General features: G+C 37.0%; 1 protein-coding gene, 1 long non-coding RNA gene and 1 pseudogene across 7 annotated transcripts in view; all 3 read right to left on the bottom strand.

The window, feature by feature from the left end:
* The window catches only part of LOC311619359, a 76,378-nt gene extending 74,493 nt beyond the window's left edge, over nucleotides 1-1,885 (bottom strand). For both annotated transcript variants that reach the window (XR_014794482.1, XR_014794483.1), the window contains exon 1: nucleotides 1,750-1,885. This is a non-coding gene — a long non-coding RNA (uncharacterized lncRNA). The remainder of the gene's footprint in view (nucleotides 1-1,749) is intronic.
* An 8,798-nt stretch (nucleotides 1,886-10,683) lies between these two features.
* Nucleotides 10,684-109,673, bottom strand: MON2 (MON2 homolog, regulator of endosome-to-Golgi trafficking). Of its 4 annotated transcripts, none has more exons than XM_084877547.1 (35): nucleotides 109,158-109,673; nucleotides 98,727-98,790; nucleotides 86,211-86,338; nucleotides 84,191-84,322; nucleotides 80,343-80,472; nucleotides 78,309-78,406; nucleotides 77,196-77,321; nucleotides 73,863-74,057; nucleotides 68,463-68,587; nucleotides 67,928-68,064; nucleotides 67,042-67,195; nucleotides 63,833-64,065; nucleotides 61,711-61,792; nucleotides 60,720-60,904; nucleotides 59,844-59,956; nucleotides 59,184-59,288; nucleotides 58,713-58,793; nucleotides 58,562-58,635; nucleotides 58,389-58,479; nucleotides 53,336-53,437; nucleotides 52,180-52,290; nucleotides 50,261-50,436; nucleotides 47,847-48,009; nucleotides 46,154-46,447; nucleotides 43,010-43,208; nucleotides 38,644-39,272; nucleotides 33,180-33,323; nucleotides 32,544-32,561; nucleotides 32,142-32,270; nucleotides 29,680-29,870; nucleotides 25,811-25,871; nucleotides 22,391-22,514; nucleotides 19,524-19,731; nucleotides 17,714-17,796; nucleotides 10,684-12,239 (listed from the first exon to the last, which is right to left on the bottom strand). In XM_084877547.1, the coding sequence occupies exons 1-35, from the start codon at nucleotides 109,266-109,268 to the stop codon at nucleotides 12,076-12,078; spliced, it is 5,160 nt and encodes a 1,719-aa protein (XP_084733673.1). In that variant the 5' UTR covers nucleotides 109,269-109,673; the 3' UTR covers nucleotides 10,684-12,075. The 4 variants fall into 4 exon arrangements, with proteins under 4 accessions (XP_084733673.1, XP_084733675.1, XP_084733676.1 ...); XM_084877549.1 differs by lacking the exon at nucleotides 109,158-109,673 and adding an exon at nucleotides 89,896-89,976; XM_084877550.1 differs by lacking the exon at nucleotides 98,727-98,790.
* Nucleotides 109,674-121,179: 11,506 nt separating this feature from the next.
* On the bottom strand, nucleotides 121,180-121,643 carry LOC311619714 (small ribosomal subunit protein uS15-like; annotated as a pseudogene). The gene has a single exon. The product of its transcript is annotated as a small ribosomal subunit protein uS15-like (transcript).
* Between the last annotated feature and the right edge of the window lie 11,519 nt (nucleotides 121,644-133,162).

A 133,162-nucleotide genomic window follows, 5' to 3' on the forward strand; every position in this document is an offset into this window, starting at 1 on the left:
AACAGTTTAAGTAGTTACGTTTACAACTGACGTACCAAAGGAAATTAAAATTTTAAAAATACAATTATCTTCTTTTCCACCCAGACTTCGGGGTATTTGAAATATGAAATAGCTATCCCATTTAAATTTTCTTGAAAAGCCCCACCACACTATCAGAATTTGAGCCCCCAAACTAAACAAAACAAACAAAAAACACACACAAAAAAAAACACAGAGAACAATGTAGAAAGAATTTATTTGCCTCGTTAAAAAAAAAATCTCAATAGTGCATTTAACTACAAATTCAATGTTCTCATTGGAGGAGTTGCAAACAAAGTTTAAACAGAAACGTTCGATTGCTTCAGGACTACATTTTAAAAAAACTCTTTAAATTCACCGAAGGAACACATCAAAAAGCCAGACTTAAAACATTTTACGGCATAAACTTGGTAATTAATGGGTCTGCTATTCTGCTCCCAGGGCCGGCTCTGCAGGGGAGGACAGTTCCAACTTGAAGCACGAAGTAAAGTTACAAACTAAATCCGGCACCAACTACGGCCAGAGCCGAAGTGCCGAGGGCGGGTGGGTGCGTGGTGCGTCCTTGTCTTACAATTTCGCTCCCGGAAGAAAAGGGCGAACCCGCAGGCCTTCCCCGCTTTCAAAGAACCGGCCCGCCCGCCCGCCCGGACCCCCTCCCCCGGAGCTAACGGTCCGCGCGGCCCCCGCGCCCGGACAACAAAGGGGCCCGGCCATTGTCCTCGGCGCGCTGAGCGTCACCAGCACTAGCAAGGCAGTAGCTTGCGCAGTTATCTCCACAGCGGGCAATGTCACAGCCCGACCAACAGCACAAACTACTACCTCAGCCAGGGCCATGGTGTCCAACGAGGCGGCGGCGCTCCTCGTCCTTCTCCGCCGTCCGACGGGCGCCCAGCCCCGGGATGGCGGGCGGGGCGGGGCGGGCTCCGCCTCGGAGCCGGCCGCCCGGGACCCAGGAAGGGTGCGGGGTGCTGGCGGGGGCAGCTCCCTCCCCGGCCCCGAGGGGAGCGCCCCGGAGCCACGGGAAGGCCGGGACGAGGCTGCCGGGGCGCAGCGGGCGCCGACGGGATCGGACGGCTCCCCGGGCCGGCGGCAGCGTTCCCGCGCTCGGCCCGCCGGGCGCTCCGGGCCGCCCCGCCGCGCTCCCGCCACGTCCCCGGGCGGCGCCGCCCGCGCCCCTCCCGCCCGGAGCCTGCCGTGGGGGCTGGGCGGCGGCCGGTCCCTCCCTCCTCCCCCGGCGCCGCGCTGCCCTCGCCCGCCGCCCGGCCGGCTCCCCGCGCGGGTGAACGCCCGGGCGCCCCCGGCCACACGCCCCCAGGCCCCTCGGAGTGATACCGCGCACTTCTGCCGGAGGCGAGAACGAAAGGAACAAAACCCCGCAAAACTGGTCCGCGCGGACCGGCCCGCTCGCGCTCCGCGGCTCCTGTGCGCCCGGGCGGACCGCAGAGATGCCTTAAGGAGGCTCGCGCCCCGCTCCCGGCACGTGACCGCCCGGGCCCCGCCCCCGCGCCGCCATCTTACATCCGGGGCCGAGGCGGCGCCCCTCCCGCCACCTGGGCGAGCCTCGACGTGTCGCTAGCAGTCAGTCCCAAAAGCGGGGGCCCTGATTCCACGCGTCAAAGCGCTGAGGCCGCGGGCCATGCCCCCCCCCAACCCCCTCCGCTTAACGGCACAAAATGAGGCCCCTAACATCTGCTCCCGGTCCTTGCCCGCAAAGAAAATGGCGGCACTCACCGCCGTCTAAGTGGACACGTTGTACTCTGGGGAGTTTCCAGTTTCCGGTGCGGCGTTCCCCATCCGGCGAGGGCACGGCCGCTTGGGCCCCACCCCGCGGCGGAGCCCCGGCGCTGCATTCCGCGGGAAAGCGGCGGGAAAGCGCGCGGCAGGCTTCAGTGCGCAGGCGCCCGGACTTTTTTTTCTTAAAGGCCGAGTTTGGGAGAAGGTCCACTGCCCCAAGAGCCACGTCTGCTGCTGGCCCAGAGAAGTTACTTTTTGCCTCCCACTTAGGAAGTTTTGTCTTAAATTGTTTTAAAGAAAAAGCAAGCAGCGGTTGTCTAAAATTCAGGACGTCCAGATATGTACGAATTTGAGTTTTTTTAGTATTTGTGTTCCCCCATATACTATTTATTTAACTGGGGTGTCCTGTATTTTTATCTGCGAAATCTGGCAATCCTGTCATCAGGCTCCGGAAAACCCGGGCTGCACTTCACAAAAGGAAGGGATGGAGGAATGAGGGGGATTGGAGGCGGTAGGAGGTTCCCACTTGGCAGACTTGGATCCTTTCCTGGAAGCCTGAGGGCTTAAGTGCAGACTCCACAATCTGGCAACAACACATAAAGAAGCATCCATGTGTAACTCATTTTTGGAAAAGTAAGATCTTCCCCTTAAACCAGCGCAATATAAATCCTATATAATAAAAGGCTAATGTGTAAATCAACCGAATGGCAGAACGACCAGTCGCTATGATGCGCACTGACCATTAAGGGGCAGATGCTCAATGCAGGAGTTGCCCCCTGGTGGTCATTGCACCAGAAACTGGGCTCATGACTGGTGAGCATGGTGGCAGGAGCCTCTCCTGCCTCCAAGATAGTGCTAAGGATGTCATCTGCTGGCTTAGGCAAACTCCCCACAGCCTGCCTAAGCCTTCAGACATCCCCGAGAGCTTCCGGACTGCGAGAGGGCACAGGACAGGCTGAGGGAGCCCCCCACTCCCTCATCCCCCATGCACAACTTTCATGCACCAGGCCTCTGGTGTTTAATAATAGAGCCTCTTGGCCAAGAGACTTGTTGCAAATTAAAGATTACCTAACACTGTCTTTTCCTTTCTATTCTATTTGGTATTGGTGACGAAATAGTTTCTGAAGCAAGTTAAAAAGCACCCTGCCTAACATGTTTCAAAATAAATATATAGTATGCAAATTAAGAAAGAAAAAAACGCCCAGTGACACATCTCACATTATGCTTATTCGTATGAAGGTAGTTTGCCTGGGATGTTGAACTATTTCCAATTAACAATATTTATATATTTATTTTTATGTGTATATAGAACACAGTTGAAATTAAATGTTTTACTTGATGAAGCAAACTCAACTGTGCATCACGATGCTTACCACAAAATCTGTAGAAACTTCACCAGTAGTTTCATTATAATTCACACCACCCTGTCCTGATAAGCAATGACTGGGCGGCCAGGACATCACCCCTCACTGCTCCTTCACTGCACAGTGGACCACACACTAACCTGCTCCATAGCAAATGTCAACTGTCATAGTGGTTCAGATATTCAAATGGTCCTTAAACAGTTGTTTGGTCTACACAGTATAGAGATACATTATAGCAATAAGTTTTCAACTAAACTTAGTCATGACACTACTTTAACTGTATCAGATTCATTTCCACAATTAACCTGTTTTTGACAGTGTTGACTCTAATGCTCTCATTATCCAGACACAATGTGCTGTTATCTTTATTTTTCTGTGCCCTTAATTTCCAGAATCTAAGCATCCTCTCCAAATGTGACCACCTGCAGCTAATAAATCCTTCATAGCAGAAAAATTGCAACAGCTTCCTATCTTATAGCCCCTCCATTCCATCTTATAACTGCAAGTATATCTCCCTTAGTTTTATAATTTACTCCTAAAAATCATCAAACTCCTGCCATCTCAAACCTAAACTATTTCTGCTTGGCTTTCAAGGAATTTCATGAATGGGCCTTAATTCCTCACTGGTACACATAACAAAATGTACTATCTGCCGAAACTGGTTTGGCTCAGTGGATAGAGAGTCGGCCTGCAGACTGAAAGGTCCCAGGTTCAATTCTGGTCAAGGGCATGTACCTTGGTTGTGGGCACATCCCCCGCAAAGGGGTGTGCAAGAGGCAGCTGATCGATGTTTCTCTCTCATGGATGTTTCTAACTCTCTATCCCTCTCTCTTCCTCTCTGTAAAAAATCAATTTTTAAAAGAAATGTACTATCAGTTTCCTCATATTTCAGATATGCCTTGTTCACATTGTCTTTACCTGCAATATCCTTTGGAACCATCCAAAATCTACCTTGTCATCAAGGCCCACTGTAAGTTCAGTCTCCACCACTGAGTCTTTTCATTTCTTTATTGATTTTCCTTCTTCATATTAACATTAAGTATTAAACTGAACCACAGAGGACTAGGCTCAAGTTCTTTATTTTATAATCTCATTTAACCTGTGCTTGTCTTCCACAGTACTTTGCACATTTACGGTCTTATATTCCTTGCAAAACTATAAACTCCCTAAGGGCACAGAGTAACTCAATGCCTAACACCTGATAGGAGCTAAAATGATGACCGGAATACTTAATTATATACAATCTTGTGTTTACTAGATATATTCACCTGAGCACTCCTACAAAGGACACAATTATGAGCATACAGATTCTTAACCTGCATTGCTTGTCCCCAGTAAAATGCAAAAACAAATCTTACCTAATAATAGACAAATATGTAAACTGACCATACCTCCACTATGCCCACCAGCCAATCAGGAGGGAATATGCAAATTAGAACAAAGATGGTGGCCACCCAGCTGCTAAAGGCATGAAGTGGCCTGGCAGGGCAGGATGCCTGCTATGAGAGGGAGGGCAGGGGGCGAGGGGATCTACAGGAGCGGCACTCCAGCCCCGCAGCGAAGACAAAGAAGGCAGACTCCGGCCAGAGCAAAGGCCTGGGTCCCAGGTGCTGGAGGAAAACCAGTGCTGGAAGCCAAGGGAAGGAAGGCCTATTGCACGAATCTCTTCAGGTTTTTGCTCATCTTTGAATAATATGTACCAGAAATGTATTTTATTTATGTTACATGCACCAAACAGTTATCATGAGTTAGGGACAGTACTTTATCACATTGCTTTTTAAATCTTAAAAAAAAAAAAATACACTTTGAGTTAAACACTACTATTAACTCCCTTTTTCATGAGGAAAGAAAAACAGGTTAACTAACTTGCTATTTTAAACTGTCCTGGACCAATAATAAAAACCCAATACAGCTCCAGAGGTCACAGTCATTAAACAAGTATCTTCTTCACAGTATTTGAAGTTCTTTGTTATGTTCAAGCGTATTTGTCTCAACATCTATTCATAGAAATAGTTGTGTAAAAAATATTACAACAATTTTTCTTTGAGAGATAGAAGTATGGTCTAGCATTGCTATAAACAGGCAGTCTTAAAATAAGCCTCATTAAATTAAAAATATATAGAAGTGCTTGTAAAACAAAAGAAATGATTTTAAGAATCTAGTCCACTTGAGAACTGCTTTTACCTGACCTAGAATTTTTTAAGTTCAACGTTTTTTGACCTAGAATTTTTACACAAAGTTCTAAATCTGCTTTCCAAACTGCTGAGATAGATATTTCATAATGTTCCCGTTTTTTACTATTTTCACTTTATATATTAATAGTTTCAATAAATCTCTCAAAACCACACCTTCCTTATTCTATTTTAGAAAAGTTTTCCCCAATTGACAGAATATGTAAACCATCCTAAACATATCTTAATTATTAATTATGAAGTCTGTTAAACAGATTCAATGATCTGGGGTATCACTGATGTGTAGAACCTAATGGGGATGAGAAAGCAAACACAAAGTACATTAAAGAAAAAGTGAGTCATTTATCATATCAGGAAGTAAATTCTCAAAGTGGTTATGATTTTAAGTTATACTGAGAAAACTAGCAATGCTAGGACATAATTTTAAAAAATATCTAAAGTCATGAAGAGTGGAACTGTAAAGCAATTTAAGGATCTATACGATCACAGCTATAACTATATATGTTTAAAAAAATGTTTTTATTGATTTCAGAGAGAGGAAGGGAGAGGGAAAGAGAAACATCAATAATGAGAATCACTAATAGGCTGCCTCCTGCACACCCTCTATTGGGGATTGAACCTAAAACCCGGGCATGTGCCCTGACCAGGAATCAAACTGTGACCTCCTGGTTCATAGGTTGACACTCAGGACTTGAGCCACTCCGACCAGGAACTTGCAGTTTTTGTGAAAAATCTATCCTAGGCCACAAAGAAAATCTGGGTTTGAGGCCAAGAGACTTTCATGATCACAATACGTAACTAGTACATCTCAGAAACATGAAAAGTGCAAAGAGGAAGTGTAACAACAGCAGTATTACTTTCAAGAACTGCACTGGGAGCTAAAAAAGGAAACTCACCAAATTAGATAAATATATCCAATCTGGCATAAACATCATATGGGTAACTGCTTTAAGAGACAGAAGCTGTATGTTATACATTAAAATTATGACACAGAAGTAGTAAAAGATGGAAAGCATATGCAATTTGCACAGTTGGGTCTGAAGCCTAATATTTTATTTTATTTTGCTATATAAAAAAGACTAAGATTATAATATTATAGCTTTGAAATTTTTCTCATATCTAGTAAATCTCACAGAAAGCAGCAGTTGTTATATTGCAGTCATTACCCAAATAATGGTATGGTTTTGATCTTTCCTGCACTATTTATCAAGTGTTGTTTAAAATAAAACAATGTAACTAAATTTGCTGTAACTGAAAATGGCATCAAAACTCAAGGGTAGCTGAAACCAGTTTGGCTCAGTGGATAGAGCGTCAGCCTGCAAACTGAAAGGTCCAGGGTTCAATTCCGGTCAAGGGCATGTACCTGGGTTGCAGCCACATCCCTGATGAGGGGTGTGGAGGCGGCGGCTGATAGATGATTCTCTCTCATCGATGTTTCTAACTCTCTATCCCTCTCTCTTCCTCTCTGTAAAAAAATCAATAAAATATATTAAAAAAAAAAAAAAAAAAGAAAAACTCAAGGGTACAATAATTTCCTTTTTCTTGTCTCACAGTGTAATCAGGAATGTTTGAGCTGACCTCTGTATCACTGTAAGCACCAAGCACATGAATACCAAATACATCCTGAAAAGACCTGAAGAGACTATAACATTTTAGGTCTTCTATCAAAAGAATACTGTTTTGTAACAGAAAACAAGAAACAGCTAAAATACATGGGCAATATGCTGCCATGTCCTCTTTAGATCATGTAAGTCTAAAGTGACTCAAAGCATCTGCCTGCAAAAAAAACCACAAAAAAACAAACAAACAAAAAAAACTTAATGTAAACTCATTTCCCTTTTAAGAAAAGTGCTATGATCTCTCTATCCACATAACAGAAAAGACATGATTATTCCAATTTTAGCTGCTGAATTCATATTTATAGCATCCATTGTGTGGGCATCCTCACCACTGAATCCTGTGGATTCAGAAAGATAGTAGGCGCTCTAGTCACAAATTATTTTAACTTGACTCTGACCAGTGTGGTCAAGTTGGTTGAGTGTTATCCCATTCACCAAAGGACTGCCAGTTCGATTCCCAGTCAGGGCACATGCCTGGGCTACGGGCTTGATCCCCAGTATGAGGGTGTGCAGGAGGCAGCGGATCAATGTTACGCTCTCATATCAATGTTTCTCTTCTCCCTTCCTCTCTCTAAAAATCAATAAACTTTTATAAATACATAAAAAAATGAATAGGAAAGAGAAGGGAAGAAACTGATGCAGGAGAAAGGGGGAGAAAAATAATCAAAGGTCTCAATTAGGATATAGTAATAAATTTATCAAATAACTTGAAGATAACTATCTCAATAATGTAAAATCAACTCTAAATTCAAACTATGTGTTTTTCCTCTAAAGAATTCATGAGAACTCACTGTCATCTCTGTTTTAAAGATTGGAAAACAAAGGCTTTGAAAAGTTAACATGCCTAGAACGTTAAAAAGAGGCAGAGTCTCTGTTCCTTGCTGCCTCACAGTCAAGATTAATAAGAATATTTATGTTCACCAAAGGAATGATTGCACGCTCCTTTAAAAACAGCCCACACTGCCAGTGCATTCAAACTTACCAGATATGTAAACATGGATATTTAACTCATTTGAAATAGTTTTTACGTAAATTAAGAAAGATAAAGTTTCTTTCCCAATCTAGAAATACTTTTCATTCAAATTGAAAGCACTAGTCTACTTGCCAGAGATACAAATTTTTTAATTCAAGATTTCTTAAGTATTAAAAACTGCTTTCCCTTAATATATAAATTGGTAACACACCATGTGTTATAAACTCCCATTCATTCATTCTATGAATGGTAGTTTAAATAAAAAAGCAAAATTCACTCTAAAAATGTGGATAAATGCAACCCAACAACTCTAAACATAATTAAAGGGTGGCACTATACACAAGAACAGCTTATCTGCCAAAATGTCAAATGCATTGAGCATAAATCTAAAGAACATTCTAGGCTGCTGGCAATGCTTTCAGACCATCTTTGTCCACATCTGTGGTCATTTTATATTAAAAATCAGAAGTTCACAATATTCATGGCCTGGACATCCATTCATTCCAGGGCTTCTAAATCTCCACTATTAATATCTATAGCAATCACAGGAAGGTGAGTTCCTGAAAGTATTCTGCCTTCGCTAGACAGACTTCACCTACAGCAGTCTTTTTCGAGGATCTGGTTGCCTATCTTAATTATTCTATACTAGAGGAGAATGTATTAGTCATCATCATATATATACACACACACACACACACACTGTCTTTCATTAACATGAGTGTAATAATGACAACCTCATTAATACTTCTGAGTTGTTTGTTAACACTTCAATAATTTAAGCTATTTTATTCTGTTTCTCAATGGGCTCTTTGGCCAATGGCTGCCTGGGACCAGTGACCCCAAATTGTGACAATGAACAAAATACTTTCAAGTTATATTGAGAAAGGACAAGTAACCTATTATAATATTAAGTATATGCTATTCTTCAGAATAAAATATATATGTTTAATTGTTCACCTCTTCCATCTAGTGTAACATATTGATAATTTAAGGAATATAGCAAGAGTTGGATCAATAATCCTATATAGGGGAAAACAGGTAAACAATATAGTTGTTAATAAAATTTTTAAAAATGAAATCAAGTAAAAAGTGATTCTAAGGCAGACTTGCATGCATTTTCTTTTTCTTTTGGCATCTATAAGCTCCTAAGTAAATGTTACAAATGTATACGGTAAAATTAATAGAACTTTTAGTCATCACTAGTTATAAAGGAGTACAAAATAAGACACTACAAAATGACTTGTTCTTCTCCTCTTTGGTAGTGGCAGTATAGGAAACTAAAAGGTAAACTACTCCAAGTTAAAAAAAAAAATTTTATAATGAAAAAAAGTCAGAAAAGGATTTTAATCCAATTGTTGGTGTCTGTTTTCCAGCACTCTCTATATAAGAAAGGCACTATCCTAGTTGGTTTAGCCCAGTGGAGAGATCATCCCGAAGAAATGATTCTGGTCAAGGGCATGTACCTCCATTGCAGGCTTGATCCCTGGCCCTGGTTGGAGTGTGTTCAGGAGGCAACCAATTGATGCATCTCTTTCACATCAATGTTTCTATCTCTCCTCCCTTCCACTTTCTCTAAAAATCAATGGCAAAATATCCTTGGGTTAGGATGAAGAAAAAGACAAAAAAACACACAAAACAATACAAAAAAAAGGTACCATCAGTGACAAAAAATGATTATGTGAGGCTTAAAACTCATTGTAATTATAATATGTATCCCAAAGGACATTTTTATTACTGTTTCATGGACTAATCATCGTCTTAAATGTCCTATAAAATGATCTTAGCTTTGGCAACTTCCTTTTCAAATCTCCTAGAATGTAGTAATCTCATATAGCCCAGTTCTTCTAGTCACTGAAGAACCGAATTCATACCAACAAGAGAAGGGTTAACCCCCAGGAATCAGGATATTTTAGCCTAGAAGTAAGGTTGACTCAAAGGAATTAATTACTAGTAGTGACTCCTGGGAGTGGTGAGAGATATTCTGTGAGGAAAAACCTGTCAAATTATAGTACCAAGGGGGGTGGCCCAGCTTGCCTGACATTAAGATGGCCACTGATCATTATTTTATATGGTATTTACACATTCACCATATTTGTGTTTTGAACTGTAGGGTATGGTCCTGGTATTGAAAGCTAATACAATATTAGTAAAACCAATCCATTTATATAAATATATGTATATACCTTTGACTCTCATTTAACTTTCACTAGAGGATAATTCTAATTGCAATTGATCTGTGATTCCTCAAGAATAGATGCATTTTTACTTCATGTAAATTTTTGGCAATACTTTAAACATGTTACTGAACCCGTACACTACTCTTATTCTATTTCAATGCTTTATCAGTGATATGCAGATTTTTCTAATCTCCAATTTAACATATTCAAATACAGAAAGTAAACTAAATATATAGCTTGAGCAATTAATTTTTACAACTTTCTTCAAGAAAAATGCTGAAGATAATATCTAGAAAATGCCATATTTTACCTTAATTTTACATGAAATTATAAAGTCAAAATTCATTAATTCATGTAAAAAAATACTATCCCTTAAAAATAATATCTAACCACTTGTTTACAGATAATAGTGCAAATTAAATAATTACACAATTACAATAGCCTCACAATTTTATCTTGTTCATTACTTAATCCTAATATCTTCTCAACATTTTATAAATATGCTGGAGTGGCATAAATTCTATTAAAATCAAAGTCCTTCCAGCACACTAAAATAATACTGAGACAATTATGATTTCTTATGAAAAATAATTGTTTTAAACATCCTTGAGTCTTCACATAAATTATGAAAATTTAATTCAGAACAAAAATATAATAGTATAATCCATAAAATAAAAAATACAGTAATTTATGTCAGTCGTTTTTTAAGGAACAGTTAAGTTAATGTACTCAGGAGCATTTCTTCAATAGCAGAGGAAATTGAAACAAAATTAGCATTTTTCTCCATGACATAAAGTTTACTGCACTTCCAAATGCTTTTCCAACTCCAAAAATACATTTCTCATTGTTTCAGAATACATACACATTTTATATCTGTGGGTCAGCATCGTTATTTTGCTTCTTAAGAAGACATTACAAAACAAAGCACTGAAATGAACAAAACCTTACAGGCAAAATTTTAGGAAATCTGAAATCGTTTTGCCTGGGTCATAATTCAAAGTCAGTGATAAATGCTGTTAGTCAGGGATGGAGCGAGGGTGTGGGTAGGAGACTTAATAGAAATATAAAATATCAAAGTCTTTAAAATCCAGACAGCAAATATAAAAACAGACATACTTATGTGAAAGCTGGAAAAGACATTTAAAGAAATGAGGTATAATGGAGTCATAGTGCTACAAAATATCTCAATGTATTAAGTTAATAACCTATACTTTGGAGTTGCAAAATCAGCAAATCAAAAACTATTTGCTGCTGTGTTCACATGACCTTTCTGGCCAGACTTTTAATAGTGACTAGCAACTACATTTAAAATAATCATTAAGCTAACTGCATGATTATATGGTGAGTGTATCTGCCGCTTAAGAAGGCAAATTATAAGTAAAAAGATAAGCAAACAATTTTATATTAATAATAAATACAGCATCAAGCATTTAACATTAGCAGTATTTAAAATTTTTAAATAATAAATGCAACTATTTTATATAGAACTGTAACCATTTATTTTACACACAAGTATATCAGTTCCTTTTGTTTACAAAGGCTGGTTATAGATAATATGGAATGTTACAGTACCATCTTGCATAAAATTTTAGTACACCTTTGTACTTGAAAAAGAGCGCAAAAACACCAGCCTAATAAATCTGACTGAATGAAATATCTTTTCTTTCTTTTTAAAAAGTACATCATTAACACAAACATCACAAACTGTACATAAGCTCACTTTTAAATCACCAATTGAATATATGGTAGCAGGTATGCTGTAGTATTAACCATCTTCTAATCAATTTAATTATTAAAGGCTCGCACTGATACTCATTCAGGAGCCTTGCTGACATGTAAGCTTGCAATAAGAACTACTGAACTCAGGTAAGTACGATTTAAAGAAGGCCAACAACAGCTGCCAAGAATTATTTGTAGTAAGAAAGTCTTCTAATAGAAGACTCACTGAGGAGCAGACATTCTTTAGATATCTTTCTTCTTTAAATTTATTGTAGCTGGTCAAGATTCTCCATTTTGAACTTTGGATGCTGGTGGCTGCATGAAATCCTTAAAGGGAACTAGTGCCTCTTTAAGTGCAGAGCAGACTTCTGAAGATGAGCAGGTGATGCATTCTACTAACGTTGGGTATAATGCAATTACTTGTGCCCAGGTATTTTCATCAACTGCAATGCAAAAAGTATAAAACCTCAGAAAAGGGTGGATTTCAATAGCAGAGATCACATAAACATAATCATTTAAATACAATGCAAAGAAAAAATTCCAAAATATATGGAGATTTTACAATCTTCTTTTACCTTTGGGAGATTTTCTGCAATATTTAGTAAGATGTAAGGGAAAATATATAGTCAATGTGTAACATATCAATACCAACAAAATTAATAAAAGTACATTTTAAAATGATACTGCAGTTTGCGAAAGCTTTGAAAACTAAGTCAAGTAGCTTAGAAAACTTCAAAACCTTAGTCATTTTCAATATAATTGCTAGAGAATATAGTGTACATTTCAAGAATAATTAGAAAAGAGTTCAATTTTTTATACAATTGTGTGCTAAAAATATACATATATTAAATTATTTTATCTGTAATGTCCTTGGTATTGCTTTTAATTTTAAATAACCACACATAGATTCATTCTTGTACTGCTTGATAACCTTTTTAAAAAAATTGATTTCAGAGAGAGGAAAGGAGGAGAGCAAGATAGAATTATCAATGATGAGAGAAAATCATTGATTGGCTAACTCCTGCACAACCCCTCCTGGGGACTGAGCCTGCAATCCAGGCATGTGCCCTACTGGGAACTGAACTGTGAACTCAACCACTGAGCAACACTGGCTTGGACTGTTTGACAATCTTTGATGTATATCATTAGATTTGAACTGTAGTTGGGAGGGACTACTATGAACAATTAGTAGTGTTGAATGACATTTAGTGAATGGACAAAAGTGTTATATCCCAATTAGTTTGTACTGAAGGGTGCTGGGTTCAATTCCGGTCAAGGGCACATATCCAGGTTGCAGACTTGATCCCCAGTAGGGGGTGTGCAGGAGGCAGCTGTCAATAATTCTCTCTCATCACTGATGTTTCTTTCTCTCTCCCCCACTCCCTTCCTTTCTGAAATCAATGAAAATATTAAAATAAATAAATAAAAATTCTGCAGAAAGGCATGCCACTCAACCAAAGAACAATTACCAAATGAGATGCTTTGTGATCACATGCTAATCATTCAAAGAACATTGTTTACGAACAGTCACTTTGGATTTAAAGTAGATATGTGATATTTATTTATGTAAATGTGTAATATAAATATGTAGATATGTAATATTTATACATGGTGGTGAAATTACTAGTGTTTATTCCAACATATGCCCTATTGTTTAAAATTTGTTAAAAATAACAGTGAATTGACAATAAAAAAAATAACCCCATAATTTATTTATAAACAAATCTTAGTCAAAAGCATTTTAAAATTAACAGGGTGTTAATTTTCACATATGACTTACGAACCAGAAATTTTGTCCATTAAGTCTGATGTCTGTTAAATTGAGGTCCATAAAATTGAGGATTTACTATATACAACTAGAGGCCCAATGCATGAATTCATGCACGGGTGGGGTCCGGCCAGCTCAGCCCCAATCAGGGAGGATTGTGGCTGGGCCTGTTGGGAGGAGGAGACAACAGGAGGTTGGCCAGCTGACCCACCCCATTGGGGCCCGATCAGGGCCAGGCCAGTTGGGGGAAGGGACCATGGATGATTGGCCACTGGGCCCCAACCGCAATTTAGGGGGCCAATTGGGGACCGGCGGTCAGGGAAGGGGCCATGGGAGGTTGGTCAGCCAGCCCCAACCCTGGATAGTGTAGGGGGGCAATCAGGGGAAGAGCTGGCTGAGAGAGGGGCCACAAGCCAATTGGAATGGTGGGGGCTATTTAGGGGCAAGCCTGGGGGAGGCGCCCCAGGAGGTTGGCTGCCAGGCCCTGCCCCTGATCAGGGTAGGGAGGTCAATCTGGGGGGGACTGGGTGGAGAGAGGGGCTGCAAGAGGTTGGCGGGACGGGCCCTTCCCCTGGCTGGCCCCGCCACCGACCAGACCCCCATGCCGATTGGGGCAGGCTGGCTGGACCCCACCCATGCGCGAATTTGTGCACCAGGCCTCTAGTATTTAATAATACTGAACTATACATATACTTAATAATGGTTAAGATGATAAATTTTATTTGTATTTTACTCAGGTAAAAATTTGAGGAGAACAAGATTGCATATATTGAAACTTACCTACATTGCCCAGTTTATTACAGGAAAATATAAAAATACATTATTTAAGATAACTTCTTAAACTAAGGAAAAGCTACTCAAATTTCTTAAAATATTTTTTAAAAACTCACCATAGATATTGGTGGGCATTTTGGACTTAATTATAAAAAAAATTAAAAAGTGAGAAGCACCTACGTAAGCACCTAAGCTACCGCCTCACACAACAATTTAAAAACAACTAAAAGACAGAACGGATATAATCCAAAACCACAGGAAAGCTGGCTGAGTGGAAAAATCTACAACCAGAAAGAAAGAGAGCCAAAACTGGTTTGGCTCAGTGGAGAGAGCATAAGCCTGTGGACTGAAGGGTCCCGGGTTCGATTCTGGTCAAGGGCATGTACCTTGGTTGCGGGCACATCCCCATTAGGGGTGTGCAAAAGGCAGCTGATCAATTATTCTCTCTCATCAATGTTTCTAACTCTATCCCTCTCTCTTTCCTCTCTGTAAAAAAAATCAATGAAATATATCTTAAAGAAAAAAAGGACAGAGGCTCACGGATCAGGGGAGCAGCAAAGCGCTGAGGTAGGAGATGCTCGTGTGCAGAAAGGAAGGGCGGCCGAGTGCCTGGCTGGCGGGAGGGGAAAGGAAGCCCCGGCTGCACTGAACCCCAGTTCTGACTGGACTAAATCCCAACCCTGTCCGAAACCCCGTGGACCCAGGCTCATATGGGAGTCTGGACTATAAAGAAAGGCATCCGGAGACTCAGAGACTGGGAGACTTGGGGGAGTTGGAAGCTGCAGCAGGCAGGGTCTACAATCGCGTGCGAATGCGCGCAGAGAGTTCTGACCACGAAGGTTGCCACCGTCTCTCCATAGCGAAAGGAGTTGGAAGCTCCAGACTACAGAAACCCAACCCAATTCTGGGCGAGCCCCTGGGGCACCCATGCTCTTGCAGGGGGAATCTGGACTGTCAGGCAGAAACTCAGGGGAGCCGCAGAAGGCAGAGGTCTGAGGCACACACAAGGGCAGGACTGACTGGAAGCCAAAACTGTCGGCTCAGCCCTGAGACTCCGACCCATCCAAGCTGAGCACAGGTTTTTTTCAATTTTGCAAGTCAGATCCTATAAGACTGTCTCCAATACAGAAGGTATCCAGCTGATACTCACATCCAATTGGCCTGAAGGTCAATTCCTCCCAGTGATACCAACAACAATCAAGACTTAACTATAACAAGGCTGTACACACAGTCCACAAAGGGGAGCACCAAGAGTGTCTACCTCAGGTAACTAAAAAGGCTGACCCACCGGGCCATAAAGGACACCAAATACACAAAGCCATTCTACCAACTTAGGGAAGCAGCAAAAATGCCGAGACAAGGAAATAGATCTCAAACGAAAGAAATGGAGGAGAACAAAAGGCTGGATATAGAATTCAAAACCATGGTCATAAGGTTTTTCAAGAATTTCTTAGAAAAGGCCAATAAATTTAACGAGACCCTCGAGGATATAAAAAAGGACCAAGTAGAAATTAAACATACACTGACCGAAATAAAAAATATTATACAGAGACCCAACAGCAGACTAGAGGAACACAAGAATCAAGTCAAAGATTTGTAATACAAACAGGCAAAGGACTCTCCTCCGGAGAAGCAAGAAGAGAAGAGAATCCAGAAAGTTGAAGGTAGTGTAGCCTCTGGAACAACTTCAAGTATACCAACATCAGAATTTTGGGGGTAACAGAAGAAGAGAGAGTGCAAGATACTGAAAACCTATTTGAAGAAATAATGACTATACTGGTTATATGTAATATATCTAGGGCAGTAACATGGGAAACAGAGATTTTCCTGTTTATGTCTTTAGTATATTTTTAAGGATCTAATTCTATCCTGTGATCTAATAAAGAGTTTACTGACTGATTTCTAGAAAGTCAATGCATGGTTTTCCTCTCTGAAAAATTAGCCAGAGTATTTTTTTTTTTTTAATAAGAACTTAAATTTGAACTTGAGATGAATTTAGGACATTCCTCCAGAATTTTCCCCAGAAATTCCACACCTCTATTTGGATTGAATAAACATAAGTCTATTATTGCCTCTTAAGAGTTCACATAGTACTCACCCTTTTTAGGCCAAAGTACCAATGGGTAGATTTAAAAACAGAAAAACATGTATTTATTTTAATTATATAATAACTAATATAATATGACTCATTTATTAGGAACTTCCTTTTTTCTTGGTTAATAAAAGAAATGCTGCTTAAAGTGCCAGTCATCTAAGATGCCAGAATGTAAACCAATATACTTCCTTATTTAACAAAATCAAGTTGTATAAAAAATGTCAGCTGAGTGAGCGTGTTTAGTGATACAACTGACTTACATTCTGGTGCCAGCTCTTTACCTTCCTGGTTCAGTAATAAACTTAAGATCAGGGGCTAGTCCAACAAACCAGACTTTGAGTAACAATGTTGTAGAGGATACAAAATAGAACAAAACAAGGCCCAAAAAACTTTTAAGAACTTAACAATTTAAGGGGAGTGAGTCATGTACATGTATAACTACAATATAACACAAATAGGTGCTTTAATGCAAAGGTATATATAACAAAGCTAGGAATTCAACAACAAAAATAAAGAAATCATTTACCTTCAAGGATTAAAAACAGGCTTGAAGAAGAGTGGTATTTAAATTAGGTGGATGTAGGCAGAAGAATGAAATAAGCAAAGGGTTGGTAATACATGAGTAGATAGAATTTTAATTTGGTGGGAGAGTAGGGTGTATTAGGTCTAGTGGGAAATCAAGCATGTATAGTCAGAAAGTACTCTTCATGCATTTGGTAGGTAATAAGTAAAAAAGATTTTTTTTGTCTTGTTTTACAAGGATGGAAAAATAAATGGTTGAATATACTTTTGGAAAAGTCATTTCTGGCCATAATGTGAAGAACAGATTGGACAGGAATAAGTAACAAAAAAGGAAAATAAATAAGGAAGTACTATAAAAATGATCCATAGTTATTTATACAGTTGATATATCTACAGTAAATCAGTACAAATGTAGAATTGAAGCTTCCCTATACCTGAAAAAGTCAATGATGTTCTATATTAAAAACACACAAAATATGAATTGTCCATGTAACACCCTGAATTCAGTCCAATTTACTTAAAAAAAAAAAAAAAAAAGTCAGCCAAATAGATGTTTTACATGAAGACAAAACATTACAAATAAATTTTACTTAATTTACATCCTAATGGGCTGATGCTTAAGTGATATCAAGACTGGAGAAAAGTAAGTCTAATAGTTGTATGTTCCTAAAATTCAGTTAACTTAATAATAATATAAAAAAGTACATTATAAATAGAACATATATGAGTTTAGAATAGCTGAGTTTCTAAGCACTTACCATTCTCAGGCTGAGTTTTCTTAAGTGAATCAATGAGAGTACTAACTGCTTTTAAAACAAATATGATTTCTGTTACTTGTTGCCTTAAAAAGAAACAAAAAAATTATTTTCATTAAGATTTTAACATATGCATGTGTGTTTTTTACTGTTTATACAACTAAATGGATTCTGAGAAAAATGGAGAATAATGTAAAGTTAATGTTAGTTTTAAATTCTTAAAAAAGAGAAATTATTTTATTAACATGTACTTCAGTGTGCAAATTCTATATAATAAAAGGGTAACATGCAAATTGACCCTAACGGTGGAACAACTGGGAATGACTGGTCACTATGACACGCACTATCCACCGGGGGCAGATGCTCAATGCAGGAGATGCCCCCTGGTGGACAGTGTGCTTCTACAGGGGGAGCGCCGCTCAGCCAGAAGCTGGCTCTTGGCTGGCTAGCATAGCGGCAGCACCAAGGATGTCTGACTAAGGGCTTAGGCCGGGAGAACAGGCATAAGCCATTCGTCAGACATCACCCGAGGGCTCCCATGCTGTCAGAGGGATGTCTGACTGACAGATTAGGCCCAATCCCCTGGGGAGCAAACCTAAATTGTCAGTCGGATATTCCCTGAGGGGTCCCAGATTGCGAGGGAACAGGCCAGGCTGAGGGATGCCCCCCCTGAAGTGCACGAATTTTTGTGCACCAGGCCTCTAGTAAGATATATAGTTCTTACCATTAGTTATCAATTTAAAAAGGAGGGAGAGGCAATCTATTAATACAAATCTAAATTTATTTGTAAACTGTTTCATGTAACTACTTAAAATTAAAACATTTTATAATATATGCTTTTAAAGCTTCTCTGCAAAAGGTGTATTTATTTTAACTAATTAGTACTAAAAAAGATTTGCCAAAGGTTAAATGGAAATATAGACTACTATTACCTCCTAATACATATTTTATCACGCTGTTAAAAGTAAGTTTAAAATGACAATAATGCTTATTTAACGTTCCAATACAACAAATAACATGTTCAAAATCAGTCCTAAGGAGGCACTATTTGGAAACATCAGCAATGAAGAATAAACTTGTAGCAAAGGATCAACAAAAGTAGCTTGAGTGCCTTCTTTCTCCCTACAAAATAAAAAAGCTGTTCTGCTATAGTTTAAACAGCATCCCAACCTGATTCCTGAGATTAGTCTGTGTTTTCATTCCACTGATAAGATTTTCCTAATATATAACAAGATACTATTTCAAGCCATGCTTTGTAAGCACTGAAGTATTTTATCCTGTTGCATTGCAGCTTTTCAGAAAATAATGAATGGTAACTGCATCAAACATAATATGATAGAATATAACACTTCATGGCACAACTATAACCAAGATTCAATTGAAAAGCAATAGAATAAACACAAAATATTTAAAAATGAAGGGGAAGTTAATCTTGAAACCAAATAATGTTATAATCTAATAAATAAAAACAGTCCAAGCAAAGCAACTTTATTACTGCTATCCAAGTATATTTCAGAGATCAGTTTTGATGAATCAGTTTCAATGATGACTATAACTATGTTACTAATAAATTTTCAGAATTCAATTTGTTTTTCAAATTCAAAACAGTAAGTTGGTACTGAAAAGCATCCCTTAATAAAACATTCATATATCAGCAGCAAAACTTATGAACATTTAGATTGTATGGAATACATCAAATTATAAATAGCCTCAGGCGAAGTTCAGATCACTTGTGAAAATACTTTTCAGAGTTTTTTTTTTATTATTATGAATAACTATAATAGTATATTTCTTTCTTTAATAAAATATATACCTTGGAAGAGGGCATTTACCACTTAATCTTTCATCCTCTATATAGCGATGTAGTACATCTTGAGACCTCTTTAAAAGTACTGAGAGTGCCATTCGTGAGATGTAGCCTTCCTGAGGCGTTGTGACTTTATTACTGAAGGAAAACTGGAGCAATGTTTCAAAACACATTTTAGAAAATTCTTCTCTCAAACGAATATCAATCTCTGCTTCTGTAAAATAATTTTTGGTGGTCAATAAAAGGTTAAATTAATACAACTCTGAGAAAATTTATATATATGATTTCCCCCCTGAATGTGAGAGGCACATAGATTGGTTGCCTCCTGCATATGTCCCAACTGGGCCAGGCGAGCAAACCCACGTACCCTTGACTGGGAATCAAACCTGAGATCCTTCGGTGCTTGGGCCAATGCTCTAAGCACTGAATACACCAGCCCAGGCTCCAATGTGTCATTTTCATACAACTCTTTTATGTGGAACTTTGTTCTTTTCTTTCTGAAATCTTTAGGAACTTCTCTTTATCCCCGAATGTTCTGATATTTCATGATAACATGCTTTATTGTGAGTTCTTTTTCTTTTACTGCTCTGAATCCTGAATGGCCATTTTTAATCTGGAGATTTATTTCAAGTTGTTTCTTTGAGAATTTCCTCTCCTAGCTTTTCTCTGCTCTCTTTATGGAAGACCTAGTGTCAGATGTTAGACCTCTTTATTAATTTTATTTATTTCTTCTTATATTTTCTTCTTTTTTGTTTTTGCTATACTTTCTAGGTTACTTCATTAATGCTTTCTTCCAACACTTCATTGAACTTATTTCAATGATCACATTTTAGTTTCTATGACCTCTTTTAATGTTCTAATTATTCTCTTTTAATAACATTTTTCTTGTTTCATGAATGTAAAAGTATTTCTCTTTGAGCACTCTAATTACAATAATTGTGCTTTTCTTCTTAAAAATGTTTTCTATGACACCGAATTACCTCTTTCCTCCAAGTTTCTTTTGCCCCTCTTCATTTGTTTTGGTCTTTGTTTCATGTGGAAGGATTTCCTCAAATGTCTGTGAGCTTTGGCTGTCAGATCGTACTTAAGAGCAGGAGACCAAAAATGACCACTGGATCCTCTGTGTTTACAAACTGCTCTTGTTCAGCAAGAAAGATCCGTATGTGTGTGTTTAAGAAATACTCAAGGGGCCGAAACCGGTTTGGCTCAGTGGTAGAGCGTTGGTCTGCGGACTGAAAGGTCCTGGGTTCGATTCCGGTCAAGGGCATGTACATCGGCGGCTGGCCGATGTTTCTCTCTCATCGACATTTCTGGCTCTCTATCTCTCTTCTCTCCCTTCCTCTCTGTAAAAAAATCAATAAAAAATATATTTTAAAAAAATACTCAAGGGCAAAGCTGAGAAGTGTTTCCTAGAATGTTCATGTACCTTATCAGATACATTTAATAGTATAAATGAACCCAGTTGGTATGGCTCAGTGGTTGAGCTTCAACCCATAAACTAGAAAGCACAGTTCAATTCCCGGTCAGGGCACATACTTGGGTTACAGGCTCAATTCCCAGTAGCGGGTATGCAGGAGGCAGCCAATCAATGATTTTCTCTCATCACTGATGTTTTATCTCCCTCTCCCTTTCCCTTTCTCTCTCTCTCTGAAATCAATAAAAATAAAATTTTAAAAATAGTATAAATGGCAAGAGTTAGCATGAGAAAACTACTAAAAAAAAAAGCATACATTGTAACTCAGTAGTCCACATTTAGCCTAGAAGAATATTTGCATCTAATAATTATAAATATTGTTCTTAATGTGTATTGTATAAAAATGTATCTATAATTTTTACACATTCAATAATAAAAGTGATCACATTAAGATAAATGGACTTTAAGATTTTTTCTTTGAGGTTCTCATGTGTATTAAATCTGCACTTTACCAGATCAGTTTTAAAAACTGTCTGGGCTAGGAAAAAAAGAACTAGTTTGTAAAGTAAGCAACATGAGAGACATCTAGTGGTCAAGCTACACACATATATGCTCTTTAAAGTGTTCAGCTTAGAAGTTAGTCATGGCTCTCGTAAATTCTGGGGATTAAGGATAGATATTCATGGCACATTTTTACTATTTTTTAATCATCATACTGAAAAACCACATTATGATGCCACTGTTACATTTAACATTTAAGCACAGATTTAGAAAAGAGAAATAACAACAAAAGGCAACTTATATATCATCTCCCAGTAAGGCAGCATGATATCATCAAAAGGAGCATGTAGTTCTTTTTAAGGATAAATTTTGGCCACCAGCCTTAAGATTGTGGGAAATTTTTTTCAAGCTTTTTAAACCCATTTCCCTTTCTATAATATGATGGAACTTGTCCTCACAAAAATATTGTGAGAAATGGGATTAATATTCTGGCATAAAACCCCACACGTAGTAAGTAGTATTCACTAAATGTTAGTTTCTTTAATGTCAAGGTATCTATTTTTTTAATGGACTAACTCGGAAATTTATAGTCCAGAGAGGTTGGTATTAATATCTTCATTTTACAGATGATAAAATGAAAACTTAGAAAAGTTAACCAACTACTAAGAGGCAGAATATACACTTCCCAATAATCCATGACTTCACAAAACTGGAAACATGTCGGCCTGCAAGACTTAAGTGGATTCCTTAAGTGTTTTGCAATTAATTCATTGAATATAATTCACAGAATATTTACCACATTTTCCCCTCATAAAGCTTAAAGCTCTAAAATCACATTCATAAAAATTACCTTACCCATTTACATTTACTACAATCATAGGAGTAAACATTTTACATTAAGCTTCTTCAAACATACTTCAATACTTAACATTTTTAAAAGACAACTGAAATAACATACCTGTAAATGAAGATGACTGAGAATGTATTGAGCCCTTGTTAAGCATGGTCATTATCTGACCAACAAATTCCTTAGGAATAAAATTGGCATAAGGTAGTATCTCAGTACTGATAAGTTGAACTACCTGAAACAACAGAGGCAAATTCAAATGCATTTTTTTTTCTTGAAGAAGATGGACTCAAATAACAATTTGTAATGTAAGATTTAAATTTTATGTAAAAAAATCACTTAAAGAATCTCCTTTAATAGAAGTACACAAACATTTTAAGGTTAATATAGAGGATGACGAGTCAGCTTCTCTCCATAAATAACTTTATCACAGAGTAGTCAATACTATAAACTGTTTACAATATATAAATTGTTATCAACAATTTTAGTGTTGATCTTATTTCTAATATATCGTGTACTATTTTTGCCTTTTGAAGAAAAGATTTTAAAAAATTTATAAGGCTTTTAAAAAATTTATAAGGCTTTTAATAACTGGACAAAAGGTAGTATTTTGTATCTATATGATGATGCTTATGCTTTCTATGTACACTTTAAAGTATTTGATTTTATTTACTTAAAAGTTCCCTATTCTACTTAAAAGAATAAAACACATACACACAAACACACCAAAAATCCATAACCAAAAACTCCTACTTTAAATTCCATTTATATTCAACAAACTATATTCTTTAAAACTCATTTCTTTTTAAAAATGATAAAGGTCGAGGGGAAATCAAGATGGCGGCAAAGGTAAACAACTAAACTGCCGCCTTGCACAACAATTTCAAAACTACAACTAAAAGACAAAACATCTATTACCCAGAACCACAGGAAAGCTGGCTGAGTAGAATTTTACAACTAGAAGGAAAGAGAAAGGCACATAAATGCTGAAAATCTGAGGTACAGAGGCATGCAAATCGGGCTGGAGGTGGGCGACTGGGCGCTCGGCTTTTTTTCAACCTGAAGGGAGACAAGCTCCCGATCACTCTGAAATGCAGTTTCTGGGGACATGAGGGGGACCCAGATGTCTATGGGGAGAAGCTGGACTCAGTTATCTGGTCGGAAAGTGAGTGTGACATTTTTGCAGAGGTGCGCCTAGCAATCATTGTTTACTCCACTGGAGTGCAGGATGCGGGGACTTGGAAACTCAGAAAGGCAGAGAAGGCTGGCTGGCAACCATCGCTGTTTGCCAAGCCCTAGCTTAAAGATGCCCTGAGACCCTGCCCTGACCATTCTACAAACCTGCCCAGGCTCCACACAGCAGCTTTTGCATATAAATGGCCTACCCTCTGGCAGCTTAACCAAATAAATTGCAGCTCCAGTCAGATTGCTCCAAAACCGCCAAATGCCAGCAAAGTGGAGAAAACTATAGTTCTTGCTATAGCTCCTGCTGGGTGGCCTCAGACAGTAGCTGACCTGCACCCCACTGGAAATCCAGAAACTAGTATATCTAGTGGTCTTTGACACAACACCAGATTTCAACTACTCTCTTAAGGGACACTTTCAAAAGGTAGATTCAGTGAGCACCAAAGCCTTACTGGAACAAGTCCTGCCCCATAAACGTGTCTCCAGCACAGCAATTCTTCCGTTATAGACACAGCGGGTCCTCACAGCCAATTGGCCTGGAGGTCAATTCATCCCAGTGTACCAACAACAATCTTAACTACAATACTTAACTACAAAAAAGCTGTACACACAGTCCACAAGGGGTGCACCAAGAATGTCCACCTCAGGTAACTGGGAGGCTGACCGATTGAACCATATAGGACACCTAGCACACAAAGCTATCCCACCAACTCAGGGAAGCAGTAAAAATGAGGAGACAAGGAAACAGATCACAAACAAAAGAAATGGAGAACAAAAGACTGGACATATAGTTCAAAATCATGGTTATAAGGTTTTTCAAGAATTTCTTAGAAAAGGCCGATAAATTTAACGAGACCCTCGAGGGTATGAAAAAGGACCAAGTAGAAATTAAACATACACTGACTGAAATAAAAAATATTATACAGAGACCCAACAGCAGACTAGAGGAACACAAGAATCATATCAAAGATTTGAAATACAAAGAAGCAAAGGACACTCCTCCGAAGAAGCAAGAAGAGAAGAGAATCCAGAAAGTTGAAGATAGTGTAAGAAGCCTCTGGGACAAATTCAAGTGTACCAACATCAGAATTATGGGGTGACAGAAGAAGAGAGAGTGCAAGACACTGAAAACCTATTTGAAGAAATAATGACTGAAAACTTCTCCCACCTGGTAAAAGAAATAGACTTACAAGTCCAGAAAGCGCATAGAACCCCAAACAAAAGGAATCCAAAGAGGACCACACCAAGACACAGCATAATTAAAATTCCAAGGGCAAAAGACAAAGAGAGAATCTTACAAGCAGCAAGAGAAAAACAGTTAGTTACCCATAAGGGAGCACCCATACGACTATAAGCTAATTTCTCAACAGAAACTATGCAGGCCAGATGGGAGTGGCAAGAAATATTCAAAGTGATGAACAGCAAGAACCTACAATCAAGATTACTCTACCCAGAAAAATTATCATTCAGAATTGAAGGGCAGATAAAGAGCTTCAGAGATAAGAAAAAGCTAAAGGACTTCATCACCACCAAACCAGTATTATATGAAATGCTGAAAGGTATTCTTTAAAAAGAGAAAAAAGAAAAAGTAAAGATAAAAATTATGAACAACAAATACATATCTATCAACAAGTGAATCTAAAAATCAAGTGAATTAAAAATCTAAGGAACAGAATAAACTGGTGAATATAATAGAATCAGGGGCATAGAATGGGAGTGGATTGATAATTCTCTGGGGGAAAGGGGTGTCTGTGTGGGCGGTACGGGAAGAGACTGGACAAAAATCATACAGCTATGAATGAGGACAGTGGGGGCGGGGGGGGGGGGGGTAAGGACAGAGGGTGGGGTGGAAACCAGGTGGAGGGGAGCTATGGGAGGAAAAAAGGAGAAACAACTGTAATTATCTGAACAATATTTATTAAATTAAGAAGAAAAAAAACAATGATAAAGGTCATCTATAGCTGGTTAAAAATGAGAGAAATCTAAGCAACTGATCAATTTTAATTACAAACATCTGATTTGTTCATTAAACTGTAGAGTAAGCCTTAAAAAATGCTTGCTGACTAATTAATTTACTGAATGAACTGCTATTTACAATTATTAAATGGGCACACCTTAAGTATCTAGAAAACATGCACTCAGTGCAAAGCTAATAAATATTAGAAAGTCATTTAAAAATTTCAGTGCTTTAAAATTAACCTTTATCCTCTTTGAGAGTTTTCATGCTTTTAGTTTAAGTTTAATCTATTACTTCACTATTTTTTTAAGCAATTTTATACTTTTAACATTTCTAAAATGTGGTTTTCACAAATGGTCACAGAAAAATGTTTTTAATAGCTTCCTCACCTCCACATCAATACATTCATTTCTTTGAAATTCTTGAATAGAAAGGTTATCCGGAGGTATGCTAAAAAATAAGTAAAATAAAACACTCAGTTTTTAAATGTAAAATATTTCCTGAAAATACAAATGGAAAAATTTTATTCTCCCCCAGGTTGGAACATTAAATGGTATTTAAAAGAACAGTATTTTTAATTAAAGTTATTAGTATAAATGACTAATTACAAACATGTAATTCTAGCTACAAAAATACTTGGCCCAATCCTGAACTAAATAAAATCTGTAGAATTACACTACTTTCAGTATTTGGATTGTAAAAACAAGGAAAAGTAAAGATATTGTCATCTGTAGCTACAGCAAAAATTACCATTGTGACAATACTGGAATTTCCTTATATGGCCAATGATTTAAGAAAGCCTTGGTCAAGTTGTTGAATTATTCACTCAGAGACTCTCCATTAACCATTAATTTATAACAAATCCAATATATAAAAGATTTTTACAATAAAGGATAGAGAACATCTGAAAAGAAGAGGATTAATTCAGACTTTCTAAAGCAGAACATTATTTCAGCAATATCAGAAGAAATGGGTAGTTCTGAGAGAATCAAGGTGAATTCTAGATCCTGTGGCTCTTATTAAGAATAAGCAATAAAATGATATTAATGATATAAAATATCTTATAGAATAATAAAATATTAATTACTCAAAAACAGATGATAATAGGATGGTAATGATTATTACAATGACAGCTAAAACTAGGGAGCTCCCCACTGTACTAATAGCTTTATTTGTATTATCTCCTATGTTCCCACAGTAACATGTAGTAATATTATCATGTAACTGACAGAAAAGGAAACTGAAGCTTAGAATGGCTAGTAATATGACCAAAAACACACATAATTAAAGGCCACAATTCAAACCTAGATTTATTTGATGTTTGAGCCTAAATTCTTCTATTTTATAATATTTTAAATGTAAAAACAGTATTATCATGTTTAGGTTTAAGAGTATAGTATATTATTTTGTATTTAGGGCTATTTTTGCTATATATGGTATTATTTGGTTTACCTTTTACAGGTATTGAAATACACACAGAGCCAAACATCAATAGCACAGCGATTGAAATTTCTTTTGAGAGCCAAATTTTTTAAACTTAAACTTCTTCTAATGCCACTTCTTCAAAATATTTTGTGGAAGAGCCATATTCAAAGGGCCAAAAAGTCGCATGTGGTTATGTTCAGTGGATAGAACATCGGCCTATGGGCTGAAGGGTCCCAGGTTTGATTCCAGTCAAGGGCATATGCCCGGGTTGCAGGCTCAATCAGTGTGGGGCATGCAGGAGGCAGCCAATCAATGCTTCTCTCTTATCAATGATGTCTCTTTTTCTCTCCCCTTCCCTTCCTCTCTGAAATCAATAAAAATATATTTAAAATAAAATTTAATTGATTACCTAGAGGCCCAGTACATGAATTTGTGCACAAGTGGGGCCCAGCTGGCCCACCCCCCAATCGGGGGTGTGGCTGGCTAGGGGGAGGGGCTGTGGGCGGTTGGCAGCCATCCTCGCCCCCTGGATGACCTCCCGGTCTAGGGGAAAATTTGCATATTAGCCTTTTATTATATAGGACTGCTCTGGCTAGGCCTTTCAATACTGTTTTGAACAAAAGTGGCAAGAGTGGGCATCTTTGTTCTGTCTTTGATCTTAAAGAAAAAGCTTTCAGTTTTTCACCACTGCTATGATGTTAGCCCTAGGTTTGCTATAGAGTTGCAATTTTCTGATTCTATCACCTTACTCAAAGTTTTGTTTACTTCAGTTTTTTTATTTACAGTAGGACAGCTCCCTTCAACATTTCTTAAAAGCCAAGAATGTGGTGAACTCTTTCAGTAATTTTCTTTTTTTGCCTGAGAAAGTCCTCATTTCTCCTTCATATCTGAAAGATAACTTGGCTGGCTATATGATTGTCTGGCAGTTTTTATCTTTTACTATTTTGAGTTTGTCATCCCATTCTCTGACCTGTAAAGTTTCTGCTAAGAAATATGATGATAGCCTGAAGTGGACTACTTTATAGGTTACTGTCTTTTCTTCCCTGAATGCTTTAAGAATTCTTTTTTTATCATTGACTTTAGACATTTTTAATATGACGTGTCTTGAAGAAGGTCTTTTATATTGAAATAATTAGATGTTCTATTAGCTTCTTGTGCTTGTATGTCCAGTTCCTTCCCCAGGATTAAGTTCTCATCTATTAAGTGGCTGTCCGTTCCCTATTCCTTCACTTCTCCTTCTGGGATACCCATTATCCTATGCTGCCCATTCTAATGGACTCAGTATTTGTAGAGTTCTTTCATTTTTTACAAATCTTGGTTTTCTTCCCCTTCCACCTGAATCATTTATAAATTTCTTCAAGCTCACTAATTTTCTCTTCCATATGGTCTGCTCTATTTCCAGTGCTTTCTAATGCATTCTTCACCCTCCCAATCCCGCTTTCCTGTCTGTCTTTCTTTTCTTAATTCCCACCTTCCTACCTCAGCCCGGTTCAACCATCAGGCTGGCCCTGACATTCATGTAATGTCAAATGGGCATGGTTTTAAAAAATGGACCTTCTTGGCTTCATCCAGTCAAAGCCCTGGTTCTTTAATTATGATGCATTCATATAATTTTATATATAGACTAGAGGCCTAGTGCACAAATTCATGCACTGGTAGGGCCCTTTGGTCTGGCCTGCACCCTCTTGAAATCCGGAACCCCTCGGGGGATGTTGGGACTGCCGATTTCAGCCTGATCCCCGCAGGCCAGGCCAAGGGACCCCACCAGTACACGAACGTGTGCCCTAGGCCCATTTCGGCCCGATCCCTGCAGTCCAGGCTTAAGAACCCCACAAGTGCACAAATCTGTGCACCTGGCCTCTAGTCCTATCTAATAAAGAGAGAATATGCAAACTGACCGCCACACCGCCACAAAGATAGTAGCGCCCATAGCCACACGATGGCAGCACCCAGTCCCCTTAGCCACACCAGAGTTCCCCAGTCTTTTCAGCTCTGCCAGGGGTGAGGGGTGACAGGTGCGTGGTGTGGCCGGACCCACCCTTTTACCCCAGCTGGGAGGGTGGTAGGCGCACGGTGCAGCCAGACCACCCTCAGCCCCCCAGCTGCCCAAGGGCCAGCCCAAGGCACAGGCAAGCCTCGGATGACGGCTGCCCAAATGACACCCGAAGTACAGGCAAGCCTTGGATGGCAGCTGCCCAGCTATGCCCAAGGCACAGGCAAGTCTCGAATGGCGGCTGCCCAGCCGCCCAGGGCCACCCGAGGCTAAGGTAACCAGGGCTGGCTGTGGCAGCAGCAGAGGTGTGATGGGGGCGTCGACTTCCCCTGATCTACGGGTCGCCTCCCGCCCCTGAGGGCTCCTGGACTGTGAGAGGGGGCAGGTCAGGCTGAGGGACCCCCCTCCAGTGCACAAATTTTCATCTACCGGGCCTTTAGTATGCATATAAGATCTTTGGTTAATCGCTTTCCACCCTCCCTCCTACCTCCTTCCCTCTCAGATTCATCAGTCTATTCCATGTTTCCATACCTCTGCATTGAGCATCCACCCCTGGTGGTCTTGAGCATCAAAGCTGCTGGTCTAACAGTCGGACAGTTGCTTAAGCTGTTATATATATAGATTACTACCAAAATCATTGTAAAGTACAAAATCTCCATTGCTCACAGATGATGTGCCAAATGGATAAATGCCTAATCCAGCTGTGCTTTGTATAGCTAGGATTCTCAATAACCAATTACTTTGTTAATGAATAATTAGAAACATTGTTTTTAGAGCAATAACAGGCATGGTATACACTTCTTGAAAGATTGTTCTAATTGCAAAAACAAATGAGCTGACCTTTTAGTAAAAAGAAAGTCTTCAAAAGTATTGGCTAGTTCTGGCCACATACTGTCAAATTTTCCAGAAGAAGCATGCTGCCGGGCAACAGGTAGCCCAATAGAAAGAACTTTGAGGAGAGAAGATACTGCCAGTTTCCATGTGCTTTCAGAAGGGCAGGAATACTTCAAACTGAGAGGAAACCTAAGGGTCTGTGAAAATACAGACAATTTAAGATGCATATTCATTAAAATATATACGTACAACTTCAATTATTTTTATAAAATCATAAGAGAAAAAAATAATAGCATAGACCAGTGGTCGGCAAACTCATTAGTCAACAGAGCCAAATATCAACAGTACAACAACGGAAATTTCTTTTGAGAGCCAAAAACCAACTTCTGTTCATGGGCCACAAAGTTCCAATCGCACCCGCACATGGTATTTTGTGAAAGAGCCACACTCAAGGGGCCAAAGAGCAGCATGTGGGTCCCGAGCCGCAGTGTGCTGACCACTGGCATAGACATTTCATTTAAAGAAGGATGTTATTTTCCAGAAAGACCAATTCTCCGTTTCAGTTTTCAAATTCTGCTGCCTAGAAAGATACTAGGTGTACCAGTTAATAATAGCGGATTTTGTAACCAAAGAAAACAGATAATTTCAAGAGAAATATCAAAAGTGCTTTATTCCATCGCTAGCTACACATTTCCCCCATCTTTCAGGTAATTTGTGGATACTATCCCAATGGAACTTTTCTTGTTTTGAGGCAATCATTTAGAGACCTGATTTTCCACTTCTTTGTACGTTTTGAAGTGCTGCTCAGAAAGTGTGTGAGCCATCGATCAGAACGAGTGGTAATCTGAAGGAGCAAGGTCTGGTGAATACAGCAGGTGGGTTAATACTTCCCAAGCAAGATCTTTTAACATGTCTTTAATTAACTGGTTTTGAAGTGTGTGATGGTGCATCATCATGAAGCAAAAGTACTTTGCTGTGTCTTCTGGAATTCTGGTGGTTTCTTGATCAAAGCGTGGTTCAAACTGACTATTTATTATTGGTAGCAATAAGTATTAACAGTTTCACCTGGTTTTAGAAGCTCATAATACACCACACCTTCCTGATCCCACCAAACACAGAGCATTGTTTTCTTTCCGAAGCAATTTGGCCTTGCAGTCCATGTTGATGGTTGACCTGGATCAGCCCATGATTTTGTGCATTTGGGATTTTCAAAATAAATCCACTTTTCATCACCAGTCACAATTGAATGCAAAAAAGACTTTCTTTCATGCTGTTGAAGCAACATTTTACTGATGACTTTCAGTTTTCCATTTGTCTTTCTTTCAGTTTACGTGGCACCCATTTTCCTTCCTTTAAAGTCTTTCCATTATTTGTAAATGATCGGAAATTGTTTGCTGAGCAATATTTAATCTTTCTGCATGTTGTTTTTGAGTTTGACACACATCTTCATCTAATAATGTTTGTAATTGTTGGTCTTCAAACTTTTTGGGTTGACCTGGAAATTCTTTGTCTTTAACATAGAAATCATCACTTTTAAAGCATTTAAACCAGCGCTCACAAGTATCTTGAGATGGAGCATGTTCACCATAAGCTTCCTGAAGTATATAATAACTTTCAGCAGCATTTTTCTTCAAAATAATGAATTAAAACTTCCCGCAAATGCTTTTTTTTTTGCACGAAACTCGACATTTTTAAGTGTAAAAATATCTATGATGTTAACACCTTCAGCAAATTTGATATATGAAGTTTTGAAGCTTGTTGTCAATACAACAAAATAGCACATATAGCAAATCGCATATATAAAATATGTGTAACTCCATCTATTGAAAAGAAATCCGCATTATTAAACGATACACCTAGTATACTTTTAAATCCTATCTCCAGTGATCCTGAAAAAGTAACAACACTTAAAAAAAAGTTTTTATTGATTTTTAGAGATAGGGAAAGGGTGAAGGAGACAGGGAGAGACAGAGGAAAAAACAAGAAATAGGCTTTTGAAGGAATGGGACAGTCAAGAAGAGATGAATTTTTAAAATAATTGTCAATACCATAAACTAACATAACATTGTATATCTATTCTAATTGAAAAGTAAAAATGACTGGTAAAATTATGCATGATCAATTCAATCAATAGGCTGAATTGTGAATTTCTCCCTGAATGCTTATCAACATCAAAGAATGAGTATCATCCTAAGAAACAGGACCCTCAACTCATTGTCTTATGTGGCAAAATTTAGGAATTACAAAAAATCTAATGCATATTCACTTAATAGTTTTCATTTAAAAATCCTCATACTTTAAACAGGTTTCTAAGTATTATCCATGAACATTGGAGAAAAGTCACTATAAACAATAATATGAATTATATTTTCAATATATGATAAAACATTATCTAAAGGGTTACTTCAACAATACTGTCATCATCAAATAGTATAAACATTAAAAAAAAAAAAAAAAAAAAGAAATACCTTAATGATATTCTGGAGTACTTTCTCATTCACCACTGCTTTGTGACAAGCCGTTTTTTGGTATAAATCCACAACTACTTCTAAAGACCTTTCAGCAAACGGTACATAATTCAAGGCCACCCATTCCGCCTAGAAAGTAATATTTTCACATGGAATTAAAAATAAATGAGATTAAGTGAAATTGTATTGAAGCTTCTTTGTCTTAAAGTTCAGGCCTTGGTTTTATGTCAGATTATATTACATGCAAAGTTTTCAAAGAGATATGTACTTCATGAAATAATAATTTTCAGCCAGGCAAAAATCAAAATTATCGTGAAAAGCACATAAAGCATTCTATCAAGAACTTGAAAAGATGTACTTCGTTGTCAATAGGTTAGGACAATTTTAGGAAATTTAACTCACCGGTGCAAATAGTTGGATCTATTGTGATTCCATTGTGTTGCAAGACAAATAGAATGAAAAGAGTTAATACACATTAAAACTACTTTTCGTACCATGAAAAATTATAATTTTTATGTTGTGTGAACAAAATCAGCATGTGCATGCATTCAGAAATTTACTTTTCTCCTAAGCCAAAACAGATTTAAAATTTGCCAATTATGGCTATAAAAATCTTTAATGTAAAATCCAACTAAATTTCACACCAGTAGTAGACTTCTTATTTAATCACACAGATATTTTCATTCTGCATTGTAGTTATCTATTTTAGGGAAGATTAGGCTTAAAGATTTAGAAGTCATTTTATAGTGGGCTGGGGCAGCCAAGAAAAAAACTTTGAAGAATTACTACACAGTAACGTGAAAGGCCAAACTTCCTAGAGAACCATTTTGGAAATAAAAGTCATAAGCAAGAAGAAAAGAAACACAGAAAAGATTCTACAAATAGTATTTCTTTTAAGCTAAAATTGTTACCAGACATATGAGAGTTTATATGTGAATGAAAAATTTCTGAGGTAATTAGAGTCCCTCTTAAGTAGAACTGACTTGTACTTATAAGCCATAAAACCTTACATAGTAAATATAATTTAGAGTAAATTACCTGATTATATTTTGCATTTGCAATGTGCTTTGTTTCCAGCTGTCCATACTGTGGAGGTTTACAGGAAAATTCTACAAATGCCAGTAACTGGTCAAATATAGCTGGATACATTATCTGCATGTTTTCTGATCCTATACAGATGGCCTATAAAAGCAAAATATGAACAGTAGAATGCATAATCTGAATTCTATTAAGTTCTTTACTGTTACATGCATTTGCTTACCCAAATAATTGTAAAAACTGCCCTATTTTATGTATCATTCAATCTTTTATAAGCCCTGAAGGACATTTAAGCTATTTTAAACTATTATTGAGTAAAGTATAGGCTAAATGTATAAATCAACAAAAACAAATTTTTTTAATAAAAAGTGTAATATTGCCTGGCCAGGTTTCTCAGTTTGTGAGGGCATCTGCCCTCGGACCGAAGGGGTGTGGGTTTGATTACCAGTCAAGGGCACATATCTCAGTTGCTGTTTGATATTAGGCCCTGATCAGGGCATATGTAGTAGCCAACCAATCGATGTGCCTGTCATGTTGATGCTTCTTTCTTTCTCTCCACCCTACCTCCTCCTTTCATTCTCTCTAAAAAATCAATAGGAAAATATCTTTGGGTGAGGATTTTTTTTTTAAGTGTGATATTTTTATTTAATAGATTGGATACAGGGCAAGCACTTAAAGAGAAATCCCAGGAAGTCCTGAGGTCCTACAATCTGATCATTTGTTCAGTAGCACAAGCATCAGACCATTAAGGATGCTTCACTGACCAAGATGATAGTGACTACTCTTTAAGTGATGAGATCAGTTCTTTGAAATGACAGCTGATTTTTGCACCTCACCTGATCTACTGACTTTAACAAATAATCATGTGCATTATAATTAGAAAAATATTATAAATCATAAAAAATTGTTTCTAGTAGAAATCTATATATTAATTTTTAATAGTATATATTTAATAATGTCTAATATATGTAAATATGGACTTGATTTTAAAAATTAAAATATTTTAATATAATTAAACTTATTGCTACAAATAATTTTATAAAATAAAATGCCCATCATTGTAAATTTTAATTACCAATTAAATATGTCAATATTACCAATTTAAATGTCAATATTACCAATTTAAATATGTCAAAAGTACTTAAATAACTCTTATCTTTTTATTTTTTTCTAGCCACAAATATGTATTTTCCTCTCATCATTTTATATTTTCCTGTTTTAGTGATTATCTTTGTGAGAACAAATATTTAATGATATTATTAATAGAATGCCTAAAATACATCTGTGCTCTACAAAACAAAAAAATATGATCACTTTACATTTCGGCTACCTTCAAAATACTAAGTCAAAATTCATAGCATTCAAAATTTTAAGGAACCTCTTTAAAAAGATATTTACATTTATATATTTTTCGTAATCTGTGGCTTTTTAACTGTCAGACAATAGATAGTTTCATTTTCTCTCAGACAAGTTATAGCCAGTTAGCTGTAACTGAAAGTTTAGATATAACTGTCCTAAGATAGAAAGTGGATAAGCAAAGTGCTGCCCATACCTAAGTTAGATCGTTTTATAATTACAATGTGAAAAAATAACACCATGTCTCAATATTTAGCTATTTTTGCCAGAAATAGTGAATGAAGAACCTGAATGATAAAAAACATTCTCTCTTGTCCTGGGCGGTGTGGCTCAATTGGTTGGAAAGTCCTTTCCTTTACCAAAAGGTGGCAGGTTCAATTTCAGGTCAGTGCACATAACTGGGTTGTGGGTTCAATCCCTTGTCTAGGCAGGAGGCAACTAATCTATGTTTCTCACATGGATATCTCTGTCTGTCTGTCTGTCTGTCTCTGTCTCTCCTCCTTCCTCTCTCTAAATTCAAAAAGCATATCTTCAGGTGAGGAAAAATAAATTTTCTTCCTACTAATTACTTCTAATAGTTTCACCATCACTTCGTTTTGCTGTCTTAACTCTTAGAAGTAAACAAGTAGTAATTACTATGAAAAAGAGACAATTATCCTAAGTAAATTATTTTCAATAGCTAAAAAGAAAAAAAGAAAAAAAGCCTGTGTTGATAACTTAGTAAACTTAGTATCAGAATTTCTCTGGAAGCATCTTGGCACCAAATAATGATTTTGACTATGCGCTAGGATTTTCTGTGTTCCTTTATAAAAATAAAACATAAGTAGTGTTATAGTAGATTATAAAACTATTCTGTAATCTTAAAAGTGTAAAATATAGTCAACTCTTTTTTTAACAACAAACTCCAAATAAGAAGAATTATTATTGGTTTTTCTTCCTTAGTATTCTGAAGTTGATATATCATTTATAAAAACCTATAATAAAACTTGAAAACAGATTTTAGTCCCAAAACTGAGAATCAATAAGCAATCTGAAGAAGATTTCCTACTAGTTCTTAAAAACTGTATATGTGAAAGCAAGAACAAAATCTGGACATCCAACCTCCGGTATGGTTCAAGGTTTCTCTCATTAAGTAATGTACAATAATTCATTCAGTACCTACCATGTTCTAAGGCTTTTGCTAGAGAAACCGATGAAGATAGTAACAGCTAAACTAACAATTGCTGAATGTTTAACTGTGCCAGGCACTAAATATTTTACAAATATTATCCCATTTAATAGGGGAAAATATAGATTATTTTCATTTTATAGATGAGGTATCTGAAGTATAGAGAGATTCAGAAACTTGCCCCTATAAGAGGACATGGTTTCACTGAACAACTCCAAAGGCACCATTTCACATACAATGTAATGATGTTTCCTGGAGTACCACTCCAGCAATTGTGATGATGGAGACAGATAGGAATCTAGCCACCTGACTTTAGCCATATATAAGACAGATGCAGTCTCCTGATCTCAGAACTTAATAAAAGCAGATAATCAAATTCTCAGGTTCCTCATGTATGCCAAAATGTCTTGAAAAAAATCAATTAGCATACGAAATTAAGACAATTTAATTGGGAACTAGTGATTTGGGAACCAAGAGAAGACTATGACCCTGAATATAAGGCTAAAGAAATAAAATTTTAAAAAAGAGTTTTTCTGCCCTGGCCTGTGTGGCTCAGTTTGTTGGCATCATCCTGATCACAGAAAGGTTTGCTGGTTCCATTCCGGGTCAGGGCACATGCATGGGTTGCAGGCTTGATTCCCGGTTGGGGGCATGCAGGAGGCAGCCAATCAATGTTCCCCTCTCACATTGATGTTTCTCTGTCTCCTTTCCTCTCTCTCTCTAAAAATCAATTTTTAAAATATTTTTTAAAATATAAGTTTTTCCCTTTAGGAAGGAAAACAGTTTTTAATCAATAAAATGTTTTGCTGAATAGTTTATTAGGATAAAATCCCAAAGCAAAAACTTGCCAAAACCCATGGAGGAAAATATAAAAACATTCTCACAGATCATGAAATATGTAAATTTTTCTCAGGAAATATTAAAGACTTTATATTATTTTCAAGTAACGAATACAATGAAAATTAACAATGCAAAATATCAATTAATATAAATGAACAATATAAAGCTTAAGTTTCAGGTTGAAGGTATATGTTGTTTTCAAAGCTTAGAACAAATTCCTAGTAACTGGAATGAATGATTCACTTATTGTCTTACTGTTAAAGCAGAGGGTGTTTTTATTTTGTTTTGTTGTAATGATATACTTTTTCTCTTGAAGAGAGTTTTTGGCATTTGTTATTTCTTCTTTATTTTTATCCTCTACACATATATAAAAGTTTGAATCAAACATCTGAATGAGAGTTGTAGACTATAGGCATCCCACGGGGCCTGTGGCTTTTCTTTTTTGATAAAATAACTTTTCCATTTCCTCTAGGGCAGTCTATAAGTGATTTATGAGCATGATCAATCAAGGGGGGGGAAAGTAATTATTGAGAACCTACATCCCCCCCCCCCCACATAATTAAAAACAGCTATTTTTATTTCAATTGTGGAAAACTGATATTACTACAATAAATTTTTTTAATGCCAAATTCTCTTAAATTTTAAGTTTCAACACAATTTGTTTCTCTGTATAATAGGATTAAATAGATGAAGAATTACTGCTCAGCTAGACTTCCTCCAGAAGCAAATAAGAGGTATTGCCATATAGCAGAAACCACCATTCTTCGTGTGAAAATGTTCATCATTCCAGTTGGATGTGTGCAGTTAAATGGAAAACATGACTTACAGTACATAAATGGTTACTGATCACACATGTATAATCAAGTTCTAGTTCCATTCTAATAATCAAGTTCTAGTTCCATTCTAATACACACACACACACACACACACACACACACACACACATATATGGCTATCTGACTGTCCGAATGGTAACTATGACACACAATGACCAACAGGGGGACAGACACTCTGACTGATAGCTATGAGGTGCATTGGCACCAAGGGGCAGACACTCAATGTGGTGACTTGGCAGCAGTGGTTCTCGGGTGATGCACCCCAGAACCAGAGAGGAGGGAGCCCAATTCCGGGATGCATCCATTACCTAAAAACTGCCCTCTCCCACTTTGGGACCCTTTGGGGGATGTCAGAGAGCTGGTTTTGGCCCGATCCCCACAGGCTAGGCCAAGGGTCCCCACCTGCCACAGGGACCGCGCTCACAGGCAGATGCCCTTCGAGCCACAGCGCTCTCCCATGTGCAGCTGGCCATGGAGGGACCACGAGAACTTGGCTCCAGGGCGTGTCTGGACTATCTCGCCCAGTCCCGCCCTTCTGGCCACCTTCTAATTAATTTCCTTTTAATGTGCATGAATCCTTGCACGTGGGCACTAATATTGTTAGAATGTCATAGCTACTATCCTGGAATTGCTATCTCTTCAGTTTGCATTTTGTTCTTCAGCATTTTGGTTGTGAATTACACTAACAATTACCTTAAAGTTTAAAGGCTTTTTTAAAATTTTATTTTGATCTGGTATTGCTTGCTAATTGGAAGCTATTCAATGATTTTTAGGTCTGTCTGTTTTAATAATTTTTTTGCAGTAACAAAACACACATAGGTAAAAATATAACTTTCTAAAATTTTTGTGAAATACTTTATAAATTTATCCTTACTTCTTTTTTTAAAAATAAGCTTCCAACAATTCCAGAGCTAGATTTAATTGCAGATATATGTGATCCCACTGCTTATTAATTTTCTAATTACATAAGTACCAGACAAAAGCTGTTATTCCAAAAAGTATTATCCTCTTATAAAGAGGTGTATGAACAAACCAAAAATGCTGGTGAATAGAAACAATATGCAGGCAGTTTCTTAACGACTCTCAAAACAAACCTGAATTACCAGAAAGCGACCCGTTTTTAAAATAACTAGATCTTTACAATCCTGAACTTATCCCAAAGTATTTATACATAACAATCTTAACGATCTAGAATTACCAAAAAATACACAGCAAAGTAAAAATATATGCAATTTTGCTTAGACAGCCATTAAAATTCTATTACCTTTTGGAGAACATCTAAAGCTGTAAGTACAGCTTCCTGTAAACTTGTCAAAACTGCTTCAGTATAAGATGGAAGAATGAAAGGAGATGCATCTGAACTTATTGGGACTGAAACAGCACTGTGCAATATGACCCCTAATTTTTGCAAGTCATCCATGCTGAAACCAGTTTTTATGTGTTGGTAGAGAGCTGGAAATATCTGGATTAAAGCTGTAAGAAAAGGCTGGCTGGGAATAAAAGTCAGTTTATCAAAAGTAATAGGAGGCTTAGTGCTTTCAGATCCAATTCTATACCAGGTATTCCATGCAGCCCACCAGAGATTCAAATCTTCAAGCTCATCAGTAACTATGGGTGGCTCAGAGCTACTGTATCTTCCAAGTCTTTCTCCAATGGAATCTGTTCTTACAAATGGCCTGCTCAGGCCAGGGCCTGATATTGACCCTAGAAGGACAGACACAGGTACATTAACTGCAGGCGGTGTCTCAGGCTTATCTGAGTCTCTGACAGGGGACACAATCTGTAAAATTTCCTGGAAGCTTTTCAGTGCAGCCAGAGATACTTCATTGTTTTTGCTGAGTGCTGCTGATTGTATATGGTCAAGAAGAACATCCCATGCTCTTGAAAAGTCTCCTATATTAAGAAGAAAAAAAAATATATATCACCATAAAAGTGAACAAATGTTCTCTACTAAACACTTTAAAATCTATTTGCTTTCTTTTTCGGCTTAAATTCCTATGGAACTAGGAAAAAACTGCTTAGGTTATTAACAATGTGAATTAAAACCATTACAACCTGAAAATCCAGAAAACTGTTTTTCAGATACAGGAACAAAGAGCACCAAGAAGAGGTTAGATAATGGGTATATCAAACAATGTTTTGGTCTTAAAAATAAAACTCTATTAACGTAAGTATTGATGTTTATACTATATCCTAGTACTTTTGCCAAAGGAGAAAAGAAAAAATCTTAATAAGGTAAAAACAAAAGCTTTTTAGTAACATCTTCAGTCTATCTATCTGCCTTTATTAATGATTAAGATGTTATCATTCTTAAATATATTGGAAAAGTTATAAGCTATAACAATATGAAACATTATTTTATAGTTCTAAATGTTTAAACTGTCATATTCCATTAAAGTGTAGTTTTCATATTTAAATAATTTATAGTTATACAACTTTTTTTTAAAAAAGTTTTTCTTGATTTTGAGATAGAAAGGGAGAGTGAAAGAGAAACACCAATGTAATAGTGAAACATCAATCGACTGCCTCCTGTATGACCTCACCCCCCCACAGGGGTCAAGCCCACAACTGGGGTATGTGCCCTGACTGGAAATCAAACCAGCACCCTTTCAGTGCATAAGGTGACGCCCAACCAACAGAGCCACATTGGCCAGGGCAGTTGTATAACTTTCTTAAACATTTTCCACCCATAATAGTTAGTTACCAGGACAAAATGAATAGACTGTCTTTTCATAATAAGTATAAATTTGTTTCCCTCACATGAAAATGAGTCAGCAAGGCATGAGCTGAATGGTAGTTGCTGGTTTCCACTGGTCAATCTCTTGCTCTACTACTATGACCAACTAAACATATAATCAACACAGGTGTAATTTGTTTCTATGAAGTCCAGCAAAATGACCTTATTCTTTTTCTTTTTCTTTTTAATATATTTTATTGATGTTTTACAGAGAGGAAGGGAGAGAGATAGAGAGTTAGAAACAACGATGAGAGAAAATCATCGATCAGCTGCCTCCTGTACACCTCCTACTGGGGATGTGCCCGCAACCAAGATACATGCCCTTGACCGGAATCGAATCTGGGACCTTTCAGTCTGCAGGCTGATGCTCTATCCACTGAGTCAAACCAGTTTTGGCAAAAAATGTCCTTATTCTTAGCAATCTGGCCCAATGGTTTGTTAACAAATATTTTTACTTTAAGAGCTGCTTTGTTACCTACATACTTGCACTTAAATAATGCAAAAATCAGAGGAATTGACATTTTTCAAAGAAGGATAACATAAATAGTTTATAAAACATATATAAATAATCGAAGTTTTTAGCCTTGGAAAGGCTATAAACGACTTGATTTTAAGTTATTTTTAAAAATGTTTTTCAATTACAGTTGACATTAAATATTATTTCATATTAGTTTCAGATGTATAGCATAGTAGTTAGACACATAGAATTTACAAAGAGATCCCCCCATAATTCTAGCACCCACCTGGCACCATACTTGATTTTTTTTTTTTTTTTTTTAGCAAGCATTCAATTAATAGGGAAAGCTAGAAGCAGATCTGGTATGAAACAATAAGTACCACTCTGCCTATATAGGACAAACTAACATCTTCCCAGTTTTGTGCCTCTTTTCTATTCTCTTTTTTTTAACTTAAAAATTAAGGTATAATTTTTACATACAATAAAAAACAGATTTTCTTCAGTAAACTATTCAAAGAGCTTTGACAAATTATGTTTAAAAACTATCAAAATAGCCCTAACTGGTTTGGCTCAGTGGATAGAGCATCGGCCTGCAGACTGAAAGGTCCCAGGTTCGATTCTGTTCAAGGGCATATACCTTGGTGTGGGCACATCCTCAGTAGGAGGTGTGCAGGAGGCAGCTGATCGATGTTTCTATCTCATCGATGTTTCTAACTCTCTGTCTCTCTCCCTTCCTCTCTGTAAAAAAATCAATAAAATATATTTTTAAATAAATAAATAAATAAATAAAAACTATCAAAATAGCTAAACAAAAGCAATTTCTCTATTATATACTCTATATCTAAAAAAGTTCTTTTTCTGAAAGAGTAGGACAATTATTTACACGTTTATGTTAAAAATATGAACTTAATTCTAAATAAAAAACATTTGTAGTCTTCAAATGGTAAAAAATTATCAAAGCAAGACAAAACTAGTCTTCGTTTCTAAAAATCTAAATCTATATTAGTTCTTAGCTTTGAAATTAAAGTAACTATTATAGAGGTATTAAAAATGATGCTTATTTTGTCAAAACTCAGCAAATATACAGTTAAAATTGATACATTTCATTGTACATGTTTTACATAAGTTTTCAATATATATATATATATATATATATATATATATATATATATATATGTTAATCCTAAAATGCAAAATGAAGCACCATGTTATTTTTGAAAAATAAATGTGCACAAAGACCACCACACAAAAAAAGCCTACAGAAAAGATAAGCTTATACTTCAACAAAAACAGGGGGGGAAAAAGTAAAATAATAAACTAAAAAATAAAACATGTATAGCATGCTCAATTACATACAAAAGTATTTCTGTTCACTTTTTCTATCAACCCTATCACTCCCACCAAAATTGAAGGTACTATAATCTACACTGGGGGGTTTTAATCTCAGTACTATGGGCATTTTTGGTTAGATATTCTTTGTGTGCATCGTTGCCTCTACTCCCCTGATTCCAGCAGCACTTGTCCCTCACCAGTGGTGACAACCAAAAATATCTCCAGACATTGCCAAATGTCTTGGAGGGTAAAGGGGGAGGGTAAAATTGGCCCTGGTTGAGAACTACTGATCTGTACCAATAGCTTCCTAACCTAACCAGTCTAATAGTGTCCTGCCTTCCTTCCTTGCTGCCATTTCATACCACCCACAGTGACCTTTTAGAACTGCATATCTGATCATGTCACAATATGAATTAAAACCTTTTAGTAGTTTTTCACTGCTGTTGGATGAAGTTCTAACTTATGAACATGACCTCCAGAGTTTTGCATGGTTTGGCCTTTCTCTACCCTACAAGTTCATCTGGAATCACACTTTCATTCCAAATCTTCAAACATGCTAAGGTCCTCAACATCTCCCACCCAATTTTCTTCAATCTCGTCTACATGTTCTCTCTGCCTATAAAGCCCTTCAACTGTCATTTTACCCCCACCTAATGAAATATCATATCCTTGGAATCTCAGATAAAATAATGCTTTCTTAGGGAAGACTATGTGGACCTCACTGGCCTGGTTAAATACCCATTACAAGCTCATAATGCACCATTCCTTTGTGGCATTTACAATTGTAGAAATTTTGCATTTTTAATGTAGTTATACTTCTTCCTCATGCCCATGACAGCAAGGATGGTGTATATTTTGCTCATTATATTCCCTTGATGCTAGCCCCTAGTAGGTAATACTTATTTTTTCAATGAAAACTGCATATGCACAAACTGCACATTAACACAAAGATTGGCAGTTAAGATTATTCTTTGGAAGTAGCATTGTATATGAATTTCAAAAAAATCTTTTATATTTTCCAAATTTTCTTTATCATAAAGTATCTGTATCACCAGGAAAAGAAAAAAGAAAAAAAAGCGCGTGCGCACACACACACACACACACCTAAAGGTTGCAGTAAATATCTTCTAGTGTTGAAGATTCTTGCTACTCCGGCTAATGTTAAAACCCATGTCTCAGCCCACTGCTTCTCTGCTGTGTCCCTTGAATGATGAATGAGAATATTGCCACCTCCGGATTCAATCTTTTCTTTGTCTGCAGTGGTAGAAGACTCTCGAACTCGGTCCAATAGATGAAAGAGAACCTGAATATTTATAAAAATACACACAAAAAGTATTGATAATATAGATTAGGAATTATTACAAAAATTATATCTGACAATCCAATCAATCCCTCTATAGTAGAAGAAATTGAACACTAGAAGTATTCTTAAAAGTCATGGAATATGAAAAATTAAATTAGAAAGAACAACATCTAAGACTGTTGGGTTGAAGTGTTAGTGGAGCATCTATGGGGTAATGTATAAGAAAAGAACAAAACTAATAAGAAGGGTCCAGGCAAAAAATGTAATTATAGGAGACATTTAGATAGGAGCTTATAACTGATACTTCAGGATTAGATGAAGATATGTGGAAAAATGAAACAGGAAATGGTTTCAGGACTTGGAAAATGTTTATATTTAAAGGGTAGATTCAGAGGAAGGAATAAGAAAATAAAATTAAAATTGAATAGAGAACCAGAAGCATGCTATGATACAAACCAAGAAATTTCATGGAGAAACTAATCAATAAGGTTAAATGCTACAAAAAAAATGAGGATAAGGAATGAGCTTAGGGCAAAAAAAAAAAAACTTGGCAATTAGAAGGCTACCTGTAGCCTGTGAAAAATTTCGTAGTTCTCAAAATATGGTCTCAAAATAAGTAGCATCAGCATCACCCAGGAGTGTCATACATATGCAATTTCTCAGGTCCCAGGACAAGGGTAAAAAGTAAAACTCTAGAGCAGGGGTGGGGAAAGCCTGGACCATAGGCAGTATAAGGCCTGAAAAATCATTTGATCTGGCCCTGCCAAGGCAACAACAGAAGATTGGAGTAGAAATTCAATAAACCTAGGCGTTTTTATCATAACAACATACATTTATACTAAGTGCATTCTATCAAGCAAATGACATTGTAAGTATCCAAATGCGCCTTGGCAGAACAAAGGTTCCGCTCTAGAGGATAGAGTGGTGGCTCTGCAAGCCATGCTTTAGTAAATCCTCCAGGTGATTCTGTTACTGGCTGAACTTTAAGAGACTCTGAAGTAGAATGATCTGGAAATCAAATTACAAGGGATAAGGGAGTGCAGGGAAGGTGAGGAAGAAATAAATCCCGGAGAATTAAGCAGCAAGATTAATAATGAAGCTGTGAAAGGAAAATAGCTATCAGAGAAAATATCAAGTTTGCTTTTAAAAACAGTAACAAAAACTTAAGCATGTTTCTGATCTAAGGAGTCAGGGGATAAAGTTGAGAACGAAGACACAAGGGCTTTTAGCTGTTTTTATTAGGAAACGTACATTATTAATTTTTAAAGAAGACACTGAGTTCTCTTTATTAAGTTGAAAACATTGTTAAATACAATTAAGGTTTACTATGCTGCCTATTGTCAAATTTACTGATCTCAAAAATTCACAAACCAGTAAAAGGATTATAAATAGAAATTTATTAAAATGAAACAGATGGAACAAAAAAAAAGAGCCTAGCTGTCGGCTGTAAGAAAGTTTTTAAAAGGGGATAAAAAAGAAAACTATATTTAATGAACAAACATAGAATTTACCAATTGAAGGTTACTTTTGTTAGATGATTCTGTAAGTAAATTTCAGTTTTTGATATTCTTTTATTCATAAAATTTTCATTTGATTATACTATATTTGAATTATGTATAATGGTTTAGCAATTCCTATTTTTACCACTTGGGAAAATGCGGAAAAAAGGAAGGGCAAAGGCAGAAATCAGAGACAGAGATAAGAGGTGAAGACAAAAATAAATAAATAAAAGGTTTTAAATATTTAATCTGTTTTATGTAAAGTGCAATTTAAAATATGACAAAGTTAACATTTTTGGTTTTGTCAAATGCTCAGATGCAAGGAGTCAAGACAGTCTCTTCAGTAAGTTGTGTTGGGAAAATTAGACAGATATGTGCAAAAAAATGAAACTAGACCACCACTTACACCATTCACAAAAATAAACTCAAAATGGATAAAGGACGTATATGTAAGACGGGAAATCATAAAAATCTTAGAAGAATCCATAGGCAGCAACCCAGCCTGACTGGCATGGCTCAGTGCTTGAGGGTCGACCTATAAACCAGCAGGTCCCAGGTTCGATTCCTGGTCAGGGCACATGCCATTTGACCCAGTGATCCCACTTCTAGGAAAATATCCCAAGAAACTGGAAACACCAACCAGAAAGGATATATGCATCCCTATGTTCATAACAGCACAATTTACAATAACTAAGATTTGGAAACAGCCTAAGTGCCCATCAGCATTAGAAAACTGTGGTACATCTACACAATGGAATACCATACTGCTGTAAAAAGGAAAGAACTCTTACCATTCACAACAGCATGAATGGACCTGGAAAGCATTACACTAAGCAAAATAAGCCAGTCATAGAAAGAAAAATATCACATGATCTCACTCATTTGCAGAATATAGTAACAAAAATAGATTCAGAGACAGAAAAGCATTGAACAGACCATCAGTCCTCAGAGGGAAGGCAGGGGTGGGGTATTAAGAGATCACCCAAAGGACTTGTATACATGCATACAAGCATAACCAATGGAAACAGACTCTAGGGGAATGAGGGCATGTGCTGGGGGGTGGGAATGTCCCAGGAGAGGTCAATGGGGAAAAAAGAGAAAGATGTAATACTAGAAACAATAAATAAATAAATAAATAAATAAATAAATAAATACATGCTACCCAAATTAGATGACATAAGGAATAGAAGATTAAAGAGAAAGATGTAATACTTTAAACAATAAACAAACAAACAAACAAACAAATAATGCTACCCAAATTAGATGAAACAAGGAATAGAAGATTAAAGTGAAGGGATCTAATATAAGAACCAATTTTCCCTCCAGCCCTTGCATCTTCACTGACCTTCAAAAAAAAAAAAAAAAAGTAAACAGGAAAAAAGTTTAATCGAAAAAGTATATGCATGTTTCAATTAAAAGGTGATAACTCAAGCTAGTTTACAATACCTTCCAAATAACAGTGTGCCATGTTGAATGCTGTAATAAGGTCCCATGTGCACCAATTGTTGAAAACAGAGTCTGCCCTGCACTCTTCCTGACAGCAGGTCGGGGGTCCACACATAGTTCACCCAATTTCGCATAAAGACACAACCAAAGGCAATCAAATGGTGGTGCAGGGTGGAATGGCCGATTTAAAACCACTCCTTTCTCTTCCGCCTGCTTTTGCTGTGCTGCCTCTTCTTTATTTAATTCTTTTTCAATAATTTCCCCTCTTTGGAAAAAATAATCTGAAATATTCCACTGAAAAGCAAAGTAAAAATATATCACTTTATGCATAGATTTATTTTAAAGACATGTATAAATATGCATAGTTGTTTTACTTTTTAGAATAAAACGTCTAAAAATTACTTCAGAAATCTAGAAGAAGGGATTTAATGAAAACATCTCTTCCTCTGTCAAGTGTTTTTATCTGATTTCAGGAGAATATGGGGGAGATATATTTTGCTAACATTAATATTTTTTATAAATTTATTATGAACAATTTTAAGAACACAGAAAAATAGGGAGAATATATCAATATGTTGATATACCCATCACCTAGATATAACAATTAATATTTTATTTTTATTTTATATCTATTTTATAATCTCTACTAGAAAAAAAGGCTTTAAAAACATAAACCAAAAACCATTATTATTCTAACAAAATTATTAACAATTCCTTACTATCACTGAATAATATTTTATAATTTTATACAAGAGCAATTACTATTTCCAAACATAACTTATGACTTCATTCGCAACCACAGCAAGGAATGTAAATTAATGAGAATGATATCAATGGTAAAAATGTAGAGTCCAATATCTGTGAACATAAATATAAAATAAAGTAATATCTAGCAGAAATAAACACTGAATTAATAAACTACTATTTGAGAGCAATTATATACATAGAGAACATGCCTATGTTTTCCCCCATGGTTATATGTTTAATAGCAAAATACTAAGTTAGCTAGCTTGTGAGGGGTATTTTTAAATATGACTTTTAAAATTCTGAGTTATAATATACATTTAAGAGTCCAAATAACTGCCTTTAAATAAATTTATATTGGTAACAGCTCTCTACATGTTTACTTTGTGTAATATTTAACAATAGCCTAACTTAGATTTTATTACTTTTATATTCAAAATAAGTAAAACGAGGCTCAGAAGATCAATAATTTAACAATTAACAAGGAGAAGACAGAATTAAAATATATGTCCAGCAGCCTGGGCTTTTGCACTATCATGTGCAATCTCCTTACAGCTGACAAAGCAGCACTGACAAGCTATAGGACTCTGTAAATGGTGAAGCCTTTTATGGAAGTTTTACTTACTAAATAAGTAGTATATCAAAATGTTGCTTCCAAAATAATAATCAATAAACCCTTACATGAGAGTCAACTGACTCTTTCTCTTGTATGTACTATTACCAGTTCATTAAATCCTCTCAAGAAAACCATGTAAAAAAACAAATTTCAGTTCCATATATCAAAATTATTCCAAATAGTCTGCTATTAGTGAATTATTTAAATTGTGTCACTTAATCCTTTATGCAACATACGTTGGGTATCAGAGTCATTTATATGACTCCTATAAAGCCAAGTATTTGCTTACCATTCACTCTCTAGGTTATATTATTAAAAGGCAATGATACATACCAATAAACCTATTGAAGTTAAACTAATATTAAGTTCTTGATTATGAAGTCCAAAGCTACCTGCAACATCTACAACTATCTGCAGGCAACTACAAGGCATTGTTGGTAGAAAATCTGTCACAACCAACTGAAGACACTGAAATGCAGTTCGTATCAAGGATTCTCTGAAATCACAAATAGTAAGAAGTTTATATTCATGCATTTAAACAAAATGTAAGGGAAAATACATTTCTTATGGTAATTTACACCATAAAAATTTTATTTTAAAGTTTGAACAAGAAAATCTTTTCTAATATAGATAAGCTAGAACTTCAACATTTTACAGAGATTTTTAAATATGCTTATTTAAAATAATTAATAAAAAAACTTTACAGATATAGAAATAAAACTGTACACTAGCAAAAGGAAAGAAAAATATGTATAAATGCCGTATTATTTTTATTTTGCACTAACTAGCCCAACAAAACTTAAGACATTAAATGAGAAAGGAAATTGCTTAGAGCTAACCTCCAAACATTATATTCCTAATATCTAACATGATGCCTAGCACATATAAATACACATAATGAAATACTCACTGAATGAAAATTAGTTCTTTATTCTTTTATATCTATATCTTATTTTTAAATTCTATATCTATAAAAGAAAAGACTAATTTTGAATTTCATATAAAGAGAATATGAAGTATTTGATTTTTTAAGATAAATTCTGGTGGCAAAAAATAATAATGAAAATGAATTACAATAGCTAATACAGAGTGTTTACTAAGTCAAGCACTTTGTAGGAGTTTTACATGAATTAACTCATTTCACTCATATAACAACATCCTATTTTGTAACTACATTATAGGGTGGAAGAAGAAACTTCAGCTTCATTTAAGCAATAGCTGATATCTTTTCACTTTAATCATCTCAATATTTTGTAGGACTTAAGGAAATTTATAACTATAAATAAAATTTTAAAATAAGATTTCCATAATATTCTCAAGCATCTCAATCATGTAAAACTCCTAAATTAGTTATCAAAACAAGGTATTACAAATCCTGCTGCAGAATTACACACAAATACATACAAATTTCTGCTCTCTCCACTGCAATGTCCTACCTTAGGTTAAACAAATCCATACATTTACTCTAAATGTGCTCTTTCTTCTATATTCCTTCTCTCTATGTATAAAAGCCTAAGCAACGGGTTAACCATTTGCTATGATGCGCACCCACCACCAGGGGGCAGACACTCAATGCAGGAGCTGTCCCGGGGTGGTCAGTGTGCTCCCATAGCAGGAGTGCTGCTCAGCTGACCGACAGGCGCCAGATGCTGGGCTCATGGCTGGCACTGCTGCTTCAGTGGTGCCAGCCTCTCCCACAGCCACTCCCTCCGAGTGCCCCTCCCCCATCCAGACTGGGACTGGGATCAGGACTGACTGGGCATGAGCTGTAGCCGCTCCTTGGTCCTGGGTGCGCCGGTGTTGGCGTTGCCCTAGGACGGGCGCTCAAAGACCTCAGCAGAGTGGCAGCGAGCCTTCCAAACTGTGGCGGCAGGCACAGCGAAGCCAAGATATGTGGGAGCCACGCAGCGCCTGGCCGGGCTCAGTCTCCTCCCTGGCTGCCTGCCACTTTGCACACTACTACATCCCTTGGGGGATGTTGGACTGCTGATTTCAGTCTGATCCCTGCAGGTCATGCTGAGAGACCCTGCCGGTGCACAAATCCATGCACCAGGCCTCTAGTTTAGTTATATACCTTATGGTAATTTGGACTACTATCCACTAAGCAAAGCCAGAAATCTGCGAATTATTCCTGTTTCCTAAAACCCTTTCCCCCTAAAAGTTAATCCTACCTAATAAAAGTGTAATATGCAAATTAACCATCACTCCGCTATACCACAAGCCAAGCCCACCAGCTGATCAGAGTGAGTATGCAAATTAACCCCAACCAAGATGGCTGTGGCCACAGAGAGCAGTTGAGAGGCTTGGTTTCCCCGGCAATAGAGGAAGCCAAGCTTTCCACATACCCTGGCCAGCCTAGGCCTCCACTCAAGGATACAAAGTTTTAATTATAGAAGATAAGTCCCAAGAAAAATGGCATAAATGTAAATTTACTTCTTACCAAGTATTTAACAAAAGAAAGCCCAATCTTTGGGTGTGCTATAAAGTTTGTTAGATATTATAAGTAAGAACACATATCCTTGTATAAATGTCAAATAAACAGCAATTTTCCCATTCTTACAAAACAAAAATGAACCCTAATAATTCGCTGTAGCCTCTTGAGGGTAGAGTTAAAAAAAACTGTAGAACTTGAACTTAAGCAGGAAGGGTATACTAATATATAAAAAATTACCACTACTATAAGATTTTAGGATGGATTCCCTTATTTTCTCTATTACTTTTTTTTAATGTTAATTTGAAACACTTACCCTTGATCATTTCTGATTGCTCCCATGACTCCAAGCACTAATGGCCATCCAGGTCCAAGACTATCTCCCTGGCTCTGCAAAATTTGCAACACACATTCTAGTTGCTTGAGTCGGATATCTGGATGGTTAATACTGGACATCTCCTTTAATGGGTTCAACAAAAGCAACTGCAGCCGCTGAAAAGAGGGCAATAAAGTAATTAGGACAAGAAGCCCAAAAAAACAGAAAGGCTCTGCTGAGGCTTTAAGTTCAAAATCACCTCCAGTCAGACTACAATGGTAAACAGAAATTTTATAGTAAAATAAACATTGAATATAATTTTCTAACAGTAATCATTAGGGGTTTTGTCATCTATATCGTTTTTAATTTAAGAGAAAATAAAAATCAATCTTTATGATGTTAGAATTCAGGATAAATGGGGAGTGACCTTATGTTAAAAGATAATAATAGATATATAGAAATAAATCTCACTAAAGGAAATAGATCTATATAATATCTAACTATATTCATAAAAAGAAAAATAATTTCCAAATTCTAAAATTACCTTTCATTTACTCTATTAATGTATAACATATATATTTAAATTAAAAATTATCAATACTTCTAAAAAATGAATAAGTATAAGAAACAAAGATGACATATAAGCACAAAATCTGCTGGAGAGTTTTAAAAAAACAACAACTTCTTTCTATTACTTTCAGCAGCTGAAAATACTTGCTTCATTTTTAACTAACTTCTCTCCAAAGATTCATTTGGTTCACTGATTGAACACACATTTGTAAGGTCTCACTATGTGCCAGGTATTAAGCTAGACATTGAAGATATACATAAACGAGGGTTTTCTTTTTTAAAGAAAACAAATTGCAGTTAGGAAAAGAATAAGAAATCACTAAAATAAAAGCTCTGTAAAAATGTAGATCTTTTCTGTTTTGCCCATCATTTTACTCCAAAAGCTAAAACACTGCCTCCCTTATGTACTTAATAAGTACCCTATATAATAAAAGGCTAATATGCAAATTGACTGAACAGTGGAACGACTGGTTGCTATAATGCACACTGACCACAAGGGGCAGATGCTCAATGCAGGGGTTGTCCCCTGGTGATCAGTGTGCTCCCACAGGGTGAGCACTGTGCAGCCAGAAGCCCTGAGCCGGCTCATGATTGGCGAGTGCAGTGGCAGTGGCAGGAGCCTCTCTTGCCTCTGCACCAACCGGACATTCCCCCAGGGCTCCCATACTGCGGGAGGGCACAGATTGGGCTGAGGAAAACCCCCCACTCCAGTACTCAAATTTCATGCACCGGGCCTCTAGTTTGATGAATAAATTTGTTGAATACAATTACAATACAGTAAGACAATGAGAGCAATGAGAATAGTTGCTTCATTAAATGCTTCCTTCCTACTCAATCTTCAAGCAATTAACCTTTGGTGTACTTTTAAAAAAAACTGTATAAAATATATATGAATGATTAAGTGAGTCAGGACAAAGGACTCAAGACTAATGTAAAAAAATCTATTTTATTGTGTTCATCCCTTCTGCCACTTGTTTTCTCCCTTTGTAAGGGTATTTAGAATAAAAATGTCAAAGATAGGTGAGGACCAAAGAAAGAAAAAGAGACTAATAAAATAGGGCTCCAAAATGAAGTCCCAACACTGAAAGTTCTGGACTGGGAGACAAATTTCAGGTAGTTTATTAGCTTAGTTCAATGTCATACACAAGAAAGTTTCTACAACATTAGATAAAGATAATTCTAAACATCCAGGTATATCAACCTGGAGACCCATGGCCTATGTATCATACATTAAGCAACAAACCCACTTTTAAAAAATATCAGCCATTTGATAAAATAAGAAAAAATTACATATGTTAGAAGATGATTTTACATTAAATACTCTTTTTTTAAAAAGATTTTTTTTCTACCTGGTTTTGTGAAAGTGGAGGATCATGGTTAAATGTTAACCCTGCTTTAATAAGTGAAGTTAAAGCTTCTGCTCCCCATTCTCTCATTCGAGAATTTGGATGCTGACAGACCTAAAGGTAAATAAATTGAACAAAATTAAATATATAACTTGTATACTTAAGCTTACATATCAATTTGAGAAAATAAAAATAAAAACATTACATTTTTATCCTTTCACATTTAAAAAATTACATCAAATATTCATCAATAAGGGTTGAAGGAAATACTGTATCCAAAATATAAGTAAGCTTACCTTCTGAATAATGGTCAAGAGGAAGCAATAGAGAGACAGAAGATAAAAGATGAAATCAAACAAGTCACAGAAAAGAAAGAATTTCATAAAAGTAAATGATGTCATTAGAGTAAACAAAAGCAGCAGATACTCACGTCCCTAATTAGAACTACCCTCATAAATAATGTGCTATAATTTTAAAAACCACATTTTTTGCCATTTAAGGAGAATATCCATAATAAAGAAATCTGTACATGTCATAAAAGTAATCCAAATAAAATAGGGGTGGGGGAAGCACTAGCACATTTGTTTTTCTTATTAAAAATATAACCTTTGTCGGGTTACTAAATTAATATCAAATGATCATGGCATCATAAATCAAAACGGCACATACACATGTACAATGATAGAAGCGGCTATTATTAAGCTAATGCTTAAGAATCACCCCAACTTGAATACTACAGAATATAAATCCAGATAAAATTCCCTGGCACCATCTACAAGTAGTGATACCAAACAGGTTTTTCCCCTTGTAGGAGATCTATCTCATAATCATGGGAAAGGCTGTAAAGCAGCAGTGTTTACTACTAAATCTGTCCTAATTGCCTTGAAATAGCTGGAAATAAGGAGATTAAAAGATTGCATCATAAAAGAAAGAAAACCCAAACTAACAGCTGAAAGAGACTTCAAAGATTTTATTGATATAGCACCTATTTTCACCCCAAAACAAAAGAATTCCTACAAGGCAATTAACTTTAGTCCCTGATAAAAATATATAATTAATCCTGATTTTGTGTATGGTTATTCAGAGTCATTAGTTTATTGTGTAAGTCTTTATTCTTAATAAAAATAAATAAATATAATAATTTTTAAAAAGAGGTTACCTCAAGTAGATGGCCAGTTAGAGGTCTCCATAGAATTTCTATTCGGTGCATGTTAACTAGACCAGTTTCTAACAATTTAGCAACAGCAAAAAGAGAGGGTTCCTAGAGAGAAAGCATATTACATCTTGATATTTAAAGAAAAATTTGAGTACTTCAACTATAAATGAAACTGAGAACACTCTGAAGAGCATGACTATAATTAACATATGACTAGTTAGTACAAAGTTAGCAATAAAGATAATAAAACCCCAGTCCTCAGGAGATAAGTCTTTCTGCCCACCCTCAAGTATCCAGAATAGCTCCTATCTGGAAAATTTGATTAGAAAGAGAATGGATTAGTGAGAATAGATTAGTGAAATTCAAAAATTTCAGACACACAGAATGATTAGTTTTCTGACCAGAAGAAAAGAATTCTACTATGGGCTAAACTGTGTCCTCCTAAAACCCACATGTTGAAACACTAAACCCTAATGTTACAATACTTGGATATAGAGCTGATGAGATCACTGACATTAAGAGGTAATAGGATTATACAATCCTGATACAATAGGATTAGTGTCCTCGTGAAAAAAGATACCAGGGAGCTTACAAGCACATGCTCCCTCTCCTTTGATCTAATTTTTTTAAAATGTATAGATATCAAGGCCTCATACTCAAAGATTCTTAGGAAGCCTAGAATGTGGCCCCGACATTTATATTTTCTAAAAAATCTCATAGCTGATTTTTATGTACACAAAAGTCACTAGTGAAGTGATTTAAAATGGAACTCTGGAATGAGACATATATGGGTTAAAATTCAAGCTTTACCAATTACAAAACAGTGATCCCAGGCAAATTACTTAAGCTATTTCATATTTCATCTATAAAATGGGTATAGTGCTATTGAACCTTACAGAGTTGTTTTCAATAATTAAATAACATATTGTGAGTGTCTGACATTCAGCAAACTATTATTTTGCTTTTTTATTCCTTATTATGCTTTATTCTGTTTTATTTTTGTTATTGATATGAGCATGGTAAAAAGGATAACATCACCTCCTTCTAAAACAGAATTTGCAGGCCTTACCATCAGCTACTTCCTTAACCCATTAGCACAAATTCCTACAATGAGGACCAAAATGAGATGACTGGTCACTGTAAAGCCACAGCTAAAGAACACTGATATATACATCTTTAATACCTAGAATATTTAACTTTCTCCGATAACATCATAATGAACTTTAAAAATGTAGAAAATAGAGGTTTCTACTAATTTTAGTATCTGCATATTTAGAATTTTTATAGAAAGCACTAGTTTTTTTGCATGTGTTGTTTTTTTATGTGTTGTTATTCCCCCAATGACTCCCAACCCCCCCACTCATGCCCTCATCCCCCTGGTGTCTGTGTCCATTGGTTAGGCTTACTGGAGTATATGTATGCATACAAGTCCCTTGGTTGATCTCTCAAAAAGCACAATTTAATAACAGACTCTCTTATGTCTACATCAAAAAATATTTTTGGCACTAAAGGGTCCCAGGTTCAGGCTTGATCCTCAGCCCTGGTCAGGGTGGGAAGCAACCAATCAATGTGTCTTTCTCACATCAATGTTTCTCTCTTTCTGTCTCTTCCCTCCCTTCTACTCTCTATAAAAATCAATGGAAAAGTATCCTTGGGTGAGGATTAACAACAACAACAAAAATCATTTTTGCCCGGCCAGTGTGGGTCAATGGTTTAGCATCAATCCATGAACCAAGAGGTCAAGGCAAATGCCTGGGTTGCGGGCTCAATCTCCAGTGGAGGATGTACAGGAGGCAGCTGATATATGATTCTCTCTCCTCATGATGTTTCTATTTCCCTCTCCCTCTCCCTCTATTTGATATCAATAAAAAACATTTAAAACAAAAAAACATTTTTATAAAATTTATACTTGAATATTTTTTAAATCTTATTGTTCAAAGTATTACATGTTATCCTTTTTGAATATTTTTACAAACTTGATATTTCCCTTCCATTAATCAGCACTTCACTTTACAAAACTAAATCCTAAAATGGAGAGAGATGTGAACCCATTCTCAGGGAAATCATCTCTAATCCAGTGTGCAATTTCTCAACATTTGTTCCCTCCAAGCACCTCTGAAATAATGAATCTACTCCTACCACTCTAGGTTAGCAATAAACTAATAATAATAAATTATTTTATTCTTTTCAGTCCTCATTGATCTTGACTTCTTGTAACATTTTTCCCTTTCGATTTCCATGACACTGCCCTTTCGTACCTTTCTAAATCCAACCATTCCTTCAATTTCCAGCTCCAATCACACCAATTTATCTTAACTTTAATTCATTTCAGTAGAAATACATACCAAAAATGTCTTGCGTAACAAGGTACTAAGGATTCAAAGAATCAGTGTTACATCACTTACTACTACCCTTTTTAATTAGACTTTCATACTATCTTAACTACTACTTAACTATGAGCCAGAGAGTTTATATACTCTTTGAAAGTAAAAATCTTATATTTTCTAACAATAACAAGTAAGCATTGTACTTGTTGAGTGAATGCATAAATTCTCAAGACATCACCATTTAAACTTGCTAAAATGTCATTAAAAATAATTTTAAATATTAAAAATATTTAATTTTTGTATTAAGAGTTAATCTTAAAAATGTAGAATTACTGAAGAAATTTACTACTTCACTATATTTTATATTATCCTTGCCTATTTTGGGAGTAAACAATAATACTACATATTTTCAAACATCTGGATGTCTATGTAATATACAAAACACTGCTCTAATAAGACCTTACTAGCTAATCTTTAAATGAGTCACATGAACAAGATAAGCCACAGTATACAGAATTATAATTAAGGACTAGGTAGACAACATAATTTTGGGTCCTATATTTAGATTTAAACAGATTTGCATTCTGTTTTTTAATCATTTTTTGTGAGTCTTCACTTATGTATAAATAGTCCAACTATATTTATTCATTGTAAGATGTAGAAAGCATTTTACTTTAAATAATTTCTAAGATATAAATAAATCAAAATATTCCTGTGCTTCCCAGTTATAACAGGAATGATATTTTGAGTATAGAAAGACATTGTCTCCAAAGTATTTTCTATTCATGTAGTCCACATGTGTCAAACACAAGGCCCGCGGGCCAAATCCAGCCCGCCAGGCCTTGCAATGTGGCCCGCACCGCGCTATCATCACTGCACTCCGCTGTCAGTTTATGACTGTTCAGTAAACCATTCGGCCCGAGATTTAGGCTGGATTTTAGATTTTGGCCCCTTCTCTGATTGAGTTCGACACCCCTAATGTAGTCAATGAACAAAGCAAAAAATTAATTTTCAAGGTAGGGAGAGTCATTTATTACCTTCAGAAAAAAATGATAAGCTCCTTATTTTCTATCCCAACAAAGACAAGAGAAACTGAGGCAAATATTCCTTGATTTAAATCTTGTATTATCCCAATCATAATAATTGTTAAGTATTATGAGATTTTATAGAACTTACTTATAAATGTGGTGTTTTGTTCTATATAAAAATATTTTGAGAAATATTCAGTACACAAGAAAAAATGTATTTACAGAGAAATTATTATTATTTATTTAAAATAATACGGGGTAGGGCAAAAGTAGGTTTGTGGTAGTGAGTATGCAAAACAGTTTATTCTTGGATTATTATTTATTAACTAGAGGACCGGTACATGAAATTCGTGCATGGAGAGGGGGTGTCCCTCAGCCCAGCTTACACCCTCTCCAATCTGAAACCCCTCAAGGGATGTCCGACTGCCTGATCCTACTTGGATCAGGCCTAAACGGGCAGTCAGACATCCCTCTCACAATCCAGGATTGCTGGCTCCCAACTGCTCACCTGCCTGCCTTCCTGATTGCCCCTAACCGCTTCTGCCTGCCAGCCTGATCACCCCCTAACCACTCCCCTGCCAGCTTGATTGATGCCTAACTGCTCCCCTGCAAGCCTGATTGCCCCTAACTGCCCTCCCCTGAAGGCCTGGTCCCTCCCAACTGCCTCCCCTGCTGGCCATCCTGTGGCGGCCATTTTGTGTCCACATGGGGTCAGTCATCTTTGACCACATGGGAGCACCCATCTTGGGTGTTGAAGTGACGGTCAATTTGCATATTATTCTTTTATTACCGTTTCCCTGAAAATAAGACAGTGTCTTATATTAATTTTTTTCTCCCAAAGTTGCACTAGGTCTTATTTTCAGGGGATGTCTTAACTTTCCATGCGATAGGTCTTATTTTCGGAGGATGTCTTATTTTCGGGGAAACACAGTAGATGGGAGGATTAGATAGGATAGAGGCCTGGTGCAGGCGTGGTGACTGGCTGGTTTGCCCTGAAGGGTGTCCCAGATCAGGATGGGGGTTCCCTTTGGGGTGTGGGGCAGACCTGTGGTGGTTTGCAGGCCAGCCACGCCCTCCTGGCAACCAAAGCAGAGGCCCTATTATCTGGGATTTATTTATCTTCTATAATTGAAACTTTGTAGCCTTGAGACCAGGGCTGTGGAAAGCTTGGCTTCCTCCATTGCCTGGGGAAACCAAGCCTCCTGCTCGCTCTGTGGCTGCAGCCATTTTTCTTGGGATTTACTTATCTTCTATAATTGAAACTTTGTAGCCTTAAGCAGAAGCCAAGGCAGGCCAGGGCAGGCAGAAAGCTTGGCTTCCTCAATTGCTGTGGAAACCCAAGCCTCCTGCTCTGTCTGTGGCCGTAGCCATCTTGGTTGGATTAATTTGCATACCTGCTCCTGATTGGCTGGTGGGTGTGACTTGAGGGTGTAGTGGAGTTATGGTAAATTTGCATATTACTCTTTATTAGATAGGATTATTGTATTACTTTCCATACAAACAATGTAAACCTACTTTTGCCTCACCTTGGATATATCACAAGCCAAATCACTATTCCATCAACAAATAACATAAATGGTAAAAATTCAACAGAGTAGGGTTAGTCCGATTAGTGAGATACTAATATCCTAATGAGTACACATACACCCTATTTAATTAAATAATGTGCTATATTTAAAACAAAGAGGTAGAATACCACACCTTATTATTTCCATAGGCCATATCCATTGCTTCTAGGGATAAGGAGCAAAGTGCATTTATTAAATGATGCAATGATACGTCATCAAGGTACCTAAAATAAAAAAATGAATAAGACATGCTGCCTTATAATAGCTAATAATAATGTTTCCACCAATTTAAAAACCTGATCTTACTGTGAGCTTTCAAACAATCTTGAAAGTATATTGGAAATCACTGGTAAATCTGTCATCACTGCTGTTGTTAGAACCTAAGAGAAAAATAAAATTAATGTAACATATGAACATTGTGGGAAGCACTAATTGAATGAGAATGACTAGAACTTACTGTACTGGGTCCTTCTACAGCTCTCCCAGGTTTCAAGGCACCACCACTACTAGGCTTTAATCCCAGAATCCATACAAGATGCTGAAAATGTTTTTAAAAATCAAAACAAAGAAATTTATAAGCATAAAAATTCTAATAATGAAAATTAAAACTCAGTAGTAACTTTTACTAACTAAAACTGAAATCAGTAGTAGGCTTCTAACAACCAAATTTAAATAAGCAATTAATAATCATACAAAATACTTATTACACCAAACATAGAACTTAGTCTAGAACATAGGCCATTATGAGAAGTATTCCATTATTTCATACAACATAAGCCATGTCTTCTTTCCCTTCCAATTTCTCCCTTTTCATATTTACTGCTTATTCCTTCAGCCTGTTCAAAGTACCAATGGACATTGCTTAGTTTAATTGTTAGCATTTAGATATAAAACAATACTGACCTCTGATCCAGAGACTACAACATACCTGTAGAGTTGCCAAGACAAGTTGCCATGATGTTCCAAGAACAACCCCATGACAGTGTGCCAAGTTAAGTAAAGTCCTCATACACTGGATATTTTTGGATGTTAACTATATTAAAAAAGGATATATTTGCAGACCTGTTATTCATTCTTGAAAATTAAAAGCCTATACAGCAGCATTATCATATTCAAATAAAATAAAAAAAAACCACCAAAAATACTAAGAAAATAGGTTTGCGTGGTTTTACACAGAATACATTCATTTCCTTAAAAGTTGTGTTATCACAGACCGTCAAACCTTAGTGGGAAGGTAGGGGAGGGTGGGGGTAAGGGGGAGAGATCAACCAAAGTACTTGTATGCATGCATATAAACCTAACCAATGGACACAGACAACAGAGGGGTGAGGGCATGAGTATAGGGTTGGGGGGGTAATAGGAGGGATAAGGACACATATGTAATACCTTAATCAATAAAGAAATTTTTTTAAAAGTTGTTATCATAGTTGATTATGATAATATGAACTGCATATTTATTTAATTTCTTCTAAGGATAACAACCAGGTAAAAAAAAAATAAGTAAGATACATTTTGGCAAATACACAAAAAATATATAAAAGTTTCCTTGAAAGTTAATTGGCAAACAAGAAAAGAACAAGTACTCTACCATTACTGTTCCTTGAGGCTGGACTGCTAGGGGCTGACCCACTGCCACTACTTGCTGGTGAGATTCACTTGATGGACTTATCATCATAACACTTTGGCCCTGAATGGAATATGCTACAATAGAAACAAATACCTAAGTAATTCAAATATAACTTTTATGTTGCATTTAAAGTAATGTTACATTTTAAGACATTAATTTGACAAAACTAAATTCAATAATGACTTAGTTACTGATATACAAACATTTTTAAAACTCGGGAAGGGCTAAAACAAAGACAAGTTAAGCAAATATTAAGTAAATTAATTTTCTATGTAACTTTAACAAATTATATAACTTTGGTACACTTCTTTGTAAGAATTTAAAATAGAAATCAGAACTCTATTTTAAACATGTATTCCCAGTAAACTTTTTAATTAAAATTACAGATCAAAATTTACATTTGCAGTTTAAAAACTGAATATCTTATTGAAATATATTTGCATTGCATGGAAGAAACTTGAATGTTGAAAGTATTCAACAAGGAAAAACTTTTTTATTATCAATTTAATATAAGTAGTTGCAAACATTGTTGTTCTACTAGTTCCATTGGAAAAAAACATATAAAACACCATTTTGACAATATATTATAGTTTACAAAGGATTTCCAGATTTATCTTCACCATTATTGCTTAAAATTAATATTATTTTCCCTTACCCTCATTTCCACTATTTTTAAAAGATAAAAGTAACTAAGGTTTAGGGACATTAACTTCTCATAGAAGTCACAAAGTCAGTGAATAGAAGAGCAGAGACTTGAACTAAGAAGTTCTATAATCTTTTCTCTATGCCATATCAGCCCACTAAATGAAGAGAACTTTGAGTAAACTGAAGTCTTACATTTATTGGAAAGGGTGGCTGCAGTGGTGGAATTCAATACAGTAAGAGCATAATGGGGAGGCAGGGAACCTTTGCATATTGCAGTTATAAAGGCATCTCTTGAAGTTACTAGGCCCAGTCTTCCACAAAGAGCAGCCATAGTCAGTTCAGCTTTTAAAATATTCTCAGTGGCAGCTTCATCTGTGCTGAAAAAATAAAGCATTTCATTAATGTGATTAATATGATTAATTTATTTTTAATTACAGTGCAAACTATGTGGAATTAGGTATTCAAGGAAGTTTTAAGAAAATTTATTAAAAATTGTCAAAATCAATATACCTAAGAAGGAAAGTTAACCAACATATGCCTGAAAATTAAAAATATCAAGCATTTTAAAATCAGTAAATTCTGCGATTATGAAGAAAAACAGCAAAGAAATTGAATACTATGACTATAACAATTGTAATAGTAAAGCTTGAAATGAAAAAGTCATTCTTTAATTTTAGGATTGTTTTTTCAAGGCAAAAATAGGAGAGGAAAATCAAAACAAAAAATAATGCCCTGGTTGGTATGGCTCAGTTGGTTGGGTTGCCAATTCAATTCCCGATCAGGGCATATGCCTGGTTGTGAGCTCGGTAGAGGGTATGCAGGAGGCAGTTGATCAATGTTGTTCTCTCACATCAATGTTCCTCTCTCTCCTCTCTCTCTCTCTCTCTCTCTCTCTCTCTCTCTCTCTCTCAATCTCTCTCTCTCTCCTCTCTCTCTCTCTCTCTCTCAATCTCTCTCTCTCTCCTCTCTCTTTCTCTCTCTCTCTCTCTCTCCTTTCTTCTCTCTTTAGGAATCAGTAAACCATTCTAAAAAAAAATAAAAATAAAAATAAAACAAAGAATAGTATTATACATATATAAAAACTAAAATTAGAAAATAATTCTTAGGACAAATTTAAGTAAACTATTTTAGTGGTTTTTTTTAAATTGTCAAATGCAATGTAAAACTTACAAAGACTTAATACCTGGCATCAAGAAGGAGTGAGAGAGCAGCAAGTAGACCACACCAGCAGGCATTCACCATTTCTTCCCAAACAGCTTTATTAACTTAAAACAAAGCAAATAAAAAATAAACTACTTGATGATAATTATAGATGTCATCTTGACAATATGTCAAATTCTAAAATCTCCCTGGTCATTTTTACACCAACAACTCAACTATTCATTATTAAAGCTATTATATTTAAAATATATCTGAATAAATGAAAACTTAAAAACCACTTTATAGTTTCAGAATTTAGCAAGTCTTAAAGTTATTTTAAAATATCAATGGTAAGATATTTCTATATACAAGTTTACGTGTATGTTTTAAGTATACATATCAGATCAATTCCTATCCCTTTCCCCTTCATTGGGCCAAACTTTCACTCTATGTGACCAGCTGGCAATGAGTCAACGTAATAAGATTGATTATATACATTGGGGATCAAGCAAAAAAGTAAACAGGTTAAAATGGGACCAAGTTTCTCTCTATGGAAGAAGGGAATTACAAATATGGAAATCTAAAAATAGCTCGTCATAATAAATTGGAATTGAAAAAATTGGTGTGACCTCTTGATATTTCACAGAGAAATATATATTTTTAATGTAGAGAAATGTGTGCTTGTGTGTATTGTATTTCCTATACCTAGTGCACATGTGTTGGTTTCTAAATACTATTCTCCACTAAAAGAACTAGAACTCCTTGGAAAAATAATTAATTGCTGAACTGGGCAAGAAAAAAACAAGATAAGCTTGGAAGATTTTGTTGTATTTGATAGTAAGAGGGCTCAGAAAATGACAAAAGGACACAAAGCAGATGTGCTATCTTGAAAAGGGGTCCCCAGTGGCCCTGTTGAGGATATCTGAGAGTCAAACCAAATAATGATAATCATAGATTATAATTCTTTGAATAAAATACGAATTTAAGAATTTATACTGATATAAATAAATGAATGGGGGAAAAATGAGGGAAAAGGGATATCTCTTTTAAAGTAAAGGTCTCGCCCTAACAGGTTTGGCTCAGTGGCTAGCAGGGGTCTTCAAACTACGGCTCGCGGGCCACATGCGGCCCGCAGAGGAGTCTGATCCAGCCCGCCAGGTTTTTTGGGCAGTGAGCGCAGCCGAGGTGTTACAGTAGGAATTAGTAGTTCATATAGTCCGGCCCTCCAACTCTCTGAGGGACCGTGATCTGGCCCCCACTTTAAAAAGTTTGAGGACCCCTGGGCTAGAGCGTCGGCCTGGAGACTGAAAGGTCCCAGATTTGATTCCAGTCAAGGGCATGTACCCTAGTTGCAGGCACATTCCCAGTAAAAGGTGTGCAGGAGGCAGCTGATCCATGTTTCTAATTCTCTATCCCTCTCCCTTTCTCTCTGTAAAACATCAATAAATATATATATTTTAAAGTAAAGGTCTCAAAGCATTTCTCCACAAAAAGTTAATAATTAACTTTACACAGAAAAAACAAGGTAGACATATTAACCAAATGATAAAAGTTAATGTCAGCAATTATGAAACATATTGACGTTTGTTGAACACAGTAAGTCTAGCATAGCAACATTTCTGCAGTAGCCAAAAATGATTAAATTGAATCTAATTATGAGGAACCAAAAAACCAACCAAAATTGACTAGTCTATACTCTTAAAAAATGTCAAGGTCATATAAAACATGAAAAGAATTAAGGAAATTTCCCAGATTAAAGGACAGTACAGAGTCATGGAACTAAACTTAATATGTGATCCAGGAACATAAAGGGGCAACTGGCAAAATTTAAATGGGGTCTGGAATTCGATGGTAATATTGGATTGATGCTAAATTTCTGATGGGAACATGTTCAGTAGTTATGTAGGAAATTGTTCTTAATTCTAGAAAATACATATTAAAATATTAAGGGAAAATGGGGCCTCATGTCTGCAACTTACTCAAATGGTCCAGAAAAAAAGTATAGTGGCATATATTTAAATAGAGAATGATAACACTAATAGGGTGGTATTAACAATTGGGAAGTCAGGGTGAAGTATATATGAGAACTCTTATATTTGCAACTTCTCTATAAATTTCAAATTATTTCCAAATAAAATTGAAAATATAGAATCACAATAATATACCTATTTCCTTATCCATTTCATCTGCTGTTGACTGTAATTCTTGCTGTTCTGATGACTGTGTTGTTGAAGAAGCGGCTTCACTGGTAGGCTGACATTCCGTTTCAGTCTCTCCCAACTCTCCTTCAATCATACTAGTGATGCCACGGACAAGATCTAGCAAACAATGAAATGCCACAGACATGGCATAACCTTCTGGTATAGTTGGGGGCTCAACTTTGTCCAACATCTCTAGGCTGAAATTATGAAAAAACCAGAACATTAATGAGAAACTACAATGATGAAAATACATGAAACTAGTTCTATAATATGTAGATTCTAGAAATTTAATTTAATAGAATAGTAAAAGTGGACATTACTGTTTGTTTCTCTTCCTACATCTAAGAAACTAATTAGCAAAATTATAGCCTGACCACTGCCATACTAATTATTTGAGTAATTTAGTTTTTGTCTCTCCCCCCAATTGTGCCAATATTTTCATGAATTGTTGATATTAAAAAAAATAAAAACTGGGATGGGATTAAGAAATCAACCAAAGGATTTGTATGCATGCATATAAGCATAACCAATAGACACAGGCACTAGGGAGGTGAGGGCATGTGCTGGGGGGTGGGCATGGCCAGGGAGAATTCAATGGGGGTACGGGGGAAGGAGACATATGTAATACTTTAAACAATAAAGGATTTAAAAATAAATAAATATATACATACATACAAAATAGAATAAGACTTAAACTGACTGTAAAACATCTCAAACTGACTTGGTGCTTTTAAAATAAGGTGTTAACGAACCTCATCAAAATTACAACTAAAATACACAACAACCATCATTCAGAACTGCCTGAAAGCTGGCTGAATGAAAGTTCTACAACTTGAGAAGTAAAGAAGAAGCACAATGTGATTGGTAAGAGGACTGGAGCCAGGGAACAGGCTAGTCTGACACCTATGTGAGCTTAATCTAGTGGAAGATTATCTCTGCAGAGGCCACCTGTGAGGAGCCTGGGATCCCAGACCCACACCAGACCCCCAGTCCAGACTCCCAGAGCTGGGAAGAGAAGTCCCCAAACTTCAGGCTGTAAAAACTTGCAGGGATTGTGGCTGAGTGACAGAAAGGCTGCTGGAGACTAAGGTGTTCCTTTTAAAGGGCCTATGCACAAACTTACAAGGTCCCTCTTCCTCTGAGCTCCAGCACTGGGCAATGGCTCTGGGGGACTCAAACACATACAGGAGGATCTGGATTATCTGGCATCAGGGCAGGAACTCGGAGGTAGCTTCTCCCAGACTGGGGTGCTCGCAGAGGTCACTGTTTCTGTGCTGGGACCTCTCCAGTGGTAGGGCTGACTGGCAGCCATATCTGAATGTCCATCAGCATGGCCCACACTGTTTGCTCTATTCTGGTGATTTCCTGAGACCTCACCCCATCCAATTTTCAGTCCCACTTAACTTGTTTGCAGCAGCTTTTCTGTATGAATGGCCTGTCTTACTCACGCTACAGACTTTGCTAAAATCTTTCAAACAAGCTGCAGCTGGTGTCAGCATGCTAATAAAAGTTACTTCCTATCCCAAAGTGTAAATGTCCCTGAATCATAATCAAGTCTTAATAAGCAGTAAATTTATTAAAAAATGTAAAACTTAGAATAAGCAATAAAAATACCATATATAGCTATTTTTTATTGAGAAATTACTCTTAACCTGAGACTAGTTTTTTTATATATGTTATCTCATTTAACTTCTCACAAAAACCCTGGATGATGGACTAAGGCAGTGGTCGGCAAACTGCGGCTCACGAGCCACATGAGGCTCTTTCACAAAATACCACATGTGGACGCTCACGTACAGTGCGATTGAAACTTGTGGCTCATGCGCAGGTGTCGGTTTTCGGCTTTCAAAAGAAATTTCAATCGTTGTACTGTTGATATTTGGCTCTGCTGACTAATGAGTTTCCCGATCACTGGACTAAGGTTATTAATCAGCAGTTTTTAACCCAAGTCTGATTCTAAAGCCTATCAATTTAACCCCTAGTAAGTGCCAACTCTGAGCATTGTAAAATTCTGGTAATCAATAAAAATATATGTATATTATTGATCAAAAAATTTAAGCTCAAACGGGTAAAGTTTTTGGGTCTAATCCTTGTCAGACTAATTAGCCTCATAGAGCCACATACTAAACCAATGAACATTAGGAGTCTTGTTAAACAGATCTCTATTTTTAAAGAACATATAATCTATTGGTAGCAACTAAAACATATAAAAATAGTCCTAAATATAAAAAACTCTAATTACCAAATTCTATGGTATAGACTTTAAGTGCTAACATAGGTAACTATATTCCATTGTAGTAAAAAAAAAAAAAAAAAATAGGTAACTATACTTTTTATTTATATCACAAACCTAAAACAAAGCCCATACTTTCTTACATAACCGTTTCAGTGATATTTTATTAGAATTACTACATCAATTCTACTCTTAAATAAAATGTAACGCATTTATTTAAATATTTTAAACTTAAGGTCATACTGCAAAAAAAAAAGTCACAAGGCCAACTTTGAAGGGAGCCATACTGAAATAAATCTAAAAAAATATGTTACCTATATTTATGTCAAAACTTGTGTCTATACATCAGTTAACTTTTCAAATTACTACACACTTAAAAGTCTAAAAAAACAGAACACACAATTAAGATTTATATGTGTGCTTTACCTTCAAAAAAAATAGTGAAAATAATTTTAGACGGAACCTCACAATGAATTAATGAAAGACACCAGTTCAGCAGGGAAGCTCCAATGTGAGCATACTAATTAATCTATGTGCAAAAGAACACCCAAGAGTTTCTGTCTGAAATGTTGATATATCTCTACTCTCTTCATATAAGGAAACTAATTTGCTAAAGATCACTCAGTATTAGAAAACCTAAGTTCACAGTGTATAAAATCAAGCCTTATACTTAAAACTCCATACAGACAGCTGAATAGGTCCTTAGGTAAAGAAATCACATTTTGTTTTATAATGCTGCTAACCACCTACAAATAGTACAAAAAAAAAAATCAAGTCTTAAATAATTTCTCAAACTTCGGCAAAAGAAAATTAGTTCTAAAATGTGTTTTAAATACTAGGTCTAAAATGTAAAATATAATGCAGCGAGAAACATTTTAGGATAAAATATCATTCCCAACAATATATTTCCTTATAAAATAATGCTATTACTACTACTTACTATGTTGCTTTAGCACTGCCTTGTACTGTTATAGTCAGAATAGGTATCCAAGTTCCTCTATATTCAAACGCTGGTAACAAAGTAACACCTCCACCAATCCCCAACATTCCCGGGTTAGCTGGTGCTGAGACAGTGCCACCTGCATTATTGTTTCCTTTCGGATAAGGGGACGAAAACAAAGATACCATGATACTACTTAATTACATATCAATAATATTCAAATACCTGGTCAATTTTTTAAAATTATGCTATAGGAATGGATATTATACAAATTAATGAAATTTATCAATCCTACTTTGGCTATTAGAGAGCATCCTAGTTTCACCAAAGCACCATTTCCTTTTTTTATATAAAAGGTACTAATAAGTAAAAATACAGACAAACTTTGTAATATACCTTTCGTTAATCACTTTTTATCAGAGGTGAGAATAAAAAATAAAAAGTGGAAAAGAAAGAAGGTAAAGGGAAACAAGAAGACATTGACATCCAAACTTAAATAAAGTTCACCGGTTTTGTTAAAAGAGAGACTAAAAGACCTCATAACATAATAACCAGACTCTTTAAAGAGAGGCACCAAATGAGGTTATCTTCTAAAATGAAGATATGTGATTTTGTTATGTGATTAACGTAACTAAAAACATATCAGAAAATATATTCTGGAAAGAAATAAACACAGTTGCCTCTGTGAGCTCAAATTATTCAAGTGCAAATACACGCATATATAAAATATAAAATATAATAAATAAATATAACAAAATTTATAAAATAGATATAATACATTTTAGTAATTAAATTTCTCTAGTCAAAGATATCTATAAAACATCTCCGACTAGTGAGTACTGTAAACTGACAGAACATAAAAATGAAAATATGAATGAGCCTTTACCAGCTTGGTTTGCAGTAGCAGGATTTCCAGTAGGAGGAACAAGAAACAATGATTGGATAAAAGAGCCCAGTGCATTCACAATATCACGAAAAACCTTGGTAGAATGTTGTTTCATATCATAGGACTGACAAAATGATCTGTAAAATAATTTTAAATATTTTTGGGGAAAATGTTTGGACATATTAAAATATTTAACTTTTTGTATACCAAGTAACATTGATAAATCAGTCTCAATGCTATACTTAAAACTTCATATTTGAGTGTTTTACTAACTTAGGATGAAGGTTCAGATTGAGGTTAATGTTCTTAAAAAATTATCTTGGCCATGTTAACTCAGTAAATTTGGCTGTTGACAATAACTAACACACTCTTTACCACTTCTCAGTTATTTTGCACACCAATACCTCAACCTCTTCATATACACACAATCCACTTTTTTTGTTTACAAATCACTAATATTTGGAAATAAATACTTTAACTTCCTACTGGCATAAAAACAAACCTACACATTTAACAAAATACTGCTGAGGTTTACCTTAATAGCTGAGGCTGCACACAGAGTCTGTGTATTGATTCTACTGCAACAGCTCGTAGCCACTGTGGTTTATCTGCATCCAGAAATTTCACCAAAAGTGACAGAAATATCTCACATTCAGTTACCTAAAAAAGTGTAAAATTTTAAAATACTTCTTTAAATCTAAGAATTATAAATTCCATTCTTATCTTATCCCTATGGACAAACCAATAAATTTTTTTAATTTTAAATAAATTAAAATTCTTACTTGGGAGTGGAGAAAAAGGGAAAATAATTATATATGGAAAAGCTAATAAGAAAAAAAAATCAGTGTCTAAGTACATCCCTGAAAACTCATAATAGAGATCTGCTAATGTGGTTAATCGTTTATCCTTATTTTTTAGAAAGTACTATGTAGGTATCAAGATTAGTATCTATGGCTTAAGACCAATTGTTGCATGAAGATACTTTATTAATTCCATTATACTGGCATGAAAGGTGATGAGTTCCTCTAGTCCTTTCCTGCAGGATAACAGTCAAGAGATAAGTGATGCTTAAGATGAAAGCATCCTGGTGGAAATACTAATACATGGATTAGAATATTAAATGCAAGCATGAGATTATTAGTGATAAGATCTTCTATTAGAGAAATGTATGTGAAGTAAAAAATTACATTAGACAAGCCAATTTATCCCCATTCATTCCTTTTTAAAAGCGATAAGTGAAAGGCAGGAGAGAGAGAGAGATTAGCCATATATAATTAAGTTTCATAAATTCCTTAAATTTATTTTCCTTAAAAAGATATCTGAGCATGGAGTCTAAATGATTCAAATGGCAGAGAGACACCTAGCTCAGATGTTAGAAAATGGAAAAAATATAGTATACTTGACATGTTGTATCTGTCCCAACACGACTGGGGCATTCTAATTTCCTCCAGTCAGTATAGATACATTAACAGAACTAGCCTTTCAAGATCAGTTACCTACAAGGATCATACCTCAACATAATAAAAGCTATATATGATAAACCCACAGCCAACATCATACTCAATGGGCAAAAACTAAAACCATTCCCTCTAAGAACAGGAACAAGACAGGGATGCTCACTCTCGCCACTCCTGTTTGACATAGTACTGGAAGTACTAGCCATTGCAATTAGACAAAAAGAGGAAATAAAAGGCATCCAAATTGGAAAAGAAGAAGTAAAGTTATCCTTATTTGCAGATGACATGATATTGTACATCAAAAACCCAAAAAATTCCATTAAAAAATTAATTGACTTAAGCTGTTAACCGAGCGGGACCTATAAATACGTCAAACGTAAACAATATTGGGAATGGGTAGGACGTATGAATACGTCTTTGAAATATATGTTGCACCCTGAGAGGGATGGTATATATTTTTCGTAATCTTTATAATTGTTTGTAAAATTTATAATTTTTTAATTCGATGTTTCCATTTTTTTGTTGGTATTCTTTTCTATTTGTTTGTAATTTTGTATTTTCCTTTGTGCTTTATATATAAACAAAAAAATATATATTTCATTTATTTTAATTAAGTATAAATACACCAACAGTGAACTTACAGAAAAAAAGACTAAAAAAGCAATTCCATTTACCATCGCACCAAAAAAATTAAGATACCTAGGAATAAACTTAACTAAGAAAGTAAAGGACCTATATGCAGAAAACTACATGACACTGAAAAAAGAGATAGAGGAAGATGGAAACAGATGGAAAAACATACCATGTTCATGGATTGATAGAATCAACATCATCAAAATGTCTATACTTCCCAAAGCAATCTATAGGTTCAATGCACTCCCCATTAAAATACAAACGGCATATTTCACTGACCTAGAAAGAACTCTCCAAAAGTTCACGTGGAACAATAAAAGACCCCGAATAGCCACAGCAATCCTAAGAAAGAAGAGTAAAGTAGGAGGGATCTCAATACCAGATTTCAAGCTGTATTACAAAGCCACTGTTCTCAAAACAGCCTGATACTGGCACAAGAACAGACAGAGAGATCAATGGAATAGAATAGAGAATCCAGATATCAACCCAAATCACTATGCTCAATTGATATTTGACAAAGGAGGCATGAACATACAATGGAGTCAAGACAGTCTCTTCAATAAATGGTGTTGGGAAAATTGGAAAGATACATGCAAAAGAATGAAACTAGATCACCAACTTACACCATACACAAAAAATAAACTCAAAATGGATACAGGACTTAAACATAAGATAGGAAACCATAAAAATACTAGAGGCATTCACAGGAAGCAAAATCTCAGACATATGCAAAAAAAACTTCTTCACTGATACTGCCCCTAGGGCAATGGAAGCTAAAGAGAAAATAAACAAATGGGACTACATCAAAATAAAAAGCTTTTTTACAGCAAAAGAAACCATCAATAAAACAACAAGAAAGCCCACTGTATGGGAGAACATATTTGCAAATGTTATCACTGATAAAGGTTTAATCTCCAACATCTACAGCTTCCAACAGCTTATACAACTTAATAAAAGGAAAATAAATGACCCAATTAAAAAATGGGCAATGGATCTAAATAGAATCTTCTCAAAAGAAGACAGAAGGAAGGCCAAGAGGCATGCTCAAAGTCACTAATTATCTGAGAGATGCAAATCAAAACAACAATGCGGTACCATCTCACACCTGTCAGAATGGCCAACATCAACAAATCAGCAAACGACAAGTGCTGGGGAGGATGGGGAGAAAAAGGAACCCTCGTGCACTGCTGGTGGGAATGTAGACTGGTGCAACCACTGTGGAAAACAGTATGGAGCTTCCTCAAAAAACTGAAAATGGAACTCCCATTTGACCCAGTAATCCCACTCCTAGGAATATATCCCAAGAAACTAGAAACACCAATCAGAAAGGATATATGCACCCCTATGTTCATAGTAGCACAATTACAATAGCTAGGATTTGGAAATAGCCTAAGTGCCCATTAGCAGATGATTGGATCCAAAAACTATGGTACATCTACACAATGGAATATTATGCTGCCATAAAAAAAGAAGAAATTCTCATCATTTGCAGCAACCTGGATGGAATTGGAGAACATCATGCTGAGTGAAATAAGCCAGTCAATGAAAGAGAAACACCACACGACCTCACTCATTTATGGATGATAAAGAACATTATAAACTGAAGAACCAAAAGGTAGATATAGAGACAGGAAAGCAACAAGCAGACTGTCAAATTACAGCAGGGAGGATAGGGAGATCTGGGGTAGATAAGAGATCAACCGAAGGACTTGTATACATGCACATAAGTACAACTAATGGACACAAAACTCTAGGAAGGGAGGGCATGTATGGGAAGGGGGTTGGAGGGGGCAATGGTATATGTACACAGATAACAATTTAATAAAAAAAATATAAAATAAAAGATCAGTTACGTTCACCCCTACTTTTCAGAACAAGATACACTGGTGAATTTTGGGGAAAAACACTGAGTCTCTAGGGTAGTGGCTCCCAAACTGCGGTCCCTGGGACTACTTCAGGGGCTCTGTGAGGTGATAATTACTTTCCTAATAATACTAAGATATTACTTGCCATTTTCAATGTGCTGACATTTATACTGATGACACAAAATAATGGTGGGTAAAAGAAATCAAAATAACAAAAGTAAAATATAAATTATCATTTTATTAAATCTGACCCGTAAGTGCATGTCTTTTTAATTTTCTATGTGGCAAAATGCGAAGTACACTTGAAGCACTTTTGCAGTGTATCAAAGCACAATGGCTGTCTGGAGGAAAGAACTGTGCCTCGTCACTTTTTTTCCTTATGCAAAAAAGAGCAATGGCAAACTATAACTATTCAGACTTGTGGGTATTAAGATATTTTTTCAAAAATTAACAAAGTAAGCCTGTCACTTTAGGAGAAACAGCTGACAGTATTTATTGCCAATAATAAAATTTAAGCTTTCAAATAAAAAGAAGAATTTGGAGAAACTTGTATCTGCCACAAAATCTTGACAGTTTCTTAATCTGATAAATGATTGGTGATATTAATGTGTGATTCTGGCACGATATAAAGTGCTAAAATATTTGCACAATTAAAATAATATTCTAAAATTATGCATGGTATAACTGAAGCACAAGATGAACCAATGAATTTTAATGTGACAGAGTATGAAAATGTCATTAATATGACTTCCGACTTTACACTTCAAGAAAGTGTCACTGGCTTGGCTTAGTGTGGTATCAAAGAAAAATATCCACTATTATTTCAAAGGCCATTAAAATAATTCTGCCTTTTCCAACTATACATCTTTGTGAAGTCTGATTTTCTTCATATGCTTTGACCCAAACAAAAGAATGAAAATAGACGATATAAAAATCCAGCTATCTTAATCAAGCCAGACATTAAAGAAAATTGAAAAAATAAAACAATGCATTTATTTATTTGGAAAATACAGGTATTTTTTATAAAAGTAAAATTCAAAAAAATAACATGTAGTGTGGATTTTAGTATCATCTTAGTTTTTAATACAATAATGACAAAAATAATCCACATAAGCCAAAGCTCCTCATTATTTATTATGAATATAAAGGAGTCCTACAACTAAAAAAGTATAAGAATTACTACTCTAGTATGTCCTCTAAAGATGTATCTTTAAACCAGATAATGAAAACAGAAAAATAAGAGGGTAGCATTCTACATCAATCACATACCTCACCCCACAACAACCATCTCTCTAACTTTTGCCCTTGGAGAAACCAGAATATCTGAACCTTCCCATATGTTAAGTCGAATGTAAAAGATAACACCAAGGGAAATAATATATATTTCTGAAGATTCATCTTTGCACACACAGTTTTAGAGCTGCCTTATTGTTGTAAAAGGAAGTCATATCAGTTAGTTATCACCCCCAATTGATGAGGAAAGCACAGAAACAGGCCTTTCTCTTCCTTGAGGCAGTAACAATCAATCTCTTCTATAGCTGGCTATACTGTTATTTCCCCATTCTTTCTGCCCGCTCCCCCCCCCCCCCTTTATAGTATCTATTATAGAATATTTATAGGTACTCATAAAAAAAAGTCTGCTTAGCTGAAGTGAAAAAGATCAAGTATCATAGATCATCTTCTAAAAAGAGCACAGCTGCTCGGTCAGCACGGCTCTGTGGTTGAGCATCAACCTATGAACCAGGAATCACAGTTCAATTCTGGTTCAGGGCACATGCCTGGGTTATGGGCTCAATCCCCAGCGTGGAGCATGCAGGAGGCAGCCAATCAATGATTCTCTCTCATCATTGATATTTCTATCTCTCCCTCTCTCTTCCTCTCTGAAATCAGTAAAAATATAATTTTAAAATAAATTAATTAAATAAAAAGAGCACTGCCTATAATAACACACAAAATATATATATGAAAACTAGTACTTACCAAAAGACTGTAAAATTGCTTAATCAGAACAGATACAACTCTCAGCAAACGCATGCAGATAGGAAAATATGGTTTTTCAACTGGTGCCGGAGAAGATGAAGTATTGGAACCTTGTCTGAACTTTATATTTGGAGAAAAGAGCTTTATCACAAGAGGACATACTCTCTCTTTTAGGAGGAAACTAAATTCCTGGTGCTATTTGAAAAAAAAAAAAAAAAAGGAAAAGAAAAGCAATTAACTTAGTTTGTACTCCATGCTAGAACAGTCTCATAGTAAATAAACTTCTTAATAATCTTTGAATAAATTAGCTTTATTATAAGTTTATGTAGTTTATTATTTTAATGTTTACAAACAATTCTGAAATTAGCACTGTTCTCTGACAGTGTCAGATCAAAATGATAATATGTCAGTAAGTTTTTTAAAAAAGACTCTAAATTAAAACAAATATTTAATGATTTTACAATAAGTGATGCTTATTGCTAGGATTTTTAATTTTAGTAGAACATTAGCAATTAAAAATAAAAAGAACAGAAGAAGGAAAATAGATTGCACAAATTCAAACAGATAAAGTATTTAAAATAGGCAGCTGAGAGAAACCTTGATTAATAAAGTATAAGTTATACAATTTATTAATTCTTTTGTGTAAATGCAGATGTATTAATGAGCATAATATTCTGTTATACTTAGATTAGTTAAACAAAACACAAACACAAGCTGATGAAAAAATACAATGAAAAGCATTTTTTTAAATCTAGAAAATCTTGCAAAGAATTCTTAAATTTACTTATAGTCATAGTATGTTATGCAGAAAACCTCCCCATATCTGTTAATTCCTTGTGAAACTAGTCCTATTTTACTGAAAATATAAGGCCCAGTCAACATTTGTCTAACCTCAAATGTACATTATTTTGTTGTTTTAATCATTCAAATATCACTGAGGCTAAGAATGATGACACAAACATAAATTTCATCCTCTAACCCTTTAATCTTACCAAAAACAAACAAACAAAAAGGAACAATAAGGCACAGTGTAATTCATTTGTTCAGAATCACAAATTTTTTTAAAAATACATATTTATTGATTGCAGAGAGGAAGGGAGGAGAAAGAGATAGAAACATCAATGATGGGAGAGAATCATTGATCAGCTGCCTCCTGCATACCACCCCACTGGGGATCGAGTCCGCAATCCAGGCATGTGCCCTTGGCTGAAATCAAACCCGGGACCCCTTAGTCCGCAGGCTGACACTCTATCCACTGAGCCAACCGGCTAGGGCGGAATCACAAATTTTTTAAAATGTATTTTTAAAACTCAGATTCATTCAAGAAAAAACAATTAGTGGGAAATATCAGATTCATTAGAAAAATACAGATAAAAAAATAAAAATAAAAGCTCAGCTGGTATGGAACAGTGGTTGAGTGTCAACTCATGCACCAAGAGGTCACTTGGTTCGATTCCTAGTCAGGGTATATGCCGGGGTTGCGGGCTTGATCCCCAGTAGGGGAGTGCAAGAGGAAACCAATGTTAATGTTTCTCTCTCATCTATGTTTATATCTCTCCCTCTCCATTCCTCTCTCTAAAACACATGTGTCAAACACAAGGCCCGCGGGCCAAATCCAGCCCGCCAGGCCTTGCAATGTGGCCCGCACCGCGCTGTCATCACTGCACTCCGCTGTCAGTTTATGACATTGTCAGTTTATGACTGTTCAGTAAATCATTCGGCCCGCGATTTAGGCTGGATTTTAGATTTTGGCCCCTTCTCTGATTGAGTTCAACACCCCTACTCTAAAATCAATAAAAAACATATTTTTAAAGCCTTATATAATCTCAGCTCCTAGAGATAAATTAGTCATTGTTAGTTCCAAATTAATTCCTTCCAGATTTTTATATTCATTTCAATGTACTTTTAAAAACTTTATTGAGAGTATTGCAGATTTTCCCCTATTTTTCCCCCATTGCCCTTTTCCCCTAGGTTCCCAACCTGTCCCAGGCCTTCACCACCCTATTGTCTGTGTCCAGGGCAATGCACATATGCATATGTAAGATCTTTGGTTAATCTCTTTCTGCCCACCTCCCTTTTCCCTCTGAGATTTCTCAATCTTCCATGTTTCCATGCTTCTGGTCTATTTTATTCATCAGTTTATTTTGTCTGTTAGATTCCACATATAAGTGAGATCATGTGATATTTGTATTTTGCTGATTGGCTTATTCCATTTAGCATAATCATCTCCAGGTCACTCCATATTGTCTCAAAGGGTCATAGATCCTTCTTTTAAAAAGGAAATCTTTATTGTTACAAGTTTTTTCCCCCCCATTAACCTCATCTAGCCCACTCCGGTCCCTGCCTCAGGCTTTCATCACCCTATTCTCTGTGTCCATTGGTTATGCATAAATGCAAACTAGTTCTTTGGCTGATCTCTTCTCACACACCACCATCCCTTGCCTTCCCTCTGAGATTCCACAGTCTGTTCTATGCTTCTATGTCTCTGGATCTATTTTGTTCATCAGTTTACTTTATTCATTAGATTCAACATATGAGTGAGATCGTGTGACACTTGTCTTTCTCTGACTGGCTTACTTTGCTTAGCATAATACTCTCCAGGTCCCCCCATGCTGTCTCAAAAGAGATGCTTCCTTTTTATTGCTGCATAGTATTCCATGGTGTACATGTACCATAACTTTTTTATCCACTCATTTACTGATGGGCACTTGGGTTGTTGCCAGATCTTAGCTATGGTAAATAACACTGCTATAACTATAAGGGTACATATATTCCTTACATCAAAAGGTTAGTTTCAATTCCCAGTAGGGGCACATATAGGATGCAACTAATAGATGTTTCTCTCTCATAATGTCCTAATGTCCGTCCGTCCTCCCTCCCTACTTCCCTCCCTCCCTCCCTCCCTCCCTCTCTTCCTCTCTCTCTCTTTTCTTCTCTCTCTTTCTTCCTTCCCCTCTTTCTGAAATCAATAAAAACATATCCTTGAGTGTGGATTTTTTAAAAATTATCTAAAACCATATAGCTACATATAAACAAATAAAAATCAATAACTTCTATTTTAAATATTATAAATATAGGTCACATACCACCTTCCCTCATATATTCATTGACTGAGAAATGCCTGAATATACAGTATCCTGGGATTCCTTTTAATATTAAAATTTCAAGATGCTAGGGCACTTCAACAATGTAAGATAACATTAAATTATTATAAGTCTAAAGTCTAAGGCTATAATTCTATTAATGTGGGAAAAAAATACATGTTGCTTTCTTGAAAAATATCTATAAAAAATTTAAGATTAATTTTGTTGCAAGATACTACAAATGGCTTACCTGTAAAAAGACTTGTGGAAAATCATTCAGGACTGACTCAAGTAATTCAAGGCCAAATGTTCGAGTCATTTCTGTCATGCCTACTAGCCAGTAAGGGGCATCAGCATTAACCAACTGACAAAGATCCTAGAAAAATAAGTCAAACAATAAATAAAACATTCATATGCTGGAATAAGCGATTTTTTTTTCAAAACTCAGTGTTTATAAAATTTTTAAGAATTTATTCTTATACAGTAGTTGTTTTCACTCCTTAGAAACTAAACATTGGTAATTCAAATTTTGACAAATTGTATACTTGATTATATAGGTAAACTTTTAAAGAATCACATAACTATTGACAACAGAATGCACAGATAAATGAGTGATACAACTATTGACTACATAGAGTACACAGATTAATGAATCATAACCAACAGTATACCGAGTACACCGATAAATTATTAATCAAATGTTCTTTAAACTAAAATCCTCCTAAAATAACCCTTTGATCACAAAATAAAAATTTCAGTACAAATAAATTATATTTTACTTAAAAGATTTATTCACAACAAATAATGTAAAAAATCAAGTATTTTATACAAATTATATTAAGTAGCCAATTATTATTTAAACTTTCCTGTTAAATAAATTATTTTATATGACTAGTCATCCTTAAGTTACCTCTTTTATAGTTGTGCATTTTACTCATTTTATTTCCTTAAAATATAACATTTTCATATTAATCAGCTCTTTAATGTTTCAGAACTTTTTAAAAATACTGACACTAGCCAAAACCGGTTTGGCTCAATGGATAGAGCGTTGGCCTGTGGACTGAAAGGTCCCGGGTTCGATTCCGGTCAAGGGCATGTACCTTGGTTGCAGGCACATCCCCAGGAAGGGGTGTATAAGAGGCAGCTGATGGATGATTCTCTCTCATCGATGTTTCTAACTCTCTATCCCTCTCTCTTCCTCTCTGTAAAAAATCAATAAAATATATATTTTTTAAAATACTGACACTATAAAATTTGACAATCTTAAAAATTGACATTTAAAAAAATAAATCACATAAAATTCCAAAATATAAAATTCAAAACTATATATGATAATGAAAATTATTTTTATTAACTGAAATACCTGGAAAAGCATATATGCATCTTTAGCACAAGGCTTGAGAGTACTAACAGATCTTCTGTTACTATTGGCTTGAACCAGTGCTGGTTGTTCTATAATATCTGCAATCAAATAAAGTAAGTTTTAGGAGTTCATAATGACCTTTATATAAATCAAATACTACATACTATTTAAAAGGCATGCTTAAAATAAATGCTTGTTTATAGAATTATAAACTAATTATAAGTTGAGAATATGCCTCAAAAAGGAAAAAAAAAATTGTAATCTATTTTTATACAAAATGTCATAAATACCACTGTTCACTGACTTATATTCATTTTAACAAGTTTATTATCTTTACCCACACATTTGATTTTCCATGTCTCCCATAATCTAGCCCTTTTATTTCATGAATCTGAAATTCACATGATCTTTAAATGTGCCTTTAAATATTAAATAAACATATAAAAGTTTATCATCATTGTTAATTCCTTTATCATATTACCATCTTCAATAAAGTAACTACTAGATCTGCCACAATTACTATGTCAGTTATAGGCACAGTATCAACTTGCTAAGAGTCAGCTAGATTGGTGCTTCCCAACTCAGCACTTCTTTGAGTACTAATAAAACAACATTGCCCTGCCCGGTTTGGCTCAGTGGATAGAGCGTTGACCTGTGGACTCAAGGGTCCCAGATTCAATTCTGGTCAAGGGCATGTACCTTGGTTGCAGGCACATCCTCATTAGGGGGTGTGCAGGAGGCAGCTGATTGATACTTATCTCTCATTGATGTTTCTAATTCTCTCTCCCTCTCCCTTACTCTCTGTAAAAAAAACCAATAAATGTTAACTTAATGACTATTTGAAAAGAAAGAGGTTCTAAGTATGTCCTACCTTATTAGAAAGTATTAAATGAGATAGCAGTCTTTAGTGATGCACAATTTAAACTCCCAATCTTGGAATTATATTAAGGTTATGAATATATTAAACATTCAAATTGAAGAACTGCCCTGTTTTTCCCCCTAAGTTTAATTTCCTAATATTTCAAACTGCTAGAATTCCAACTGCACTTCCCATAGGAAAAAAATGCAGAAAAAATCAATATACTAAAGTCAGTAAAAGTATTTTAATAAATCAACAGATTCAGAATGCCTAAAACTAAATGTGAAAAATCTGACCAATGGTTAAATTTCAGGTTAAGTGAAATAATTATTGGAGTACGCAGTACTCCAATAATTTTTACCAATATTAGCAAAAGAACATCAAATAAAATGAAATACTACATGATATCAAAAGTTTAAGAAAAAAACTATATAAAGGAAAAAGTAGTTTAATCTTTTGCTCCCTGACTATATAAAGCAGAAAGATTGCTCATGATGGTCCACCTTACAATCTTTTCAGCTAACCATGAAAAAAAAGTTTTACATCTAATAAGGATAATAAATGGGGGGAAAACATAATTTCCATAGTTAAAAGTTAACAAATTATAAAACTATAAACAAACAGATTATCTGCCAGCTCTCTAAAAGGACATGTTTCTAAATTTTTAGGAAACTTAAAAAAAAAAGTCAAAAATTATAATATATTTGATAAAAATAGAAAAAATAAAGTAAGATTAATCTTTATATAAATATTGCTTATTAATAGGCAAGGGCAAAAATTCACATGAGGGATGCCCACTCTTGGGAATTTACACTAAAGAAATAATTCGAATGGAAAAAATTTATATAAAAAGACTCAAAATAATACCAAAATTTAGAACACAATGTTAAGTGTATAATAGGAGACTAGTTCATTAAATTATAGAATAACAACAAAGTATAATTAGAAAATATAAAAATAAAGAGTCGATTTCTAGGATAATAAAAGTATGGGAGATTTATTTTTTGAATTGCTATTATCAATATAATAATATTGCTAAGATAAATATATTTTTTAAAGTATTCTTATTTTTAGGTAGCCTACATTTACAGGAAAAAGGCTGAAAATCAACAAATGAGAAATCATGGATATAAGAATCATCCACTATCAAAAGTAAACAACTTTTGTCACTTTACCTCTGTGTCGTTCATCTTCAGCGACCATCCTCTCAAAAACAACAGTAACAACTTGTCGCACTGTAGCAGCAGCTGTATTATTGGTAATATTATCTTTTGTGAAATGTAGTCGAAAACAAAGAACAATTGCCTAAAAAAAAACAAGAAACACAATTTTCATTTAGTGTGAAATAAGACTGAAGTACGTGACTACTATATTTTATCTGATGTAACCCAAAATTAAATAATTTGTGTTTGGCTGTCTCAATCACAGATACTACAAGCTCTACCCTTTCATACAATAAAACTACAGAAACCCTTATATTTTGAAAAAACTCAACCTCTTAGTAAATATATAGTCACATAAGCTTAGCTAAGGTTATGTGAAATACACCTTTTACAATTTGGTTCTTTTAACATGTACATAATAGGTGCTGTGCTTTATTACCTCAAAATTACTTACTTTACAAATAACAAGTACTCAAAGTTTGTTATAGCATTAAATTATCTGTAGAAATACTAAATAAACTTGTTAATCATATAAAAACAAACATTTTTAAAAGCAGACTTTTTTAAACCAACTTTATTAAATTGTAACTTATATGTAATAAACTGTATCCCTTCTAAAACTTTTATTTGATGAGTTCTGAGTCTTTATTCACTCATGAAACTACTGTCACAACAGATATTTTTCATCACCCTAAAAGTTTCCTTGTGCTCTTTTACAGTCCATTTTTCCCAGGCAAAATGGGAAAAATCTGCTTTCTTAATTATTGATCAACTGGCATTTTTTACAAATATACTTATTTGTCTCTGTTTCTTTCACTTGTAATACTTGTGATATTCATCCATGTTGTTCTTTGTATAATTCATACTTTTTTATTCTTTTTTTAAATTCTAACTCTAGGACTTTTTCCACTGATTTTTAGTGAGAGCAGAAGAAAGGGAGAGGGAGAGGGAGAAAGGGGAAGGGGAGGAGAGAGAAAAGAGATCAATCAGTTGCCTCCTGAAAACTTCACTACTGGGGATCAAACCTGTAACTAAGGTATGTGGTATGTGCCCTGCCACCCTCCAGTGTACAAGACGACATTCCTACCAACTGAGCCACATGGGCTAGAGCTTTACTTTTTTATTTTTGAGTAGTATTCAATGGCATGGGTTTATCCATTCTTTTTTTTTTTTTTTTTTTTTAAGTATGTTCCTACTATTTTTTAGAGATAGAGAAAAGGGAGGGGGGGGATAGAGAGAGAGAGAGAGAAACATTGATTGGCTGTCTCCTGCACGACCCCAATGGGGCTTGAACCCCCAACCCAGACCTGGAATTGAACCAGAGACCTCCTGGTTCATAGGTTGATGTTCAGCCACCACACTAGCATGGCTTGGTTTATCCATTCATTTATCCATTCATCTGCTGATGGACACTCGAGATGTTTTCAGTTTTTGGCTATGTGAATAAAGCTGCTATGAAAATTCATATGCAAGTCTCTTAGAGCAGCGTTTTTCAACCGCTGTTCCGCGGCACACTAGTGTGCCGCGAGATGTTGCCTGGTGTGCCGTAGGTGCAGACAAGACAAGAATTTTATAATTTTTCACTATTTTGTTTACTTAATATTTCATAATAAAGTAATTATAAAATACTTCCTTTGTGTTTATTTGATTCCTATTCAAGAGAATTACTTTATATATAGTCAATATAGGCACAGAGTTAAATTTTTTAACATTTTCTAATGGTGGTGTGCCTCGTGATTTTTTTCATGAAACAAGTGTGCCTTTGCCCAAAAAAGGTTGAAAAATACTGTCTTAGAGGACATATGTTTATATTTACCTTGGTTAAATAAATACCTAGAAGTGAAATGGCTGCATCATATGGTTAAGTATAGGTTAATCTTTTAAGAAACTGTTAATTTTCCAAAGTGGCTTTATAATTTCATAATCCCTTCAGCAGTATATATGAGTTTAGAACTATTCCACATCCTCAACACTTGATATGGTCAGTCTTTTGAAATTTTAGCTATTCTAATGGATGTGTAATGATATCTCCTTATGGTTTCAGTTTGCTTTCCCTGATACTTATTGAAGCTGAGCCATTTAAATATCTTATACTATGAAGTTTCTGCTGAAATCATCTGTCCATTTTGGAGGGTTATTGGTCTTTCAAATGAGTTATAAGAATTTTTTATAAACTCTAGATAAAACTCTTATCAGATACTTAATATTTTCCCCATTCTGTGGCTCTTTTTATGATTTATGGACTTTTTGCCCTACCTAAGAAATGTCTGCCTACCCATGGTAGATTTTCTCCTATGTGTTCTCTTAGAAGTCTCAGTTTTAAAAGACACATTTTTGGCTGGTTGGTGTGACTCAGTTGGTTGAGCATCATCCCATGCACAGAAAGGTTGCCAGTTCAATTCCTGGTCAGGGCACATGCCCAGGTTGTGGGTTCAGTCCCAGTTAGGGATACATGCAAAAGGCAACCAATGTTTCTCTCTCATCAATGTTTCTTCCCCCCGCCCCCATTTTCTCTCTCTAAAATCAATAAAAACATATTTAAACAGACAAGTAAAAAAAAGAAACATTTTTTAAGAAAGACATGATTGTTTAAATTCTATACGTTATATTAATTATATCAAATGTTTTTAAGAAAATAATACCACTATTACTCTTTACATTTCAAACGTATAGAATTTTTTACTTCATTTTTATCACAAAATATAACATTTCCAAATTAACCATATTAAAAGTAACCTAATATTTATTTATAAAACTATCATCAGTTCTTATTGCTTTGGTAGGTCAAATAATTTTTTATAAAAATTATACACACACACACACACAAATAATTTGATAGCTAGAAACCAAGAAGAATTACATACAACAAAGTATATACAGGATGGGGCAAAACTAGGTTTACAGTTGTTCATGTGGACAATAACACAATAATTAATAAATGATAATACAAGAATAAACTGTGTTTTGCATTCTCACAACTATAAACCTACTTCTTCCCATCCCTTTATAAAAATACATAAAATATTTTATAAAGCAGGTATGAGATTAAAAGAATAAGCTATTTGCAATTAAGTAAAATTTCATTATAACCTAAGAACATTGAAAGTAACTAGAAAAGATACTCTCAAGACAGCATACTTTTCTATTTATAAACCGTCCATCCTTAAAGACATGCTAATTTAATAGAACTATTAGTAAAAGTCCAACAAATTCTTTAAACAATAAGCCATTAATTAATGACTGTTCTTTATATTATTCTCTGTTCTTATGAAATATCTCATAATTAAAAGAAAACTTTTTGGAGAGTGAAATAAGTAATAGAGTAACTTACATATTCCCAAGAGGATGGGAGTAGTAAGAAATAAGAAATACTTATTGTACATGCAACCTTATCTAGTATAAATGCCAAAAGGCTGATTTTTCAGCTATTTAATGGATAGGTTTAAACTATCTGACTTACATATCATATACAGGTGAAATTATTTTTAAAAGTGGGTAACAGAGAGCTATCAGAGGAATTCTCAAGGCAATTGTGGAGAACACTGATACCTCAAAATACGTTTTTTTCCCCTTACTTTCCTCTTCCTCTATTTGTATTCCTCTGCTACTTTTCTTCTTTCATTTCCTATTCATAATTAACCCTGTCAGCTATACCCAAAGGGCTTTGCTTCATCACCCTAAACTGATTTCAGTTTTAGTCTGAGGAAAATAAGGCACCAATGGTTTGCAACCCACAATGTCCATTATCACAATAGATACAGAGAAGTTACCTTTGGTTCAAACCAGGCTTTTCTCTTTCCACACGTTATTCAAATACTGTGTCAAGAAACTTATGAACTTTGTCAAAACAGGTTTCCTACCTTAGAGAGTGCCTCGTCATGAACTACTGTGTTGGTTGTTAAAAGAACAAGAACTGTTTGAAGTAGCTTAAGTTCTTCAAGACTATTTTCCATTAGCTGCCAAAGCATGTTAATTATATTTCCAGCTGCAGTCTGTAAAGCAATTATTTTAATTATTGTCAACAAATAAATTATAAGTGTTTAAGTCCCCAAATAAAAAAAGGTATACAAATATTACCTCACTTGGAATTTCTTGATGGCAATAACAAAACCTATGTTTTAGATATATAGATCCAAACACGTCTCTCAACTAATTTGAAACTTACAATCAATTAAATTTCTTATAAAAAATGAATTTCTTTAAAATATGCCATTTCATTATTTTCAAATAACAACATGCATATCTGAAATACGTAGTCAAAATCAAAGCTTATGTCTACAACAGTATTTTGTTTGGACATTGATGAATCTGGACATATGCAAATTCCCTGTGTCTGCTGTTTCTTATCTATATATATAAAAACCTAAGCAACCGTTCGACCGGTAACTATGATGTTCACTGACTACCAGGGAGCAGACGCTTAAAGCACAGGCATGGAAACATGGAACAGACTGATGAGTCTCAGAGGGAAGGGGGGAGGGTGGGAAGAGATTAACCAAATATCTTATATGCATGCTAGAGGCCTGGTGCATGGATTCTCACACTGGTGGGGTCCCTCGGCCTGGCCTGCGAGGATCAAACTGAAACCAGCAGTCCGACATCCCCTGAGGGTTCCTGTATTGCAAGAGGGCTCAGGCCAGGCCGAGGGACCCCACTGTTGCATGAATCTGTGCACCAGACCTCTAATGTTATCTATAATATGTTATAGAAAAAAATAAAATTCAACTTCAATTAACAATGCCTTTATAATTTTAATTATTTTTTTATTGAGACTATTTTGAATGCTATACTAAAGGCAAAAGAATTTACCACTTCTATTAAAATACTTTAAATAGTACAAAGTTAAGGTTAACAGCATTATATTTATACTAGAGGCCTAGTGCACAAAATTCGTGCACAGAGGGGGTGGGTCCCTCAGCCCCAGCCTGTGCCCTTTCAGCCTGGGAGCCCTTGGGGGATGTCCAACTGACAGCTTAGTCTTTTGAACTTCTGAGCCGTCAGACATCCTTAGTGCTGCTGTGGAGGTGGAAAGGCTGCCGCCACTGCTGCTGTGCTTGGCAGCCATGAGCCACGCTCTGGCTGAGTAGTGCTCCCCTGTGGGAGTGCACTGACCACCAGGGGACAGCTCCTGCACTGTCTGCCTGCCTCATGGTGATCAGTGACATAGCGACTGGTCATTCAGCTGTTCAGGCAATTTGCCTATTAGCCTTTTATTATATAGGATGAGGATATAGATTCATAATGATGAAATGTTGTTCCTTGTTTTACCATCATAAAATTAGATGCAATCATTTCATTAATGAACAACCAATTTCATTTCATATAATTTAGGAAACAGTCAAGATTTTCCTTCCTACCTTAAAAAAATTTTATGACTTACTAGAGACCCAGTGCACGAAATTCTTTCACAGGTAGGGTCCCTAGGCCTGGCCAGTGATCAGGGTTTATCAGGGCCTTTCTTCCCCTGGCTGCCAGCTGCTGACTGCCAGCCGGAGCCTTCCTACGTTCCACGCCACCCCCTGGTGGCCACCACACATCATAGTGAGTGGTCAAAGTCCCAGATGGTCGAACTCCCAAGGGGACAATTTGCATATGTATTAGCCTTTTACATGGCATTCTCTTCAGTGATATGAAAATATGCGTGGTTCTCTGGGACTACTTATACTTATAAATGACTTGAAAAAAAATGCACTTCCATCTTTATTACTTATGAGTACTTAATAACAAAATAATTAGCTAATCTTTTTAAATAAGCTATGTCCTTCAAGCACACTGGTAGTCATAAAACTGTTTTACATTAAATATCAGGTATGTTTCATTCCTCCTGTGAAAACTGCTTTGATTCTTAGGTGCATAGTTCAGATAAAATCTTCACATTACCTCAGACACAACTTCATGTGACATGAGTCTCTGAATGGCGGCCAAACATAGCTGAGTGATCTTCGGTTCCTTGGTTCCACAACCCATTAGAAAAGGTTGAACAACCTCTGAGCTGTTCTCTTTTAATGCTTTATTTGGAACACATATAAAATAAATTATTAAATCTAAATCATAAATAGCAATATATTTTATATAATTATAACCAGTAATAATTGAAAAACTTTATGTAAAATTAACACCAAAATAAAAATCAAGTATAAGAGTTAAAACACTTCAAATAGATGTTTTAAATTCATATCTAAACTACATCCCTTAACTATAGCTTTGTCATGCCTTTCTCCTGATACTATATAACTGGTCCTTCTTATGGTGCTATACTCTTTAAGGTTAACTTCTCAGAAGTTCTATCCTGCCTCAGAAAAGCATATCATACCTTCAATAGTGCAGAAAACATGAATAAAAATTCATATTAGAAAGCAAAAAAAGTAATTTAAAATAGTATATGCATCATCCCACCATACTTTTGGATGTTCAGAAACTCTCTATAATTATATTATATTAGAGGCTCAGTGCACAAAATTTGTGCACGGGAGCGGGAGTGCCTCCCATAGCCTGGCTTGCTCCCTCACAATCCGGGACCACTGGCTCCTAACCGCTCGCTTGGCCACCTGATCAACCCTACCCACTCTGCCTGCCTGCCTGATCAACCCTAACTGTCCACCTGCCTACCTGATCGCCCCTAACCACTCGCCTGACCGCCTGATCACCCCTACCCACTCTGCCTGCCTGCCTCCCTAACCACTTGCCTGCCTGCCTGATCGCCCCTAGATGCTCACCTGCCTGCCTGATCACCGCTAACTGCCTCTGCCTTGGCCTCTGCCACCGCAGCTTTGTCCAGCAACCTTCCAGTCTAATTAGCATATTATGCTTTTATTATTATAGATGACTTGCATTTTCATAGCCTAATTTTCCTCCAGAAATAAGCTCATTAAAAACAATAACATTACTCCTCTTATTAATGAAACATTACTTTAAATTGGATGCACATGCTATAATTACAAATCTTAATTTAACTCTTTCTACCAAGCTAATTCCTTCAAAAGTTTAAAGTGGCAACAAAAATGTAAAAGGTTAGAAAATGTGCACACTGAATTATATATAATTAAATTTATAAAATGAAATTAAATCAATACACATTGAATGGCTATACAAAAATAAGACAGGTTTGTCATCCTCAGGTAATTTGAATAAATAACATGGAATTATGAATCAAGAACAACATTAAACATATGTTTTTGGTATATTGCTTTCAAAGGTACTATACACATCAATTATTTTTTAGGTTAAAACATATAATAAAGACATAATCTGAATTTTAACAAGTTTTGCCAAAGAAATTATGATAAAGTCACCCAGAATAACTATTATAAGAATAAAAGCAGCCCTAACCGGTTTGGCTTAGTGGATAGAGCTTCAGCCTGTGGACTCAAGGGTCCCAGATTCAATTCCAGTCAAGGGCATGATGGGGAGTGTGCAGGAGGCAGCTAATTGATGTTTCTCTCCCATCAATGTTTCCGACTCTCTATCCCTCTCCTTTCCTCTCTGTAAAAAATCAATAAAACATTTTTTTTTAAAAGAATAAGACCAATGTTAACATGAATTTTATTTAAATTCCTGTCTTTATGCACACAAAAAATTCCCTTTATGGTATGGTAAATAAAGACTATAATTTCTTACACCATGCTCTGTAAAGCCCCTCAGTATGCCAGAATAAACTGATGAGTTAGAACAGCTAAGAAATGGCAAAAATGACTGGAGAAGAACAGTTTCCAAAAGGATTCCCTTGCCTTATTTCCTTGCTTTCTTGTGCATAAAGGTTTTGATTCAAATCCAGAGACATAAATTTTCCACAACAATGTCTCAAAACATTTATATGAATTCTGAAATGATGACAATAAAGCTCTGATGCGATAAATATCCTGCCATGTAAGAGGCTACCTCTCACTCAGCTGAACATTTCTAATTATTAAATACTGCTCAGGCAAGTAAGTGTCAATAGTAACAAGCCACATTTATAATGTTTAGAATGTTAGCATGTGTTTCTCATTTGGTATCACAATAACCAAATAGACCTTATATGGCATGACTTGGCCCAAGCAACAATTATGTAGTACAGCCAGAATTGGAAAATGTCTTTTAACTCCTGGTTCCACTACATTTTCCACATTATGTTGCCCCTATTTAAAGTAAACAGGACTTGATACAAATGGAAGGGAAAGAGTTAAAAGTATCTAAGAAGAACCAATGATCTGCACTTTAGAGTTGTCTGCCTTAAGTCTTCAGATAAATGTACAAAAGGGAACCTGTCTTCATAGACGGAAAAACAATGTATTTTAATAGAATGGCTAATGACAATCGTTTTAAGACATATTCATAATCTCTCAAGAAAGTAAATCAGTGCCAATTAAACTATGATACAGTGCTAACTAATCACTTAAATTTTTCCTTACAATTTCATCCTCTAGCATCTAGGCCATCAAGAGAATTGGAGATGCCTCATTTATTGACAGAGTACTTCACTATTGTCAGTTCTTAATAACACCTATGTTTTGATGCTGGTGCTTACTTACCATAAGACATTAACAGAAAGTTTGTGTACAATACTAAGGTGACATTTTACATGGCAATTAAACTTAATGTGATAACAATGCACATAACAGATGTGCTAATAAGAACAACTATAAATATGTTCACATATGCACTGAAAATAAACAACTATAACACCACCTGGCCTACAGTGATTCTTAGATGCCATCAATTGTATGCTGCATACCAATTTGGGGAATATTAAACTGAAAAACTGCATCTTTGAATGAATAAAATAAGGTGAATTATAATGAAATGGTGAATCCATGACAGTCACAGTTATCCAAGTCTATCAAGTGAAGATAAACTTAATACAGTAATAAAAATAATTTTTTAAAATTTCCTCTTAATATAACACAAAGTAATAAAATATCTCTTGTTTCCTTCCCACATTTTGTTTCCTCCCACTTTATATGACAATATAATGGTCAAAAGGGAAGTTTCTATATTATACAGGATGATAAAAAAAAATCTATTGATCTATTCTGTCTTTTGAGGCATAATATGAAAACAAATACAAAAACATATTCCTCATATCCAGATCGCAATGCAGTAAGATAATGATCAGGGGGAGAAGAAGCTACTGGTTTTTTTCTTTTAAAAGTGATAGCTGACCTAAGAAGCAGAAATTAATCTTACTCTTCTATATGAGAGAATATCTACCCTCCTTCTGTATACAATAATTTTAATGACATACTATTTAAGTGTAGTTTTATATAAAAATTTTATAGGTATAAACTCTGAAAATCACATGGAAAACAAAACAAAACACTGTCCTGCAATACAAAGAACATCTAACTCGATTTAATCATTTTTTATCAGTTTAGGAAAAAAGGAAAAGGTCAACTCTTTTTTATCAAAATTCTCTATTTCAATTTCCATTAAAATTTAAAGATATCTTTTTGGGGGCTAAAAAATATTATTTTCCACCTAAGTCCCTTAATAAGAATAACTCCTTTGACTAACACTGTATGTTTAATAAGTATATTTTATGTGCAAACTTTATAACTATGAGATCAAATGATGCACTTTCACACACCTGAAAGAGGTCCAGCAGGTCCCCATATCCTAGGGGTTTCCTTGCTCTGAGGAGTTTCACTGCATAACTGCAGTTTTTATCCTGGAAAAAAAGAATTAAACTAGGATACCCCACTATGAGTAACACTAATAGGGACTAATAAGAGTTTTATTATAATGAATTTTAATGGCCATTAAGTAACAAATTATATTTCTTGTGAAAGAAATAAAATGTGATGTGGAAACCCTTAAAATCTACTTAGGAAAAAGACTGATATTCCTAACATTTTAAAAAATGTTAATGGTTCAAAAGGTCTGAAATGGTTTTAAATAATTCAAGAACTGAAAGACAAATAAAAGCATGGAGAGTCTCATATTAAAAGTACATTATTGAAAAAGGAAGGATTATTAAACAAATGATGTAGGTACAATTAGTAATTTTGCAAAAGAAAGTAAAATCTAGGTTCTCATGTCATCCCATATATTATTAAGAACATAAAATCAAACTATAGAAAAACTAGAAAAAAAATTGAAAGTATGTGATAGGAGAAGGGCTTCCTAAGCAGAGAGCAACAAATCAGAAAATTAGATTATGTAAAAATAAAAAGGCTCTAATTAAAAATTTAAAGGTAAATGACTTGCAGAAAATATACACATGATAGGAATTTAACATTTTTACTATATAAATACCTCAAAAGTTTGATGATACAAAAACTTAAATGTAAAACAGAATATATTCAAAGAGAAATGTCAATTAAAATGAGAAGTCATCTGCCTGTTCAATTACCAAAAGGATTTTTTAAAAATAATAATCTGGATAGAAACCAAGATGGTGACATAGGTAAATATCTAAACTGCTGCCTCGCACAACAATTTCAAAACTACAACTAAAAGACAAAACGGACATCATCCAGAACCACAGGAAGGCTGGCTGAGTGGAAATTCTACAACCAGAAGGAAAGAAAAAAGCACACTGAGACTCACAGAAGCTGTGGAAGGCAGAGGTATGGAGGTACATGCACAGAGGGGACTGGCAACTGAGTACTCAGCTGGCTTTCTCAATTGGAAGGGAAACAAAAGCTCCTGACTGCTCTAAACTCCAGTTTCGGGCCAGAATCTGTGGACCCAGGCTCATTCGGGGAGAAACTGGACTGTCTGGTAGCAGGTGAAACTCAAAGGCGGCTTTCTCTCAGAGGTGGTTGAAGCGATTACCATGGGACACTGAGACCCAGGGGCCTCTTAGGGCAGGGCTGATGGGAAGTTACTGCTGTTTGCTCCACCCAGAGATCCAGACCCAGAAGCCATTGCTGTTTGCTCCACCCTGAGACTCCGCCCCATCCAAGCTTCTGCAAGTTTTGTCTAATAAAAGTGTCTCCAACACAGTTCTCCCAGCGTAGACACAGCTGAACCTCACAGCAAATTGGCCTGGAGGTCAATTCCTCCAGGGATACCTACAACAGTTAAGGCTTAACTACAAGACTGTACACACAGCCCACAAAGGGGTGCACCAAGAGTGTCCACCTCAGGTAACTGGGGAGACTGAACCACTGGGCCCGATAGGACATCTAGCATACAAAGTCACTCTATGAATTCAGGGAAGCAGCCAAAATGTGGAGACAAAGAAACAGGTCACAAATGAAAGAAATGGAGGAAAGCAAATGATTAGATACAGAGTTCAAAACTACAATTATAAAGTTTTTCAAGAATTTTCTAAAAAGGCCAATAAATTTAGAGAGACCCTCAAGGATATGAAAAAGGACCATCTAAAAATTAAGCATACACTGACTGAAATAAAATATATTGTAATATACAGAGATCCAACAGCAGACTAGAGGATTGCAAAAATCAAGTCAAAGATTTGAAATACAAAGAAACAAACAAACAAAAAAAAAGAATCCAAAAATATGAAGATAGTGTAAGGAGCCTTTGGGACAACTTCAAGTGTACCAACATCCGAATTATGGGATTGCTAGAAGAAGAGAGAGAGCAAAATACTGAAAACCTATTTGAAGAAATAATGACTGAAAACTTCCCCCACCTGATGAAAGAAATAGACTTACAAGTCCAGGAAGCGCACAGAACCCCAAACAAAAGGAATCCAAAGAGGACCACACCAAGACACATCATAAATAAAACTCCAAGAGCAAAAGACATCCAAAGAGGACCACACCAAGACACATCATAAATAAAATGCCAAGAGCAAAAGACATATATAGAGAGAGAGTGGCAAGAAATAGTCAAAGTGATGAATAGCAAGAACCTACAACCAAGATTACTCTACCCGGCAAAGCTATCATTCCGAATCGAAGGTTAGATAAAGAGCTTCACAGATGAAGGTGAAGATGAAGATGAAGATGAAGATGAAGACGAAGAAGAAGAAATAGGCAAATGTAAAAATTATGATCAACAAGCACCAGGTATCTATCAACAAGTGAATCTAAAAATCAAGTGAATAAAAAATCTGAGGAACAGAATAAACTGGTGAATATAATAGATTCAGGGGCATAGAAAAAGAATGGACTGACAATTCTCTGGGTGGTGCGGGAACAGACTGGACAAAAATCTTATACCTATGGATGAGGACAGTGGGGCGGGGGGTGGGGGGGTTGGAGGGGGTGGTAAGGACAGAGGGGAACTATGGGGGGAGGGGGGAACAATTGTAATAATGTGAACAATAAAGATTTAGTAAAATAATAAGAATCTGGCAAGGATGATTTAAAAATACTCACATGTATTGGTAAATGCATCAAGTTTTATCTTTGTAGAAAGCAGTGTGGTGACAACTTCCAAGAACATGTCATACCCTTTAGTTTATTAATTTCATTTCTAGAAATTAATCTTTAAAAAATTCTAAATACTAAAATATGCCTACCATAGAGGAATGGTTAAATAAGCTATAATTACTTACTAAATTATAGGACAATTTCAAAAAAATGAGAAAAGATGGCATCAAAGAAAAGTATTTATAATAAAAAGCAGGATAAAAATTAAAATTTTTCAAATTAAAAAAAAAAAAACACCCAAGGAAATATAATAAATAAGAACACACTATATTGTAAAGAAACTCTGGCCCATTAGGTCAAATTGTGAGCATGGCATTAGTTACGGCCCCCTGTGTCTTCTAGCCTAGATTATAGTAATAGTTTACCAACAGACCTCTGCCTTACTGATGGTACATTGAAACATATCTTCTGAATTGCTAGAGTAATTTATATAAAAACTAGAAGCCTGGTGCATTCATGCACTGGGCAGGGAGCCCTCAAACCGGCCTGCGCCCACTTGTAGTCCTGGACTCCTCAGAGGATGTCCACTGAGGAATCGAGCACTGTTGCGGAGGTGAGAGAGACTCCTGCCACTGCCACTATGCTCGCCAGCAATGAGCCCGGCTTGTGGCTGAGCGGCGCCCTCCTGTGGGAGCGCACTGACCACCAGGGGGCAGATCCTGCATTGAGCATCTGCATTCTGTTAATCAGTGCTCATCATAGCAACCAGGCATTCCGCTGTTTAGTTGATTTACATATTAGCCTTTTATTATTTAAGACTAGAGGTCTGGTGCATGAAATTCATGCATGGGGGCTGGGAGAGGAGTGTGTCCCTCAGCCCAGCCTGCACCCTCTCCAATCTGGGACCCCTCAAAGGATGTCTGACTGCCCGTTCGGCCCAATCTTACCAGGGCAGTCAGATATCCTTCTCATAATCCAGAACTGCGGGCTCCCAACTGACTGCCTTCCTGCCTTCCTGCCTTCCTGATTGCCCCTAACTGCTTCTGCCTGCCAGCCTGATCACCCCCTAACCACTCTCCTGCCAGCCTAATTGATGCCTAAATGCTCCCCTGCCAACCTGATTGCTGCCAACTTCCCTCCTCTGCCAGTGTGGTCATCCTTAACTGCTCTCCCCTGGAGGCTTGATCGCCCTCAACTACCCTACTTTGCAGGCCTGGTCCCTCCCAACTACCCTTCCCTGCCGGCCATCTTGTGGCGGCCATCTTGTATCCACGTGGGGGCAGACATCTATCACCACATTGGGGGGGGGGGGGCCCTTCTTGTGTGTTGGAGTGACAGTCAATCTGCATATTATTCTTTTATTAGATAGGATGATAGAAGCCTGGTATACGGGTAGGGGCGGGCTGGTGTGTCCTGAAGGGTGTCCCAGATCAGGGTGGGGGTCCCTTGGGGTTTGGGGGGGCCTGGACCAGGGGTCTGTGGTGGTTTGCAGGCTGGCCACGCCCCCCAGTGACCCAGCCAGAGGCCCTTATATCTGGGATTTATTTATCTTCTATTATTAAAACTTTGTAGCCTTGAGTGGAGGCCAGGGCAGGCCAGGGCTGCAGAAAGTTTGGCTTCCTCTATTGCTAAGGAAACCCACGCCTCCTGCTCACTCCATCTTGGTTGGGTTAATAATGCATACTCACTCCTGATTGGCTGATGGGCATGGCTTGTGGGAGTAGCGGAGGTACAATTTGCATGTTTCTCTTTTATTAGTGTAAATATTGTGTCACTTCCCTGATTCAAACTCTTTCCATCAAGCTGCTCAGGATATCACACAATGGTAATACCTGAATAGGATATCTAAATAGACCAAGATGCTTTATACCTCATGTATATGAGTAATCTCCTTTACTTTCCTCTTCTATAACTTATTTGCCTGGCTATCTCTTTTGCAGGCTTCAAGACTCACCTTTAGATTCCCAGGATGGACTAAGTGCCTTCGCTATTTCCATAACAAGGCTGTCTAATCTATACTTCCATCTAGGTATTTACCACATAGTATTAGAATTCTCTATTTAGAATGTCTCCTTCATTACTCTGTTATCTGGCTGACATGAATTAAGTAAGACAAAATGTACTCAAATCATCATAATGGAAAATTACAGAAAAGTAGAAAAACATACTAGACACATTATCCGCATTTAATGAGGGCTTACTACTTCACAAATAATGTACTACCTACTAGCAATATAAGGAAGAGTAAGATATTGATCCTGACCTCACAGGGAGTATGTCATCTGAAAGGGAAAATTTCTGGCAAAGAACTTCAAAAGATAGGTAAGCTAAACAGCATGGCTCAAATATATTCAAATACATTTCTTATATTTCCATATAGATTATAGGTAAATTATATTAACCATCTTTGTATCACACGTGGTGATTCTTACATAATTATTCCTGCTAAGAATATGTTGTATGATATAGTCTATAAATGTTTATGAAATATCACAGGTATATTTATTGATAAGACAGAATATGCTAAATAAAATCAGCAGATAATTTACTTTTTAATGTTGGGGGGAAATTACAAAGTATATTTACTTAAATTACTTAAATTAGAGACCTTTTAGTAATAAGATCATGTAAAAATGAAAAAGGTGAGAGAATCTATGTGAGAAAAGAACACAAATCATCCTACCCTATATTATAAAAAGCTAATATGCAAAGACCTAAAGGCGGAACAACTGATCACTATGACGTGAACTGACCACCAGGGGGCACGCATGAAACATAGCAGGTGGCAGCAGCAGGCGGCAGAACACAGAACATGCCAGGTGTCGGCTGTGTGGGATGGTGGTGAGTGGGGGCGCCAGGGCAAGCCTCTGATGGTTACTGAAAATTATTTGTTTCCGTGCGCCGCAGTCCCACCTGGCGCTTGCACCTGCTTCCGGTGCTGGCCCTGCTCACCCCCGCTGCAGGCACCAGAGCTGTCGCTCACACCCACTGCAGGTGCCCAGAGCCGGCCCCGATTGCCCCTCAGGGCTTCTCCACCTACCCCGGCTCCTGAGGGGTGATTGGGGCAACAGCAGCTGCCCGCACCCTCTGACAGCACTAATCCCGCTCACACCCGCTGCTTGCACCAGCCCCTATTGCTCCACACAGTAAGCGGTGTGAGAGTGGCAGCGTCACGAGTGGGACTGCTGGCAGATAGGGGGCCGAGGCAGGAGGGGCTAGGCAGGGGCGTGGAGGATGGGCTGAGACTCACCCTGTGCCCACCTCAGCCTCAGCCCACAACTCCTTTCAAGGTGCACTAATTTGTGCACTGGGCTCCTAGTACATAATAATTAACTGTTTAAAATTCTACATATATCTGACAGTAGCTGAAAGCAGTTATGGGTAGATGTAATCCTATAGTTCTATGTAGGTGTTAAATATACAGTTTTAAAAGACATCACAACTTCATTGATTTCTTGTTCAAATATTTATTCAAAAAGCAGATTCTTTATGTACTTTTTGTATAGCATATGCCTTCTCAGTCAATTTCAAGTATATTTTAAGATGGGATAATAAAAACAATTTGTAACATATGATAGTCAAATATAAGATTAAGGCATTTGGCCTTGTAAATGAAAAATTTTATGTTGCTATCTCTCACAGAGTTTTGTTTTTAAAGGAAAAGGATATTTTGAGAAAATGATCTGTATATTTGAATCAATGCTGACATTACCTGGCATAGCATTCCCACTTATGTCAGCATTCATGACAGCAGTGAAAACAAAGAAAAATAAACATTAAAGGAGGATGCTTAAAAGAAGGGGAGATGTAAAGCAAAGATTTATTCTGCAATGTAAATAACCTTCCCTTGGAAAATAAATCTAAGAAAATTAAAATTGGCTAGAAATTTATACTGAGTATCACTAATCAGACTGATCCTAACTCCAGGTTCTGATTTTTATAGCAACCCATTATGTTTTCTGAATATGCAAAGATCTCTGAGAATCCAGTATCTCACCTCATTTAAGATGCCTCAATTATGTATCTTTAACATCCATTACAACACGAACAGTAACCTATAGTCTTTAACACTATAGAGAAGCAGACATTCCTCAGGAAATTTTAAAAAATCAACTAAGTTTTTTCTCAGTATTAACTGTACTCTGAACTAAATAGTTTAGAAAGTACATATTGACGAATTTAAACTTTTTATTCTTAAGAGCCTTCGATTTTTTTTCAAGATGAGAGTGGTCTAAAAAAAACCTATAAAATTTAAAGTATCAATTGTTATAAATACTTAGTTAAAAAGAAAAAAAAACAGGAAAAAGTTTAAATAGCTCCTTAGGTTCATGGCTTTGGATACTATGAATATTAAAGCATGAATGATTAATTGTATGTGCATAAAGATTTGATCTACCCTGATTTAGATAAAGCTAAGTGGAGTAGGATGAAATTAATAGCTTACTTATACACTAAACTCATACAGACTGAGAAAATTTTTATTACTCATCCTTAAGATTAACTAATTAGATATTTTACATGGTATACAACTCTATAACAGGTAGTGATCATCTAAAGAAATCAGTCTTTTTAAAATATCTTCCATCAACTACAGACCCAATGTAAACTTCTATTATTGGAGAATAATTAAAAACTTACCGTAATATCAGCAATGACAGTAGCAAAAGTAAATATGTGTAATGATATCTAATATGATTGATCTATGATATCTCCAAATTTAAAATAGGTTATAATTTATCTTTAATCATTAATTTTCTCACAGTAACTAATCTACCCAATATGCATCTTCTAAAATCCAATTGCCCACCCTCCGAATGCAACAATACATACCTTTGCCTTTTCCCTTCACTTTACCCCTTCTCAATGCACACTGAGCATTATTCAATGCTATGAATAATATTATAAAACTATGTGATGTTTTGACAGAATGTTCAAAATCAGAGAAGAGGCTGTGAGAAACAGATGTAACTTAAGAGCGCTAACCCTAAGGACAAATTTGCAGCAAAGCTGGCAAGCCTATGTGAAACCCATTCTCACCTCCCATTCTTAAACTGTCCCCAAAAGTGTTCATTTCATTTTGTAATACTCTGAGATCCCACCAATTAGAGATTTATTGGTATATTTTTTTAAAAAATGTAGAGATTTATGAGAGTTAGAGATTCTTAGTAGTATTTAGACTTTGTATAAATTAACTTAATAGGACTGCTCTTCTCCTATAACTAGCTGAGCCCAACAGCATTATTGGAACTGGAAAGCAGATTGAAGGAAGGATCAGATAAAGTAGAAACACGGGGAGAGGGGTAGCTGGTATGGAAACACCATGGCACTACAGCAGAAAGAATGTGATGGCTCTGAATAACCCTGGGTTTGAATCTGTTTCCATCACTTATCATATGATCATAGGCAAATAACTTAATCTCCTTACATCTCAACTTGCTCTACTATAAAATAAAAATATCTCCCCATAAGACTGTCTTATATAAGACAGAGTGGCACAAAAAGCTGACATGTAACCAATTTTCAAAAATACCAGTTTCCTTCTTTTCCACATTCATTACTGATGGAAGAACAGAAAGGCACCAAAGAAAAAGAAGTAGACTATATCAAAACGGTACCCACAAAAAAACTTCTTCAAAGCTCTTCTTGAACACCAGGCTCAGTCATGAGAATGTAAGAAAACACCTGTTTTCTTTCCTCTACCCAACTCCCATTCTTTCTTCTTGACTATAATGCCTTAGTCGCAGGACTGAAAACTCATATAGTACTACTAGGTTTATTATAACACTACATTATGAGTTGTTTATATTAAAGATAAAATAGATCTTAGAAGGTGGACTGAGAGCCAATCTAACATTAAATTTAATACAACAAATATTAATTGGATATGTAAGGTGTGTCTTAGGTGATTGACAAAAGATAGAGGAGAATGAAAAGATAAGAAAAATCCTTTAAGGGGTTAGTAATTTTATATTTTTTTATTTCAGAGAATTTTATAGCATTCATCTCTGAGAAACCCAGTTAGTTAATAAGTTAAGAACTTTATGCTATAGAAACTGCTTTTTTTTTTTAATATTCTACTTCTATTAGTCAATTTTTCATTGATTATTGAATTTTTAATACAAAAAATTACCTGCCAAAATTTCGGTGTTTCGTGCAGCTATTGTTTTAACTTTTATTATTCCTGATTCAGCAGCCTGCAAGAATAAAAATAATTAGAACAAAAGACTTACTTTCAATATAAATTACCTAGGGGAAAAATTATATATGATAGATAAACTCTAAAGCACAGACTCAGTCACTATTGTATTTTTATTTTTAAAACTTCAATAAAATGGAATAAAATATGATTAATTTTTCACATGCAAGCAAGCTCTGCACTACAGCATGTTGCTTTCTCTGCCTTAAGGCACATCTGGAATACCCTATAATTACTCACAGATTTCAATGTTCAGTAATAAAAAATAATAAAGAAAAACAAAATTAGGTTTCTCTTCCCCATTTCACACCTCCCTCCCCAACATAAAAAATGGCAAAACACTGCAATATCAAGTAAAACTGTTTTGAATTAAAAGAGAATGGATAACCAAGCACTTATTACTTTTAGGTTATATTTTTTTAAACACTCGTTCAGTTTTCACAAAATGTCTAAAACACTACATCATAAGAATGGTTAGTACTTGGAGATCAAATGGCATTTTATGCAATGCCACAGAACTGTGATGTCCAATATGGTAGTCATTGGTTACATGTGACTATTAAGCACATTGTATGTGGCTAGTCTGAAATAAGCTGTGCTCTAAGTTTAAAACACACTACATTTTTGAAGACTTAACATGATAAAAAAAATGTAAACTATCCCTTAAATATTTATACTGAATGTTGAAGTGACATTATTTTGAACATATTGGGTTAAATAATACATATTATTAAAATGAATGGTGTTTTTACTTTTTAAATTCAATTTAAAATTATATCTTGGATTATACTTGGGGTCCACATTATATTTCTATTGGACAAAATTTTAACATAAATATTGATATACAGCTTCCATCATAGAAACTCAGAATATTTTAACTATCAAGAAACATGCCATGGGAGAAAAAGGAGGACCTATGCAAAACTTTCAACAATAAAGATTAAAAGAAAAAATAAAATAAAATAAAAAGGAGCATGCCTATTTTCTACTTATTCTGGTCTCCACACTTCTAAAAATAATACACAAATACTTTATGTCCAAGTTTCCCTATTAATTTGCTTGCTACTTGCTCATGTATTTTGTTACCTCTTATTACTTGCTAAAGAACAAATAGTACCATGCTCTATAAATGTTTAAAAATAACTATGGGAGAACACGTGTCTTCTGGGTTCTTTGTTTGAGAACCAGTGAATTAATGCATAAAATTAACAAATTGTTGACTACACTATGTGTAGACCTTTGCCATAGTGTTAGCTTCCAACCATGTAAAGACCTTGCTTTTATTTGAAGAATTCACAACTTCATGAGTTTTGATGCATGATAGACAGAGGCTATGTTGCACTATTAAAAATGGAAAATGCCAAATAAGTGCTTGCTTTCCCACATGTCCTGGCAGCCACACTTATCTCACTCACACATTATCATATGGGAACTTAGTGGCACAGAAAAGCAAAGAGACAAGAGACAATTTTTTCTGACAATGGCCACAGTGGAGATGACATGTACTTTCCAAGAGCAGTGATGGCAGCAGAACCAGTGGTTGCATGAAGGGACCAGTACAACCAGTAGTGCAATCTGAGGCACCCAGTCACTGTTCAGCAGAGACAGCAATAATGATCTCATTGCCATGTTGTACTGTGACTCTAGCTGCTTATCCTCTTTTTCCTGAACTTTTTCTTAAGGCTGGCTCCATCCAGCCTTCTACGAATGCTGTGAGCCGCTTAATGTCATTTCTATTTATATCAGTCAGTCAGATTTCATGGCTCACAACTAAGAGCCCTAATGGTTAGGACTTAATAATTTTAAGAGGTAGGAATGTCTCAAATTAAAAGACCATTGCTGCCGAAACCGGTTTGGCTCAGTGGTAGAGCATCGGTCTGCGGACTGAAAGGTCCCAGGTTCGATTCCGGTCTAGGGCATGTACATTGGTTGCGGGCACATCCCCAGTAGGGGGTGTGCAAGAGGCAGCTGGTCGATGTTTCTCTCTCATTGATGTTTCTAGCTCTCTATCTCTCTCCCTTCCTCTCTGTAAAAAATCAATAAAATATATTTTTTAAAAATAAAAAATAAAAAAAATAATAAATAAATAAAAGACCATTGCTACAGTACTTGCACAAATTAGTGCACCAGTGGGGTCCCTTGGCCTGGCATGTGGGATCAGGCCGAAACTGGTGCGCCAATATCCCCCAAGGGGTCCTGGATTGCACAGGCCAGGCCAAGGGATCCCATCAGTGCATGATCGGGGCTGGGGAGGGACGCAGGAGGTTGACCAGCTGGGGAGGGACCGGGGAAGGGCTCCAAGGCGTGTCTGGCCTATCTTGCTCAGTCCCGATCAACTGGACCCCAGCAGCAAGCTAACCTACTGTCAACTGCCTGCCCCCTGGTGGTCAGTGCACATCATAGCAAGCGGCTGAGCAGCCTTAGCATATCATTAACATATTATGCTTTGACTGAACAGATAATTGGACGACTGGACATTTGGCATATTAGGCTTTTATTATACCGGCTAGAACACAATTGGTTTTAACATGAGCAAATTTCTCTGACCAGTGAACAAAGAAGGCCACAGTACATTATAAAATACTAAGCCAAGCCGAGACTGGTTTGGCTCAATGGATAGAGCGTCGGCTTGGGGACTGAAGGGTCCCGGGTTCGATTCCGATCAAGGGCATATACCTTGGTTGCGGGCATATCCCCAATAGGGGGTGTGCAAGAGGCAGCTGATCGATGACTCTCATCGATGTTTCTAACTCTCTATCTCTCTCCCTTCCTCTCTGTACAAAATCAATAAAATATATTTTAAAAAAAAAGAAAGAAAGAAACATAAAATGTATGTTTTAAAAAAAAATAAAATAAAACAAAATACTAAGCCAATATAGCTCCCAATTACCATATTTTTCCATGTATAAGACACGCCCATGTATGACTTTTCCAACCCAAAATTAAGAAACCAGTATTTTAAACATTTTGTTGATTTTCCTCTTAAGGCCTTATTTTTTGGCATTTTAAGGAGTTGTTCTTCCTGTTTTCTCCACTATCTGATCATACACTCAGTGGAGGGAGGTCCAAATTGTCTCTCTGCAGCTCTATTTCCATGCTCGTTTGCATAACTGATTACATTCAGTTTGAATTTTGCAGAGTAAGACAATCTGGTATTTATCTTTTTTGTTGTTGTTGACATTTTTATGGGCTCAGAACACTCAGGTCTCTGTTGCATCTGCACACTCTCCACCTCCACCTCCAATTACATCATCAGTTGATGTCAGTAACAATAAGGCTTGTGTTTGAAGAAAGCCTGTTTGACAAAGCATGGGCTACTATGCACTCTCACAACTCCCTCTTCAGCTGACTTCTTTGTATAAGATTTCCCTCAATTTTCAGTCTAACAATTTTAGAAAAAAATAGCTTCTTATACACGGAAAAATACAGTAAGCATCTAAACACCATCTAGCCCTCACTTGAAACATATATGGTTTTGTTAACCAATGCCTCCCCAATAAACTCAATAAAAAAAAAGATATTTCTAAGTGTGGTTGAAATTATTCATAGCCCTTTCTGTTTGGAGTGTCATATTTGCTGTGTCTAATGTACTGCACTTAAGTAGAACTGGCTCTCTCTTTGCTTTGGGACTGAGTCTTAAATGAATGGGTAGTTATTCAAGCAGTACTGTTATATATGAAAACACTGACTTGTAAGAGACTGATGTGGGATGGGAGGAGGGTCACACTGTCTTGCCTCCTGGATTTTTCATTAAGAAGCCCTAATTATCTACATAATAGTGAACCACTTTGCCCTCCATCTCCTATAACATAATATTTAAAAGGAACAATAAATTAAATGGACTTGATGGTCCAAATGCCACTAGACAATTTTCACAAGTCTCTACAAAAGAGAGCAGTGATAAAATCTGTATTCCAACCTTCCTCTCTTACTGGCAACAAGGGGGAATTTTGCAGCTTATACACAACCATTTTTCAAAGATGTAAATACTGCTTCACAGATTCCAGTAGTTACTTTCAAAACACATGAGGGCTTTTATTCCCTTTATGAGTCAGTAACTCATAAGAAAAAAAAAAGCAAAAAAAAAAAGCTGTGAGTGAAGATGTTAATTACCAACATTATCAATACCAGCAGAGAGAAACTGAAAGCAAGTATTCTGGAAGTTGTTAAGTAAATTATGGTGCATGGACTATGATGAAAGATAATGCATTCACTGCAAAAATAATAAGAAAGACTTGTACAAATAGAAAATGTTTAAGCTAAAGTATCAAGTGAGAGAAAAAATTATCAATGTATTGACACAGTGATTGCAGGTCTATCAGTCTAACTGTATGGATGGATGCCAACTACAAGAGGAGGCAAAAATGAAAGTTGTGAAAATATCAACTGTATTAAAGCAGGACCCAGGAGAAGACCATCTTGGAATACACCTCATGGGAACAGATCAGAGTCTTTCTGAACTGATAGCCTGGGAGCAAGCAGGACATCAAAAGTTGACTTAAGTGAACCAATAACTCGTAACTGGAATCACATAATTTCACTATGAGACTTTCTTTTCCCCCTTTGTTCAACATAATTTCAACCTGAAGAGACAGCAGGGAGGAACAGAAATAGGGCAAAGAGTCTGGGTTGCATCTCTGCGTTTAAACTCTGGTTTAATCCCTGCTCTGTCATTTATAAACTGAGCGAATTCAATTCCATCATAGGTAAAATGAGTTTTTCTTGGGACTTGAACAGTTCAATAACTAATACTTTTCTCTTCCTCCAAGTAAGAATCTGAATAAAATCAAAACCTACATGGAAAAAAAAACACTATCCAACCCTCATTCTTCACTGTCATAAGGTACTGAAAATGAGATCTTCTCCCTATCAGAAGAGCAAACTGACTTTGGCCTCAGTACCCAAATAGTTGACTAAGGGGAGAATCCTGTTATGGTAAGTTGAAGACATCTTTTTCACCAAATGTCCCCCTCAGCTAGCTAACACTGAACACTAATGAGCTCTATCACAGAACCTTTTTTTAAGGCAAAAATCCCTGCCAATCAACTTTTATCAGACCTTAATGGGCAAGACAAAAAAAAGCCTAGCCAAGGAAGACTATTTGTACTTTATTATTTATAACGCTTACCAAATCTACTTCATTAAAAAATAAAAATAAAAATCCACCAAAAAACATAATTGACCCTCACCTCAAATGACTTCCATTCCCTTTGCTCTTCTACCACCCACTCTCCGGACCTCATCATCCTCTAGTGTAATACTACTTGGTATTCTAAAATTCAATGTCCCATTATTGTCCCAACCCCTAACCTTCTAATTCTCTCACTCCCCAAATCCATTGCTCTTCAATTAAATTGCTACTGTTAGTCCCTTAACCCATCCATCTTCTTCCAATCAAAGTTTTATTGAATTTTCTTCTTTGGGAATACAATATAGATCTTATGATCTATCATCACTCAACCATTCTCCCTGCCAAGATATATTCCAACCTACTTCTCCTCCACTTTGCCAATGTGATCCAAAGCTCCTCTCAAACTTACTACCCATCCCTTCTTTTGCTACTGTTAATGAATCGTAATGTAAATATCTGTGTTTTCCGATGGATTCCAGTTATGAAGTAGCAAAGAAAATAGTTTTATGGTTGGGGGTCACCACAACATGAGGAACTGTATTAAAGGGTCGCGACATTAGAAAGGTTGAGAACCACTGATCTAGGGCATAGATGGTTTAATTCAGTGAATAAAATATCAACATTAGGACTGAAGAGTCCTGGGTTCGATTGTGGTCAAGAGCACATGCCCAGGGTGCAGGCTCCATCCCCAATAGAGGAGGCAGCCAATCAATGATTCTCATCATTGATGTTTTTCTTTCCCCCTCTCCTTTCCTCTCTGAAATGAATAAAAATGTTTAAAAAAAAAAAAAAAGTATTACAAACTTTGATCACATTTCCATATTCAGTTAGATCCTCTCATCTGTGTTTATAGAATGGTGCCTGCAAATAGGAAATGGCTAAAAAGGTTTTCATCATTAAATACATAAAGTTTCAGAGGACACTGCCTCTGAAGGTCACTGAATATCAATTACATGGAAGTAATTTTATAAAGCTTTAAATTTTTTAAACAAAAATTTTTTCATACAAATATTCCAAAACAAATTAGCTAGTATACTTACGCTAAAAAAAAAGTTATACTGCTGAGGTATGAAAATTTGTATTTTAAGGACTAAGAAAAATAAGCACGTGTAAAAAAGAGGGAGGAATGTATTACTGTTATTTAACCACTCCCCTCATTAGAAAATGACAGAATAAAATTATAGCCACTATAAAAACTATTTAATATGCAAAATATATATTTATAAGCAAAAACAATTAAAATAGAGAAAACTACGTAGAAAATCCAAATCCAAAGGTAAATAATAACAAATAGGGCACTATCCTTTATCAATATTCGTTTCTTCTGTTTTTCTATCAGATTTAAAATCTTAAAAATCTCAACTTGCCGAAACCAGTTTGGCTCAATGGATAGAGCGTCGACTTGGGGACTGAAAGGTCCCGGGTTCGATTCCGGTCAAGGGCATGTACCTTGGTTGCGGGCATATCCCCAGTAGGGGGTGTGCAAGAGGCAGCTGATCGATGACTCTCTCATCAATGTTTCTAACTCTCTATCTCTCTCCCTTCCTCTCTGTACAAAATCAATAAAATATATTTTTAAAAAATTTAAAAAGAAATCTCAATTTATCATTAATTTAAAAATATCTACAACTAGAGGCTCGGTGCACAAAATTCATGCACAGGAGGGTCCCCTCTGCCTAGCCTGCACCTTCTCTAATTCAGGACCCCTTGAGGGATGTCCGACTGCTGGCTTAGGCCCTAAACCAGCAGTCGGACATTCCTCTCACAATCCACGACCACTGGCTCCTAATTGCTCACCTGCCTACCTGCCTGGTATCCCCTAACTGCCCCCGCCACTGACCTGATTGCCTCTCACTGCCTCTGCATGCTGGCCTGGTTGCCCCTAACTGGCCCCCCCCCGCCAGCCTGATTGCCCCTGATTGCCCCCTCCCTGCCGGCCTGGTTGCTCCTAACTGCCCCCCCTTCTGGCCTGGTTACTCTTATTACCCTCCTGCTGGCCTGGTTGCCCTCAACTGTCCCCCTTTGCCAGCCCAGCTGCCTCTCACCGCTCCCCTACCACCTTATTGCTCCCCCTCTGCCGTCCTGGTCACCCTCAAATGCACCCCCACCCCGTCAGCCTGGTTGCCCCTAACTGCCCCCCTCTGCGGGCCTGGTCATCCTCAAATGCCCCTGCTGCATGCCTAGTCACCCCTCACGGTCTCCTCCTCACTGGCCTGGTCACCCCACACAGCCTGCTGTTCAGTCATTTGGTCGTCCCTAAGTAATTCCCCTGCCTATCTGATTGTAGGCAGCCATCTTGTGATGGAGTGATGGTCAATTTGCATATTACCTCTTATTATATAGGATTGCCTGGCTGGTGTGGCTCAGTGATTAAGCACTGACCTATGACCCAGGAGGCAAGGTTCAATTGATTCCTGGTCAGGGTACATGCCTTGGTTGTCGACTCCATCACCAGCAGGGGACATGCAAAAGGCAGCTGATCAATGATTCTCTCTCATTATTGATGTTTCTGTTTCTCTCTCCCTTTCCCTTCTTTCTGAAATCAATAATATATATACCTTCAAGCACTGTGGCCCAACTATAGAATGCCTCACTTCAAGTATTGGGGAAGAATACATCCCTTCCAAAGCACATATATAATTAGCACTGTCCTGTATTATTAATCTGCTCACTGTTCTTGAGCAGATTAATAAGTAGTCAGAACAAACAGTTTCAGGTAATATTGTGAAGATACTGGGAGAGTGTAAACAATTGAACTAGTATACGGATGAAAATGCTTCTAAACCGTAGAAAGGCTTTGCCTGAGGGTCTAGCAATCACACTCCCCTCCCCAAATAAAAATCACCAAATAAAACTGAAAATGTATCAGTTCTTTAAAGAACAAAAGCCGCCAAAACCGGTTTGGTTCAGTGGATAGAGTGTCGGCCTGCAGACTGAAGAGTCACCGATTCCAGTCAAGGGCATGTACCTTGGTTGCGGGCACATCCCCAGTGGCGGGTGTGCAGGAGGCAGCTGATGGATGTTTCTCTCTCATGGATGTTTCTAGCTCTCTATCCCTCTCTCTTCCTGTAAAAAATCAAAGAAATATATTTTTAAAAAAGAGAGAGAACAAAAGCCAAAATTTGGCATTGGTATTAAATTACAGGAAACTTTTAATTCAACCAAAATATATATTGAAAGTCAAGCCTACCTCCTAAAAATTCATCACTATTAGGCTAATTACTTCATTCTCGTTTTAAACTTGTGAAACAGTCATTTTTCAATTTCTAAAGGAGGGCCCTAAGTATATTAGAAGTATCATTAGTTATGGAGTCAAAGTTCTTACATTCAACAAATTCTTACAGAGTATGCACTATGTATACAATTATGTATCAGCGATAAACACATTTACTTTTGCCATTACTTCAAAGACTAGGTGCAATTACTAAATATCTCTTTAGCCAGTGTTCAAGTAAAAAGGCTAATGAGCTATACTGAAAGTTCCTAGATGAGAAATGAATTGAGTTCTAGAACTTTGTAAGTTACCTGTCTGGAACTCTGAATGCCTTTTACAATAGAAATAATTGAATAAGTGGCAACTGAATTCTCATACTAGAAGCCTAAAGTATAGAAGAATCACAGTTTTCAGAAAGGGCTTAACTTCGTTCCTCACTCCAGTTTTTATATAATTTATAAAGTCAGTTCTTAAATTATTGTTAAAATTATAAAATAGGATTTGACATTTAAGAGCATTTCTCTTATAATAGGAACGTCCTAATTTTTAAAAATTAGTTATTACTTTCAACAGAAGATGATATAGAAAAAATAAAAAGCAATATCAAAATAATTTTTTAATATATGAAATAAAACATATCATAATGATGTTCATCTTTCCAAAAGAGGTACATCTGATTTCCAACATTGAGTAATATTTGCTCACGTTATTAAAGACATACTAGATGATATTTGTTAAAGATGAGACCAAAGCACATGCAGACAAGTTAAGGTTCCTTGGAAACCTAAAACCTAAAGTTTTTTTGAGTAAGTTCTAACTACAGAATCTTTACAATAATAAAGGCAATACACTTAAACAATTATGAAAATTCCTTGGTGAACTTTTGGGGCACTTAGTAAATGAAACTGCAGATATACTATACTACATTAAATAAAAATAAAATAATTCCTTTGACAAAAATATCACTGAAATATTTTATTCCAGAAATGAGGAAATAAATTAAGCAGTGTTTAAAAGAAAAAAAGAAAAAAAGTTTAAGAGAAATTAAATGGCACCTTAAGAGAAAGAGCCAATAATGAATAAATGTTAAAAATTTCAATTATTTAGAGAATTTAGTTTGTATAGATGTATTTAATAATATGAGCCTCATTAATAATACCCTTTTTTGCTCTGACAACTTTCCTATCGTTATCTAATCAATCCACTCTTTAACCCTATTTTACATCTGAAATAAAACTGAAGTTCAGAGAGGTTAAGATGTATTCCTAATACTTTAAACAAACCAACAAAAAACAAGTATTCCTAGCACATACTTCCCACTTTAGTGTTGCTCGTAACAACGTTTATGAACATGGTAACTATGGGTCTTGAATACATGTCCGAAGTTAGTTGTGTATCTGGACAATGTAATGAATGGATACAGAGTTAAGCTGCATGACAACGTGACAAGAAAAGCCACTTCCAATGGAGGGATATATACGTTAAAGGCGAGGAGCATAGATTTCACCACACGATGAATATGAGCTTTCAGAAGCAACAAACAAACGTTTTCAACTCTGCAACCGCAGGACTTGTATGCATGCATATGAGCATAACCAATGGAGGAAAAACTCTGGGGAGGGAGGACATGTATGGGAGTGGGGGTAGGGTGGGGATTGGTAAGGTATGTACACATATAATACCTTACTTTAAAAAAAAATGAGGGGGAAAAAATGTTTTCCAACTCTGGCTTGGCTTTTCCGAGTTTGGACGAGGCGAGGCCAGAAAGGGCTGAACCGGCTCCCACCGCGCACTTCATTCCTCACTCCCCGAGCCCAGGGGAGCGGAGGAAATCCAAGTGCCTCCCTCAGACCCCTCCCAAGGAAAACGATTAAAGACGTTGGTGGAACCACCCACCGACCGGACAGGAAAAGGCCAAATGGAAACCAGACCGGGCTGCACGATGATGGCCGGGAAGGACAGGGTCCGAGAGGAACGGCCCGGCTCCCCGCGCCTCCTCCCCACGCCGCCCGAAGCTCACCTCCTTGACCGGGGGGAACTTCTTCTTGCACTCCAGCGACAGGGCCCGCAGGTCGCTCTGCATGTTCTCCAGCAGCTTCTTGACCGCTTCGGGGCTGTTGGTGCTGGACATGATCCACCCGGTTTCCGAGCCAATTCCCGAGCGGCGCAAACGGACTCCGGCACTGTCAGCTCCCGGGGGCGACAGGCAACCCCCCGCAGGCCCCTCCGGGCCTCCCACAGCCCGCCTCCGGGGCTCCGCGGGGACTCGGCTGGGCCTGGACTGCCCACCGGAGCCAGCCCGAGCGCCGCCGGCAGCCTCCGCGCCACTCCCCCGGCTCCTCTCCGCGCTGCCCCTGCCGTCGCCCGCCCCGCTAGGCCCCGCCGGCTCCGGCCGAGGAGCCCTCTAGGCGGGAAGGTCCCTGCCGCTGCCGCGGGGCCCAGCCACACCGGTCGTCACTAGCCTCAGCGCCGGCTCCCCAAATCCCACAGTTTCGCCGACGCCATTAGCCGAGTGGCCCACAATTCCGAGCGCGGCGGGGGACACGTCAGCGGCACTTCCGGGCCGTGGCCACCGCCCCCGCCGCAGCCAACCCGGGCAGGGAGCAGCGGGATGGGGCGTGGCCGGGGGCGTGGCCACGCTCGGGGCAGGTTCGGTTCCGGGCCGGGACACTAGCGTCCGAGTGGTTTTAGCGTTCCTCTGGCCCCACCTAGATTTGTTTCCTTTTTGGGGACAAGAGTCTGAACTGAGCACCAGCCATTCCTTGGCGTATCTTTGTGTGTGTGTGTGTGTGTGTGTGTGTATTTCATTGTAAACAAGTTTGCTTCCTTTGGGTTTAATCTTCATTTGTCGTTCCCCTCTTCATGTCTGCTCTCTCGCATCCCTGGGCTAGGGTCCCCAAGTTAACGCCTACCTCCTTTTCATGTTTTACCCCCTGGAACACCTAAATTGCAGTTCCTCCGTAGGGGTGCACTTACTGAGAAGTTTACTTCTGCCATTTGTAAAATGACAGATAAGACTGGCAGACCCTCCGCCGGCTTCCCATTCCAACCCAAGTAAAAACCAAAATTCCTAGGTTCACCGACCTGGCGCTACACGACCTCCCCCTCTCCTTTCACCTCCTGTCCGCCTCCCCACTAACATGGAAGTTGCAGAAGCGCTGGGATCCCCGATCCCCCTCCGTTTTGTTCCCTGCTGTATATTTCTAGTGCCTAGGACAGTGCTTGGCACAAAGCAGATGATCAATAAATAGCTGTTGAATGAATGAGTATCCTACAAATAAGGAACCGATGTAAACGCCTTCCTTAGGTCTCCAGTGCCAAATACACGTGAGGCAAAATAAAGATAAAAGTCATGTGAGCCCTAACCGGTTTGGTTCAGTGAAGAGAGCGTTGGCCTGCGGACTCAAGGACATGTACCTTGGTTAGGGGCACATACCCAGTAGGGAAAAATCAACAAAATATATATTTTTTAAAAATCATCTAAGCTTCTCCAAAGATTCCGGTCAGGATGAGTGTAAAGTGGTTTTCCATACATTTTACAGTTACTGAATAGAAAGCAGAGAGAAGTAGAGTGAAAACCTGGACCAGGGTAGAAGTAGGAGATGAAGAAATAGACACCTTCAGACAACTGAAGGTTTACAGAACTTGGGTGTCAGTGGGTGGCAGGTGGCAATGGTTGGCTGTAAAATAAAGATTTGTACCAGATTACTTTGTAAACGAAATAATTTTCTTTTTTTTTTTTTATTCTGAGAAGCTAACAAGGATGGATGAAGGTGGCAGATGAGGGTGAGTAGGATGACGTACTGTTCTAACTTCTAGAACAATAATTTGGATCATTCATGGGAATTACACAACTTCTAGGAACTTTGACAGCTCCTATGGTATAAAGTTTATGTATTAAAAACTGTGAATTTAACAAAAAAAAATAAGCTTAGGTGAAATATGTAGCAAATATTCTTATTGAGACCTTAAGAAGCTTTTAAAAATGATCTTATCATAATTGACCCAGTATTCTAGGATTAAGTTCCTGCCCTAATTTTTCTTTTGAAATTTAGGTTTTTTTTAATATATTTTTATTGATCTCAGAGAGGAAGGGAGACAGAGAGAGAGAGAGAGAGAGAGAGAGAGAGAGAGAGAGAGAGAGAGAGAGAGAGAAACATCAGTGTTGACAGAGAATCATTTATCAGCTACCTCCCGCAGGTAGAGATGGAGCCTGCAATCCAGGCATGTGCACTGATAGGGAATCGAACCGTGACCTCCTGGTTCACAGGTCAACACTCAATTGGGCTATTTTTTTATTATTATTAATAACTTCGGCATGATTGACTCAAAATCAACTTTCTTAGAGTCTTTTACATCTCTGTTGAGGAAATGCAATTGGAATTCATTAATTAAAAACAATACTTGTAAGGATTTGAAAAGACAATCTTTTCTTAAAGTGCAACTATTACCCATATCTATTATTCTATAAATTTAAAAAAAATAGTTTTCTACATATATGCCTAGATAGATGGTCTTGCCCCAATACATAATTTTATGCCAAAACCTAGCACATTAGCAGAGGTAAAAAAAAAAAAAAAAAAATGGTTCTATAAGTTAAGATATGAAATAAATTCAGGAGTTAGCATTCTGAAAGACAGAATTATTTCTCTTTTAATGGCAAAACCAAAATTCAAATACATATTGTTCTTAAGTACTACAAGATGTACTTTCAAAATTGTAGCACACCTATAAGTGTTGGTATGCGTGTAAAGTGGTTTTCTGTAACTACAAAATTTACCTTCACTGAAAATTACATTAATAAATTCCTGATAAACTTAATCTTTTATTAGCATAAGGAATGCTTTCATAGTATTATCAAGCAGTAGTCAAACCTTCGCCTCTGAAGTAAAAAACCCTCAGTTTGAATCTTAGTCCTCACAGGACTTAGTCCCTCCCTCTCTCTAACCTTCAGTTTTTTTCACATCAGGAAAAGAAGAAAATACAAGTGCTTTCCTCATGAGGTCTTTCTAATATCTAAAGGAGATATTGCTGATAAAGCACAATGCCTGGCACATAGTAAGTATTGAGTAAATGTTTTAAATAGGCAGTAGAAAAAGAGAACTCCTTGCAATCATTGCTCACTCTGTCTTTTATCAATTTCTAGTAGACTAATTATCAGCAAATTTTAGTTGAAAATTAGGAAACCCATCTTTTTCTGAGCCTTTGTTATAAATCTTTTAGAAAATTCACCTATTTAATCATGTGCATATATTCATGTGTAACAAGAAAAGTCATCTATTCTGAAATATCTATCTCAGTTTAGTGATGAAATACAAATACTAGTATTACTCAATCTACCATTCTAGTTATTCAATCCCTCAGTTTTTACTATCATTCATTTATTCTCCTCTTGGACTTTTCTCTCATCCACCTACTCCTTAAATCAGGGGTGGGAAATGTCTGGCCCTGCCTGGCAATACGGGGTGAATTAATTAAATATTTGACCAAATGTAACAGGCTAATTTTTAAGTGAATAATTTTGTATGGCCAAGAATGATGTTATGAATATCCACATGGCCCATGGCAGAAAAAAGGTTCCCCACCCCTGACTTAGATATTAGTACTTCTTAGAACTCTATGCTTTCTTTTCTTCTTAATTTATTCCCCCAGAGTGATTTTACGCACACCAGTGGCTCGATTACTACCAATCTATTGATAACACCCTGTATAACCTTCAGATTGACAAATACCAATAGAATGTTCAGATTAACCAAAATACAACAGAGACACCACTTAGATGCAATATCAGCTAAGAGGCACGGTACCTCATTAATCTCATGTCATACAATGCACAGCATGAAATCTAAGTTGCAGTACAGAGGATATTCAGATATGAATAAATCCTTTATTTTCAGTTTCCCTATGCTAACATAGCCTAGTTCAAGTATGTTCCTGAATTTAGGGCTGTGGGACTAAAACAAGAAACTGCTGCCCAGATATCTCTGAAAATCATGATATCAACCCTTATACACAGTTATAACTCCAGAGCTCTTAAGTGAAATTCAAACATTGCCTACTGTACATCTTTACCTGGAAGTCTCATTGGTACCTAACACTTCCTCAAAAAGGCGCTGGTCCTCTTTATACATCATCTTTCCCAATGAAAGACACCACCATCCATTGGTTGCCCAGGACAGGAAACTAAGAATCAACGTTGACTTTTCCGGCTCCCTCATCCACTGCATCTAAGGGGAACAAAATTCTGTTCATTCATCCACCTTTCTCCATTCTCACTAGCTTGGTTCAGGCCATCATCATCTCTCACCGCTTTCAAACAACAGTTTTCAAAGTATAATCCCTACCTCTAAATCCATTTTCAACTTACTTTCCACAATTATTTTTCACACTGGTCCCAGAGTCTTCTTTCTAAAATGAAAATATGAATGTCTTTTATGACTTCCTATTATTTTCATATTAAAGTTCAAACTCCTTAATTTGGTGTACTAGAGTCTCTTAGCAGTAGGGGTTCAAAGAAATAATCTATGAGAAAACAGAGGGAAAAGATTTCACAAAGCCACACCCTATGGGATTAGGACAAAGCCTAGAGTGCAGTCTGGGAATTTAAAAGCCCTTTGGCATTCATAATTCCTCCAATATTCTCAGCAGCAGATGTATAATATTTGCTTGCTTCCTTCTCCAATCTCTAGTTACTTAAGTATTACCAAGACACATCTGCTCTTTGTCTTTGCTAAATTTTCTCCTGCTTCTGCTAACCAATCACCTCATTCCTAATTCTATATGCATAGCTCTGCTTCCTCATGTCTTAGGCTACTTCATGGTCTTTGCTGGTTTTTTTTTTTTTTAATATATTTTATTGATTTTTTACAGAGAGGAAGAGAGAGAGATAGAGAGCTAGAAACGTCGATGAGAGAGAAACATCGACCAGCTGCCTCTTGCACACCCTCTACTGGGGATGTGCCCACAACCAAGATACATGCCCTTGACCGGAATCGAACCTGGGACCTTTCAGTCCACAGACTGACGCTCTACCGCTGAGCCAAACCGGTTTTGGCTGCTGTTTTTCTTCTTTCTCTGTGTCTATTGATATTTAGCTACCAATTACATACTTTCTCTTTATGTATCACATTCAACTTTCTAAAGAAAAAGGATCTAAGTAATTTAGGAAATCGAATATAGATGGTATATTCCGTTTGCTATGCTTTTTGCCAGGCCACCTCCTGAGCCACTGAAAAGAATACAGATCAGCTTGGAGGATGGAACACTCTGGTCCAAAAAGCTGTGGTGAAGGGCAGTTGGTTCATGTGGCCAGGGTAAGAGGTTCACATAGAAGAGAACATAAGCACCTGTAGTGAAGAAGATGAAGCAGAGATGTTAGTTGAATGAATTAATAAGAAATTGCAAATGTGTTTGTAAATGCTTCCCTACCCATTTCTTATGAGTAATTTTAAGTGTTTATAATTCAAAGTTTTTGTGACAGAAGATTAAAACTGTAAAACTGTTAAACTCCTAATTAATAGTTACTGTGGATTTAATTTTAGATTTAACTTAGTCTCACTCTATTAGTTTTTCCTTTGTCACCCTGAATCCTTTTTCTGAATTACCTTTTATAAAATCAATTCATTTTTACAGTTTTCTTTGTCAAAGATTTTCACTTAATCTAGGAAATATTAGTCTTTAATGCCTCTTGGTATAATATGCTTTCAGTGTATTTCTTAAACCATGTTCTCCAAGAATCTCTAAAGCTTTGATATTCAGAATTAAAACTTATAACTTGCTGACTGGTCTATTACATACTGACTGAATATTTCTTCATGAAATAAAGAAATAATTACACAGAAAAATTAGGAGTAGAGAATCTATAATTTACTATTTCAAACACTATGTTCCTAGACGTAATAATAGGTTGCTTATACATTTCACATAGCTATTCTCCAAAATTATTTTGTAAACCTTTTATTTTCTGCCTTTATTGTAACTGCTTTGAGAACAGTTATGATTCTTGCATGTGGTACATCAATGTTTGGTTTGTGTTGTGTGAAATTGCAGTAACAGAGAAGTAACAAAGAAGGAACAGATTTTTCACAAGATCTTTACTACAAAGCTTCTGGTCCTTCCGTAACACATTGTTTCAATCAGCTACTAGAATACAAATGGCACAGAAATAGTTCTGCTATGAAGCCTGGCTGATGTGGTTCAGTGGTTGAGTGTCAACCAAAAGGTCACAGGTTCAATTCCCAGTGAGGACACATGCCTGGGTTTCCACCTCTATCCCCAGCAGTAGGCATGCAGGAGGCAGTCAATCAATGTGGGTGTTTCTCTCTCATTGATGTTTCTATCTCTTCTCTCCCTTTCCCTTCCCCTCTCTCTAAAATCAATAAAAACATATTGAAACTTAAGGGGGGGGGGAGAAAGAAACAGAAGCAATAGTCACCCCTGACAGATGTCCTCCACTCCCGGCAGCTCACAGAGTGTTCAACCAGCAAAGGGAGGAGGGGGCAGTGTACAGAGCTGCCAGGCTCCTTCCACATTACAGAGGGAGAGCTTGAAATTCTGCAGCATTTTCACCAACCAGAGGATTATAGACTCCTTCATTCTGTGGTTGTGATGAATTCTTTGGACATTTTTAATATTAACAACAATTTTAGAGGTATTTCTTCTAATAGCTGTGCTATTTTTATGCTACCTTAAGACTTTGTGCCTTATTCTTGCTTTCAACCTTGGTTCCTGAGCCCAAGACCACACCAGGTGGCTACACAGCTAAAATCAGGAACAGCTGCGATGACTAATGACCCTCTACTTTAGCACTGACCGATAAGTGGGGACCATGACCCTGTGCCTCGTCATCCCAGCTCCTTTAAAATGACCTCGCTTATTGCCATGCCCCACAGTGGAAACCACACTGAGGGGTCTTCGGGGCAGACATCATTCAGAGTCTTCGTTCGGAACTGTTCTCCTGGACTTGCTTCTCGGTCCTTTGACGCCAGCCTTAGTGTCTGTATAAATTGGCTTCCTTGGGAGCAGGCCCTAAGGAGAGATTTGCTTGCAAGTAATTTATTAAGAATGAGTTCCCAGGAGAAGCCAGCTTCCAGGAAGCAGGGAAAAAGCCAATCAGACAAAGCCCCAGGGAGGTCAGGGGAACATTAGGCAATGGACTATCTCCCACATCAGCCATTGGCGAAGGTCCTTTGGCTCTCTGAGTATGTGGGGCAAAGGAACCAAAGGCAGTCCTTTGGAGGAAGAAGCACGCTGAACGAAGGGGAGCAGAGAAGGCAGGACAGGCCCCACAGAAACGGTGAAAGGGATAAGGATCTGTACAGAATGCTCACTGCCCTGCCTCCCTGGGCCATGGTCATGCATTACCTCCTCTAGATCAACTCATTCCTGAGATCTTTTTATCCTGGCCTCCACTTTGAAACAGCCTTCTCTTGCCAGGCATACTCTAGCCCAGTAGTTTTATTTATTTTTATTTATTTATTTTTTTAAAAAAATATATATTTTTATTGATTTTGTACAGAGAGGAAGGGAGAGAGATAGAGAGCTAGAAACATCGATGAGAGAGAGTCATCGATCAGCTGCCTCTTGCACACCCCCTACCGGGGATATGCCTGCAACCAAGGTACATGCCCTTGACCGGAATTGAACCCGGGACCTCTCAGTCCCCAAGCCGACGCTCTATCCATTGAGCCAAACCGGTTTCGGCTAGCCCAGTAGTTTTAAACGGGGCAATTTTCCCCTCCCATCTTCCCCAATCTCCCTGTCCTACGGCATTTGACAATGTCTGAAGATATTTTAGATTGTAACAATTTGGGGAGGGGACATTAATGGCATTTAGTGGGTAGTGGCCAGGTCTAATGCTAAACATTTTACAATCCACAAGGCAGCCACCCTAAAAAAGAAATATCCAAACCAAAATGTCAGTAGTGCCGAGGTCGAGAAACCCTGCATCTAGATTCAGTTGCAGTATTTTACTGCTTTGATCTGTGTTTGAAACCCTGGCTCATAACCCGAGTGATACCCCCATTCCCTAGGATTATTCTTATAAATCCTTTGACCTTTCCTCAGGCTGAATTAGTCCCTGCAGCCCAGTCTCATGTCATGCCCCCCTGCCTGGATCTCAGAATATTGTTTGCTCCTAAGTCCCTGTATCTGAGAGCTTTCTCTGCTCACATGGCTGAACAACCAGTTCCTCTGGCTGGATCTTGCTGAAGTCAGTCATCCATCCTGAATATCAATATCATCTGTTGTTAATCTGTTCTTAGATATCAAATGCCGCCTCCCGGTCTAGACTTCTTCCGATAGCTTCCATTTGATCTGTTTTCTTCTGGCCGGTTCTTCCCACTTTTCAACCTACTGCTCTTTCACCAAATGGGCACCTACAGTTTCACCTTCCCATCCCTGCGTGTTAGCCCCATCTTCACGCAGTTAACACTCCCGTGTCTAGCTGCTTTACTACCCTGTTTCCCCGAAAATAAGACAGTGTCTTATATTAAATTTTTCTCCCAAAGTTGCGCTAGGTCTTATTTCCAGAGGATGTCTTATCTTTCCATGCGGTAGGTCTTATTTTCGGAGGATGTCTTATTTTCGGGGAAACACGGTAGACACCTCAAAAGAGGTAGGCAGCCAGGTTGTTTTAGCTCAATTATTTCCTAACTGGGGAAAAATGAGGAGAGAGGTGGTCCATGCAGAGCAGCCTAAGTTCTCCTCTGAACCTCAGGAGAGGTAATCATTGCTCTTTATGGAGCAGCTGTGTAGGAAGTTCTCTTCTGAATGCATTCACTATGTCATTCAACCTCTGCAAAAAGTCCCGTGAGTTAAGAATCACTGTTTCTAGTTTACAGATGAGGAAACTCAGGCTCAAACAGGTTAATGCAGTTACTAACGGTGCTATAGCTACTAAGTGTGAGTCAGAATTCCATCTCAGGCTTTTTGTCTTTAAGACTTGTATTTCATAAGATGTCCCATGTAAAATCCGGTGAAGCTTGAGGCCTGCCTTCTCCCTTAATCTATTTTGCAAACATTTTATTGATTGGGACTTATTTTTTAGATGACTTGTTTAAGAAGGAAGAATTTTAGGTTTGTCTTAACATTCAATATATTTCCCTATGTGGAATAACATATATCTCATTTTAACTCTAAGCTTATTTTTCTGTCTCCGTGCCGTAAGTGCCATAAGTGCTTCAGTGGAAAGGCCCTTGTTATTTATACCTATATTCTTGGCAATTGGCATAGGTATATACTATCTCCAGTAAACATTTGTTTTAGCTATATAGATTCTTGTCTTCAATCAAAGAGGATCAAAGGTACTGAGAAAGTGATCAAGACAAGAATTCATGTAAAGGAAAGCAAAATAAGGGACTAGATTATACATTTTGCAACCTGCTCCCACAAAGAGGACGGGATAAATCTGGTAGAAGGGAGGGCAATCCTGTACCTACCACCATACATCTTTTCCAAAATAGCGGCTTCCTCCCTCAAGAAGCATTTGGTGAGTGAGTGATTGAGTAAATGACTGCTACTACTATGATAAGATTTCTTTACGTATTCATATTTTCAGACCTCAACTGTATAAATACCTGGTCATTGTAAAAACCACTGTGTGTAATAGTATATGGTGTGTGCCAGAAGTAAATGTTTCCTGTCTTTGAAGTAAAACCTGAATAACCTCATAATTTTTTTAAAAATATTTTATTGATCCTTTACAGAGAGGAAGGGAGAGGGATAGAGAGCTAGAAACAAGGATGAGAGAGAAACATCCATCAGCTACCTCCTGCACATCCCTCACTGGGGATGTGCCCGCAACCAAGGTACACGACCCTGACTGGAATTGAACTTGGGACCCTTCAGTCCCCAGGCCAACCTTCTATCCAGTGAGCCAAACCAGCCAGGGCTCATAATTCTTCTTGAGATCAATGAAAGCAATGTAGATTCTTAATAGATGACTTTGGTATCTAACTCCCCTCTCCCTCCAATTTTCCCCATTCTCTCACCTCCAGTCCTCAATACCCCAGGTCTAGACTAAATGTTACCGGGTAGTTGGAGCCTGTGAGGATTAGGCAATTGTGGCATATTGTGTGCAAAGAGGTAAAGGGTAGTATATAGGACATGTTATCTGTTCTGCAAAGCAAAGGAAAAAAAATGGCTTTAAAAGTAGAAATTTAATATATATTTTTTCTTTTTTGCTCCTTCCTCCCCACCCCGTTTCCCAGTTGCCTGCATTTTAAGCCTTCCTCGACTGCTAGGCAGACTTACATATTCAGATTCATCAGTATTGCAACAAGTACAGCACTGCATGTATTTCTTAGAAATTGATCGTTTTGTTTGTTTGTTTGTTAATCCTCACCCAAGGATTTTCCCCCTCATTACATTTTAGAAAGCGTAGAAGGGAGGGAGGAAGGAGGGGAAAGGCAGAGAGAAACATCAGTGTGAGAGAGACACATCGACTGTTTGCCTCCCTGATCTTGCCCGGGACAGGTCTGAATGAACCCACAACCCAGGCATGTTTCCCTTGACTGGAATCGAACCGGAAATCCCTACCCACACAGGCTGACGTTCTAACCAATTAGAACACCGTCCAGGACTCGGGAATTGATCTTGTCCTTTTTCCTTTTTAATACTAAGTACACTTGGGTTCTTTTCAAGACACAATGCAAGATCTTTTTGAGTTTACAGGGGATTAGAGGTAGAAAAAATGTTAGAGATGATCTAACCTATTTGTTTCACAGAAATGCCCACCCAAGGCAGCAGATAACCCAAGCTAGTCAATGACGATGTAATAAATGTAAAATTCCTAGCACACTGCTTAATGTATGACTGGTGATCAAAAAGCCTGAGCTCTGTGCCCTTTTAATACAGAGCCTAGCATAGCCAGTGACTCTTTTTCCTCATGACATCTATGCACTGACTGAATTTTGCACATTTTTATTGTAAGACATTTGTGGGCAACTGATTTTATTGTTAAAAATTATTGGCAAGGCCAGCCTTTCGTCAAAATGGTGGGATGTGGAGCTTCCAGGGCCCATACCTTCACAAAAACACCAACCAACCAACCAACCAACCAACCAACCAACCAATTAATTATTAAAAAAGACTTTCAGGATCAACTTTGTCAGACTCTGATAAGTAGTCAAAGGTTTATAGCAATCAAAAGAACTCTGAATCAAGAAAAAAGAAGCGACTTAAACTAGTAGGAGAGGTTTGTGGTATTTTAGCTTGGCCTGTCCCACCCACTTCCCCTGCAGAGCTGTGCGGCTCTTCTAGAGCACAGTGAATGTGTCTGGTCTGAGAACCCGGTGCTGGAAAGAGCGAAGTGGACCTTATACCCAAGGAATTGTCTGCTGTGCTCTGTCTGCGAGTTCCCTGAAGGACCAACACAGTTGCCTTTGTATCACTAACTCAGAACTCTCTCAGGGTGGAAACACAGCTTAGTGAGGGCATTCTTTGAAAACATTTTGAAAGGAAAATAACAAACTTAGGAATCGTTCTCTTGAATAGATAGTCTAAGTACTTATATATCTACACATATAAATATATATATATATATATATATATATATAAATTATATATTCACATTTAGACTATATACATATACAAAATATAAAAATATAATTCTATATAATAGCTAATATGCTAATGGTCATGATGCCCTCACGCGGTAACGACCAATCAGCAGGAGGCTGCATCCCTCAGCTAGGCATGCGGGTGGGTGGGGACTTGACTCTGGGGGATTTGATCAGAGGCGTGGGTGTTTCTGGGTCCCCCTGGCGTAGTGGTGGGGTATCTGGGTCCCCATGGCGCAGCAGTCAGGTTTCTGGGTCCTGCCTCCCATGTGGTGGTGGCAGGACTCTTGCTGTGCTGGAGAGCAGGGCTGTGTGTGCAAGGAGGGATTATGGGACTTGCGTGATTTTGCACACTGGGTTACTAGTTTACATATATATTTGAAATATAAATATAAATATATATATATATATATATATATATATATATATATATATATATATATTAGTTAAACAATGATTTTATTGCTCGAGTACATAGATATTTTATACAACCAGTGCAGAGGCTGTGGATGACTGGTATTTCCAATGGGGGGGGCGGGCAGGACTCGTTTGGTCTTATAATATCGAGCCAACCTGTGAATACGGCTCTCAATCAGAATCAGACGGAATTTAGCATCCTTATCCTTTCTGTTCCTCTCAAGATGTTTTCAAACCCAACAGCTTTCTTAATTAAATGGTAGAGATTCTCAGGAAGACCAGGAGCAAGTCCTTTAGACTTAAGAATTCTCAAGATCTTATTGCCTGTCACAAAATTGTGAGTCTCTCAGGATCACACCCATCTGTGAGGGAGCCAGGCCCTTCTTGGCCAGTTTGTAGATCTGCTCCTTCACGTCGTCAGACGTCAATTTCAGCCAGGTGGGGATGCTGCGGCGGTAGGGCAGAGCTGACTGGCACAGGCCCTTCCCAGGAGCATGCATGCGACCCAGGATGGCGGCGGACTGGCTGTGGAAAAGAAAGTGTGAATTGGAAATGCCGCAGGAAGCCACCCAGCACGCAGGAAGTCTGGACTATATTTTTATATTCATATATATATATATATATATATATATATATATATATATATATATTTAGGCTAGGAACTGTCAGATTGCTAGAATCTGATCTTTCACCAGCAGCACATGAGGTTTCCTGTGTCTCCACCTTCCCACTAGCACTTCACAAAAAACTTTTTACTTTTTGCCAGTCTGATGGATTAAAGTCTTGTATCGCTGTTTTAATTTGTATTAATCTACTTTGCAATGATTTTGTACATCTCTTTGTGCACTTATTGAATTTGTCCATGTTTCTATTGGTTTCCTCATTGTTGGCTTGGAGACATTTCTCATACATTTTAGATATCAGCATTTCATCAGTATTAGACAGTATAAATGATTTCTCCCACCTTGCTATCTGTGTTAACTTTGTTCACAAAGTCATTCAGTGAAAAGAAATCCTTAATTTTGACAAAGTGCAACCTCATTCAGCAATCTTCATTCTTTTCTCATTTCTTTAACTTAAGGTTTGTGCCCTCTTGTGGTCCTTTCCAACCTTCAATTTTATTCAACTTGTTTAAGTTGAAGAGCCAAGAGCTTGCATGTGTGGATTTAAATTTATCAGCCTATGCATGGCTTTCAGAGAAAGGAGCATTTTACCAATTAATATGGGCGTTTTAAAATAGCTTCTCAAAGTTCTGCAGAGCCCATTAACAAAACTGGTAACTAAAGTGGACAGTATGGGGTCATCAGGGTTAGGGCTGGGTAATCCTTCCAGATGTTTTTAATAAAATAATAAATATGCCTATAATTAGAGACTGATTTGTCTCTTTATTATCTGGACTCTTGAATCTTTGACCAGTCCATTTGAAATGGGAAGTTCTGTAGGGATAAAATCTAAGGGTTGTTCTTCACTCCGATTAGCATATGATTTACCTAGGTTTTATTTTTATTTAATTATGAGTCTTCATTGGTCTTTTCAAAGCATAAGAAGGCTTCTTCAGGACCCACAAAAATTTAACTAGTTGATAAAGGTTAGAAGGTCCTGGAGAATATGCCCCCAAAACTAATCTGAACTGTGTAATTTTTTTTTAATGGTTCAGGGAAATCCTTTATCATATAAGGCAGATTGAAACCAATGCTTAAAAATTACTTATGGGAAGACAATTGAGGTCCTTCAACTTTCCTTCCTTGAGGTCCAAGTACCAGGGCCAGGGTCTTGAGTAACTATAGAAAGCTGGGGAGCCAAGAAAGTAGGAATAGGTTTGGGGAAGGGTTGGGGAGATAAAGGTGGGTCAGGACATGGTAGAAAGGGAGCGAGAAAGGAGTTTGGAGTTGCAGGTGGAGGAGGAGAGGAAAAGGAGGAGATGTGAATTTCTTGGAGGTCGGAATAAATCATGGAGTAATGGTTGAAGAGGACAAGTGGATCCTTGATAGGTTAAATAGCTTCAGGCAAAGTAGACTTAGATTGTTGAAAGGCCTGATAAAACTAAGACCGAGAAAACTACTTTTCAGTTTCTTCATAGCAAGAGTAGACCATCATGTAGAGGGGGTTTTAGATCCTTGGATGCCAGAGCCTCCCACAGATGAACCAACCTGGGGAGACACTAAGAAGCCCAGGGAGAGGTCACTGGAGCTGCAAAGTACTCTTTGTAAACTTTTGACATTTTTGGAGACATTAAACTGTATTAGTGGTGGAACATTTAATCAGGAGAGTAGAGGAGCCCGGTGGAGTGAGAATTACTCATAGAATTCGGCTCTTATTCAAATAAACAAAAGAGACCTCACAAAAGATCTAGGATTCCCACAACTCAACAGGAAAGAGCCAGGAAGAATTCCACTCAACAGAAAGAGTTAGGGATTGAATTCTCACTTAAAACAAACCAACAAAAATCAACCAAATGAACAACAACAAAAAAACCAAGATGACTTCCATTCAGGAAAATTCTTACTCAAACAGAGAAGAGCCAAGAAGAATTTCTCTCCAGGATTAAATCCATACTCAAAAAGTGCTGAGCTCGGCTGGTGTTGCTCAGTGGTTGAGCATCAACCCATGCACCAGCTTCTGGTTTGCTTCCCGTTCAGGGCCACATGCCTCCATCGCTGGCTCCATCCACAATAGGATGATTGATCATGTTTCTTTCTCATTGATGTTCCTTTCTCTCTGTCTCTCTACCTTCTCTCTCTCTTTAAAAATCAACAAAAACGTATTTTTAAAAAGTGCTGAGATGTTTCTAAGGAAAGGTTTAGCACTTTTTCAAAATATTAAAAATTAAATTACATATAACCCAGCAATTCCACTTCTGGGCATATATCCAAAAGAACTGAAAGCAGGGTTTCAAAGACATATTTATACATCCATATTCATAGCAGCATTATTTATAGTAGCCAAAAAGGTGAAAGAAACCCGAATATTTATTGACAAATGAATGGATAAATGAAATGATGTATGCACACACAATGGACTCTTATTAGCCTTAAGAAAAGAAGGAAATTCTGACACAACATAGATGAACCTTGAGGGCATTACGCTAAGTAAAATAAGTCAATCATAAAAGACAAATACCACAATACTCCACTTATATGCGGGGTCTAGAGTGGTCAAACTCATAGAATCGTAAGTAGAATGGCAGTTTGCCAGAGGCTGGCTGGGGAGAGAGTATGGGGAGTTATTGTTTAATTGGTACTGAACTTCAGTTAAGATTGAAAAGTTCTGAAGAATGGTTGTACAACAATGTAAATGTACTTCATACTTCTGAACCATACACTTACAATGGTTAAATGGTAAATTTTATGTGATGTATATTTTACCACAATTATATTTCTTTTTAAGTGTTTAAAAAGAGCCAATATAAATTTTGTCCAGAAAGATTCTTAACATGTTATAGGGGTGTCGAACTCAATCAGAGAAGGGGCCAAAATCTAAAATCCAGCCTAAATCGCGGGCCGAATGGTTTACTGAACAGTCATAAACTGACAATGTCATAAACTGACAGCGGAGTGCAGTGATGACAGCGCGGTGCGGGCCACATTGCAAGGCCTGGCCGGCCGGATTTGGCCCACGGGCCTTGTGTTTGACACGTGTGTGTTAAGAGCTAAGCCTGTTTTGTCTTCCTTCCCATTTAGCCTGCGATATCCGATTTCACTGATATGCTGGTGGCCAGGTCCAAATGGAAAGTATAGTGTCAATCAATGGTGACTGACAAGGCGCTCAATGTGCTAATCAAACAGAAAAGAATCAGAAGAACCCCATTCAATAGAATCAAAGTAATTTATTACTGTGTTACAAGAGACAAATGTCTGGGTGACCAAATTAGTTGTGACTTAACCTGTGTGTCATTGGGCTGAATAGTGTCCCCTCAGAATTCATATGTTGAAGTCCTAACCCTTAGTATCTCAGAATGTAATGATATGGAGATAGGGCCTTTAAAGAGGTAATGAAAGTAAAATAAAGTCACATGGGTGTGCCACAATCCAATATGACTGGCATCCTTATAAAAAGAGGAGATTAAGGCTCTATCTAACACAACAGAGGGACAACCATTTCAGGACACAGGGAGGAGGCAACCACCTGTAGGCCTAGGATAGAGACCTCAGAAGAAACCAAACCTGTGGATACCTTGATCTTGACCTTCCCAGCCCCAAGAACTGTGAGAAAATAAATTTCTCTTGTGTAAGCACCCAGTGTGTGTTACTTTGTATGGCAGCCCTAGCTGACTGTGGATCTCAATATCCTCAATAATACATCTTGGATCTCAAGTTCCCAAGCCAGAGAGGACACAAGGATTTGAGAAGCCAGCATGAATACCTGGCGAGAATAATTCTTCAAAGTCTTTCATTCACAGTATCATACTTTATTTTTTTATACTTGTTGATCCATCTTCTTGGTGGGCATTGTTCTTTTTTCCTATAATCTTTTTCTTCATTAAGAGAGGCAACAGTTTCCAACTAAAAAAACCTATAATTCATGTTCTGGAAGAATGTTGCAAATTAATAGCTGCCTCTTTTATATTTGCCATAACTTGGTGACCTTTTGGTTTTGAGGGATGGGAGAGATCACTACCCTCCCTGAAGAATTTGCAAACTGACAGGTGATGATTTTCTAGTATAAAATGCAATCTGGCTTTGCAATCTGGGTTTATATGTAGTTGTTACCATTCACTACTTTAAAATCACCACGTCTATATGAAACTGGACAAACCATTCTGAGGGCTAAGATTTATATAATATAAAATTAGGACTACTGTGAGAGCTTTTTAAAACCAAACTGACAAAATATATCATCTGCCAGATATAAACCAGTTATTTTATCTTTCATGGATAATTTGTCTTACAGCCAATTTTGTCCAGCAAAAATGCTTGCAGCAAAGATGTTTAAGGTGAAATTACCTAGAAGCCAGTTAACAACTCCTTTGTGGGTGTCCCCTCACACTATTCTATTTGACAATCTCTTGACAAGAGGTGCCATCATCACTGACTGCTCTGTCCTCTTCATTTATTCATTCCACCCTCATTTCTCAGCATCCTCTGCCCTTACATCTTGGTTTTCATATCCAGCCTTAATCCTACCACCCCTCTGACCCTGGCCCTAATTTATACTTCCATTCTTCCTACTCACATCCATAGTCTTTTCTCTTTTACAGAAGTATCCCTTGCCTTTTCGTTTTCTGTTCATTTTCAATTTTTTTAAAAAAATGTTTTTCAGAGAGGGAGAGAGATAGAAACATCAATGATGAAAATCATTGATGGGCTGCCTCCTGCACTCCCCACACTGGGGATTGAGCCCACACCCATGCATGTGCCCTGACTGGGAATCTAACCGAGACCTGGTTCATAGGTCCACGCTCAACCACTGAACCAAGCCTGCTCAAGCTGGCTCTACTTTTTATTCTTCATTAGTTGTCTTATCTTTGCCACCAGAGTCCTCTTTGTCATCAGAGCCTGACTCTCCCCATCTTTCTCTTTCTCAAACCTACGCTCCTCTCCATCGCCAGAGCATTTGTTGCTTCTGGGCATGACCATGCCCTCACTTTCCTTGTTTTTATTCTTACCTCTGGGAACCTCTCTTACAGCAAAGTGCTTTCCCCACTGGTTCCACTTTTGTAACAGACGTTCACTTACCTTCACAGCCGGCCTCTCCCCCTCTCATGAAGGCACACTCAGATTCTTGGCCCCTGCCCTAATTAGACCTGTTTGTCTGTGAACTACATCTTCTCACATGATGACACCCTCTCTCAGAACATAAACACCTACCAATGATGGCCCAACCTGTGAATCCCATTGGTTCATTGATCATTTCTTCCCCAATTACTGATCCTCTCTACACCATCACAAGCAACCTCTATTTCTTTACCGTGACTCAATTGAGTTAATTCTCCACATTAAATGGAGATCAGCTCCATGCAACCTTCTTGACTGGCCTCTTCTCTCCCAGCCATCTCAGACATTGGGGGCTCATGCCTGTCCCTTTCTGCCCCATGGATAAGGGAAGCATTTCTGTTGAGCTCAATTTTCATGTCTAGAAGAAGTTGGTGGAGATGGCTTTAAATATTTCTACCATGGTCAAAGCATCCAGGAAAATGTTGGGGAAAAGACCCCCATGCTTCTCAGCCACAATCATAAGGCATCCCAAGAGTTAGTGAACGGGAAAACTCAGAGGAGGAGGAGGAGAAGGAGAAAGAAGGAGATGAGAAGTTTCCTGAGTGTGTGTGTGTGTGTGTATATATATATATATATATACACACACACACACACAGTGCAGAAAACTAAACTTAACCTCAGGGACTGTGGGCTTATTTCTATCCAGGAGAGCTGTTTCCATAAACATCTGAGATTTTTCTTTAGAGAAAAACATGTTAGCAAGAAATTGAGGGACTTCAGGGGTCAAAGAGACCTAAGAAATAGGTCCAAATAGACCCTTGCTTCTCAACAACTCTCAGGAGACTTTGTAAGAACTAGTGACCTGGAAAATTACTATATGGTAGATAGGCATCGATGTGGTTTAGGGGCTTCAGTAAGCAAGGAACTCCCCACACCACTAAGCAGGTTGACTGTCCCAGATCTAGATTTAGGATAGGCATGCTTTAAAGAGCAGCTTCCTGGCAACACTGGACACTCAGCCCAAGAACCAACCCAGGCCTATTTGATTGCATTGTCCATAGTTTCAGACAGTTTGACTTCTGGATCTCTATCATCTCAGAGTGGGGCCAGTAGAGACCCAGCAACTTCCCAGGTACTTGCCATTGATAAGGAGGCCAGAGAGAGTATTCTGTGCCTGTGGGAGCATGCTCAACTTTAGGCTACAAGCAAGAGCCAGAAAAAGAATGCAGTCTCAATGACGGAGGGAAAACTAGGTGTCCCAAAGCAGGAGGGAATGCTGGGGGGTGGGATAGGACAGAAAAGAAATGGATTCCCAAAGTCAGAGAGAACCAACCTGCCCAAGCCAGTGAATTACCTGAGATTTGGTAAGACTCAGCCAGTTTTGTCACAGAACACACGGGGTTCTTCCGAAGGAAAATGGGGAAAAACATAAGGAGCTATTTTCAGTGACAGACAGGAAGGGGCAGGGAGTCCCACTGCCAATAGCCAAGTCAGTACCAGCTTTTGTGAAGTTCAGATGAAAATAGAGTTGACCTTCTGGGCTTTCAAGAACCTGAAGCTCAAGAGGCACATGCAAGTCTTAGGGTTAAGTCATGGAAAGACAGGGTGATAGTAAGAGCTTTCCAGCATTTGAGAAGTCAGAACAAGGAGGAACTGCAGGTCTAGGCTTGGTTTTTCTTTTTTCTTTCTTTTTAATATTTTATTGATTTTTTACAGAGAGGAAGGGAGAGAGAGAGCTAGAAACGTCAATGAGAGAGAAACATCGACCAGCTGCCTCTTGCACACCCCCTACTGGGGATGTGCCCGCAACCAACGTACATGCCCCTGACCAGAATCGAACCTGGGACATTTCAGTCCGCAGACCGACGCTCTACCACTGAGCCAAACCGGTTTTGGTTAGGCTTGTTTTTTTCATGGGAAATCCCATGTGTACAAGGCCTTTATCTATCCAGGTAAAAGGAAAGGGACAACGGCTCTATCATGCAACCCTGAGGATGGGAGTAGTGCTAGCAGACACAGGGGCGATGAGAACTCAGAGTCATTCTGACAAAATTTCCATGATCAAACAAAGAGATAAATAGTAATTTCCCTGTAAACATTCAAGAAACACAACTTTTTATTTATTTTTTATTATTATTATTATTATTATTTTTTTTATCACAGTTGAATTGGGTCTATCTTCGGGGAATGCATGGCCTGTTATAACAGTTGTGAGTGCAGGAAGACAAGAACTCAGAGAGCAAGGTGATAGATACCCTTTGCTTGGCATATTTCCCAAACTTTTGACATATGTGTACCCCTTCTATAATTTTCGTAACGCTGAGTACGCCTCGTACTCATGAGAACGTAGAATTAGGCGCAGCTAAGCACGGTGCAGTGCATATCCCCACCAAACTCCGGTGCAACGCGTACCCCCACCAAACTCTTCCCATACCCCTGGGGATACGCGTACCACACTTTTGGAAACACTATGACAACTGGACATGTTCTCATAATGTCCACAATCCCTGAGGGTGTGGTTTCCTCAGTAGTCCAATATGACTTTTACTGGTCTTTCCAAACTCAAGCAAAAACTCAGGGATGTTAAATAATAAGCCCAAGGTTGCCCATTTGGTGTGGCCTGATGTCTTGAGAGTATAGGCTTTCATTCCTATTCCTAGTTGAGATCGTATGCTGAATGTAATGCTAGATAATTGTTATTTGCAGTTCCAAGAAGTCAAATCTTTGTGGGAAAACAAAATGGAGTTGTATCAGTAGAAACTTATTCCAATTTACCTGTTGTTTTTATTTTAAATATTTTTCTTTATTGCTTTTTACAGAGAGGAATGGAGAGGGAGAAAGAGAAATACTGATTTGGCTGCCTCCTGCATATCCCCTACCAGGGATCAAGCCTGAAACCTGGGCATGTGCTCTGACCTGGGCATGTGCTCTGACCTGGAATCAATTTGGTGTATGGGATGATGCCCAACCAAGCCACACCAGCTAGGGCCCAATTTACCTGTTTTAACATGACAGTACAAATATTTATTTTTATTATGCATCAGTTATACAGCTTAAAAATTAAAAAGACTTCACACATCAAATTGAAAGCCCTTCTTTAATGTGGGTCTTGAAAAAATCAAAATAAACTGCAGCGAACAGCTGGAAAATCCTGAACCCTGCTGGCTAGAACCAGACTATCTCAGATTAATTGTGCTAACATAATAATTATTTCTTTTTAAATTTGATTTCAGAGAGGGAGAGAAATAAGACACATCAATGATGAGAATCATTGATTGGCAGGCTCCTGCACACCCCCCACTGGGGACCAAGCCCACAACATGCATGCACCCTGACCAGGAATTATCAAACTATGACCTCCTGGTTCATAGGTCAAGGCATAACCACTGAGTCGCACCAATTGGACAGACTCAGATAATGGTTTATGAAATTGGAGGGGAAAAAAAAGAACATAATCCATATCTGCTGAAGATAGAACATAGGCTTTAAGTGTAAGTCTGTGAAGTTATGCTCATAAACACCTGTAAAAGTCCTATTTGTTAGTATATAACTGGATTCTAGTAACCAGTATGAAATTTTAATTTTCAAGCTTACCATCACACCAAGACTTCTTCTTCAAGTATTTTATAGGAGCTAGGGGGAAAATGTACACAAATAAGCAAGTATTAATTTGACTTGTATTACTCATTCTTTTGCTAAAAATCTCTCTCTATATATGACTAATATGCAAATTGACTGGATGGTGGAACAACAGGTCAGCTATGATGTGCACTACCTACCAGGAGGTAGATGCTCAACGCAGGAGCTGCCCCTAGCCTGCAAGCCCGGATCACCGGATGGGGAATGGGGAACCAAGGGTGGGTGGTGGCAGACACGGGTGGCACCAGGGCCCTGATCATCCCACCGGTTGCCCCATACACAGAGGGCAACGGGTGGTGGGGCTGTCAAGAATGTGGGAATGACCAACCTCTCTGTTCCTCCCCAACAGGCAGGCTCTGATTGCCCAATTGGGAACCAAGAACCAGGTGGTTGGTGGCAGACCTGGGCAGCACCAGTGCCTGACGCTCCACACACAGAGGGTGAGGGGTGGGACCAGCTGCCAGCAGCTGGGGAAGATTGGCCCTGATTGCAGGCCAGGCCTAGGGACCCTACCTATGCATTAATCTTGTGTGCCAGGCCTGTAGTGTAAATATATCTTATAACTTCAAAAGCTAAATTTGAACCTTTCATTGAAGAAGTCTTTCATGGGCTTTTGCTTAAGTAATTTTCAGGACACTGATGATTCACCACAGAAATGAAGGAATTCGGGGGATGAACAAAGTACCTGAGCACTGCTCATCCTGTGGGAAATGAGTTAAAAGGACATGATGCGATTAATGCTGAACTCAGAAAATTAAAAAATACCCACTTGACATAACAGAAAGATGGTTCTCACTATAAAGAATTAAATGTTTTCACCGAAACTGATTTGGCTCAGTGGATAGAGCGTCAGCCTACGGACTGAAGAGTCCCAGGTTCCATTCCCGTCAAGTGCATGTACTTTGGTTGTGGTCACATCCCAGTCAGGAGTGCACAGGAGGCAGCTGATTGATGCTTCTCTCTCATCGATGTTTCTAACTCTCTATCCCTCTCTCTTCCTCTCTGTAAAAAAAAAAAAAATCAATAAAAAATATTTTTAAAAAAGAATTAAATACTTTTACTACTTATAGTGAGAACTCAAGGTCCGAAGAAAGCAGGCCCAGGTGAAAGAACCCTTCAATACATGTCTAAATTATTTAAAACCTAGTGTAACTAAGAATCAATACACAGAAGAGGAATAATTACAATGTGTTAATGTACAATGTTCTTTTATGTTTTAAAAGAAAATAAATATTAAAAAAATGTTTTAAGGAGAGACTTCTGTTTAAGGTGTTATAAAGTTTAAGAATCCTGAAATATTTTAACCAAGAATTAAAAAGCAAGGAATATTCAAGGTTTAAAACAACAGTTTGGGAAATGTTAAGTATTTTATTTTAAAAAATGTAAGAATAAACATGATGGGAAAAGGCTGTTGGGATGTTTCCGTATTTATTATTTTCTTTTATTTGTGTAGACTTAATTCCATTGCTTCACCAAACTATATAGAACAAGCCAAAAGTTCCTGGTATGAAGGAAAATTCTGAGCAAAATGAGCACCAACTTGAACCATGATTTTCTACAGTAAACATAGTTAATCAGCAATACAATTTAAACATTCAAAATATGATTTTGTGCATATTAAAAATATGCACTTATATTTATAGCATTTCCATTTAAAAGAACAATTTCCAGAGATAACTGTATTCTTAGCTGCTTTGTATGATCACATTTAATAGACATTTCTAGAAAAAGTGACATTAAAAACCCATTTGATTTTCCCCTTTGAAAGTCTAGTCTGAAATATTAGGTAGTTTTAATTTTATTTTAACAATTTGTACATTTTCTGGATTCCCTTAATAACCTTTTTCTTTTCACAACCCTGGCTATTTCCAGGCTCCAAAGGCAGAGATGGGATATAATTATATCATGGTAGAATGTGGGATGAGAATGCATATATTTGTTAAAAATAATTTTTGTACTGTGTTTTACATTACCAATTTTAAAATTCTTTACCCCATCATTAGTGTACATAAAACTTGATCAATATTTTAATTTTGCCATGTATATTCCTTTCCAATTCTGATATTTAAAAACCTATCTATGTAGCTTATAAAAATTTGAATATACTAATTCAGTTTTAAATGAAAGTTTTGTTGCCTGAGCTTTTTGGAAATTCCTTTCTTAATACATAGTAATTATCAATTAAGCACATGAAAAATATACAGATTGAATTGAAATGCGCCCCCCACCCCAAACTAGAATAATGCTCATAAAAAATCATATGTATTTCTCATTGAAAAATTCTGATTAAACAATATAGTATAGTTCTGCAACTTAATATATATGTCAGCATGATGTAAACAAACTCTTTTTTCTTTATCCTCTGGTATTTGAAAGAATTATTTGGGAGTTATCAACAAAATTACATTTTGAAGACAAGCTGTTTAAAAACAAAAACAATTTTATTTTATTGTGGAGTAAAAAAATATTTAAAACAATTTTCCAGTTCACTTCTTTGGCTCCAAAATTGAATTTTTCCTTTCCTGCTCACTCTTCTGAAATTTTAGCTAACTTGTTTTCCCTTCCCCTAACGTGCAAGAACTCTTCACATTTATACCTTAAAAAATAAATACACTATACAAGGAGGGAGGGTGGGAAGCAGGCAGTAATGACATAGATTGTCTGTAAAGAACTTAATAAAACGGACTCCACGTTAGCCTGCTTTTCATGATCACGATGCACCAGCGACAGTGCATTCCTCCGCCCTGGGGTGGAAG

Source organism: Pipistrellus hanaki (assembly GCF_964339955.1).
Source record: "Pipistrellus hanaki genome assembly, chromosome: 3".
NCBI classification, from domain to species: domain Eukaryota; kingdom Metazoa; phylum Chordata; class Mammalia; order Chiroptera; family Vespertilionidae; genus Pipistrellus; species Pipistrellus hanaki.

Coding starts and splice junctions, on each gene's coding strand:
- MON2 (XM_084877547.1), bottom strand. CDS start 109,268: ATGTCCAGCACCAACAGCCCCGAAGCGGTCAAGAAGCTGCTGGAGAAC. Junction 77,322..78,308: donor ATGCATATATGCTTTTCCAG/GTATTTCAGTTA, acceptor TTATTTTTCTAG/GATCTTTGTCAGTTGGTTAA. Junction 29,871..32,141: donor TACTCCAGAATATCATTAAG/GTATTTCTTTTT, acceptor GTATTTTCACAG/ACCCTTAGGTTTCCTCTCAG.